This window comes from Procambarus clarkii, chromosome 14 (genome assembly GCF_040958095.1).
Source record: "Procambarus clarkii isolate CNS0578487 chromosome 14, FALCON_Pclarkii_2.0, whole genome shotgun sequence".
In the NCBI taxonomy this organism is placed as follows: Eukaryota; Metazoa; Arthropoda; class Malacostraca; order Decapoda; family Cambaridae; genus Procambarus; species Procambarus clarkii.
The window spans coordinates 40,014,704-40,125,074 of record NC_091163.1 but is presented as its reverse complement, the minus strand read 5'-3'; the positions used below and the strand labels follow the sequence as shown (position 1 = coordinate 40,125,074).

The 110,371-nt window shown below is 46.3% G+C and overlaps 4 protein-coding genes across 5 annotated transcripts; 2 read left to right on the top strand and 2 right to left on the bottom strand.

Annotated features, from left to right (window-relative positions):
* Positions 1 to 34,352: 34,352 nt before the first annotated feature.
* LOC123751011 (lysosomal proton-coupled steroid conjugate and bile acid symporter SLC46A3) lies at positions 34,353 to 71,560 on the top strand. The gene is made up of 7 exons (XM_069324525.1): positions 34,353 to 34,667; positions 42,571 to 42,723; positions 43,372 to 43,954; positions 44,151 to 44,246; positions 44,445 to 44,675; positions 61,253 to 61,409; positions 69,577 to 71,560. The coding sequence occupies exons 1-7, from the start codon at positions 34,518 to 34,520 to the stop codon at positions 70,163 to 70,165; spliced, it is 1,959 nt and encodes a 652-aa protein (XP_069180626.1). The 5' UTR covers positions 34,353 to 34,517; the 3' UTR covers positions 70,166 to 71,560.
* Positions 62,416 to 69,509, bottom strand: LOC138364609 (uncharacterized). Of its 2 annotated transcripts, XR_011228477.1 has the most exons (3): positions 68,855 to 69,509; positions 63,529 to 68,463; positions 62,416 to 63,137 (listed from the first exon to the last, which is right to left on the bottom strand). XR_011228477.1 is itself a non-coding variant. In XM_069324524.1 (2 exons), the coding sequence occupies exon 2, from the start codon at positions 67,239 to 67,241 to the stop codon at positions 64,272 to 64,274; it is 2,970 nt and encodes a 989-aa protein (XP_069180625.1). In that variant the 5' UTR covers positions 67,242 to 68,463; positions 68,855 to 69,509; the 3' UTR covers positions 63,144 to 64,271. The 2 variants fall into 2 exon arrangements, 1 of the variants encoding a protein (XP_069180625.1); XM_069324524.1 differs by lacking the exon at positions 62,416 to 63,137 and having other exon boundaries at positions 63,144 to 68,463.
* Positions 71,561 to 81,535: 9,975 nt separating the features above from the next.
* On the bottom strand, positions 81,536 to 91,198 carry LOC123751012 (proton-coupled folate transporter). The gene is made up of 7 exons (XM_069324523.1): positions 90,394 to 91,198; positions 89,579 to 89,731; positions 87,601 to 88,183; positions 84,836 to 84,931; positions 84,460 to 84,690; positions 83,801 to 83,957; positions 81,536 to 83,175 (listed from the first exon to the last, which is right to left on the bottom strand). The coding sequence occupies exons 1-7, from the start codon at positions 90,541 to 90,543 to the stop codon at positions 82,704 to 82,706; spliced, it is 1,842 nt and encodes a 613-aa protein (XP_069180624.1). The 5' UTR covers positions 90,544 to 91,198; the 3' UTR covers positions 81,536 to 82,703.
* A 1,741-nt stretch (positions 91,199 to 92,939) lies between these two features.
* On the top strand, positions 92,940 to 99,899 carry LOC123770875 (solute carrier family 46 member 2). The gene is made up of 7 exons (XM_069324522.1): positions 92,940 to 93,259; positions 95,420 to 95,572; positions 96,279 to 96,861; positions 97,039 to 97,134; positions 97,280 to 97,510; positions 98,018 to 98,174; positions 98,724 to 99,899. The coding sequence occupies exons 1-7, from the start codon at positions 93,110 to 93,112 to the stop codon at positions 99,715 to 99,717; spliced, it is 2,364 nt and encodes a 787-aa protein (XP_069180623.1). The 5' UTR covers positions 92,940 to 93,109; the 3' UTR covers positions 99,718 to 99,899.
* Positions 99,900 to 110,371: the final 10,472 nt, after the last annotated feature.

Here is a 110,371-nt window from a genome sequence, read left to right as displayed (position 1 = left end):
CGGGGAAACAGTCTTCATCACTGACCTCACTGCTACCACTCCATACCCTCTCGCCAGAGTCCACCTGGATTGTCCCTACGTGAACGGGGAAGTCCAAGTCGCCGTCAGGGAAAAGCCTTTTCCCATGCCTGGAGTGCAACTTCTCCTAGGCAATGACTTGGCAGAAGACCTGCAACCGACCAACCTGATCGTCATGGACAAACCCCAGGTGTGTAACTCTGTGCCAAGTAACCCTATTCTTGAGTATGTTCCAGCAGAGGTTCAAGAGAGTGATGAAGTTTCTCCTCCGGTTCTCGTGACCACCCGTGCACAAGCCGCACGTCCACAGCCAGCTGACTCTACTGCTACCGCTGTCCCTCAAGACCCTCAGAAACTACCCCCGCATCTGACCAAGTTGGAGTTCCGTAAGTTGCAGAGGGAAGATCTTACTTTAACACCATTGTTTTTCCAGGCTGAGACTCAACCCGACAGTATTCCTGGGTTCTTCCTAGAGAACGACTTGCTCTACCGCAGATATAGACCCAGTAAACTGAAGGAGGAGGACGATTGGGCCAACATCGAACAACTTGTGATTCCCACCAGCCTGCGGCCCACTATTCTACACCTGGCCCACGGAGCATTCTCCCACTACGGCTTCAACAAGACTTACCATGGGATTCGTCAAGACTACTACTGGCCAGGTATGGTAAACAACGTCAAACAGTACGTAAAACAGTGTCATACATGTCAGATGGCAGGCAAACCGAACGTCTCCATTCCCAGAGCACCACTGATTCCCATACAGGTGCCTGCGGAACCTTTCCACAGACTCATAATAGACTGTGTTGGTCCTTTACCTCGGACCAGTTCAGGTAACGCCTACATCCTAACCATCCTGTGTCCTACCACCAGATTTCCCATAGCAGTTCCAGTGAAGAACATCACGGCTGCTACGGTTATCAAACATCTATTGAAGATCCTCACTCAATACGGATTTCCCAGGGAGATTCAAAGTGACTGTGGCACCAACTTCACCAGTGATCTCTTCAAAAGGACACTGGAGGAGTTCAACATCAAACAGGTATTGTCCAGCCCCTATCATCCTGCTTCACAGGGTTCTCTTGAACGTAGTCATCAGACCATCAAAGCACTCTTGAAAAAGTTTTGTAGTGAAACCTCAAAGGATTGGGATAAGCAGATTGACCTAATAATGTGTATTTTCAGAAGTCTCCCCAATGAGTCCCTAGGAGTATCTCCTTATGAGATGCTCTACGGCCGTAAGTGCCGTACTCCCCTTAAGGCTTTCAAAGACTCTCTCAGAGATGCCACCTTCAGTGAGCATCAGAATGTGCCCCAGTTTCTTCAAAACCTTCAACACATTCTAGAGAGAGTCCACCGCTTTGCCCATGATAATCTATTGAAAGCCCAGGTGAGAATGAAGACTCATTACGACCAGACCAGCAAAGTAAGAAAATTCAAGCCGGGAGACTTCGTCCTTGCTTATTTCCCTATCCCAGGTTCACCTTTACAAAACAGATTTTCAGGACCCTACTGCGTCAAAGAGTGCAGGAATAATAATAATTATGTGATAGAGACTCCAGATAGGCGGCGGAAGACCCAGCTGTGCCACGTCAACCTCCTGAAGCAATATAATGGTACTCCTCCCACTGTCTTGACTAACTATTCCACATTCACAGAACCCTACATCCACAGTGAGACCATCCCGGCTTCTTCTCCCGAAAGCACTGACAAGGAGTCGGCGCTTTCTAATTCCAAAATCCTTAATGATCTTCCCAAATGCTTTCAGGATAATACTCGTGCTCCTATGCCCTCTTCTAATTCCACTCTCACCTCGTCAGATAAGCTCTACATCCTCCATGTCGACGCCAATGGTACCGACGATGGTGGTGTCGTGATGCAGCAACGAGGCGAGAAGAATACACCTGTCAGCGACTACTGCTACAAGGAACGACGGAACAATTGGCAAGGAGCTACTCTTCCTCATCCTGAAGCTTCAGCACTTCACTCCACACCTGAAAAGTGCTCGGTCCACCATCAATACGGACCACACCACCCTACACCTCCTGCAGCACGCCCCCTTCTCATCTCAACGTCTTCTACTATGGGCTTGCTAACTGCAGAAATTCAACCTGGAGACACGCTATACCAAGAGTCTGACAACATCTTAGCCCCTGATCTCTCCAGAGTTTATGAAGTAGAAGCGACTCCATCCATTACTCCACCACATAACGACGTACTTCTTCCAGAACCGCAGGCTTCGGGGGAGAGTTGTGACGATAATCTCCTTCAAGAGATTGAGCCTGCTCTTCCCTTCATAACTACGTCGTCACAATTATATAATACGACTATGGAAGAAATGTCCAACAACGACAACAACACCAGCAAGGCTTGCCAGGGTGAGCAAAACGTATGCAGCCAGCCACCTGTTCGAACTCCAACCACCAAACTACCCGTTGATCGCTACGGCTCCGCTGATTGGTCGCCGGTCTGGCTGCACCTGCACTCGCCCCCCATACTACCTGATGTCTGGGGTCGCCCCAACATCAGTCCTCAGAATGTTCAGTGCTTTCGTGGCCATCACACCTCCCAGCTAGACTCTAGCGTGTACTGAGAGAGGTGGTGGCTTTAAGCCAATATTCCAGCACCTCCCACTTAACTTTGTGTTGCACTTCTTGTTATTTTTGCCTTAACGTAACTTTTCATTGTGTCATTTAAGTATTCTTATTATTTTGATTCATTGATTTTATTATAAGAATTTGTTTGTGCATTTTATTCATGTTTTGATTTATTTAACGTAATTAAAATTTCATTGTTAAAGTTTACTTGTGTTTTGTGTGTCTTCTCCTTACCTTACTACAGACGAAGTTCCAGTTTTTTCTATTTTTTTTTTATAACTATGTGACGAGGCCATACCCCTAGCCTTAAACAGCCGAACACCAACGCGTTACCGTCACAATATATATATATATATATATATATATATATATATATATATATATATATATATATAACTGAAAACTCACACCCCAGAAGTGACTCGAACCCATACTGCCAAGAACACAATGCAACTGGTGTGTACAGTACACCTAATCTACTCGACCATCACAACCGGTCAAAAGCTGATGGTAGCCAAGGCTATTTTGCCCATCAGCCTGCCGGCACTCTGATGGTAATCTAGGGCATAGTATTTTATCAAATCACTTCATTCTTTGGGGCACACGTGAGGAACACAAATGCGAACAAGCCTGAATGGTCTCCAGGACTATATGCAACTGAAAACTCACACCCCAGAAGTGACTCGAACCCATACTGCCAGGAGCACAATGCGACTGGTGTGTACAGTACACCTAATCCACTTGACCATCACGGCCGGTCAAAAGCTGACGGTAGCCGAGGATATTTTGCCCATCAGCCCGCCGGCACTCTGATGGTAATCTTGGGCATAGTATTTTATCAAATCACCTCATTCTTTTTTGAGGTGAGTTTCAGTTGCGTATATATATATATATATATATATATATATATATATATATATATATATATATATATATATATATATATATATATATATATATATATATATATATATATATATATATATATTATACCTAAAAGGGGTACCACCTCTGGTGCAAGTGTAGGGACCCATAGCCTCGGCGAAGAAAATAATGAGTACTCAGGGAAAGACCTTGTGGATCCCCACTTAACACTTTGATATTTTCTTCTTCTACCACCCCTATTCTTTTAGTGTGTGTGTGTATATATATCTAACTTTATTTTAAAATTTCATTACACAATGAGGGTTACAATATTGGTTACATGCAAGGTACAAGACTACTTGTCACATGTTGTATAGCTCCTCCAGCTCCTCAGATGGCGGGCAGGAATCATGGATGCAGTGAGCATTACCTCTCTGGATCGCCACACTAAGTCGCTGAAAGAGAAAGCAATTCGGATTGCCTGCGGTGTGAGACAAGTGCCAGTTGCTGACATTGGGGTTGCTAATAGGAAGTCCCCTGCATGGGGAGCTGCTACAGCTCTAAGTCGGGCAGTATCATGCAGTGTTGTCGCAGCTTCTAGTAATGTCGCAGCTTCTTGGTTGCCAATGGGGCGATCCCAGCTGGATTGCTTATGGGCTTCAGAAAGCAGTGGTTGGAGTGCTGGTCCTGCGAGAGAGACCCATTTGGTGGTGCAGTCTGTAAAGCTGGGATCATGTATCCCTGCCCGTTGAACTAGGTGCTCAGGTAGGATTTCCTTCACCAAGTTGTCAGACGCTAATGAAGAGGACAGGAACGCTGGTACAGCAATTTGTGTTGTTGTGCGCACGCCGAGGCCCCCGAGTCTGACAGGAAGGAAGGCCCTGTTTCCACTGAGTCGCTGAGAGAAAGGCTGAGGGCTTTTTCTAGCATTGATTTCAGCAAGCTGTCGTACTCTTCTAATTTAATATTATTGAAAGATGGCGGACATCTAAGAAAGTAGGTCAGCCTGGGGAGGGACAAGCATCTGGTGATGAGGTAAAGTGCATCATGAGCATCGATGTCTTCAATCCTCTCGTTCATCCTCTTCAGGTCAGTGATCTTCTTACCGAGGACCCCGTCGATGGCATTCCTTCCAAGAGGAGCTCCTAGAAGTGTGGTGTCATCAGGGTTGGTTATGTGAATATCAGGCAAAACAACCTTTATTTGCTCTATTATGTGTTGGTTGGTGGAGGTTATTTCGCACTTGGAAGAGTTCAGGGCGAGGCTTAGACTTGCTCCTGAATTATGCTTATGTCATCCAAGAGTGAGGCTGGGGAGCCGGCTAGAGTACCATCGTCCAAAAACCAAATGTTGAGCTCACTGGACAAGTTATCGGTGACCTCCTTGATGACTAGGCAGAAAAGAAAAGGAGCAAGGGGGTCACCCTGTTGGACACCTTCTTATGATTCAATTTCATGTTCCCCGAATAACAAAGAGAGATTCTTGCTGCAACATGAGTTTAAAAAAGGGTAGATGGAAGAAAAAGGCGATGAACCGCACTGAGTACTGCATCCTTTCTAACCAGATTGAAATCATTTTCGAAGTCCAGATTTATCATGGCTTTTTCATCCGTAATGTTGGCTATGTAGGCTCTAGCTGCATGAGCCGCTGCCTCACACCCTTGGGGAATGTCAAACCCAAGCTGTTTTGGCTTCAGCATGTCTGCTGCTGCCTGACTAACTGTTCTAGCAGCAGCCTTAGCGACGAGGCGCCGGAGTGAATTGCCCACAGCTATCGGTCTGATTCCTCCAACTTTTTTCCTGAGGCACAGAGTATTTCAGGAAAGATAGGCCGTATGGTCTCTGGTATGTTGCCAGCTAGACATGTGTTGGAGAATCTAGTTAGATCCACCAGGAGGCCCTGGTGGATCTTATATATATATATATATGTGTGTGTGTGTGTGTGTGTGTGTGTGTGTGTGTGTGTGTGTGTGTGTGTGTACTCACCTAATTGTGCTTGCGGGGGTTGAGCTCTGGCTCTTTGGTCCCGCCTCTCAACCGTCAATCAACTGGTGTACAGATTCCTGAGCCTATTGGGCTCTATCATATCTACATTTGAAACTGTGAATGGAGTCAGCCTCCACCACATCACTTCCTAATGCATTCCATTTGCTAACTACTCTGACACTGAAAAAGTTCTTTCTAACGTCTCTGTGGCTCATTTGGGTACTCAGCTTCCACCTGTGTCCCCTTGTTCGCGTCCCACCAGTGTTGAAAAGTTCATCCTTGTTTACCCGGTCGATTCCCCTGAGGATTTTGTAGGTTGTGATCATGTCCCCCCTTACTCTTCTGTCTTCCAGTGTCGTGAGGTGCATTTCCCGCAGCCTTTCCTCATAACTCATGCCTCTCATGTGTGTGTGTGTGTGTGTGTGTGTGTGTGTGTGTGTGTGTGTGTGTGTGTGTGTGTGTGTGTGTGTGTGTGTGTGTGTGTGTGTGTGTGTGTGTGTGTGAGTGTGCGAGACAGAGAGAGTGAAAGAAAGGCTGCAGGAACACGCAAGCCACATATCACTAAGAACTCTAAATAACCCAACCAGGAATCGAACCCATGACGTTCAGGATCACCCACAAACGTACACTGTACTACCGGGACCTTGTATACGAACATAAATGCATAGGGAAATATATGTATAAATAAACAAATAACTCTGTAAAAGAGAATGTGTCTCTGAGGTTGAAGACCAGATGCTTGGGGCTAGGCTCACTAAATTATAAAATGTTTTGCTGTTGGGTATGTGCCTGACATGGGCAGGTCAGAGTTGGCATCAATGAAACGAGCGCCAGTTGACACAGTGTCAAAGCGACAATGTTCCCACATCGAGTCGTGAGACCTATAATTAATCCGATTCGGAATTTTTCTAACAATATTGCATAAACGTTATCACTGATGTCCACAAAATGATCTTTCTTTTTATTATACTTTGTTTTTAATAGCTTATAATGTATTCATGACGTCATTAACACCAATACCCCTTCCACCATACTTTCTCCCGATCCTCCCATGATGGTAGGGCTCCCATACGTCCAGCTCTCCCTATCTCAAATCCCAGACTGGATTGGTTGTATTAATTAAAGATTCAACAATATTTCTTCCACTAACAGTTTTACAATGAACAATTTTGCATGAACTAGTCCATTCAATTGAAGGATTGCAGTCTCTCTGGTGAAGAAGCGATACATTGGACTCCTGACCTGTCCTTATACAATATTTGTGCCAAGATATTTGCCTGATTGCCTAGCATAGAACTTTACATGGAGTTTTATTCCCAGAACCATTACAACGATCTGGGAAACCAGAGAGTTTTATGATATCAAGATTCCTATGTGCAACATTTATGTTAAATTGTTTTAGCAATTTTGAAATTTTATTGAAGTTATGAAATGCCAGAATTATTTAATTATATATATTGAATTCTATTTTTTCAAGCTAAAGACAAATTTTACGAGCAATTTGACCAGCTTTTCCAATTAAAGATGTATTGTGTTTTAAGTCGAAGTCAGTAAACTCAGGGCAGCATAGCCTTAGAGTCCTAGAGTCCCCAGCAAAATTGTTTTAGCAATTTTGAAATTTTATTGAAGTTATGAAATGCCAGAATTATTTAATTATATATATTGAATTCTATTTTTTCAAGCTAAAGACAAATTTTACGAGCAATTTGACCAGCTTTTCCAATTAAAGATGTATTGTGTTTTAAGTCGAAGTCAGTAAACTCAGGGCAGCACAGCCTTAGAGTCCTCAAAACATTTTGGAATATACAGCTTGTTTACCCTTTGATGATGAGTAAAAGTGTAGAAAAGACCCAGCATTTGTTGCTTTTGTGTATATAGAGAAGAAATTTTACAGTGATGGAACTCAGGGTCAAGAGAGCCCTGAACTATGAGCTCAGGTCTGCCCCAAGATGCCTGTGCCAGTTAGGGAAGTGGTAGAGATTAGGGTCAAGATTGTCCTTGTGGGCGACTTGAACTTTTAGGGGCTAGATAAAAACCTGGATGAGAGAGCAGTACTGGTGACGGTATCCCGGGCCGCGTGATGTTGCAAGGCCGTGGGTTCGACGCCCGATTGGTGGCAATGACTCAATTTCTAGAACTCAATTGGCTGAAATGACTGATTTCCTAGATCTGAATTTACGGTAGATTCACAATTCATAGGGGCTCAATTGACGGTAGAGACCCAATTCCTAATACTTAAAGCCAGTTGAGAACCAATTTGTTGGGCTGATTTCGCGAAAGTGACCCAATTCCTGAACAACAGAGGAAATAAAACACATATGGCTGATAGGGCCTTTACACAATTCATAAAGTGTTACAGGATTTATCCTTCTATCGTGCGAGCATTCCTGTGTATACGGTTCGTCGAGATTTTGCTCTATAGCCCCACCTCTCAGCTTATATGCCTTCTGGATTTTCACACTTAACATTGTAATACTTTTGGAGCAGTGAATTGAAGTAGCCTCCACTTGTGACTGGATGCTATATTTTATAAATCTTGATCAATCTTTGATAAATCTTTGAAAAATCTGATAAATCTTGAAAATTTTTGAGAAATCTGGATAAATTTGTGATAACTTGAAAAACGTTTAATATATTGTGATAAATCCTGAGAAATTTTTGATAAATTTTAAAATCTTTGATAAATCTTGATAAATTTTGAAATTTTTTCAATAAATCTTGATAAAACTTTGATAAATCTTTTACAAATCTTGAGAAATTGTTTAATCAGACACAATATTTTAATTTATTCTTTCACAATTAAAATAAAAAATTTCTTTGTCATGTTCAACTAAAGAACAACTGCTTGCATCATGTTCTTCAAACCAGTTACGTATTTAATACCTGACCTTTGGGAAATATGATATAGTGTAGAGCCATCCGTTTCTAGGAGGACCAAAAGGTGTCCAGTCTTACTTCAGAATAAGTAAGTAAGTCTTACTTCCTTATTCCTCTCAGTCTTACTCAGCGATGATTCATCCATGCCCTGAGGCACATGAGCAGCGAACAAACATGAGGCTCCGGTCACACTGTAATCCATGTTAGAAGGATATAAGGGAGTTAATAAATGAAGCTGGAGGATGAGTGACGTCTGTAATTCCTGAGGTGACCTGTCCATAATTCCTGATATGACATGCTCGTATTTCCTGAGATAACATGCCTATAATTCCTGAGTGACATGCCTATAATTCCGGAGTGACATGTCTAAAATTCATGAGGTGACATGCCTATAATTTTTGAGGTGACATATATCTAACTCCTTATGTAAAAATTATTGGACAAAAATAATATTATTAGATAGAAATAATACCTTCTTACAGAAAGAAAAATATTGGACAGAAATAATACTACAGAATTTATTGGATAGAATACTCTTGTACAGAAAGAATACTATTGGACAAAGGGATATGTTTAGTATTGGAGAGAAAGAATACTATTGGACATAAAAAAATACCATTGGACAGAAAGAATTCTGTTAGACAGATTTAATATTATTAGTCAGACAGAAAGTATACTACTGTACAAAGAAAATACAATTGGGCAGCTTGTCAATTATAACCACAGAGTATGTAAAAAAAATGCCCCAGAACTCACTCTTTCTATGAAATTAGACGATCTATTAAAACACAACTTCGACATAAAAACAGATATATTTATAAATCGCAAGTCAGACTACAAACACTTTCCTTCGGTGCTGTCACGTTCTGCCCTTGGGCGTCCTCTTCCTGTGACGTAGAGTACGAAACGATTTATTTTACGATTTCCTCAAACGTTTACGAATCGCTTTGCTTGTAGGACCGATGCAAAGTGCCAAGGTACTTGGAATCGGCCCCACAGACAAAACAATTCTGTGAAATGTCATTTTAAATACTTTTTTAATTTTATTATATGAATTACTGTGATCCGGTATGTTAAAATAAAAGTATGATTTTGTGTATCGTTATTAAAATTATAGTTCAGGAAAACTATTTTCTTTTTAAATTTTAGCATATTAAATATGATAAACATAAATAAATATGAGGTTTAAAAAAATTCGTCCCATTTCATTGAAATATACAGCAAATTCTGGGACACCGTAAGAATTGCCTCGTTTCCTGTTTGGGTAATAACGGTGACCGCCATGAGTCCATAAGGTCCTGTCTCCTTCACGACACTGTCGCAACGTTACTCCTGTGTGCTTCGTTGTTGGTGCGTTGTTACAGTGAAGTAATGCTGTTGTTGGGGCGTTGTTACAGTGTAGTAATGCTGTTGTTGGTGCGTTGTTACAGTGTAGTAATGCTGTTGTTGGTGCGTTGTTACAGTGAAATAATGCTGTTGTTGGTGCGTTGTTACAGTGTAGTAATGCTGTTGTTGATGCGTTGTTACAGTGTAGTAATGCTGTTGTTGGTGCGTTGTTACAGTGTAGTAATGCTGTTGTTGGTGCGTTGTTACAGTGTAGTAATGCTGTTGTTGGTGCGTTGTTACAGTGTAGTAATGCTGTTGTTGGTGCGTTGTTACAGTGTAGTAATGCGTTGTTATGCTGTAATAATACGTTGTTACACTGTAATAATGCGTTGTTGCTTTGTAATAATGCGTTGTTAGACTGTAATAATATGTTGTTTGAACGTTGTTACAATGTAATAGTGTACTCATTCAAATACATTTCTGTGTGAGTCTATTATAACATAAAGTATTTATCAATAAAGATTTAAAACCAAACAGAAGATAAGTTTCAAGAGAGTGTGAATGATATATATATATATATATATATATATATATATATATATATATATATATATATATATATATATATATATATATATATATATATATATATATATATATATATATATATATATATATATATATATATATATATATATATATATATATATATATATATATATATATATACACACACACGAGTTGGATTAAAAACTCAATAAAAACAATATGACTGCGGACGTTTGAGCAATAGTCGTCTCGAAGGACACAAATATATATTGCATATAAATTGGTCAACATGTAATTCGAGTTTAATATTTAGGAGACTATTTTATAATTAGAATTTTGATATGAAATTATTAATATATGCAAAACTCAATCTGTCCTCCCAAAGAGTTAATACTGAAAGGGGTATGGATAATAAATACGTACAAAATATAAACTGTTACACCCAAAACCTTCTACATTGTTTACCATTAATTTGGATGTTAGATCAGAGAAAGCAGACAGCCTAGGCTAACTTTTCTTAGTTCTAATGCAGTTTGTAGGTACTAGGCGAAAGGGTGCGTATGCAAGGCTAAGACCTGTTAGTTTATCCTTTGCTTTATCATTTTAGATCTCTGGTTGGATATTAACACTAAGCATTGATTACGTAGGTGCTTATTTAGGCTTTGGATTGATAAATTTAGGCCTATATTTGATTATTTAGACCTATGTTTAATTATTCAGAACTTGGATTGATTATTTAGACCTAGGCCAGGGTAGAAGCCTACAAACTCTCTATAAACACCAAATATTCAACCAGAAATTGACTACTTTGTGCCTGAGAGTGCATAGAGTCGATTCAGCTTCCCGGAACTTATTGGGGGAAAATGTACAGAAATTTCTCCTGTAATGACGCCAACTTTATGCAACATTGGAGAAAATTCTTATCAACTTGGTGACGTCACTGTTGCAAAGTGAACCTGGGAAAGTGACCTCTGGAACTGAACGATGGAGAGGCGGTCTTACTATGGCTGGGAACAATGCTAAGCAAAAAGCTGTTGACATTGAGAAGAGGTGAGTGAGTAAGGCGGGAATATTTACTCACGGGGATGTGTCGTGTATCTAAGTAGATACTGCTTAGCTGTGGCTGTCTCTCTCTCTCTTTCTCTTTATTTTTAGCAAAGATTAGGGCTTCTAGAAAGTGTACTAGAGGTTCTAATGAAACTGTAAACTTAGAGCTGTTATAGTACATCAGCTCATTTGAAGCCTCACCCAACATACTTATTTTTGGCGACCCGTACCATTATTAACTTAAGAATAACTATTATTTATTGCTAAGTAACTATCAAGAAGGAATTGTCTTGATTTTACACGTATCAACATGTTGCGCACCGTCAGCCACACCCTGGCACCGTCAGCCACACCCTGGCACCGTCAGCCACACCCTGGCACCGTCAGCCACACCCTGACACTGTCAGCCAAACCCTGGCACTGTCAGCCACACCCTAGCACCGTCAGCCACACCCTGGCACCGTCAGCCACACCCTGGCACCGTCAGTCACACCCTGGCACTGTCAGCCACACCCTAGCACCGTCAGCCATACCCTGGCACTGTCAGCCACACCCTGGCACCGTCAGCCACACCCTGACACCGTCAGCCACACCCTGACACCGTCAGCCACACCCTGGCACCGTCAGCCACACCCTGGCACCGTCAGCCACACCCTGGCACCGTCAGCCACACCCTGGCACCGTCAGCCACACCCTGGCACCGTCAGCCACACCCTGGCACTGTCAGCCACACCCTGGCACCGTCAGCCACACCCTGACACCGTCAGCCACACCCTGGCACCGTCAGCCACACCCTGGCACCGTCAGCCACACCCTGGCACCGTCAGCCACACCCTGGCACCGTCAGCCACACCCTGGAACCGTCAGCCACACCCTGGCACCGTCAGCCACACCCTGGCACCGTCAGCCACACCCTGGCACCGTCAGCCACACCCTGGCACCGTCAGCCACACCCTGGCACCGTCAGCCACACCCTGGCACCGTCAGCCACACTCTGACACCGTCAGCCACACCCTGGCACCGTCAGCCACACCCTGGCACCGTCAGCCACACCCTGACACCGTCAGCCACACCCTGGCACCGTCAGCCACACCCTGGCACCGTCAGTCACACCCTGACACCGTCAGCCACACCCTGGCACCGTCAGCCACACCCTGGCACCGTCAGCCACACCCTGGCACCGTCAGCCACACCCTGGCACCTTCCGGCACACCCTGGCACCGTCAGCCACACCCTGGCACCGTCAGCCACACCCTGGCACCGTCAGCCACACCCTGGCACCGTCAGCCACACCCTGGCACCGTCAGCCACACCCTGGCACCGTCAGCCACACCCCTGGAAGACCAGAAGGCAGGTGTTGGTGGTCCAGTGTAGGAGAAATGGAGGCAGGTGTTGGTGGTCCAGTGTAGGAGTAGTGGAGGCAGGTGTTGGTGGTCCAGTGTAGGAGAAGTGGAGGCATGTGTTGGTGGTCCAGTGTAGGAGTAGTGGAGGCAGGTGTTGATGGTCCAGTGTAGGAGAAGTGGAGGCAGGTGTTGGTGGTCTAGTGTAGAAGTGGAGGCAGGTGTTGGTGGTCCAGTGTAGGAGAAGTGGAGGCAGGTGTTGGTGGTCCAGTGTAGAAGTGGAGGCAGGTGTTGGTGGTCCAGTGTAGGAGAAGTGGAGGCTGGTGTTGGTGGTCCAGTGTAGGAGTAGTGGAGGCAGGTGTTGGTGGTCTAGTGTAGGAGAAGTGGAGGCAGGTGTTGGTGGTCCAGTGTAGAAGTGGAGGCAGGTGTTGGTGGTCCAGTGTAGGAGAAGTGGAGGCTGGTGTTGGTGGTCCAGTGTAGGAGTAGTGGAGGCTGGTGTTGATGGTCCAGTGTAGGAGAAGTGGAGGCAGGTGTTGGTGGTCCAGTGTAGAAGTGGAGGCAGGTGTTGGTGGTCCAGTGTAGGAGTAGTGGAGGCAGGTGTTGGTGGTCTAGTGTAGGAGAAGTGGAGGCAGGTGTTGGTGGTCCAGTGTAAGAGTAGTGGAGGCAGGTGTTGATGGTCCAGTGTAGGAGAAGTGGAGGCAGGTGTTGGTGGTCCAGTGTAGGAGTAGTGGAGGCAGGTGTTGATGGTCCAGTGTAGGAGTAGTGTAGGCAGGTGTTGGTGGTCCAGTGTAGGAGTAGTGTAGGCAGGTGTTGGTGGTCCAGTGTAGGAGTAGTGTAGGCAGGTGTTGGTGGTCCAGTGTAGGAGTAGTGTAGGCAGGTGTTGGTGGTCCAGTGTAGGAGTAGTGGAGGCAGGTGTTGGGCTGTTCACATCCCCCCTGGAGCATGGAACTCCAGTTACTCGCTCCTCAGTCAAGTCAGCTGACTGTCAGATATATACAGTCAGTTGCATATACGACTACTCAGCATTTCCACAGTAGTGCGGCTTGTCCATCATGATGCTGACTGGGGAAGCACCTTGCCAATCAGGTCTGTACTTACCGGAGTCCTCAGTGATCGTGCTGGGAACTTTACAAAGTATAGAACACATGATTTCTAGATGAAGAGCGATAACACCGGTACTAAGTAAGGGTTGTACGGAGTTACTGAAGCCAACTGCTGCTCCTCCACCGAAGCCCCGAGCATCGCATCGCACAACCGGTAATCACAGACAAAGTTCTCAGGAGTCCTGTCAAGCAGCCATGTTCCCAGGCCGCCAACCGCACCAGGATGATGTGTGTTTACAACCTGTGTGGCTCATCATCAACACTGGTAACGAAGCCGCTCATGTTGGCACACAGTATGCTGATGGGTTGACTCATCACGTTTGCTCCTTACCTTACTATGCTGCTATGTATGGTAGCTGCTCCTTACCTTACTATGCTGCTATGTATGCTGGATGTCCGTTGTTAACCATGCTGCTGAGTATGGTGAGTGTCTGTTGTTTACTATGCTGCTGCGTATGGTGGGTGTCTATGCTGCTGCGTATGGTGGGTGTCTATGCTGCTGTGTATAGTGGGTGTCTATGCTGCTGTGTATAGTGGGTGTCTATGCTGCTGTGTATAGTGGGTGTCTATGCTGCTGCGTATGGTGGGTGTCTATGCTGCTGTGTATAGTGGGTGTCTATGCTGCTGTGTATGGTGGGTGTCTATGCTGCTGTGTATGGTGGGTGTCTATACTGCTGGGTATGGTGGGTGTCTATGCTGGTGTGTATGGTGGGTGTCTATGCTGGTGTGTATGGTGGGTGTCTATGCTGGTGTGTATAGTGGGTGTCTATACTGCTGGGTATGGTGGGTGTCTATGTTGGTGTGTATAGTGGGTGTCTATACTGCTGGGTATGGTGGGTGTCTATGCTGGTGTGTATAGTGGGTGTCTATACTGCTGGGTATGGTGGGTGTCTATGCTGGTGTGTATAGTGGGTGTCTATGCTGCACCACATATTGGGTGTCTATGCTGCTGTGTATAGTGGGTGTCTATGCTGCTGCGTATGGAGAGTGTCTATGCTGCTGCATATAGTGGGAATCTATGCTGCACCACATGGTGGGTGTCTATGCTGCTGAATATGGTGGGTGTCTATGCTGCTGCGTATGGTGGGTGTCTATGCTGCTGCGTATGGTGGGTGTCTATGCTGCACTGTATGGTGGGTGTCTATGCTGCTGCGTATGGTGGGTGTCTATGCTGCTGAGTATGGTGGGTGTCTATGCTGCTGAGTATTGTGGGTGTCTATGCTGCTGCATATAGTGGATGTCTATGCTGCACCATATGGTGGGAATCTATGCTGCACCATATGGTGGGTGTCTATGCTGTTGCATATGGTGGGTGTCTATGCTGCTGCGTATGGAGAGTGTCTATGCTGCTGTGCATGGTGGGTGTCTATGCTGCACCGTATGGTGGGTGTCTATGCTGCACTGTATGGTGGGTGTCTATACTGCTGGGTATTGTGGGTGTCTATGCTGCTGCGTATGGAGAGTGTCTATGCTGCTGCATATGGAGGGTGTCTATGCTGCTGCGTATGGTGGGCATCTATGCTGCTGCGTATGGTGGGTGTCTATGCTGCTGCATATGGTGGGTGTCTATGCTGCTGCGTATGGTGGGTGTCTATGCTGCACCGTATGGTGGGTGTCTATGCTGCTGCGTATAGTGGGTGTCTATGCTGCACCATATGGTGGGAATCTATGCTGCACCGTATGGAGGGTGTCTATGCTGCTGTGTATGGTGGGTGTCTATGCTGCTGTGTACGGTGGGTGTCTATGCTGCACTGTATGGTGGGTGTCTATGCTGCACTGTATGGTGGGTGTCTATGCTGCTGCATATGGTGGGTGTCTATGCTGCTGCGTATGGTGGGTGTCTATGCTGCTGTGTATGGAGGGTGTCTATGCTGCTGCGTATGGAGGGCGTCTATGCTGCTGCGTATGGAGGGTGTTTATGCTGCTGCATATGGAGGGTGTCTATGCTGCTGCGTATGGTGGGTGTCTATGCTGCACTGTATGGTGGGTGTCTATGCTGCACCGTATGGTTGGTGTCAATGCTGCTGGGTATGGTGGGTGTCTATGCTGCACTGTATGGTGGGTGTCTATGCTGCACCGTATGGTTGGTGTCAATGCTGCTGGGTATGGTGGGTGTCTATGTTGTTGGGTATGGTGTGTGTCTATGCTGCACTGTATGGTGGGGTGTCTATGCTGTACCGTATGGTGGGTGTCTATGCTGCTGCATATGGTGGGTGTCTATGCTGCTGTGTATGGTGGGTGTCTATGCTGCTGCGTATGGTGGGTGTCTATGCTGCTGCATATGGTGGGTTTCTATGCTGCTGCGTATGGTGGGTGTCTATGCTGCTGCATATGGTGGGTGTCTATGCTGCACCGTATGGTGGGTGTCTATGCTGCACCGTATGGTGGGTGTCTATGGTGCATTGTATGGTGGGTGTCTATGCTGCACCGTATGGTGGGTGTCTATGCTGCACTGTATGGAGGGGTATCTATGCTGCTGCATATGGTGGGTGTCTATGCTGCTGCATAAGGGGGGGGTATCTATGCTGCACCATATGGTGGGTATCTATGCTGCACCGTATGGAGGGTGTCTATGCTGCTGTGTATGGTGGGTGTCTATGCTGCTGTGTATGGTGGGTGTCTATGCTGCACTGTATGGTGGGTGTCTATGCTGCTGCGTATGGTGAGTGTCTATGCTGCTGCGTATGGTGGGTGTCTATGCTGCACCGTATGGTGGGTGTCTATGCTGCACCGTATGGTGGGTGTCAATGCTGCACCGTATGGTTGGTGTCTATGCTGCTGGGTATGGTGGGTGTCTATGCTGCACCGTATGGAGGGTGTCTATGCTGCTGTGTATGGTGGGTGTCTATGCTGCTGTGTATGGTGGGTGTCTATGCTGCACTGTATGGTGGGTGTCTATGCTGCTGCGTATGGTGAGTGTCTATGCTGCTGCGTATGGTGGGTGTCTATATGCTGCACCGTATGGTGGGTGTCTATGCTGCTGGGTATAGTGGGTGTCAATACTGCACCGTATTGTGGGTGTCTATGCTGCTGAGATGGTGGGTGTCAATGCTGCACTGTATGGTGAGTGTCTATGCTGCTGCGTATGGTGGGTGTCTATATGCTGCACCGTATGGTGGGTGTCTATGCTGCTGGGTATAGTGGGTGTCAATACTGCACCGTATGGTGGGTGTCTATGCTGCTGGGATGGTGGGTGTCAATGCTGCACCGTATGGTGAGTGTCTATGCTGCTGCGTATGGTGGGTGTCTATGCTGCACCGTATGGTGGGTGTCTATGCTGCACCGTATGGTGGGTGTCTATGCTGCACCGTATGGTTGGTGTCTATGCTGCTGGGTATGGTGGGAGTCAATGCTGCACCGTATGGTTGGTGTCTATGCTGCTGGGTATGGTGGGTGTCAATGCTGCACCGTATAGTTGGTGTCTATGCTGCTGCGTATGGTGGGTGTCTATATGCTGCACCGTATGGTGGGTGTCTATGCTGCACCGCATGGTGGGTGTCTATGCTGCACCGTATGGTTGGTGTCTATGCTGCTGGGTATGGTGGGAGTCAATGCTGCACCGTATGGTGAGTGTCTATGCTGCTGCGTATGGTGGGTGTCTATGCTGCACCGTATGGTGGGTGTCTATGCTGCACCGTATGGTGGGTGTCTATGCTGCACCGTATGGTTGGTGTCTATGCTGCTGGGTATGGTGGGAGTCAATGCTGCACCGTATGGTTGGTGTCTATGCTGCTGGGTATGGTGGGTGTCAATGCTGCACCGTATGGTTGGTGTCTATGCTGCTGCGTATGGTGGGTGTCTATATGCTGCACCGTATGGTGGGTGTCTATGCTGCTGGGTATAGTGGGTGTCAATACTGCACTGTATGGTGGGTGTCTATGCTGCTGGGATGGTGGGTGTCAATGCTGCTGGGTATAGTGGGTGTCAATGCTGCACCGTATGGTGGGTGTCTATGCTGCTGGGTATGGTGGGTGTCAATGCTGCACAGTTTGATGGCTGGCATACTGGAGGAACGATAACTTTGTGATTACTGGTTTTCCTCCAGGTGGCAGGACGTCTCAAGGAGAAACAGGATAAGCGTAGTCAAGTCTGGATATGGGCTGATAGGCCTACAATGTGTCACGGTATTCACCAGTATTTATGGTGTGTTGTGTGATCAGGTTTCTTAACATTTGTTCCTCTCTGTCCAAATGCAACCTGTCCTTTTACAAAGAATGTCGCATTTCGCTCGTAGGCGTTACATACGGCCAAAAATTGTCGTACTAGAAAATGGAAGCGGTTGGCGAAAGTGACGGACTGTTCCGTTTTCTGTTCTGGGTCTTCTGGTAGGTTAGGAGAGACTACTTTAAATTGACCGTTTTCTTGACGTTGGAAAATCTTAAGAGGACGGGCTGGCTCAAATGCCCTTAGCTGCAGCAAGTATCCAGCAGATACTTCCTTTTTGGAAGTATCTACTGGATACTTCCAAGTGGGCCCCTTGAAATGTGGTCGGCAGTTTTCAGGAGTGTGGCCCCAGCGACTATCAGTGTCGCGGGGCCCTGGTACTGTGGAGAGAAGCTGCCAAATTCTTATCACCTCGTGAGCCTTGACTCTAATTTGACAGTTGAGCAGCTCGTGAGACGTCTGGTGAGGCAGCTGCTCACCACGACGCAACAGTCACCAATCTGAGTTGATGATGCAAGACCTGATTATGTTTCTGATTGACGTGGCTGTGTTGATGTCGGCCCAAAGCTGTGTTGACGCCGGCCCCGACCACCTCTTCCAGTAGAGCTGTCGTGATTTTATGTCTATATAAAAAAAGTTCTTAAATTCTTGTACAGCTTAGCGTTTCGGGCAGGTCTTTAATCCTAATTTTCCCCAGAATATGATCCACCAAATCGTTTAACGATCAGGTACCCATTCACTGTTGGGAAAACAGATGCGTACAGTTAAGGATTGACGCCATGCCAATCTTCTCCGGCCAGGATACGAACCCAGGCCAAATCGCTCGTGAAGGCCGAGGCTTGTGTCCTACCACTGCGCCACGGAGACTAGTATGAAGCATGTGATGCCAGAGGTTGTTGTTGTGTTGGGGCGACGACGATCGTGCCAGAGGTTCTTACACTGGCACCATCAGTACCGGGAGCCGGTCGGCCGAGCGGACAGCACGCTGAACTTGTGATCCTGTGGTCCTGGGTTCGATCCCAGGCGCCGGCGAGAAACAATGGGCAGAGTTTCTTTCACCCTATGCCCCTGTTACCTAGCAGTAAATAGGTACCTGGGTGTTAGTCAGCTGTCACGGGCTGCTTCCTGGGGGTGGAGGCCTGGTCGAGGACAGGGCAGCGGGGACACTAAAGCCCCGAAATCATCTCAAGATAACCTCAAGATCTCAAGATAACCGGGTAACTCCTCTGACTGTGAGGTCCCAAGCAGTGGTTACCACTTATATGTCTCCGAACGATTTACAGAACAATTTGCGGTGCAGGAATGGAAATCATTATTTCCGTATAGAAGTTTTGGACAGTCAGAGTCCCACCAAGATTTTATTGCTGTGCTGGTCACTGCGTAAGAAGTTCTGCTGCTCTCAGTCTCCTCAGCGTCTGCTGTGCAACGAGAGGAGTCGAGTCTGCTTTTCCCCTGATTGCTTTAGCTTAATTTCTGCAGTTCAAAAGGTCTAGGAAGGTTTACTGTGTGTTTGGGGATCTTGTGACCAGCTGGAGGGACTGGTTAAGCAGGCTGTCCTCCAACAGAGAACGTCGCTTTTCCCTCCTAGACTTTACATAAGGCCAAAAATTGTCGTACAAGAAAATGGAAGCGGCTGGTGAAAGTGACGTACTATCCCGTTTTCTGTTTTGGGTCCTCTGGTAGGTTAGGTGAGACCACTTTAAATTAACCGTTTTCTTGACGTTGGAAAACCAAAGGAGGACGGGTTGGCGTCATGAAGCTGTGGGAGCTTCATGGCTCCTACTGAGAAAAGACAGCTTCAGGGGTGATTTCTGAAGCTGTCTCCGACATTAATGGCACAACATTGTCAAGCATGACGGTTTTGCTTCATGCAAGTCCGCGTTCAATCCCCGACCGTCCAAGTGGTTGGGCATCATTCCTTCCCCCCCGTCCCATCCCAAATCCTTGGGATGCCCCTTCCAAGTGCTATATAGTCGAAATGGCTTGGCACTTTCCCCCTGATAGTTCCCTTTCTTCCCCTTAACAGCCCCGAGATGTTAAGGGGCCTTCCCCCGAGATCATTTCCCTTGCATGACGGGAGAAGCATTAGAGGCATTTGTCCCGCTAGCATTAAGCAAAACCTCTGCTCCTGATATTAATACCAGCCAAAAAATCAACGGTTAACACCCTATTGATCATCAAACCCACATTTCAGACTTTTTCAGACATTTCTCGCCATAGGAACCATTCCTACTTTAAGTGGGGCATGGGTAAGACCCCAAGTAACCCTTGACAGTCGACACACACTCACTCGTCACCCTGCAAAGTATGGTGGGGCTAGCACCAATGGTCTGCCTCCAACCTTGAACACACAAACATAGTTTCTTGCAGATATTTGTGTGAAGTGAGGCAGAATCTCGCACGTGTGGGATATCTTCCGTCTCGCTGTGACTATTGCCCATGACTGTGTAGCCCATGACTGTGTAGCCCATGACTGTGTAGCCCATGACTGTGTTGCCTATGACTGTGTAGCCTATGACTGTGTAGCCCATGACTGTGTAGCCCATGACTGTGTAGCCTATGACTGTGTAGCCCATGACTGTGTAGCCTATGACTGTGTAGCCCATGACTGTGTAGCCCATGACTGTGTAGCCCATGACTGTGTAGCCTATGACTGTGTAGCCTATGACTGTGTAGCCCATGACTGTGTAGCCCATGACTGTGTAGCCTATGACTGTGTAGCCCATGACTGTGTAGCCTATGACTGTGTAGCCCATGACTGTGTAGCCCATGACTGTGTAGCCCATGACTGTGTAGCCTATGACTGTGTAGCCTATGACTGTGTAGCCCATGACTGTGTAGCCCATGACTGTTGTAGCCTATGACTGTGTAGCTCATGACTGTGTAGCCTATGACTGTGTAGCCCATGACTGTGTAGCCTATGACTGTGTAGCCCATGACTGTGTAGCCTATGACTGTGTAGCCCTTGACTGTTGTAGCCCTTGACTGTTGTAGCCCATGACTGTGTAGCCCATGACTGTTGTAGCCTATGACTGTGTAGCCCATGACTGTGTAGCCCATGACTGTGTAGCCCATGACTGTGTAGCCCATGACTGTGAAGCCTATGACTGTGTAGCCCATGACTGTGAAGCCTATGACTGTGTAGCCCATGACTGTTGTAGCCTATGACTGTGTAGCCCATGACTGTGTAGCCCATGACTGTGTAACCCATGACTGTGTAGCCCATGACTGTGTAGCCTATGACTGTGTAGCCCATGACTGTGTAGCCCATGACTGTGTAACCCATGACTGTGTAGCCCATGACTGTTGTAGCCTATGACTGTGTAGCCCATGACTGTGTAGCCCATGACTGTTGTAGCCTATGACTGTGTAGCCCATGACTGTGTAGCCCATGACTGTTGTAGCCCATGACTGTGTAGCCTATGACTGTGTAGCCCATGACTGTGTAGCCCATGACTGTTGTAGCCTATGACTGTGTAGCCCATGACTGTTGTAGCCTATGACTTTGTAGCCCATTACTGTGTAGCCCATGACTGTTGTAGCCCATGACTGTTGTAGCCTATGACTGTGTAGCCCATGACTGTGTAGCCCATGACTGTTGTAGCCTATGACTGTGTAGCCCATGACTGTTGTAACCTATGACTGTGTAGCCCATGACTGTTGTAGCCCATGACTGTGTATCCCATGACTGTGTAGCCTATGACTGTGTAGCCCATGACTGTGTAGCCTATGACTGTGTAGCCCATGACTGTGTAGCCCATGACTGTGTAGCCTATGACTGTGTAGCCCATGACTGTGTAGCCTATGACTGTGTAGCCTATAACTGTGTAGCCCATGACTGTGCAGCCTATGACTGTGTAGCCCATGACTGTTGTAGCCTATGACTGTTGTAGCCTATGACTGTGTAGCCCATGACTGTTGTAGCCCATGACTGTGTAGCCCATGACTGTTGTAGCCCATGACTGTGTAGCCCATGACTGTTGTAGCCTATGACTGTGTAGCCCATGACTGTTGTAGCCTATGACTGTGTAGCCCATGACTGTGTAGCCCATGACTGTGTAGCCTATGACTGTGTAGCCCATGACTGTGTAGCCTATGACTGTGTAGCCCATGACTGTGTAGCCTATGACTGTGTAGCCCATGACTGTGTAGCCCATGACTGTGTAGCCCATGACTGTGTAGCCTATGACTGTGTAGCCTATGACTGTGTAGCCCATGACTGTGTAGCCCATGACTGTGTAGCCTATGACTGTGTAGCCCATGACTGTGTAGCCTATGACTGTGTAGCCCATGACTGTGTAGCCCATGACTGTGTAGCCTATGACTGTGTAGCCTATGACTGTGTAGCCCATGACTGTGTAGCCCATGACTGTTGTAGCCTATGACTGTGTAGCTCATGACTGTGTAGCCTATGACTGTGTAGCCCATGACTGTGTAGCCTATGACTGTGTAGCCCATGACTGTGTAGCCCATGACTGTGTAGCCCATGACTGTTGTAGCCCATGACTGTGTAGCCTATGACTGTGTAGCCCTTGACTGTTGTAGCCCTTGACTGTTGTAGCCCATGACTGTGTAGCCCATGACTGTTGTAGCCTATGACTGTGTAGCCCATGACTGTGTAGCCCATGACTGTGTAGCCCATGACTGTGTAGCCCATGACTGTGAAGCCTATGACTGTGTAGCCCATGACTGTGAAGCCTATGACTGTGTAGCCCATGACTGTTGTAGCCTATGACTGTGTAGCCCATGACTGTGTAGCCCATGACTGTGTAACCCATGACTGTGTAGCCCATGACTGTGTAGCCTATGACTGTGTAGCCCATGACTGTGTAGCCCATGACTGTGTAACCCATGACTGTGTAGCCCATGACTGTTGTAGCCTATGACTGTGTAGCCCATGACTGTGTAGCCCATGACTGTTGTAGCCTATGACTGTGTAGCCCATGACTGTGTAGCCCATGACTGTTGTAGCCCATGACTGTGTAGCCTATGACTGTGTAGCCCATGACTGTGTAGCCCATGACTGTTGTAGCCTATGACTGTGTAGCCCATGACTGTTGTAGCCTATGACTTTGTAGCCCATTACTGTGTAGCCCATGACTGTTGTAGCCCATGACTGTTGTAGCCTATGACTGTGTAGCCCATGACTGTGTAGCCCATGACTGTTGTAGCCTATGACTGTGTAGCCCATGACTGTTGTAACCTATGACTGTGTAGCCCATGACTGTTGTAGCCCATGACTGTGTATCCCATGACTGTGTAGCCTATGACTGTGTAGCCCATGACTGTGTAGCCTATGACTGTGTAGCCCATGACTGTGTAGCCCATGACTGTGTAGCCTATGACTGTGTAGCCCATGACTGTGTAGCCTATGACTGTGTAGCCTATAACTGTGTAGCCCATGACTGTGCAGCCTATGACTGTGTAGCCCATGACTGTTGTAGCCTATGACTGTTGTAGCCTATGACTGTGTAGCCCATGACTGTTGTAGCCCATGACTGTGTAGCCCATGACTGTTGTAGCCCATGACTGTGTAGCCCATGACTGTTGTAGCCTATGACTGTGTAGCCCATGACTGTTGTAGCCTATGACTGTGTAGCCCATGACTGTGTAGCCCATGACTGTGTAGCCTATGACTGTGTAGCCCATGACTGTGTAGCCTATGACTGTGTAGCCCATGACTGTGTAGCCTATGACTGTGTAGCCCATGACTGTTGTAGCCTATGACTGTGTAGCCCATGACTGTGTAGCCTATGACTGTGTAGCCCATGACTGTGTAGCCTATGACTGTGTAGCCCATGACTGTTTTAGCCTATGACTGTGTAGCCCATGACTGTTGTAGCCCATGACTGTGTAGCCCATGACTGTTGTAGCCTATAACTGTGTAGCCCATGAATGTTGTAGCCCATGACTGTGTAGCCCATGACTGTGTAACCTATGCCTGTGTAGCCCATGACTGTGTAGCCCATGACTGTGTAGCCCATGACTGTGTAGCCTATGACTGTGTAGCCCATGACGGTGTAGCCTATGACTGTGTAGCCCATGACTGTGTAGCCTATGACTGTGTAGCCCATGACTGTGTAGCCCATGACTGTGTAGGTCATGACTGTGTAGCCCATGACTGTGTAGCCCATTACTGTATAGCCCATGCCTGTGTAGCCCATGACTGTGTAGCCCATGTCTGTGTAGCCCATGACTGTGTAGCCTATGACTGTGTAGCCCATGACTGTGTAGCCCATGACTGTGTAGCCCATTACTGTATAGCCCATGACTGTGTAGCTCATGACTGTGTAGCCCATGACTGTGTAGCCCATGACTGTGTAGCCCATGACTGTGTAGCCCATGACTGTGTAGCCCATGACTTTGTAGCCCATGACCGTGTAACCCATCACTGTGTAGCCCATGACTGTAACCCATGACAGTGTAGCCCATGACTGTGTAGCCCATGACTGTGTAGCCCATGATGGTGTAGCAAATGACTGTGTAGCCCATGACTGTGTAGCCCATGACTGTGTAGCCCATGACTGTGTAGCCCATGACTGTGTAGCCTATGACTGTGTAGCCCATGACTGTTGTAGCCTATGACTATGTAGCCCATGACTGTGTAGCCTATGACTGTGTAGCCCATGACTGTTGTAGCCTATGACTGTGTAGCCCATGACTGTGTAGCCCATGACTGTTGTAGCCCATGACAGTGTAGCCCATGACTGTTGTAGCCCATGACTGTGTAGCCCATGACTGTTGTAGCCTATGACTGTGTAGCCCATGACTGTTGTAGCCTATGACTGTGTAGCCCATGACTGTGTAGCCCATGACTGTGTAGCCTATGACTGTGTAGCCCATGACTGTTGTAGCCTATGACTGTGTAGCCCATGACTGTGTAGCCCATGACTGTGTAGCCTATGACTGTGTAGCCCATGACGGTGTAGCCTATGACTGTGTAGCCTATGACTGTGTAGCCTATGACTGTGTAGCCCATGACTGTGTAGACCATGACTGTGTAGCCCATGACTGTGTAGCCCATGACTGTGTAGCCCATGACTGTGTAGCCCATGACTGTGTAGCCCATGACTGTGTAGCTCATTACTGTGTAGCCCATGACTGTGTAGCCCATGACTGTGTAGCCCATGACTGTGTAGCCTATGACTGTGTAGCCCATGACTGTGTAGCCCATGACTGTGTAGCCCATGACTGTGTAGCCCATGAATGTGTAGCCCATGACTGTGTAGCCCATGACTGTGTAGCCTATGACTGTGTAGCCCATGACGATGTAGCCTATGACTGTGTAGCCCATGACTGTGTAGCCTATGACTGTGTAGCCCATGACTGTGTAGCCCATGACTGTGTAGCCCATGACTGTGTAGCCCATTACTGTATAGCGCCTGACTGTGTAGCCCATGACTGTGTAGCCCATGACTGTGTAGCCCATGACTGTGTAGCCTATGACTGTGTAGCCCATGACTGTGTAGCCCATGACTGTGTAGCTCATTACTGTATAGCCCATGACTGTGTAGCCCATGACTGTGTAGCCCATGACTGTGTAGCCCATGACTGTGTATCCCATGACTGTGTAGCCCATGACTGTGTAGCCCATGACTGTGTAGCCCATGACTTTGTAGCCCATGACTGTGTAACCCATGACTGTGTAGCCCATGCCTGTAACCCATGACAGTGTAGCCCATGACTGTGTAGCCCATGACTGTGTAGCCCATGATGGTGTAGCAAATGACTGTGTAGCCCATGACTGTGTAGCCCATGACTGTGTAGCCCATGACTGTGTAGCCCATGACTGTGTAGCCCATTACTGTATAGCCCATGACTGTGTAGCCCATGACGGTGTAGCCCATGACTGTGTAGCCTATGACTGTGTAGCCCATGACTGTGTAGCCCATGACTGTGTAGCCCATGACTGTGTAGTCCATGACTGTGTATCCCATGACTGTGTAGCCCATGACTGTGTAACCCATGACTTTGTAGCCCATGACTGTGTAACCCATGACTGTGTAGCCCATGACTGTAACCCATGACAGTGTAGCCCATGACTGTAACACATGATTGTGTAGCCTATGACTGTGTAACAAATGACTGTGTAGCTCATGACTGCAACCCTTGACTGTGTATCCCATGACTGTAACTCATGAATGTGTAGCCCATGACTTTGAACCCATGACTGTGTAGCCCATGACTGCAACCCTTGACAGTGTAGCCCATGACTGAGTAGCCCATGACTGTGTAGCCCATGATTGTAACCCATGACTGTGTAGCCCATGACTGTGTAGTCCATGACCGTAACCCCATGACAGTGTAGCCCATGACTGAGTAGCCCATGACTGTAACCCATGACTGTGTAGCCCATGACTGCAACCCTTGACTGTGTAGCCTATGACTGTGTAGCCCATGACTGTGTAGCCCATGACTGTATAGCCCATGACTGTAACCCATGACTGTGTAGTCCATGACTGAAACCCATGACTGTGTAGCCCATGTCTGTAACCCATGACTGTGTAGCCCATGACTGTGTAGCCCATGACTGTGTAGCCAATGACTGTATCCCATGACTGTGCAACCCATGACTGTGTAACCCATGACTGTAACCCATGACTGTGTAGCCCATGACTGCAACCCTTGACTGTGTAGCCCATGACTGTGTAGTCCATGACTGCAACTCTTGACTGTGTAGCTCATGACTGTGTAGCCCATGACTGAAACCCATGACTGTGTAGATCATGACTGTGTAGCCAATGACTGTAACCCATGACTGCAACCCTTGACTGTGTAGCCCATGACTGTGTAGCCCATGACAGTAACCCATGACTGTGTAGCCCATGACTTTAACCCATGACTGTGTAGCCCATGACTGTAACCCATGACTGTGTAGCCCATGACTCTGTAGTCCATGGCTGCAACTCTTGACTGTGTAGCCAATGACTGAAACCCATGACTGTGTAGATCATGACTGTGTAGCCAATGACTGTAACCCATGACTGCAACCCTTGACTGTGTAGCCCATGACTGTGTAGCCCATGACTGTGTAGCCCATGACTGTGTAGCCCATGACTGTGTAGCCTATGACTGTGTAGCCCATGACGATGTAGCCTATGACTGTGTAGCCCATGACTGTGTAGCCTATGACTGTGTAGCCCATGACTGTGTAGCCCATGACTGTGTAGCCCATGACTGTGTAGCCCATTACTGTATAGCGCCTGACTGTGTAGCCCATGACTGTGTAGCCCATGACTGTGTAGCCCATTACTGTATAGCCCATGACTGTGTAGCCCATGACGGTGTAGCCCATGACTGTGTAGCCTATGACTGTGTAGCCCATGACTGTGTAGCCCATGACTGTGTAGCCCATGACTGTGTAGTCCATGACTGTGTATCCCATGACTGTGTAACCCATGACTTTGTAGCCCATGACTGTGTAACCCATGACTGTGTAGCCCATGACTGTAACCCATGACAGTGTAGCCCATGACTGTAACACATGATTGTGTAGCCTATGACTGTGTAACAAATGACTGTGTAGCTCATGACTGCAACCCTTGACTGTGTATCCGATGACTGTAACTCATGAATGTGTAGCCCATGACTTTGTAACCCATGACTGTGTAGCCCATGACTGCAACCCTTGACAGTGTAGCCCATGACTGAGTAGCCCATGACTGTGTAGCCCATGATTGTAACCCATGACTGTGTAGCCCATGACTGTGTAGTCCATGACCGTAACCCCATGACAGTGTAGCCCATGACTGAGTAGCCCATGACTGTAACCCATGACTGTGTAGCCCATGACTGCAACCCATGACTGTGTAGCCCATGACTGTGTAGCCCATGACTGTGTAGCCAATGACTGTATCCCATGACTGTGCAACCCATGACTGTGTAACCCATGACTGTAACCCATGACTGTGTAGCCCATGACTGCAACCCTTGACTGTGTAGCCCATGACTGTGTAGTCCATGACTGCAACTCTTGACTGTGTAGCTCATGACTGTGTAGCCCATGACTGAAACCCATGACTGTGTAGATCATGACTGTGTAGCCAATGACTGTAACCCATGACTGCAACCCTTGACTGTGTAGCCCATGACTGTGTAGCCCATGACAGTAACCCATGACTGTGTAGCCCAGGACTTTAACCCATGACTGTGTAGCCCATGACTGTAACCCATGACTGTGTAGCCCATGACTCTGTAGTCCATGGCTGCAACTCTTGACTGTGTAGCCAATGACTGAAACCCATGACTGTGTAGATCATGACTGTGTAGCCAATGACTGTAACCCATGACTGCAACCCTTGACTGTGTAGCCCATGACTGTGTAGCCAATGACTGTAACCCATGACTGTGTAGCCCATGACAGTAACCCATGACTGTGTAGCCCATGACTTTTACCCATGACTGTGTAGCCCATGACTGTGTAGTCCATGACTGCAACTCTTGACTGTGTAGCCCATGACTGAAACCCATGACTGTGTAGATCATGACTGTGTAGCCAATGACTGTAACCCATGACTGCAACCCTTGACTGTGTAGCCCATGACTGTGTAGCCAATGACTGTAACCCATGACTGTGTAGCCCATGACAGTAACCCATGACTGTGTAGCCCATGACTTTTACCCATGACTGTGTAGCCCATGACTGTGTAGTCCATGACTGCAACTCTTGACTGTGTAGCCCATGACTGAAACCCATGACTGTGTAGATCATGACTGTGTAGCCAATGACTGTAACCCATGACTGCAACCCTTGACTGTGTAGCCCATGACTTTGTAGCCAATGACTGTAACCCCTGACTGTGTAGCCCATGACTGTAACCCATGACTGTGTAGCCCATGACTGTAACCCATGACTGTGTAGCCCATGACTGTAAGCCATGACTGTGTAGCCCATGTCTGTGTAGCCCATGACTGTAGCCCATGACTGTAGCCCATGACTGCGTAGCCCATGACTGTGTAGCCCATGACTGTAGCCCATGACTACATAGCTTGCCTTCTTCTAGGATAGACGCCAGCATTAGATATATGAGTTTTAGGTTAACGAATTTCGGAAAAACGAGTTTAGGGTAAAGAACTTTTGAAACAAAGAGTTTCAGTTAAAAAAATTTCGGGTAAACAAGTTTTGAAGAAAAAACATGTCTTGGATTGAAGAGATTTAAATAAAAGAGTTATGGAAAACTTATTTCAAATGAAAGACTTTATAGATAAACGAGTTTAAGGTAAAGAAGTTTCGGGTGAGCGAGTTTCAGATAAAACCTTGACCCTGCGTTTCTAAGTGAAACATAAATTACCACTCCTTGTGGCGCAGTGGTAAGACACTTGCCTAACGCCGTGCGAGCGATTTCAACTAGATTCGAGCCCAGGCCTCGGAATGGTCGACTGAACATCTATCCTTAACTGTTTGTCAATGTTCACCCTTCAGAAACTGGTTGTAAACCGATTGGTGTGAAGTGTTCCAAGGTAAACTAGTAGGGTATAAGTCTCAGATTGGCTGTAGGAAGGAAAAGCTTTAAGCCTGGTCGACTTAAGCTTAAGGAGGCCTGGTCGACGACCGGGCCGCGGGGACACTAAGCCCCGGAAGCACCTCCAGGTAGCCTCCAGGTAGCCTGATACTAGGAGTCAGAAATCGGCTGGTTTTGTGTGCTACCATAGTAAAGCACCGAGTCTATATTACTGGGTATAATGCTCTCAACACTCAATCAATAAGCTCACGACAGACATTATTAACAAAGATACAAATCTAACAAATACACATTAACAAGGACAGTGATGGCGACCAGCACTACATGTCGCCTGGACGACCAGGAATCTTTAGGAGGTGTTGTCAAGTTGTCTCTCGCGAACACATTGCGAGGCCGGACAGTTACGCCCCTTATATGTACAGTAGCAGGAGCTTGGCGAAAAGACTTCAGGTCCCTTCGTGCCGATAAAATACTCTCTCAGCGTGCCTATTGCTCCTCTACTTTTCAACAGAGCACTTCCGGCCATGCTTCCTGGTCTCATGAGGTGGTCTCATCCTACGAAGATTTAAAACCAGTCCCGAGAGTAAAAAATTATGTGTCTCTGTTGACCAGACCACACACTAGAAGGTGTAGGGACGACGACGTTTTGGTCCGTCCTGGACCATTCTCAAGTCGAGATATCTCAAGAGAGATACAAAATGTATGTCTCTTGCCTGTGCGCTGAAGAATACAGATTTAATTTCTTTTAGCTGTCCCAATAAGCCTCATGTTCTATTTAGTGGATTCAGTCAGAAAAAGACCTTTGAACGCTGTCCAGTGTTTTGAAACTGGAAAACGTTTCAGTTTCACCAACCATGCACTAGTCTCTTAAAACTTATCATTGGTATGGTATCCCTTTTTTGGAAAGTTCATGTTATCCAACTTGTCATTTTTCTTGTCGTCGTGACAGCTGCTTCATATGTTCTTTAAAAGTAAGGTCTTCTGACATGATTACTCTTAGAGTCTTTACATGGCTCTTTATTTCATCAGTGTAATTTGACTGCGTTTTATATGTGGTTTCCGTTTTCTCCATAGCTCAGGAGCTGGAACTTATTTTCATTAAACATCATATTATTTTCAGTGGCCCATTGAAAGACCCGATTAATATCTGTTTAGAGATTTCCTGTGTCCTCTATATTGTCTACACTCACAAAAATTCTAGTCATCTGAAAAGGATGACTTAGTACTATAATTCGTATTGTTTTCAATGTCCGATATGAGGAAGGAAAAACGTACCGGAGCAAGTACGATACAATTCACAGTGGATTATCTGGATTTTACAGTGAATGATCCGGAAGTTATTTCCTGACTATTATTGAGTTCGACAAGACGAAAATATCCTTCCTTGTTGGTCAGTAAGGTGTTGTGGTGGCCTTAATAACCCTCCAGAGGTTAATAGGACTAAAGTATACTTGCTGGTTGGTCAGTAAGGTGTTGTGGTGGCCTTAATAACCCTCCAGAGGTTGATAGGACTAAAGTATACTTGCTGGTTGGTCAGTAAGGTGCTGTGGTGGTTTTAATAACCCTCCAGAGGTTGATAGGACTAAAGTATACTTGCTGGTTGGTCAGTAAGGTGTTGTGGTGGTCTTAATAACCCTCCAGAGGTTGAAAGGACTAAAGTATACTTGCTGGTTGGTCAGTAAGGTGTTGTGGTGGCCTTAATAACCCTACAGAGGTTGATAGGACTAAAGTATACTTGCTGGTTGGTCAGTAAGGTGTTGTGGTGGTCTTAATAACCCTCCAGAGGTTGATAGGACTAAAGTATACTTGCTGGTTGGTCAGTAAGGTGTTGTGGTGGTCTTAATAACCCTCCAGAGGTTGAAAGGACTAAAGTATACTTGCTGGTTGGTCAGTAAGGTGTTGTGGTGGCCTTAATAACCCTCCAGAGGTTGATAGGACTAAAGTATACTTGCTGGTTGGTCAGTAAGGTGTTGTGGTGGCCTTAATAACCCTCCAGAGGTTGATAGGACTAAAGTATACTTGCTGGTTGGTCAGTAAGGTGTTGTGGTGGTCTTAATAACCCTCCAGAGGTTGATAGGACTAAAGTATACTTGCTAGTTGGTCAGTAAGGTGTTGTGGTGGTCTTAATAACCCTCCAGAGGTTGATAGGACTAAAGTATACTCGCTGGTTGGTCAGTAAGGCGTTGTGGTGGTCTTAATAACCCTCCAGGGGTTGATAGGACTAAAGTATACTTGCTGGTTGGTCAGTAAGGTGTTGTGGTGGTCTTAATAACCCTCCAGAGGTTGATAGGACTAAAGTATACTTGCTGGTTGGTCAGTAAGGTGTTGTGGTGGTCTTAATAACCCTCCAGAGGTTGATAGGACTAAAGTATACTTGCTGGTTGGTCAGTAAGGTGTTGTGGTGGTCTTAATAACCCTCCAGAGGTTGATAGGACTAAAGTATACTTGCTGGTTGGTCAGTAAGGTGTTGTGGTGGTCTTAATAACCCTCCAGGGGTTGATAGGACTAAAGTATACTTGCTGGTTGGTCAGTAAGGTGTTGTGGTAGTCTTAATAACCCTCCAGAGGTTGATAGGACTAAAGTATACTCGCTGGTTGGTCAGTAAGGTGTTGTGGTGGTCTTAATAACCCTCCAGGGGTTGATAGGACTAAAGTATACTTGCTGGTTGGTCAGTAAGGTGTTGTGGTGGTCTTAATAACCCTCCAGAGGTTGATAGGACTAAAGTATACTTGCTGGGTGGTCAGTAAGGTGTTGTGGTGGTCTTAATAACCCTCCAGAGGTTGATAGGACTAAAGTATACTCGCTGGTTGGTCAGTAAGGTGTTGTGGTGGTCTTAATAACCCTCCAGGGGTTGATAGGACTAAAGTATACTTGCTGGTTGGCCAGTAAGGTGTTGTGGTGGTCTTAATAACCCTCCAGAGGTTGATAGGACTAAAGTATACTTGCTGGTTGGTCAGTAAGGTGTTGTGGTGGTCTTAATAACCCTCCAGAGGTTGATTGTCCTTGAGCTAAACACCAAACCAAGCGAATCGGTACTCGCCCCAATCCCCCCTTCATAATCTCTCTCTCTCTCTCTCTCTCTCTCTCTCACGTTTACCTGAGAGAGTTACGTAATATCGTGAGTGATCAACTGAATGGAGTCAAGAGGTGATCGTTGACTCCTAACCAAAAGATCCGGTCCTGTGTTGACGTCGCTTGGGGAAAGATTTTCCACTAGCGGGCTTACCCCCCATTTCCCTTCCCCGACACGGAGGAGTCTGGTATAAAGCCGTGGCAACTGTTTCCAAACGGCCATTGAGGATCCAACAGTCCTCTGGTCACCATGCGCGAGGAGCGGTCGGGAAGACAACTTTTTTGATCAGTGATCACACTGTTGTGGAGGAAGAGTCGTACCTGTGGAGGGAGACAGCTGACCCAGCAGTAACTAGCGAGTGTTGGTGGAGGGAGACAGCTGCCCCAGCAGTAACTAGCGAGTGTTGGTGGAGGGAGACAGCTGACCCAGCAGTAACTAGCGAGTGTTGGTGGAGGGAGACAGCTGACCCAGCAGTAACTAGCGAGTGTTGGTGGAGGGAGACTGCTGACCCAACAGTAACTAGCGAGTGTTGGTGGAGGGAGACAGCTGACCAAGCAGTAACTAGCGAGTGTTGGTGGAGGGAGACAGCTGACCCAGCAGTAACTAGCGAGTGTTGGTGGAGGGAGACAGCTGACCCAGCAGTAACTAGCGAGTGTTGGTGGAGGGAGACAGCTGACCCAGCAGTAACTAGCGAGTGTTGGTGGAGGGAGACAACTGACCCAGCAGTAACTAGCGAGTGTTGGTGGAGGGAGACAGCTGACCCAGCAGTAACTAGCGAGTGTTGGTGGAGGGAGACTGCTGACCCAACAGTAACTAGCGAGTGTTGGTGGAGGGAGACAGCTGACCAAGCAGTAACTAGCGAGTGTTGGTGGAGGGAGACAGCTGACCCAGCAGTAACTAGCGAGTGTTGGTGGAGGGAGACAGCTGACCCAGCAGTAACTAGCGAGTGTTGGTGGAGGGAGACAGCTGACCCAGCAGTAACTAGCGAGTGTTGGTGGAGGGAGACAGCTGACCCAGCAGTAACTAGCGAGTGTTGGTGGAGGGAGACAGCTGACCCAGCAGTAACTAGCGAGTGTTGGTGGAGGGAGACAGCTGACCCAGCAGTAACTAGCGAGTGTTGGTGGAGGGACACTGCTGACCCAACAGTAACTAGTGAGTGTTGGTGGAGGGAGACAGCTGACCAAGCAGTAACTAGCGAGTGTTGGAGGAGGGAGACAGCTGCCCCAGCAGTAACTAGCGAGTGTTGGTGGAGGGAGACAGCTGACCCAGCAGTAACTAGTGAGTGTTGGTGGAGGGAGACAGCTGCCCCAGCAGTAACTAGTGAGTGTTGGTGGAGGGAGACAGCTGACCCAGCAGTAACTAGCGAGTGTTGGAGGAGGGAGACAGCTGACCCAACAGTAACTAGCGAGTGTTGGTGGAGGGAGACAGCTGCCCCAGCAGTAACTAGTGAGTGTTGGTGGAGGGAGACAGCTGACCCAGCAGTAACTAGCGAGTGTTGGAGGAGGGAGACAGCTGACCCAACAGTAACTAGCGAGTGTTGGTGGAGGGAGACAGCTGACCCAGCAGTAGCTAGCGAGTGTTGGTGGAGGGAGACAGCTGACCCAACAGTAACTAGCGAGTGTTGGTGGAGGGAGACAGCTGACCAAGCAGTAACTAGCGAGTGTTGGTGGAGGGAGACAGCTGCCCCAGCAGTAACTAGCGAGTGTTGGTGGAGGGAGACAGCTGCCCCAGCAGTAACTAGCGAGTGTTGGTGGAGGGAGACAGCTGCCCCAGCAGTAACTAGCGAGTGTTGGTGGAGGGAGACAGCTGACCCAGCAGTAACTAGCGAGTGTTGGTGGAGGGAGACAGCTGACCCAACAGTAACTAGCGAGTGTTGGTGGAGGGAGACAGCTGCCCCAGCAGTAACTAGCGAGTGTTGGTGGAGGGAGACAGCTGACCCAGCAGTAACTAGCGAGTGTTGGTGGAGGGAGACAGCTGACCCAGCAGTAACTAGCGAGTGTTGGTGGAGGGAGACAGCTGACCCAGCAGTAACTAGTGAGTGTTGGTGGAGGGAGACAGCTGACCCAGCAGTAACTAGTGAGTGCTGTGGAGGAGCAAGACCAACACAGCAGGATGGCCGGAACTATAATGACGGCACTGAGGGCCATTACTGTGGAACCTGTCATGCTCGTCGACGGAGCGTGCAAAGAGGCCATGCTCCTCTTCATCGAGAATGTTCAGATGAACAAGATATGCTCCGTCAACTTGGGATTACCCTCACACGTAAGTAAAGTCGTTGTAAATAGACTTGGTTAGAATAGTTCACATGTCAGCGATGAAAACTCGGCTGAGGCAAAGCGTTCGTTGTGTTTGTGTGGAGTTGAGATTGAGATCTTGGGCTAGAAAATGAAACCCGTTGTCTTATTTGACGCCTCTTGTGTATATGTATGTGTGTGTGTGTGTTCACCTGTATGTGCCAGCCAGATGGGCTTTAGTTCCTGGGCCCCGTCTCTGTATCACCGGTCGCCTCTGACTACCTCCAGATGTCTCAGTAATGCTCCAGGAATGTTCAAAGTTTCAGTGGAGATCAAGTTATGGACTTCTGGTGTCCTTCCTTATCGTGAGTATTTATGACCGCGTTGGTAGGACTATGGTTACGTACTTTTGAGACCCGAGTTCGAATCTCAGATGGCCCAAGTAAATTAAATCCTCTGTTTTTTTTATATATTCTCATTTTTAAATGATGTATTGAGTTAAACTCAACAAACTCCCCGTTCAACTCATTCCAATTGCTTAGTTCTTTTTTAGTAAAAAATTTTCATCTGTAAGTGTTTATAGTGTCATGGCAGGTCCACTCGTCCGGTCTCTCTTCATGCCAAGCTTAAGTTCTCTGCACTTTATCAATATTTCAGTGAATCTTGTATGTCGTGATCATGTCATCTATTTCCACTTTATTTTTAGTATCGTGGATCTCTCTGATTTTGGTCGTAGTTAAGGTCTCTAAAGTCAGGAACTCGTGCTATTGGTAACCCTTGGACATTTTAAAGTTAGTTTGAGCTTCTTTAGGTAAAACTTCCACACAGAGGCTTCATACGCGTGTACTGGTCTAGCAAGAATAGTGTAGACTGCCCTGCGGCCTGCCTTGCCCAGGTGACTGAGGACGCCGCTTGATGTTCACTTGCGTTACGTACACTTTTGGGGCGTGTGTGTGTGGAGGGGGGGGGGGAGAACACCCGCCACATAGGTTCGAATCGTCATCACGGCTGCTACACATTTTCTCATTGATCCATCATGTTAGTGTGATTACTCTGTGTGCACACTGCTGATGTTATCCTCTTGTATGTGTCTCCTGTTATCACTCTGAGTCTCTTCGTTATCCTACGGTCATTGTAGGTTTCTCAAGTCTTAAATTCCATTAACTTGCATTTGCTTGGATTTATGTCTAGCAACCATTTCTCAGATCACAGTAACATATGAATAAGGGAAATTGGTGAAGGTTTAATGACTCATACGAGGCAACATCTATTTATATTCTCCCCAACTCATTCATGTACATGTTTAACCTACGCTTGAAACACACCAACATTCACTTGGACTTCTCTACACCACTCCTCTGTTCCTATAGGTCTCATCAATTTCGCATCATTGGCAAACAGGGATATGTAGGATGCTACATATTCCTCTTCTGTGGCTATGTAGTCAGTGTCGGTGCTCTCACAACACTTGCCGGCTACCATTACAGAATTACTGTGATAAATACTTTAACAAGTTTTGTATTGGCCTCAGGGATGGAATGGATGCATTTAAATTGTATCAAACTAGTAAATGCTCACAGGCGGGTTGTAGTGCTCCTCATATATATATCTATATCTATCTATCTATCTATCTATCTATCTATCTATCTATCTATCTATCTATCTATCTATCTATATATATATATATATATATATATATATATATATATATATATATATATATATATATATATATATTTATATATATATATATATATATATATATATATATATATATATATATATATATATATTTATATATATATATATATATATATATATATATATATATATATATATATATATATATATATATATTATTAAATATGACCGAAAAAGTAAGATTAATAATTCTAACACGAATTTTCTCAATCTTTCGTACATTACGCTTCACTGTTGGAGGTAAATCAAAAATCACTTCTCCAAAATTCATTTTTATTTCTAGTCTGACGGGACACGGGCGCGTTTCGTAAAACTTATTACATTTTCAAAGACTTCACAAATACACAACTGATTAGAACTTGCGTTTCCCTGATTTTATATCTACATTTGAGTGAGGTGGGAAGGGTGATGTGGCATTACATTTGAGTGAGGTGGGAAGGGTGATGTGGCATTAACACAAGACAGAACACTAGGGGATATTAATAGGGTATTAAAAGTATCAACACAAGACAGAACAGAAACAATGGGTATTGAATAGAAGTGTTTGTAGAAAGCCTATTGGTCCATTTTTCTTGATGCTTCTATATTGGAGCGGAGTCTTGAGGTGGGTAGAATATAGTTGTGCAATAATTGGCTGTTGATTGCTGGTGTTGACTTCTTGATGTGTAGTGCCTCGCAAACGTCAAGCCGCCTGCTATCGCTGTATCTATCGATGATTTCTGTGTTGTTTACTAGGATTTCTCTGGCGATGGTTTGGTTATGGGAAGAGATTATATGTTCCTTAATGGAGCCCTGTTGTTTATGCATCGTTAAACGCCTAGAAAGAGATGTTGTTGTCTTGCCTATATACTGGGTTTTTTGGAGCTTACAGTCCCCAAGTGGGCATTTGAAGGCATAGACGACGTTAGTCTCTTTTAAAGCGTTCTGCTTTGTGTCTGGAGAGTTTCTCATGAGTAGGCTGGCCGTTTTTCTGGTTTTATAGTAAATCGTCAGTTGTATCCTCTGATTTTTGTCTGTAGGGATAACGTTTCTATTAACAATATCTTTCAGGACCCTTTCCTCTGTTTTATGAGCTGTGGAAAAGAAGTTCCTGTAAAATAGTCTAATAGGGGGTATAGGTGTTGTGTTAGTTGTCTCTTCGGAGGTTGCATGGCTTTTCACTTTCCTTCTTATGATGTCTTCGATGAAACCATTGGAGAAGCCGTTATTGACTAGGACCTGCCTTACCCTACTTGGGGACAAATGCCCACTTGGGGACTGTAAGCTCCAAAAAACCCAGTATATAGGCAAGACAACAACATCTCTTTCTAGGCGTTTAACGATGCATAAGCAACAGGGCTCCATTAAGGAACATATAATCTCTTCCCATAACCAAACCATCGCCAGAGAAATCCTAGTAAACAACACAGAAATCATCGATAGATACAGCGATAGCAGGCGGCTTGACGTTTGCGAGGCACTACACATCAAGAAGTCAACACCAGCAATCAACAGCCAATTATTGCACAACTATATTCTACCCACCTCAAGACTCCGCTCCAATATAGAAGCATCAAGAAAAATGGACCAATAGGCTTTCTACAAACACTTCTATTCAATACCCATTGTTTCTGTTCTGTCTTGTGTTGATACTTTTAATACCCTATTAATATCCCCTAGTGTTCTGTCTTGTGTTAATGCCACATCACCCTTCCCACCTCACTCAAATGTAATGCCACATCACCCTTCCCACCTCACTCAAATGTAGATATAAAATCAGGGAAACGCAAGTTCTAATCAGTTGTGTATTTGTGAAGTCTTTGAAAATGTAATAAGTTTTACGAAACGCGCCCGTGTCGCGTCAGACTAGAAATAAAAATGAATTTTGGAGAAGTGATTTTTGATTTACCTCCAACAGTGAAGCGTAATGTACGAAAGATTGAGAAAATTCGTGTTAGAATTATTAATCTTACTTTTTCGGTCATATTTAATAATATATGTCTACAGGAAAGACTGCTACCAAAATATACTAATATATATATATATATATATATATATATATATATATATATATATATATATATATATATATATATATATATATATATATATATATATATATATATATATATATATTAGTATATTTTGGTAGCAGTCTTTCCTGTAGACATATATTATTAAATATGACCGAAAAAGTTAGATTAATAGTTCTAACACGAATTTTCTCGATCTTTCGCACGTTTCTTTTCACTGTTGGTGGTAATTCAAAAATCAATTCTCCAAAATTAATTTTTATTTCTAGTCTGACGCGACACTTGAGCGCGTTTCGTAAAACTTATTACATTTTCAAAGACTTTAGTTTACACATACACAACTGAATAGAACTTACACATCTTCGATTTGTTTATATCTACATTTGAGTGAGGTGGATGGGGTGAGGTGGTATTTAATAGGGTATTAAATTCATCAACACAAGACAGAACATGAAACAATGGGTATTTAATGGAAGTGATTGTAGAAAGCCTATTAGTCCATATTTCTTGATGCTTCTATATTGGAGCGGAGTCTTGAGGTGGGTAGAATATAGTTGTGCATTAATTGGCTGTTGATTGCTGGTGTTGACTTCTTAATGTGTAGTGCCTCGCAAACGTCAAGCCGTCTGCTATCGCTGTATCTATCGAGTATATGTATGTATGTATCTATTCGATAGATACAGCGATAGCAGACGGCTTGACGTTTGCGAGGCACTACACATTAAGAAGTCAACACCAGCAATCAACAGCCAATTAATGCACAACTATATTCTAACCACCTCAAGACTCCGCTCCAATATAGAAGCATCAAGAAATATGGACCAATAGGCTTTCTACAATCACTTCTATTCAATACCCATTGTTTCGTGTTCTGTCTTGTGTTGATGAATTTAAAACCCTATTAAATACCACCTCACCCCATCCACCTCACTCAAATGTAGATATAAACAAATCGAAGATGTGTAAGTTCTATTCACTTGTGTATGTGTAAACTAAAGTCTTTGAAAATGTAATAAGTTTTACGAAACGCGCTCAAGTGTCGCGTCAGACTAGAAATAAAAATGAATTTTGGAGAATTGATTTTTGAATTACCACCAACAGTTAAAAGAAATGTACGAAAGATTGAGAAAATTCGTGTTAGAATTATTTATCTTACTTTTTCGGTCATATTTAATAATATATGTCTACAGGAAAGACTGCTACCAAAATATATATATATATATATATATATATATATATATATATATATATATATATATATAGATATATATATATATATATATATATATATATATATATATATATATATATATATATATATATATATATATATATATATATCGCGGTACAGGAAAGGACGATTTCTTACTCTTTCGGCAGGCTTAGAGCTCTCTCTTGCCACAGAATAAAGTAAGCTTCACCTTATTAGCCTCCCCTGCAACAGAACCCACCAATCGACTTACAACCAGGTCCTCCCCCTGGAGGGATCAGGGCGACGAGAACGGTATATGTGTGAATGATTACGGTATAAACATGTATGGTGGAGACTAGCGGAGAGGCAGCCAGTGGCCTTCTTCCTCCTCCCTGCATCACTTCTCCATGCCTCACAAATCCTTGACTCTCGGTGTGTTGAAATGTCGCTGTTTCAAAATGTTCTGAAAGAAAGATGATGAGATGGTTCTTCAGTAGTGGCCTTGACTCGCTGGAGCGTCCTCGGAGCGTGTGAGAGATGAGGTGCGGCCATTGGAAGTGCAGATGTTCGATGATTTTAGGTTGTAAGGTGGGATCACTTGGTGGATATTTATATTAAAAGGCTGTGAGGTTCAGTCAGGTGATGCTCACAGGTGTGTGTGTGTGAGATACGACCATGTGCTGCCCCAGGTGTGTGAGGTAATTACCTGAGGTCTTATCACATACCTGATGCCTCAGGTGTGTGTGAGGTGTGACCATGTGCTGCCTCAGGTGTGTGTGAGGTGTGACCATGTGCTGCCTCAGGTGTGTGTGAGGTGTGACCATGTGCTGCCTCAGGTATGTGAGATATTTACCTGAGGGGCCACTGTCATTCAAGTGGCCTCGACGAGTACAGGAAGCTGGCGGCTTGTCAAAGGTCCCTCCATTTGTATAGCTGGATTGTAAAATTTAACAGAGTTTTGTCCTTTTCGGCTTCGGCGGGTAGGCGGTTCCATGGGCTTATAACCCTGTGGGTGAAAAAGCATCTTCTGTTCCCAGTCCTACATTGTGGCTTGTTGAGCTTGTCACTGTTGTTCCTTGTTTGTGTTACATTGTGGCTTGTCACTGTTGTTCCTTGTTTGTGTTACATTGTGGCTTGTTGAGCTTGTCACTGTTGTTCCTTGTTTGTGTTACATTGTGGCTTGTTGAGCTTGTCACTGTTGTTCCTTGTTTGTGTTACATTGTGGCTTGTTGAGCTTGTCACTGTTGTTCCTTGTTTGTGTTACATTGTGGCTTGTTGAGCTTGTCACTGTTGTTCCTTGTTTGTGTTACATTGTGGCTTGTTGAGCTTGTCACTGTTGTTCCTTGTTTGTGTTACATTGTGGCTTGTTGAGCTTGTCACTGTTGTTCCTTGTTTGTGTTACATTGTGGCTTGTTGAGCTTGTTACTGTTGTTCCTTGTTTGTGTTACATTGTGGCTTGTTGAGCTTGACACTGTTGTTCCTTGTTTGTGTTATATCTGACCTTTTGAAGACATTGCAAGAATCAACATTCTCCAAATTGTTTATTAACTTAAAAGTTTTGATGAGATCCGCCCTGTCATGTCTGGTTTGCAGTGTTGTTAGCCCTGTGGCCTTCAACCGTTCCTGATACGAGAGTTGTCTTAGTAATGGAATAATTTTTCTTGCCTGGTGTAGCATTTTCTTCAAAGTAGCTGTCCTTCTGAAGCTTAGATCGCCATGCTTGGATACAGTAATCCAAGTCGGGGCGCACCTGAGACATAGATCGCCATGCTTGGATACAGTAATCCAAGTCGGGGCGCATCTGAGACATAGATCGCCATGCTTGGAATACAGTAATCCATGTCGGGGCGCACCTGAGACATAGATCGCCATGCTTGGATACAGTAATCCAAGTCGGGGCGCACCTGAGACATAGATCGCCATGCTTGGATACAGTAATCCAAGTCGGGGCGCACCTGAGGCATTGATCGCCATGCTTGGATACAGTAATCCAAGTCGGGGCGCACCTGAGACATAGATCGCCATGCTTGGATACAGTAATCCAAGTCGGGGCGCACCTGAGACATATTCAGTTGTATCTTTACCTTCTTTTCCTTAAAGTCAAAGATACGCTTGATTATTCTAAGAGTTTGGCTAGTTTTTTCCTGCTGCTCTTACCCGTTGTGCAAGTTTCGGTGAATGATTCATTTTGACTCAAGGTCCTTTTCTTCATTACTGTGTTGCAAGGTAGTGGTGTTCATTTGGTAGTTGTGACGGGGGATGTTGTGCTCCCTCATGAAAGGTCTGGCATTTTTCAACATTAAAAAGCCTTTGCCAGTCATCTGACTATATGTGGAGTTCATGTAGATCCCCTTTGTAAGGCCTTAGTATCATTTTTTCTCCCACTGTACCATAAACCTTTGTGTCATCAGCAAATTTGATGATGTGGTTTGTAATATTCTCATCTATGTCGCTGATGTGTATGAGAAAAAGGGTTGGCCCCAAAATGAACCCTTGTGGGACCCCCACTCATCACATTTACCCAGTCAGATTCATTCCCATTTAGCACTACCCTTTGTTTTCTATGTTTTAACCATTGTTTTATCTATTCCAGTATTCTCCCCATTTATTCCATGTGCCTGTAATGTCCTTGCCAGTCTCTCATGTGGTTCCTTGTCAAAAGGTTCAGCAAAGTTCATGTTTACTACGTCTTCCTGAAGCCCTTTGTCTGAGTAGCTGGTTACCGTTTTCAAAAAATGTGAGCAGGTTAGTTAGGCAGGATCTATTTTCTAGCAAACCCATGTTACGTTGATTTTATAAGATTGTTCTCTGTGAGATGTTGTAAGATTCCCTCCCTGAGGATTCTCTCCGTCAGCGTGCAGATGGGAGATGTCAAGCTTATTGGCCGGTAGTTTTCTGCCGAACTCTTTCTGCCTTTTTTGAAAATAAGGAGAACATTTGCATATGACCATGTGATGCCCCAGGTGTGTGAGATATGACCATGTGATGCCCCAGGTGTGTGAGATAATACCATGTGATGCCCTCAGGTATGCGCCAACTTGTCGGCTCATCCGGAGGAGAGTGTGCGCGTCCAGCGAGAGTTCTCAGTCTTCACCTTCTACAACAGCATCATCTTGTCTGTGTTGCCTCTCGTCTTTGTCCTCTTCATGGGAGCCTGGAGTGACAAGTATGGACGGAAGGTCAGTTTTGGACGTCTAGTTGACGTCTCTCTCTCTCCTCCACACCTGTGGATGCCTTGTTGATGTCTCTCTCTCTCCTCCACACCTGTGGACGTCTAGTTGACGTCTCTCTCTCTCCTCCACACCTGTGGACGTCTAGTTGACGTCTCTCTCTCTCTCCTCCACCCCTGTGGACGTCTTGTTGACGTCTCTCTCTCTCCTCCACACCTGTGGACGTCTTCTTGATGTCTCTCTCCTCCACACCTGTGGACGTCTTCTTGATGTCTCTCTCCTCCACACCTGTGGACGTCTTCTTGATGTCTCTCTCCTCCACACCTGTGGATGTCTCTCTCTCTCCTCCACACCTGTGGACGTTTTGTTGATGTCTCTCTCTCTCCTCCACACCTGTGGACGTCTTCTTGATGTCTCTCTCCTCCATAGTAGTGGAGACCAAATTACTTCTTGTCAATCTTACCCATCTATCAAATGTACTTTATTGCATATTTTTCTGTACATCAAACTTTCTGCATCTAGTGTGAATTTAATATTTTTTCTTTCTAAACATATCAGATGCAAACAAAAGTCAATAATAGATAAACTGTTTTCGAAAGAATTGGAAACGAAACATCATTCGTAAAAACAATAATTTTTACGATTTATTTTGTCCAGATTCCCTTATTGATGACGGTGGTGGGTCATGCCTTTTTCTCTGGGGGCTACCTGCTGGCCAACTGGCAGACCAGCTGGCCGGTGGAGGTGATCTACTTTGTAACGTTCCTCGAGGCCTTGGGAGGCGCTAATGTTGGTCTCCTGTCCTCTACCGTCAGCTACATCAGCGACGTCAGCAAGGAAGCTCAGCGCACGTCTCGCATCAGCACTGCCAACTCCATGTGGTTCTTGGGTGCACCAATCGGCACTCTGGTAGGCGCTTTGATCATCAAATACAGCGGCTATAATATGGCTCTGGGCCTCGTCTTGTTGGCTTATGTTTTCTTAACTCTTTACGTGGTGGTCTTCATCAAAGAGAGTCACGGACCCTTCGCCAAGAAGGAACTTCAGGCTCGAGGCTCCATCAAGGACGAGTCCAGCTTACAGGCGAAGGACGTGACAGTCACAACTATGGTGGCGGACTTCTTCAACTGGAGGCGCGTTGTAGAGTCCTTCAAGACAGCGTTCATGAAACGTGAAGGCAACGACAGGATTGTCCTCATGGCTGTGATAGCTGCCAACATGATCCGACGCATGGCCAGAGGCAAGTGCATTTTATCATTCACTTTACCTCTTCCAAGAATCAAATTGACATTTTTATCAGAATGTGTGGAAACATAAATTCCAAGTTGCGTTGATTTGTATATTTGGTATAGAAGGAGGTGTGTGGCGTGACAAAGTGTGCGGTGTGGTAACGTATGAGGCGTGACAAAGTGGTGATGACTTACATTGTGTTTCAGGGTTCTTCATGTACATGTTTGTGCGTCGGGCCCTTCACTGGGACGCTACTTACTACGGCTACTGGATCACTTACCGCAACCTGCTGGCTGCTCTTGGTAAGTCTTCCACTACTGACCTATCTCTTATATGCTCCCATCATATATACAATTGTCTCAAGCTAGTGGTAAGTCTTCCACTACTGACCTGTCTCTTATATGCTCACATCATATATATAATTGTGTCAAGTTAGTGTCAGGTGAATGATAAGGTTACCTGTTCCTTACCTATTAACCTAACGCTGAGGCCACCTCCAGGTTCGCTGTTCCTGGTCCCAGTCCTGACGCGGCTGCTGTCGTTCACTGATATATCCCTGGTGGTGGTGGGGACGCTGTCAATGATCGGAGAGTACGTGTGTTATGGGCTGGTCGGCGGGCCCCCTCAAGCCTTCCTCATGTGGCTGGGGCCCCTGGCAAGTCTTATCTCAAACGCGATGGTCATCTCCTTCAGATCCATGTCCACTAAACTTGTCAGCGGAAAGGAGAAGGGTGAGTGAACTGTTATTCTATTCTCTGATTTTCGTCATGTGAGGAATTCCCTGGAAATATAATGACTTTTATTATTTAAGCATTTTTGGTTGTTACTTTGTCTTCTGTTGGTTATCACTCAGCTCTATCTCATGCTAAAGAATTTATACCCTACAAATGCAGTTTTTAAAACAGTTCCAGTTAGAAAACCTTTTTTATATCAGTATCTTTAAAAAATTTGAATTTGTAAGCAATAATCCACAGGTGAACCAGCACAGGGGACGCCGGTTCCTCTGTGGGTTACTTAATGTGACCTTTGTTATTGTCGCCTCCCTATTTTCCCTCCCCATTTTCTTCCGTTCCCCATGCCGGGCCCCATATAGCAGACTCCTCTGCCTGGATACCCTCATTTGCTACAGAAGATGGCCCCATGCTGGGGGGAAAAACGCTCTCTCTCTCTCTCTCTCTCTCTCTCTCTCTCTCTCTCTCTCTCTCTCTCTCTCTCTCTCTCTCTCTCTCTCTCTCTCTCTCTCTCTCTCTCTCTCTCTCTCTCTCTCTCTCTCTCTCTCTCTCTCTCTCTCTCTCCTCTCTCTCTCTCTCTCTCTCTCTCTCTCTCTCTCTCTCTCTCTCTCTCTCTCTCCCTCTCTCTCTCTCTCTCTCTCTCTCTCCCCCTCTCTCTCTCTCTCTCTCTCTCTCTCTCTCTCTCTCTCTCTCTCTCTCTCTCTCTCTCTCCCTCTCTCTCTCCCTCTCTCTCTCTCTCTCTCTCTCTCTCCCTCTCTCTCTCTCTCTCTCTCTCTCTCTCTCTCTCTCTCTCTCTCTCTCTCTCTCTCTCTCTCCCTCTCTCTCTCCCTCTCTCTCTCTCTCTCTCTCTCTCTCTCCCTCTCTCTCTCTCTCTCTCTCTCTCTCTCTCTCTCTCTCTCTCTCTCTCCCTCTCTCTCTCTCTCTCTCTCTCTCTCTCTCTCTCTCTCTCTCTCTCTCTCTCTCTCTCTCTCTCTCTCTCCCTCTCTCCCTCTCTCTCAATCTCTCTCCCTCTCTCTCCCTCTCTCTCTCTCTCTCTCTCTCTCTCTCTCTCCCTCTCTCTCTCTCTCTCTCTCTCTCTCTCTCCCTCTCTCTCTCTCTCTCTCTCTCTCTCTCTCTCTCTCTCTCTCTCTCTCTCTCTGTCTGTCTGTCTCTCTCTCTCTCTCTCTCTCTCTCTCTCTCTCTCTCTCTCTCTCTCTCTCTCTCTCTCTCTCTAGCCCACATTCTCACGTGTGCCCCAATGAATGAGGTGATTTGATAAGATACTATGCCCAAGATTACCATCAGAGCGCCGTCGGGATGGTGGGGTAAATAGCTTCGGCTACCATCATCTTTTGAACGGTCGTGATGGTCGGGTGGTGAAGGTGACCTGTACACCAGATGTTTAGTGCTCCTGGCAGTATGGGTTCGAGTCACTTCTGGGGTGTAAGTTTCGGTTATATATATATATATATATATATATATATATATATATATATATATATATATATATATATATATATATATATATATATATATATATATATATATATATATATATATATATATAGGTAGCAGTCTTTCCTGTAGACATATATTATTAAATATGACCGAAAAAGTAAGATTAATAATTCTAACACGAATTTTCTCAATCTTTCGTACATTTCTTTTCAATGAAAAGAATTTTCTTTTCAATTTCTTTTCTTTGAAAAGAAATGTACGAAAGATTGAGAAAATTCGTGTTAGAATTATTAATCTTACTTTTTCGGTCATATTTAATAATATATATATATATATATATATATATATATATATATATATATATATATATATATATATATATATATATATATAACTGAAAACTCACACCCCAGAAGTGACTCGAACCCATACTCCCAGGAGCAACGCAACTGGTATGTACAAGACGCCTTAATCCACTTGACCATCACGACCGGACATAATGAGGTGATAGCATTGCCCAAGATTACTATCCGAGTGCCGGCGGTGGGGTGGTTCAAATAGCCTCGGCTATCACCTCATTATGTCCGGTCGTGATGGTCAAGTGGATTAAGGCGTCTTGTACATACCAGTTGCGTTGCTCCTAGGAGTATGGGTTCGAGTCACTTCTGGGGTGTGAGTTTTCAGTTGCATATTGTCCTGGGGACCATTCAGGCTTGTTCGCATTTGTGTTCCTCACGTGTGCCCCAAAGAATGAGGTGATTTGGTAAAATGCTATGCCCAAGATTACTATCCGAGTGCCGGCGGTGGGGTGGTTCAAATAGCCTCGGCTATCACCTCATTATGTCCGGTCGTGATGGTCAAGTGGATTAAGGCGTCTTGTACATACCAGTTGCGTTGCTCCTGGGAGTATGGGTTCGAGTCACTTCTGGGGTGTGAGTTTTCAGTTGCATATTGTCCTGGGGACCATTCAGGCTTGTTCGCATTTGTGTTCCTCACGTGTGCCCCAAAGAATGAGGTGATTTGGTAAAATGCTATGCCCAAGATTACTATCCGAGTGCCGGCGGTGGGGTGGTTCAAATAGCCTCGGCTATCACCTCATTATGTCCGGTCGTGATGGTCAAGTGGATTAAGGCGTCTTGTACATACCAGTTGCGTTGCTCCTGGGAGTATGGGTTCGAGTCACTTCTGGGGTGTGAGTTTTCAGTTGCATATTGTCCTGGGGACCATTCAGGCTTGTTCGCATATATATATATATTTATATATATATATATATATATATATATATATATATATATATATATATATATATATATATATATATATATATATATATATAGTCAACGGAATAATGTTACAGCACTCAGGGAAAACACTTCCAACAGCTTCATTCCGATGAAGACCCAACTAGAAGCCATCAAAGACATCGGTTGGAACCTTGGAGTTCATCCCCAAAGCTGCTCGCTCTCAAGCAACATGCAAACTATGCAGCGTCTTGAAGAAGGGTAATGACTCTCCCGGAACCATCCAAGCATGGCGCAACCTTCTCCTGTTTGGTAACACTCCTAGCTGTTCCTGCAAGGAGAGACAAATCATTAGCTTCTTCAGTCATGATGGCTATAAATTGTTTTCCTAGAGAGGACACCCGTGCCAAAAACCACGCACCGCAGGAAAGGTATTAACAACAAAACCGAGACATCGAAAATCAGAGCAACAGTCAGCAAGAAAATAGAAGAAGGCCACACAGTTGGGTCAATCAGAGTCATCACCAGCAAGGACACAGTTGCCATCAGAGATGCGGATACAACATAATCCTTGAGAGGTAAACACACACCCTGAGCTGCACGTGATGACAGTGTTCTCCTAGTCGGTGTCACCAGAGCAGAACCCCTGTGTGTGTGCTCGAATCTGTGGTGCATAAAGCAGCTTAATCCTTCCCACCAGGATCAGCAGGCGGGTTCACAGGACTAAGACCCAACCACATCAAACAAATGCTCAAGCCTGCACTGGGAGACATTGCACAGGGCATCCTCGTGAAATTAACAAGACTCTCCAACACTATGTCTCGCCCGGCAACATACCAGAGACCATACTACCTCTCTTTTTTGGCGCTACCCTCTGTGCTCTGAAGAAAAAGGAGTCAGGTATTAGACCGATAGCTGTGGGCAATTCACTCCGGCGCCTCGTCGCTAAGGCTGCTGCTAGAACAGTTAGCCAGGCAGCAGCAGACATGCTGAAGCCAAAACAGCTTGGGTTTGGCATTCCCAAAGGCGTGTGAGGCAGCGGCTCATGCAGCTAGAGCCTACATAGCCAACATTACAGATGAAAAAATCCTGGTAAAACATGGATTTCAAAAATGTTTTTAGTCTGGTTAGAAGGGATGCAGTGCTGAGTACAGTTCATCGATTTTTCCTTCCCTCTACCCGTTTGTAAACGCATGTTACAGCAAGAATCTAACTCTGTTATTCGGGGTGGTTATCTATCTTGAGATGACTTCGGGGCTTTAGGGTCCCCACGGCCCGGTCCTCGACCAGGCCTCCACCCCCAGGAAGCAGCCCGTGACAGCTGACTAACTCCCAGGTACCTATTTACTGCTAGGTAATCAGGGTGAAAGAAACTCTGCCCATTGTTTCTCGCCGGCGGCCGGGATCGAACCCGGAACTACAGGATCACGTGTCCAGTGTCCTGTCCGCTCAGCCACCGGGGAGCATAAAACTGAATCACAAAGAGGTGATTCAGTTTCATGGAGCAAGGGGATTACCCAACAGGGTGACTTCCTTGCTCCTTTTCTTTTCTGCCTAGTCATCAAGGAAGTGATGACTTTAGTCTCCGTGGTGTAGTGGTAAGACACTCGCCTGGCGTTCCGCGAGCGCTATGTCATGGGTTCGTATCCTGGCCGGGGAAGATTTACTGGGAGCAAATCCTTAACTGTAGCCCCTGTTTAACGCAACAGTAAAATGTGTACTTGGTTGTAACAACGATTCTTCGCGGCGGGGATCGTATTCCAGGGACCTGCCCGAAACGCTACGCGTACTAGTGGCTGTACAAGAATGTAACAACTCTTGTATATATCTCAAAAAAAAAAAATGTCAATGATAACCTGTCCAGTGAGCTCAACATATGGTTTTTGGATGATGGTACTTTAGCTGGCTCACCAGACTCCCTCCTGGGCGACATAAGAATAATTCAGGAGCAAGTCTAGGCCTAACCCTGAACTCTTCCAAGTGCAAAATAAACTCCACCAACCAGCACATAATCAAGCGAATAAAGGTTGTTTTGCAAGATATCCAAATAACCAATCCTGAGGACAGCACACTCCTAGGAGCTTCTCTTGGAGGGAATGCCATCTACGGGGTCCTTGGAAAGAAGATCACTGACTTGAAGAGGATGAACGAGAGGGTTGAAGACATCGATGCTCATGATGCACTTTACCTCATCACCAGATGTTTGTCCCTCCCCAGGCTGACCTACTTTCTTTCTCTCAGCGACTCACAGTGGAAAACAAGCCTCCCTTCCTGTCAGACTCGGGGGCCTCGGCGTTCGCACAGCAACACAAATTGCTGTACCAGAGTTCCTGTCCTTTTCAGTGGCTTCTGACAACCTGGTGAAGGAAATCCTACCTGAGTACCTCAGTCAACAGGCAGGGATACATGACCCCAGCTTTATGGACTGCACCACCAAATGGGTCTCTCTCGCAGGACCAGCACCTCAACCACTATCTTCTGAAGCTCACAAGCAATCCAGCTGGGATCACCCCATTGTAGACCAAGCAACTGTGACATGCCTAGAAGCTGCAACAACACCACATGACACTGCCTAACTTAGAGCTGTAGTTGGATATTAAGTTAAAATATTGAGCGAGATATTGATTAGGAGAGAAATCACGGTTTATTGCATATTTCAACGTTTCCCCCGATTGATGTCGTCTTCGCTTTTGGGGTACGTTGGGAGTCTTTGGCTTTCCGTCTTGCCCCGGGTAGGGAAGTGTTATTCGCTAAGTGGGGTGCACTGCAGCTGGCCTAGTTAGTATGATATATTTTAGTGGCAAGTAATTTACTTACTGAGGTGAGAGCGTACGTTCTTGGATGTAACCGGACCTGCAATATTAATGGGGTTAGTGGCACAAAGAAGACATGGGATCCAATCTCTATTTACTACACCACCAACCTTCTTTTATGCAGGCGATGAGTCACAATAACGTGGCTGAAGTATGTTGACCAGACCACACACTAGAAATTGAAGGGACGACGACGTTTCGGTCCGTCCTGGACCATTCTCAAGTCGATTGATTTGAGAATGGTCCAGGACGGACCGAAACGTCGTCGTCCCTTCAATTTCTAGTGTGTGGTCTGGTAAACAACCTTCTTTTATTTTGTTAGGATGCAGGTACAAGGCTCTGTTTAATAGTAGTAAAAAAATAGCTCTCTTGTAGGGCCAGAGCTTGAAGCGTTGTTCACTACTGTTGTTTGGAATGGTGGTGTTGACTCTGTTGGCTCCTAGCTTGTCGCGCTGTTTACACTCCACTCTCAGTTTACATTAAGAATCATACTTATTTCTTAGTGTCTTAATGTTAATACACATTTATGTGTACTTTTACACCACCATCCAGGTCCATAGTGTTCTGGTGTATGTGACGGAGTAATGTTTTATTTTTGTGTGTGTGTGGGAGGGTGTGAGGCGTGGGAGGGTGTGAGGCGTGGGAGGGTGTGAGGCGTGGGAGAGTGTGAGGCGTGGGAGGGTGTGAGGCGTGGGAGGGTGTGAGGCGTGGGAGGGTGTGAGGCGTGGGAGAGTGTGAGGCGTGGGAGGGTGTGAGGCGTGGGAGAGTGTGAGGCGTGGGAGGGTGTGAGGCGTGGGAGGGTGTGAGGCGTGGGAGAGTGTGAGGCGTGGGAGGGTGTGAGGCGTGGGAGGGTGTGAGGCGTGGGAGGGTGTGAGGCGTGGGAGGGTGTGAGGCGTGGGAGGGTGTGAGGCGTGGGAGGGTGTGAGGCGTGGGAGGGTGTGAGGCGTGGGAGGGTGTGAGGCGTGGGAGGGTGTGAGGCGTGGGAGGGTGTGAGGCGTGGGAGGGTGTGAGGCGTGGGAGGGTGTGAGGCGTGGGAGGGTGTGAGGTGTGGGAGAGTGTGAGGCGTGGGAGGGTGTGAGGTGTGGGAGAGTGTGAGGCGTGGGAGGGTGTGAGGCGTGGGAGGGTGTGAGGCGTGGGAGGGTGTGAGGCGTGGGAGGGTGTGAGGTGTGGGAGAGTGTGAGGCGTGGGAGGGTGTGAGGCGTGGGAGGGTGTGAGGCGTGGGAGGGTGTGAGGCGTGGGAGGGTGTGAGGCGTGGAGGGTGTGAGGCGTGGGAGGGTGTGAGGCGTGGGAGGGTGTGAGGCGTGGGAGGGTGTGAGGCGTGGGAGGGTGTGAGGTGTGGGAGGGTGTGAGGTGTGGGAGAGTGTGAGGCGTGGGAGGGTGTGAGGTGTGGGAGAGTGTGAGGCGTGGGAGGGTGTGAGGCGTGGGAGGGTGTGAGGCGTGGGAGGGTGTGAGGCGTGGGAGGGTGTGAGGCGTGGGAGGGTGTGAGGCGTGGGAGGGTGTGAGGCGTGGGAGGGTGTGAGGCGTGGGAGGGTGTGAGGCGTGGGAGGGTGTGAGGCGTGGGAGAGTGTGAGGCGTGGGAGGGTGTGAGGTGTGGGAGAGTGTGAGGCGTGGGAGGGTGTGAGGCGTGGGAGGGTGTGAGGCGTGGGAGGGTGTGAGGCGTGGGAGGGTGTGAGGTGTGGGAGAGTGTGAGGCGTGGGAGGGTGTGAGGTGTGGGAGAGTGTGAGGCGTGGGAGGGTGTGAGGCGTGGGAGGGTGTGAGGCGTGGGAGGGTGTGAGGCGTGGGAGGGTGTGAGGCGTGGGAGGGTGTGAGGCGTGGGAGGGTGTGAGGTGTGGGAGAGTGTGAGGCGTGGGAGGGTGTGAGGCGTGGGAGAGTGTGAGGCGTGGGAGGGTGTGAGGCGTGGGAGAGTGTGAGGCGTGGGAGGGTGTGAGTTGTGGGAGAGTGTGAGGCGTGGGAGGGTGTGAGGCGTGGGAGGGTGTGAGGCGTGGGAGGGTGTGAGGCGTGGGAGGGTGTGAGGCGTGGGAGGGTGTGAGGCGTGGGAGGGTGTGAGGCGTGGGAGAGTGTGAGGCGTGGGAGGGTGTGAGGCGTGGGAGAGTGTGAGGCGTGGGAGGGTGTGAGGCGTGGGAGGGTGTGAGGCGTGGGAGGGTGTGAGGCGTGGGAGGGTGTGAGGCGTGGGAGGGTGTGAGGCGTGGGAGGGTGTGAGGCGTGGGAGGGTGTGAGGCGTGGGAGAGTGTGAGGCGTGGGAGGGTGTGAGGCGTGGGAGGGTGTGAGGCGTGGGAGGGTGTGAGGCGTGGGAGGGTGTGAGGCGTGGGAGGGTGTGAGGCGTGGGAGGGTGTGAGGCGTGGGAGGGTGTGAGGCGCCGTTGTGCCCACACACTCTTCTCACTGTGGCAAGACCCTTTTATCACTCAAATAGAGTGTCTCGCTTTTTATGCACATTGTACGTGCAGTTGACACCACCATTCAGGTCCACAGTTGTTAAACGCCGGCAATTAAGCAGCTTGATCTTCCTGGAGTATCCTTAAGATGGACGGAGCAATGTGTCCGTCGTAGAGCATCTTGACACTGGACTGCGATCCAGCCCAAGATGGGCATAAGTTGCCCTGCTCTTTTTAATGATCCATTTATTGAAACATTAACCAAATGTATTTGGCTAAACAATTCTTGAGTATGTGCATTTATTTTGGAGTATTACAATGATATGGTTATTGCTGTTAGATGTAATTACATATCTTGATATGGATTCATTGATGGAGGACTTCCTGGGATGTATAAATCACAAAATGGTCATGATATACTCTTTGTTTCGAGAGAGCTTGGTTTGTTCTATAAATAGTTGCGCCTAGCCCATGTGCTTTCATAGACCATCACTATGACATGTTATGCTATAATGTTGGTGAACAATTTTCCACATCTTCGGGGGCGGGAAATAACGGCTCGGAGGCTATTATTTAGGACTGACGTGAAACAAACCTTTGCCAAGTTTACTCCCCATCGTTTTGATAGTAGATTTTGTTTGCACCACAAATTTTGTTTGCTTCTGTGCGGCTGTCCGTTGGGGACGGATGGGCTGTACTGGTGTCTCTGGACTGACATTTGTTGATGCTGGGTTTTGCCCAGGTTTTATCCGACCCGCGGACTCCAACTGTACTAGATTTTCTAGTGTTTTCAAAGATGTAGTTCCTTTAGACTGAACTTTAACTATCCTCAAAATGCCCTGATTGTCTGGGTTGGGGGTTCCTTACTCCATACTTCATTCTACCTATGTATAGGCAGAATCAATTTCCTTTACACCTTTTTTTGAGCATTACAGTCTTCAGGATAACTGGAGCAGTCATATCCGTTACTTCTAAATGAACTGCCCGAGTTATTGCACAGGAGAATAAAGAGATATACGCCTTTATTGGTCGTCTATCTTATGTACCTGTAAATTGTTTTTATCAGTTTCCTTAGTAATGAGAGGCTGGTACAGTCTATGGCCTGGACCTGTGGTTCTTCAACAGCAGTCATGGAATGTGTCACAATGACCTGTGGCTTTGTTCTGGCCAATTACCATTAACTAATCATCAAGGTCCCTAGTTCCAATTATCAACCTTTAGAAAGTACTTTAACTTCCTTACTCTTAGGCAGGCGATGAATCACAATAACGTGGCTAAAGTAATCGACTTGAGGTCCAGGACAGACCGAAACGTCGTCGTCCCTTCATCTTCTAGTGTGTGGTCTGGTCAAATTCCTTACTCTTATTTAAAGGTTCAGGAAATTTTTTATGGTATTTGGATTCTACTGTTCATGGATTGACTCCAGTCTTTCATCAATCATGTGACTGATTTCTACAGGTGATTGGCCTAGTCATGGTACTCAAACAGTTTCGGAATGATTTTGTTCCCCTGGAGTTTTTGTCTCAAAGCCTAGTACTGGCCCAGTTATTGTCTGGGCCAGCCTAGTACTGGCCCAGTTATTGTCTGGGCCAGCCTAGTACTGGCCCAGTTATTGTCTGGGCCAGCCTAGTACTGGCCCAGTTATTGTCTGGGCCAGCCTAGTACTGGCCCAGTTATTGTCTGGGCCAGCCTAGTACTGGCCCAGTTATTGTCTGGGCCAGCCTAGTACTGGCCCAGTTATTGTCTGGGCCAGCCTAGTACTGGCCCAGTTATTGTCTGGGCCAGCCTAGTACTGGCCCAGTTATTGTCTGGGCCAGCAAAGTACTGGCCCAGTTATTGTCTGGGCCAGCCTAGTACTGGCCCAGACAATAACTTTCCTCCTTCAAATTCCAACAAGTACATTTGTATTGTTTTATGTTTCCCCAAGAAAAATATATGGTAGTAATCATCACCCATAAGGATGTCATATCTGTTATGTAGTCAAAAGTTTATTTGGGAATCTGCTAAAATAATCCCTTTTTGTTAAGAGAATTTTGCTGTGGCAGTGAGACCATTAACTTATAGGTCTCTGTTGGCATTGATTCTACAACAGTTGTATACACTGACCTTATATATGTCCCTACACGAACTAGGCCTTTTACCACTTTGTATTCTTGGTGACCTGAAATTGAAATTGAAATAAGTTTATTGAGGTAAAATACACACAAAGGGATGAGGTAGCTCAAGCTATTCTCACCCCAGTTCAGTACAACGTGTTAATATATACATAGACACACATCACAAATAAACATATTTCTTGGTGTTAACCAGACCACACACTAAAAGTTGAAGGGACGACGACGTTTCCGTCCGTCCTGGACCATTCTCAAGTCGATTGAGAATTGATTGGTCTGGTCAACATACTTCAGCCACGTTATTGTGACTCATCGCCTGCATATTTCTTGGTGACCTGTGTTGGTCAAAAATCCAGAAATGTTTAGGGTGATTGTTTGCACAGTCTCAAGGTGCAGATCATCTGAAAGTTTCTTTGTGATAAAAGTTCCCTGGGAACCCTGATCAAACAACTCTCAGGTAGGGATCTGGGTTCCTTTATTCAATGTTGTTAGTTTTGCAGTAGGCGAAGCAGCTGCTGCAGCAAATTTTGCCTTCAAAGTGTTTACATCATTTTGTGCCCCTGCAGAATTGTACTGTTGCTGAGGCTGTTTCCTCTCCTTTGGGTTTTGTAGATCGATTAGCATTACTACTAGATTCACCACGAAGAACAGTATGGTACCATCCCTTTCCACAATTGGCCAGTCTCCGTTGTGTAGTGAAGTCTCCGTGGTGTAGTGTTAAGACACTCGCCTGGCGTTCCGCGAGCGCTATGTCATGGGTTCGTATCCTGGCCGGGGAGGATTTACTGGGCGCAATTCCTTAACTGTAGCCTGTGTTTAACGCAACAGTAAAATGTGTACTTGGATGAAAAAACTATTCTTCGCGGCAGGGGATCGTATTCCAGGGACTTGCCCGAAACGCTACGCGTACTAGTGGCTGTTTACTAATTTTGACAATTTCTTAGCTCAGTTGCACAAGTTGTAGATCATGCTTTCTTACACAGTGTGTTCATCTATTCAATTGTTTCAACTGATTAAGTGTGCTTGGACAGTCAGTATATGTAGGACACTGATACACCCAATGAATTTCTTCACGTAATAAACATTTTGACCAGTTCATTACACCCTTCAGCTTCGTCATCTTAGGTGCTATTGTCTCTACTGGCTTTGATGGACTCACTACTTAAGTGCCTATTCTACTCTGCTTCCATTTAGTGGTTGCATTTTGTTGCTAATTGGGCTTTGTACCCTTATTTTGGACATTTTTGGTTTTGTCCGGAGAGACTTGAGTGTTCTTTCTTTGAGCTCTAAATTCGCTGTGTCCACAGATGGGAGACAACTGTCTTTAACCTGTCAAATATGTCATTGAAGATGTAATATGTCTTGTTCTGTAGTGTGAGCACATTATAACCAATATATCTTCAGTTAATTTATGTTCAGTGTCGAGTTTTAAACTCCATTCAGAATGACTTACATTAACTTTAGTGCCAAAGTGCATTAATTAAAGATTCTACCTACAACCTGAAACTTTGTAGGGAATCAGGTTTGTTACTGGGGTGGAGGTAGATCACTTAACTCATAGTAAACGGTTTGCAGTTGCCAGTTCTGTGTTAGAATAACTGGACTGTGACATCATAATTGACATCGGTTAAGGTTAAATTTGCTTTCACAGCTCTCGCTTCCCCTTTAAATTGGGCTTTTAGGTATGAGAACGTATTTACTTTACTTATCGATGCCTGTGAATTTATGTCTCAAAAAGCTACCAGAAATCATCCCAGTTTTCCTCATTTAGCCCAGTAAAAGTGGCTAGACTTAGCTTTGGAAGCTGGAGCTGTTGTGGCATCAAATTTGATGCCACACTTGTAGTTATATTAGTACTTTTATATTGTATAAGTATGGCTATTATCGGATCCAATGTGTCCTGTCCATCATCTTCATACTGGGCCTCGGTGTTCATAATGTCTTCCATATCTGCATCTGATGTTTTGGAATCTGCTTGTAATAATAATAATAATAATAATAATAATAATAATTTTTATTTAGGCAAAGGTACATACATAAAGAGATTTTACAAAGTTTGTTGGCTTTATAGATAAGAGCTAGTACATACAATGCCTAAAGCCACTATTACGCAAAGCGTTTCGGGCAGGAAAAGACCCAAGTAAGGTTCTGTTTGTCTTTTGACTTATTCAAATTTGGCTGCAGCCACTTGGCAATATGTGTCAAGTTGTACATAGTCAAGTGGTATTTGATTAGATAAATCCTCACATCTCTTGATCGGTCTGGTCAGATGGCGTTTCAGACCTGCTAATTTTCTCTTATGTACTGCTAGAGTATATAATTATAATTATTATCTTATTTTATCTTATATATCTATCTTATCTTATCTTATATAATTATTATCTTATTATTATTATATATTATTATTATAATTATAATTATATAATTATAATTATAATTATATAATTATAATAATCATAATTATTGATTAACTGGTCTGGCCGTGCTCACTTAGTTAACATTATTGCCTTAAGACTAAGTGTGTTTGTGTATTATTGGCTTAAGACTAAGTGTGTTTGTGTATTATTGCCTTAAGACTAAGTGTGTTTGTTTGTGTATTATTGCCTTAAGACTAAGTGTGTTTGTGTATTATTGGCTTAAGACTAAGTGTGTTTGTCTGTGTTTGTATTTATTTTGATGACTAATTCAGTTTAGTTAACAGGATGTCATTACTGAAGTTCACTCCTCAATATTACACCAGAACTTTTCTCTTAACACTCTTAACAGAACTTTTCTCTTAACACTCTTAACAGAACTTTTATCTTAACACTCTTAACAGAACTTTTCTCTTAACACTCTTAACAGAACTTTTCTCTTAACACTCTTAACAGAACTTTTCTCTTAACACTCTTAACAGAACTCTTAACAGAACTTTTCTCTTAACACTCTTAACAGAACTCTTAACAGAACTTTTCTCAGTCATCAAAAGTGTAACATTTTGTATTAAAATGTGAAAAGGTATCCATATGCACCAACAGTGCAGAATTTGTTCTTAATTCTAATAATACCTTCTGGTATGTTACTTTTCCCAAGCCACTTAGAAGTCAGCAGCTTAATACTACGCTAATACTACTATAATTACTTTAGGTTCAAGTTAATAAAATAGGGTTAAGAATAAATTATACAGTAATGCACACTTTACAGTTAGGAACAAATATATAAAAATTTGCACTTTACTAATGCTTATAAACAAACAAGTATTATAATGTAATATAGAAGCTGTTTTTCTGTTAATTATAAGCAGTTGCTTTTAATTTCTTATAAAGCCAACTATTGTTGTGTAGGTAACTACCAAAAGGATTTATACATTGCGATAAATAGTAGGTTTACGCTTGTAGTTTAACAGTAGGTTTACGCTTGTAGTTTAACAGTAGGTTTACGCTTGTAGGTTAACAGTAGGTTTACGCTTGTAGTTTAAACAGTAGGTTTACGCTTGTAGTTTAACAGTAGGTTTACGCTTGTAGGTTTAACAGTAGGTTTACGCTTGTAGGTTAAACAGTAGGTTTACGCTTGTAGGTTTAACAGTAGGTTTACGCTTGTAGGTTTAACAGTAGGTTTACGCTTGTAGGTTTAACAGTAGGTTTACGCTTGTAGGTTTAACAGTAGGTTTACGCTTGTTGGTTTAACAGTAGGTTTACGCTTGTAGGTTAAACAGTAGGTTTACGCTTGTAGGTTTAACAGTAGGTTTACGCTTGTAGTTTAACAGTAGGTTTACCTGCCCGAAACGCTTTGCGTAATAGTGGCTTTAGGCATTGTATGTACTAGCTCTATCTATAAAGCCAACAAACTTTGTAAAATCTCTTTATGTATGTACCTTTATCTAAATTAAAATTATTATTATTATTATTATTATAGGTACTTTTGTTTTTTTGTTTTTACTGAACAAGTTAGCTAAGTCACTTTAGGTGAGGCTAGGCTAGGTTTTATACTAGAGTAAGTTAGGATAGGGTTGTGAAGGGTAAGGTACACCAGAACTGGTTCAAAGCCGACCAATTTTTAATGTGGGGTATTATACTCCAGTATCTGGTTCGAAGGACCAAATGTGGGATTTTTTTTTTTAAACTTCTAACTCCCTAAAATGAGGAACTAACTAGCCACTGGGATACAGTTTTTTCTTCTTGGGGTAGTGGACTGTATCTATTCTGTGTGTTCCCTAAATGGCTCAGTTTTCAGAGTGATCCAACAGAAATGAGTCTGCTTTTCACCTGTTGAATGAAACAAATCTCCACTTACCACGTGATAAAAAATAATAATATATATATATATATATATATATATATATATATATATATATATATATATATATATATATATATATATATATATATATTTATAAATTTTTTTTATAAAGTTTGTGAGGGTACCACCTCTGGTGCCAATGTGGGGACCCATAGCCTCGGAGAAGAAAATAAAAAGTATTCAGAGGAGACCTTGTGGTTTCTCACTGAACACTAATATTATCTTCTCCTACCACCTCCATTCTTTTGTTTGTACACATATATATTTACTTTATTTGAACTTTGTTACAAAAAAGGAGTTACATATGGGTTACAAAGATGGTTGACATACGTTGTCGAGTTCCTCCAGCTCCTCAGATGGCGGGCAGGAACCCTCGATGCAGTGCGCATTTCCCCTCTGTATCGCCACACTGAGGCGATATATATATATATATATATATATATATATATATATATATATATATATATATATATATATATATATATATATATATATATTATTATTATTATTTTTATCACGTGGTAAGTGGAGATTTGTTTCATTCAACAGGTGAAAAGCAGACTCATTTCTGTTGAATCACTCTGAAAACTGAGCCATTTAGGGAACACACAGAATAGATACAGTCCACTACCCCAAGAGATTGGATCACTGGAAATGATCCAATCTCTAGTTACTACACCACCAATCACCTCATATTTTGTTAGGATGCAGGTACTCTGTCTTACGATACTAAGACTTTAGCCCTCTTGGAGGGCCAAAGTCTTACGATACTAAGACTTTAGCCCTCTTGGAGGGCCAGAACTTGAACTGTTGTGTTAATTACTGTTGTTGGAATGGTGGTGTTGACTTTACAGGTTTTTAATTTCAGGCGTTGTTTACGTTCCACTAACAATTTATATTAAGAATCACACTTATTTCTTAAAATGGAGTGTCTTAATATTAATACACATTTATGTGATAATTTACACCACTATCCAGGTCCATTGATGTTAAACGGCTGCAAATAAAGCAGCGTGAACTTTGCGGAGTATCCTGGTGTATGAGCTGGAGAAATTTGTGTGTGTATGTGTGGGAGGGTGAGCAGCTGTGGTGATGTCTACACACTCTTCTCACTGTGGCAAGACCCTTTTATCACTTAAATAGAGTGTCCCGCTTTTTATGCACATTGTACGTGCAGTTCAGGGGCCAGATTCACGAAGCATTTACGCAAGCACTTACGAACGTGTACATCTTTCCTCAATCTTTGACGGCTTTGTTTACATTTGTTTAACAGTTTACAAGCATGAATACTTCCCAATCAACTGTTGTTATTGTTATAAGCAGCCTGCTGGTGCTTCGAAGTTCTTTAACTGTTGATTAATTGTAAACAAAGCCGCCAAAGATTGAGAAAAGATGTACAGGCTCGTAAGTGCTTGCGTAACTGCTTCGTGAATCTGACTCCTGGTCCACTGTTGGTAAATGGCAGCAATTAAGCAGCTTGAACTTCCTGGAGTATCCTTGTGGTGGCTGGAGCAATGTGTCTGTTGCACACCATCTCAACACTATATAACTCTATATAACACTATATAACACTATATAACACTATATAACACTATATAACACTATATAACACTATATAACACTATATAACACTATATAACACTATATAACACTATATAACACTATATAACACTATATAACACTATATAACACTATATAACACTATATAACACTATATAACACTATATAACACTATATAACACTATATAACACTATATAACACTATATAACACTATATAACACTATATAACACTATATAACACTATATAACACTATATAACACTATATAACACTATATAACACTATATAACACTATATAACTGGAGACTGCGATCTACCCCAAGGTGGGCATAGGTTGCCCTGCTCTTTTTAATGATCCATTTATACAAACATTAACCAAATGTATTTAGCTAAACAATTATTTATTGAGTATATGCATTTATTTGTGAGTATTACCATGATATACTTATAGCTGTTAGATGTAATGACATATCTTGATATGGATTCATTTATGGAGGCCTTCCAGGGATACATAGATCACAAAATGGTTACGATATGCTGACATGACACTCTCTCTGTCTCGAGAGAGCTTCGTTTGTTCTATAAATAGCTATGCCTGGCTTCTATAGACTTCCTTATCTATCCAAGATATAGTACTTCCATAGACTATTACTGTGATATGTTACGCTGTATTGTTGGTGGGAAATGTTCCACAATAGGTCCATTGGTATCAGGTATTTCATGGGAATTGCGTGTTGATCCGTTACTGTTTCTTGATCAGGTCGCATTAACGCGGTGATGTGTGCCCTGAACAGTCTGATGCCCATGATGGGCTACGCCGTCTACTCTCCTCTCTACTACAACACTGTCGACACCTTCCCCGCTGCCCAGTTCTTCTTTGCTGCCAGTCTCAACGTCATCATCATGGTCACTTTCATGTAAGTCATTATTGTTGTCAGTGTCGAGTATGTAAACCTTTATTGTCACTGTCGAGTATGTAAACCTTTATTGTCACTGTCGAGTATGTAAACCTTTTTGTCACTTTCATGTAAGTCATTATTGTTGTCACTGTCGAGTATGTAAACCTTTTTGTCACTTTCATGTAAGTCAATATTGTTGTCACTGTCGAGTATGTAAACCTTTTTGTCACTTTCATGTAAGTCAATATTGTTGTCACGGTTGTGTAGGTCAATGTACATAATCACTATTGTGTAAGTCAGTATCCAGTGTCGCTGTTGTGTAAGTCAATACATATTGTCACTATTGTGTAAGTCAATATCCAGTGTTGCTGCTATGCAAGACAATATACATAGTCACTATTTTGTAAGCCAATATGCGTTGATGCTGTTGTATCAATATGTATATTGTCATTTGTGTAAGTCAATATGTATATATAGTCACTTTTTTGTAAGTCAACATTTATATAGTATATTTTTATATATTTAGTCACTTTTTTTGTAAGTCTATATATATATATATATATATGTATATATATATATATATATATATATATATATATATATATATATATATATATATATATATATATATATATATATATATATATATATATATATAGTATTATATACTGTGGGTTGGTTGGTGTTGTCGTCGTCGATCCTTCTCTATGGACAACCCAACCCACAACTCGGCAGAGTGCTTATACTAGGAGATCACCCTTGGCGCTTCTGGCTCTTGGAGAGGGGCTCAACGTCACACGCTTAGGGGATGCGGCTCCAACACTTAGCCTCGTTGTCACGTGCACACACCCACTCGAGCCGCTGTGACTCCCCACTCTCTCCTTAGGTGATATGATCTCCTCGATCCCCCTTTGACTTATTAATATTACCTTCTACCCTGTCCACAGCAGTGGTTCTTGGTTCTTTCTCTCTCCTTCTTTACTACCTCCTGGGAAGCCTCACTAGGACAAGGGCAAACACCAGCAAATTGTGACACATTTACTTGACAAGGCACATATACGATACATACACACATATAATAATAATGAATCCTATACTCTATAATATCACAATCAGGTTGCACTCCAACACCATCAGAACTCTATTATCAGCTTATCAAGGGGTATCCTATCTCCTGGTTCGCCACCTGATACCATTAACCTCCTCAAGTTGGTCAAGCCTACATACACTGTTGCACTATCAGCAAGATAATGTATATATAGAAAATCAGCATTTGAATGCAATAACATATACCAGTATAAATGTTCATCGATACTTCAGTATAAAAAATTCCTTGACATAAGAATGCCAACAGTCACTCACCTCTCACTGCGTCTTGCACGCTAATGACAACCAAACACTATCAACTCCCTACTAGTAATCCACCAGAACTTCCCCTTCCACCTCTGGAAGTTCACAACCCTAATATCCTTAGGTTCTTCCGGGCTTCACTACCAGGATCCTCTGCAGCTCCTCCCGGCTGCTATCATGAAGTTTCCTTGTGTAACTACGGTGCTTCACCCTTCTGTTAGGTTCTTCCACAGCTCTCTTGGCTGCTACACCACCTCTACAGAAGCACGTGACACTCCTCTTCACTGCTGCTTCTCCTCACAGCTCGAGGTCCTCTGCTCCACTACCTTGGAGTCTCATCAGCTACATCATCTGCTGGCTTCGAAGTTCTCAGCAACTTCTTCCCCAAAGACAAACCTGCAACCCATCGACGTTCCAATAAAATGTTCCCCTTTAACACATAAACAAAAATAACCACACAATATGCTTGCCTCAAACCTCTATCTGTTCTCTACATACAGTGAGAGTGGACTCCCCCGTTTTGGGCGGGTCCATACTCCACCTCGCCTGGCGGCGGCGTCCTCACTCGCTGGGAGGGTCTTCCTCCATCCGGAGCCAGGCTCCCTCAGTCGTCCGCCAGAGCTCAGAGAGGACGGACGTCGCTCCGTGCTCCTCCCTCTTCACTCTCCTATTTCAGGCCTTCTGCCTTATTAAAACATGTCTAACCTATAAATAAACATTGCTACTGTCGCTGGGCACACGACCAACTACAATGCAATCACTATGAACTGGCGTATATCGTGCTTACCACAGAACGTCTGGTCGAGGGCGCTTCTTCCTCTGACGAGGTTTGGTCAGGGCGCTCCACGGCCCACAATAATGCCTCCGGGCGGCTTAATATTCACTAATTATCGTCCACGACTTGAGACCACACGTCCCCAGCTCTATTCCACAGCTGGTACGTCTGCACACTTCTCTTCTCTTAGAGATATATCACTAGGGGTTCCCTTCTGACGGGAGCTCAACGGAGCGCGGCTTCCCCCTGCGATGTCTGGCACTCAAGTGAGGTCAAGGTCCTCCAGAAGCGAGCCTCACGCCTCCAGCAAAATGTCCACATCTCCTAGCCCGTCATTTATCTATTTTCTTCTGCATTGCCCATAATCTCAAACTGTTACACATATCCAACCAACTATTTTACATATGCGTTATCACCTCAATACTTGCTAGACCTTCTAGTTAGGTCAGGCTTGCTGAATAACTCTCAAGAAGGGAGACTCGTTTCTCCTGCAGGCTGAGATCATAACACTCCCCTCCCCTTATTTTTGAGAGTTATTCTAGTGGCTAGGCTCGAGATAACGCATCAGCCACTACATTGTCTCGTTCTTCACCCCATATACTCTCTTAGGAGTCTACAAATAATTCGTTGCACCTTGCAACATCCGGCTCACAACTCTCCAGAAACATGGTCTTCTCACAAACGATTTGACTTCTCTGGCACCTCTTGGCTAGGCTGTCCTCCTTGGACGCCTGCAATCCATTGGCCCACTCTACTTACTGTCTCCACCCTCCGTTTCCTAGTCTTCCTCTCTTCACGTCCAGAGTCAGACGTCTACTGTCTGTATCTCCTCTGTCGTCTTCATACTTCCATCTACTGCCATTATACTTCCGCCTCCTGTCATCATACTTCACTCCCTCGTCTTCACCAACTATCCTCCCTTTCGTCTCCTCATTTGTCCAAGACATCGTCTTGTTTGACCTCCATCGAGTCCTCGGCTTTCTTCTATTCCTCCATGCTTGCATCATCTTCCTCTTCCCACACTTTTCACCTCTATACAACTCCATTTCTTCTCCTTCAACTCTTCTTCGTTCCCTAAAAGTTTCTTCGAGCGCTGTACTACAACCAACAGCACTCGACTGTACATGTCGCTTTACCTCTCCTTGTGTGCTCGTAAGCATCTCTCCACACATACTGTCTCTTCTCCTTTCACTTTCTCGGCTATTACTCTTCTTCACTATCTTTTCTTCACGTTTCCTGTGGAACATGTCAACTCCTGACATCTCAAACAACTTAACTCCACTATCCATATGCCTCTGTGCTCGTGGACCACTTGACGCTCTATTCCCGTCCTCAGTCTGTCCACATCTTTCCTCATTCCTACTCAGCACAGTTGCATTCACCTTCCGACTCTTAATTTCAGCAGTCTGGGCTCTACTCAGGTCCGCTCTCTTCACATGATTCTTCTTCGGCTGGGCCATCTTCACTTTTGACCTCACCGAGACTTCATTTTCCTGGGCTGGACCTTCATCAAACAGCCACGCTATATCTACGTCGATATCTTCCACCGGCTGAATCGACACTGTCTCACCTTCTCCAGTGTCTTCCTCGTCGGCCACCTCTGTCTTCATCACTACCGAGACAGGGTTTTCAATGGCTTGGCGGTCTCCTGACTCATCTCCTCGGATGTCAGTCAGGTTCACACTCTCAGGTGTCCCACCCGTGCAGTGGCCTTCTGGGCACTCCTCTGGCACAGTCTCCGCTACGACTCTCGGCAACACCTTTGTCCCGCACAAGTCATTTCCCAGGATCACTTGGACTCCTGGAATAGGTATGTCGGGGCATACTCCCAACATCACCTCTGCCGACACATATTCCGACCTTAGCTGGACAGTACAAACGGGCATGTCACTTTCAGACAACAACCCATATACCTTCATCTTACTCCTGCCAGCTAACCGTCGATCATTCCCAATCAGGCTTCTCGTAATCAAGCTCTGATTAGCTCCGGTATCTCTTAAGATACCAACTTCTACTTCAGGTTGGCCTCCTATACTGATCCAACCTTTGCTCATGAACGGCCTATACCTCTCGTTCACTAAGTTCGCTCTCTGTGGTTTGTCTTGGAACACATTGATATATTTGCTTCGGGGGTCACACATGGCCAGGGTCACAACTCTCTTGCCCTGCCGACAATCTCGCATCACGTGACCCAATCCGTTACATTGGTAACATCTCATCTGTGAAAAATCTCTCCTATATGTACCAGAGTAGCTCTGACTCTGCCCACTCGTATTGGAGTTCCTCGGGCCAGACGTACTACTCGCACTCTGTGGAGCTTTACTGGATTCTTGATTCCCTGGATAACGATTAGTTTCTCGTTTAGCTCCTCCATCCTCACTTTCAGATGAAGTGCGCGACCTACTCTTCTGAGTTTTAGGGTACTTACTTTTATCTGCCCATTTATCAAAATTTTTCTCACCCCAGACTCCTCTGGGTCTCTCATAATTTCTTCCTCCCCAGACTCCATTGGGTCTGCCATTGCTGCGTCTCACCTCGCTTCTCACTCTGTTCTCCCTTAAGCTCTTGTACGCTTCAGTAATCATATCCGCCCTATCTGCGGCATCTTTCACCTCCATTATCCCTGCTTCTTGGATCTTGAACTTTGTTTCTGGATGCATCATCTCCAAGAACTTCTCCATGACCATCAGTTGCTTCAGGTCAGCATAAGATCCAACTCCAGCAGCCTCAATCCACTTCTGGAATCGTCTTTCCAGATCTCTTGCTGTCTCAGCAAACGTACATGCTCCAACTTTGATCATCCCTCTGAAGCGCTTCCTATAAGCCTCTGAGGTTAACTGAAACGAGCGCAATATGCTGCTCTTTACTGTGGCATAATCCTGGCACTCTTCCAGTGACAATTGGGTGTATGCCTCCCTGGCTGCACCGGTCAATCTTAACTGGACCAGCTGGGCCCATTCCTCCTGTGGCCACTCTTTGATGCTGGCTACTTTCTCAAAATGCTCGAAGAAGCTCTCTGCCTCTTCGGGAACAAACAAGGGAATGTCCTTCTCCCTAACCCTAACATCTGTTGGGTGTGATACCTGGGTGGTGCTCTCTGGCAACCCATGTTCAATCCTTTGCTCAGCCAAGGTTCTATTCGCTTCTATCTGCATTTGTTTTGTTCTCTCTTTTTCTTTTTCGACCTGGGCTTTTTCTTTTTCGACCTCTAGTCTTGCTTTCTCTTTTTCTTTCTCTTGTTCCAACTCCAGTTCTCTTATTCTGGTTTTCTCTTTTTCTACTTCCAGTTTGGTTCTCTCGGCTTCATTTTTCATCTGGAGTTCCAATTTCATCTTTTCCAGCTGGAACTGTCTCTCCTTGTCCTCTCGTTGTTGCTGCATCTGGAGCTCTAACTGGAATCTCTCCAAGCTCCTATTTCGGCTACTCCTGCTACTGCGGCTACTCCTGCTACTGCGGCTACTCCTGCTGCTCCTACTTGATCCCTGGGATCTCACGTCATCCTGCCCATCATCCTCCTTTCCACTTTCAGCTCCTTTCTGGGCTCCTTGTTCTGCCGCTTCACTTTTGGCTCTTGACTGCCTCAGGATCTCATCCTTCATCCCAGCTACTTTAGATGCTTTCAACCTGATGCCACATTTTTCTGCTATTTGTTTCAATTGATCCCTCGTGCAACCTTCCAAGTCCTCAGGCTTGCCTGACTCCACAAATGCTTGCACCTTATCCATCTTTGTCCTGTGAGTCTTCCCAAGAGAGAGAATATACACCTGCGGTCACACAGTTTATTTCAGCAAGGGTGTACAAATCCACTCTTGGACAGGGTGTGGGTGTGTCAGTTCACTCTCCCGGACAGGCCCCCAATTTATTATATACTGTGGGTTGGTTGGTGTTGTCGTCGTCGATCCTTCTCTATGGACAACCCAACCCACAACTCGGCAGAGTGCTTATACTAGGAGATCACCCTTGGCGCTTCTGGCTCTTGGAGAGGGGCTCAACGTCACACGCTTAGGGGATGCGGCTCCAACACTTAGCCTCGTTGTCACGTGCACACACCCACTCGAGCCGCTGTGACTCCCCACTCTCTCCTTAGGTGATATGATCTCCTCGATCCCCCTTTGACTTATTAATATTACCTTCTACCCTGTCCACAGCAGTGGTTCTTGGTTCTTTCTCTCTCCTTCTTTACTACCTCCTGGGAAGCCTCACTAGGACAAGGGCAAACACCAGCAAATTGTGACACATTTACTTGACAAGGCACATATACGATACATACACACATATAATAATAATGAATCCTATACTCTATAATATCACAATCAGGTTGCACTCCAACACCATCAGAACTCTATTATCAGCTTATCAAGGGGTATCCTATCTCCTGGTTCGCCACCTGATACCATTAACCTCCTCAAGTTGGTCAAGCCTACATACACTGTTGCACTATCAGCAAGATAATGTATATATAGAAAATCAGCATTTGAATGCAATAACATATACCAGTATAAATGTTCATCGATACTTCAGTATAAAAAATTCCTTGACATAAGAATGCCAACAGTCACTCACCTCTCACTGCGTCTTGCACGCTAATGACAACCAAACACTATCAACTCCCTACTAGTAATCCACCAGAACTTCCCCTTCCACCTCTGGAAGTTCACAACCCTAATATCCTTAGGTTCTTCCGGGCTTCACTACCAGGATCCTCTGCAGCTCCTCCCGGCTGCTATCATGAAGTTTCCTTGTGTAACTACGGTGCTTCACCCTTCTGTTAGGTTCTTCCACAGCTCTCTTGGCTGCTACACCACCTCTACAGAAGCACGTGACACTCCTCTTCACTGCTGCTTCTCCTCACAGCTCGAGGTCCTCTGCTCCACTACCTTGGAGTCTCATCAGCTACATCATCTGCTGGCTTCGAAGTTCTCAGCAACTTCTTCCCCAAAGACAAACCTGCAACCCATCGACGTTCCAATAAAATGTTCCCCTTTAACACATAAACAAAAATAACCACACAATATGCTTGCCTCAAACCTCTATCTGTTCTCTACATACAGTGAGAGTGGACTCCCCCGTTTTGGGCGGGTCCATACTCCACCTCGCCTGGCGGCGGCGTCCTCACTCGCTGGGAGGGTCTTCCTCCATCCGGAGCCAGGCTCCCTCAGTCGTCCGCCAGAGCTCAGAGAGGACGGACGTCGCTCCGTGCTCCTCCCTCTTCACTCTCCTATTTCAGGCCTTCTGCCTTATTAAAACATGTCTAACCTATAAATAAACATTGCTACTGTCGCTGGGCACACGACCAACTACAATGCAATCACTATGAACTGGCGTATATCGTGCTTACCACAGAACGTCTGGTCGAGGGCGCTTCTTCCTCTGACGAGGTTTGGTCAGGGCGCTCCACGGCCCACAATAATGCCTCCGGGCGGCTTAATATTCACTAATTATCGTCCACGACTTGAGACCACACGTCCCCAGCTCTATTCCACAGCTGGTACGTCTGCACACTTCTCTTCTCTTAGAGATATATCACTAGGGGTTCCCTTCTGACGGGAGCTCAACGGAGCGCGGCTTCCCCCTGCGATGTCTGGCACTCAAGTGAGGTCAAGGTCCTCCAGAAGCGAGCCTCACGCCTCCAGCAAAATGTCCACATCTCCTAGCCCGTCATTTATCTATTTTCTTCTGCATTGCCCATAATCTCAAACTGTTACACATATCCAACCAACTATTTTACATATGCGTTATCACCTCAATACTTGCTAGACCTTCTAGTTAGGTCAGGCTTGCTGAATAACTCTCAAGAAGGGAGACTCGTTTCTCCTGCAGGCTGAGATCATAACAATAGTTACTTTTGTGTGTAACTCAATATGTATATAGTGACTTTTGTGAAAGTCACTATGAATATATTCACAATATTTAGTAACATTGCCAGCAGTAAAGCTTTAAAGTAACATAATTGGGACACAACCTTAATATACACCTTCATGAGAGTCAATATCTCTGAACTTGTCAGAGCTTCTTTAGCGTTTCATTGTTTAACAAGCTGCATTCATTTACCCCATTTAGATTGTTGCAACTGATGAATCACGATACACCAGACGACACCAAGGACCTGGAGGCCGGACCCAAGAACGAAAGCATCTATGGACTCCAAAAGAAAGTTTCTGATGTCTCCGTGAAGTCAAATGGCCATGGAGAAACGAGACTCCGTCGTCACAGCACCCAGGAGCCCTCCACACCAAGCCAGCTCTCCAACCCAAGAACTAACTCCAAGGAAAACACTCCTAGCTTGAGAACTAACTCCAAGGAAAACACTCCTAGCTTGAGAACTAACTCCAAGGAAAACACTCCTAGCTTGAGATCCTTAACACAAACTCACAACTCTCCTTCTGAGAGACACTCACAGGCTCCAGCTGTCAGCGGGACTCGAGCAGCTACAGGAATCATTGCTGTTTGTAAACACTCCAAGTCTCCTGAGTCGTCAACAGTGTCGGCTGACACCCTCCCGGGTACAGTGGCCCGGAGGGACACGGACCGTCACGAGAACCAGGCAACCGGATGCTACTCCAGCAAGTTCAGTGATGCTGAGATCACTGCATCAGAGGGCACTGTAGAGTCTCCCTTGGATAGTAAGACTCCGAGGTACTCTAGCTAGTAAGGCTCCAAGGGACTCTTGGATAGTAAGGCTCCAAGGGACTCTTGATAGTAAGGCTCCAAGGGACTCTTGGATAGTAAGGCTCCAAGGGACTCTTGGATAGTAAGGCTCCAAGGGACTCTTGGGTAGTAAGGCTCCAAGGGACTCTTGATAGTAAGGCTCCAAGGGACTCTTGGATAGTAAGGCTCCAAGGGACTCTTGGATAGTAAGGCTCCAAGGGACTCTAGCTAGTAAGGCTCCAAGGGACTCTTCAATAGTAAGGCTCCAAGGGACTCTTGGATAGTAAGGCTCCAAGGGACTCTTGATAGTAAGGCTCCAAGGGACTCTTGGATAGTAAGGCTCCAAGGGACTCTTGGATAGTAAGGCTCCAAGGGACTCTTGGATAGTAAGGCTCCAAGGGACTCTTGATAGTAAGGCTCCAAGGGACTCTTGGATAGTAAGGCTCCAAGGGACTCTTGGATAGTAAGGCTCCAAGGGACTCTTGATAGTAAGGCTCCAAGGGACTCTTGGATAGTAAGGCTCCAAGGGACTCTTGGATAGTAAGGCTCCAAGGGACTCTTGATAGTAAGGCTCCAAGGGACTCTTGGATAGTAAGGCTCCAAGGGACTCTTGGATAGTAAGGCTCCAAGGGACTCTTGGATAGTAAGGCTCCAAGGGACTCTTGATAGTAAGGCTCCAAGGGACTCTTGGATAGTAAGGCTCCAAGGGACTCTTGGATAGTAAGGCTCCAAGGGACTCTTGATAGTAAGGCTCCAAGGGACTCTTGGATAGTAAGGCTTGAAGGGACTCTTGATAGTAAGGCTCCAAGGGACTCTTGATAGTAAGGCTCCAAGGGACTCTTGGATAATAAGGCTCCAAGGGACTCTTGGATAGTAAGGCTCCAAGGGACTCTTGAATAGTAAGGCTCCAAGGGACTCTTGATAGTAAGGCTCCAAGGAACTCTTGATAATAAGGCTCCAAGGGACTCTTGAATAGTAAGGCCCCAAGGGACTCTTGGATAATAAGGCTCCAAGGGACTCTTGGATAGTAAGGCTCCAAGGGACTCTTGGATAATAAGGCCCCAAGGGACTCTTGGATAGTAAGGCTCCAAGGGACTCTAGCTAGTAAGACTCCAAGGGACTCTTGGATAGTAAGGCTCCAAGGGACTCTAGCTAGTAAGACTCCAAGGGACTCTTGGATAGTAAGGCTCCAAGGGACTCTTGAATAGTAGGGCTCCAAGGGACTCTTGGATAGTAAGGCTCCAAGGGACTCTTGGATAATAAGGCTCCAAGGGACTCTTGGATAATAAGGCTCCAAGGAACTCTTGTGTAAATACCTCATCCACGAATACATCAAGCAGGTCTCAAGGCGTATGTGTATAGAGCTCAAAAAGTACAAATATAATAAAACTTTGAAGTGTTGTTTTCTTGCGTCCTCAGTGAGTGTGAGTGCGTACGCAGACGAGGAGTCACACTGACTCACATCCCAGGTGTGAGTGCGTACGCAGACGAGGAGTCACACTGACTCACATCCCAGGTGCGAGTGCGTACGCAGACGAGGAGTCACACTGACTCACATCCCAGGTGCGAGTGCGTACGCAGACCTGCGTGGTTTTGGAGGCGGAGGTGAGGGCGTCGGCTCTCACAACTATAGAGCGGGTAACGTGGAGTCGAATTTTCTGTATGGCTAAATCAACGTAAGTCCCAGCTGGGTCTGGGTTCAAGTGACAGGATGAACAACCCAGCGGGTTTTCTTCCTATTGGGGAGTGTTGTACATGCTGCTATGGCGGTGTGTCCACTCACAGGATGAGTGGCGCTGCCCAATACTGTCACTATGACGGTGTGTCCACTCACAGGATGGGTGACGCTGTCCAATACTGTCACTATGGCGGTGTGTCCACTCACAGCATGAGTGGCGCTGCCCAATACTGTCACTATGACGGTGTGTCCACTCACAGGATGGGTGACGCTGTCCAATACTGTCACTATGGCGGTGTGTTCACTCACAGGATGAGTGGCGCTGCCCAATACTGTCACTATGGCGGTGTGTCCACTCACAGGATGAGTGGCGCTGCCCAATACTGTCACTATGGCGGTGTGTCCACCCACAGGATGAGTGGCGCTGCCCAATACTGTCACTATGGCGGTGTGTCCACCCACAGGATGAGTGGCGCTGCCCAATACTGTCACTATGGCGGTGTGTCCACCCACAGGATGAGTGGCGCTGCCCAATACTGTCACTATGGCGGTGTGTCCACCCACAGGATGAGTGGCGCTGCCCAATACTGTCACTATGGCGGTGTGTCCACCCACAGGATGAGTGGCGCTGCCCAATACTGTCACTATGGCGGTGTGTCCACCCACAGGATGAGTGGCGCTGCCCAATACTGTCACTATGGCGGTGTGTCCACCCACAGGATGAGTGGCGCTGCCCAATACTGTCACTATGGCGGTGTGTCCACCCACAGGATGAGTGGCGCTGCCCAATACTGTCACTATGGCGGTGTGTCCACCCACAGGATGAGTGGCGCTGCCCAATACTGTCACTATGGCGGTGTGTCCACCCACAGGATGAGTGGCGCTGCCCAATACTGTCACTATGGCGGTGTGTCCACCCACAGGATGAGTGGCGCTGCCCAATACTGTCACTATGGCGGTGTGTCCACCCACAGGATGAGTGGCGCTGCCCAATACTGTCACTATGGCGGTGTGTCCACCCACAGGATGAGTGGCGCTGCCCAATACTGTCACTATGGCGGTGTGTCCACCCACAGGATGAGTGGCGCTGCCCAATACTGTCACTATGGCGGTGTGTTCACCCACAGGATGAGTGGCGCTGCCCAATACTGTCACTATGGCGGTGTGTCCACCCACAGGATGAGTGGCGCTGCCCAATACTGTCACTATGGCGGTGTGTCCACTCACAGGATGAGTGACGCTGCCCAATACTGTCACTATGGCGGTGTGTCCACCCACAGGATGAGTGGCGCTGCCCAATACTGTCACTATGGCGGTGTGTCCACTCACAGGATGAGTGGCGCTGCCCAATACTGTCACTATGGCGGTGTGTCCACTCACAGGATGAGTGGCGCTACCCAATACTGTCACTATGGCGGTGTGTTCACTCACAGGATGAGTGACGCTGCCCAATACTGTCACTATGGCGGTGTGTCCACTCACAGGATGAGTGGCGCTGCCCAATACTGTTTACTGTGGCGGTGTGTCCACTCACAGGATGAGTGGCGCTGCCCAATACTGTCACTATGGCAGTGTGTCCACCCACAGGATGAGTGACGCTGCCCAATATTGTCACTATGGCGGTGTGTTCACTCACAGGATGAGTGGCGCTGCCCAATACTGTCACTATGGCGGTGTGTCCACTCACAGGATGAGTGGCGCTGCCCAGTACTGTCACTATGGCGGTGTGTCCACTCACAGGATGAGTGGCACTGCCCAATACTGTCACTATGGCGGTGTGTCCACTCACAGGATGAGTGACGCTGCCCAATACTGTCACTATGGCGGTGTGTCCACTCACAGGATGAGTGACGCTGCCCAATACTGTCACTATGGCGGTGTGTCCACTCACAGGATGAGTGACGCTGCCCAATACTGTCACTATGGCGGTGTGTCCACTCACAGGATGAGTGGTGCTGCCCAATACTGTCACTATGGCGGTGTGTCCACTCACAGGATGAGTGACGCTGCCCAATACTGTCACTATGGCGTTGTGTCCACTCACAGGATGAGTGACGCTGCCCAATACTGTCACTATGGCGGTGTGTCCACTCACAGGATGAGTGACGCTGCCCAATACTGTCACTATGGCGGTGTGTCCACTCACAGGATGAGTGGCGCTGCCCAATACTGTCACTATGGCGGTGTGTCCACTCACAGGATTAGTGGCGCTGCCCAATACTGTCACTATGGCGGTGTGTCCACTCACAAGATGAGTGGCGCTGCCCAATACTGTCACTATGGCGGGGTGTCCACTCACAAGATGAGTGGCGCTGCCCAATACTGTCACTATGGCGGTGTGTCCACTCACAGGATTAGTGGCGCTGCCCAATACTGTCACTATGGCGGTGTGTCCACTCACAGGATGAGTGGCGCTGCCCAATACTGTTTACTGTGGCGGTGTGTCCACTCACAGGATGAGTGACGCTGCCCAATACTGTCACTATGGCGGTGTGTCCACTCACAGGATGAGTGGCGCTGCCCAATACTGTCACTATGGCGGTGTGTCCAGTCACAGGATGAGTGACGCTGCCCAATACTGTCACTATGGCGGTGTGTCCACTCACAGGATGAGTGACGCTGCCCAATACTGTTACTATGGTGGTGTGTCCACTCACAGGATGAGTGGCGCTGCCCAATACTGTCACTATGGCGGTGTGTCCACTCACAGGATGAGTGGCGCTGCCCAATACTGTCACTATGGCGGTGTGTCCACTCACAGGATGAGTGGCGCTGCCCAATACTGTCACTATGGCGGTGTGTCCACTCACAGGATGAGTGACGCTACCCAATACTGTCACTATGGCGGTGTGTCCACTCACAGGATGAGTGACGCTGCCCAATACTGTCACTATGGCGGTGTGTCCACTCACAGGATGAGTGACGCTGCCCAATACTGTCACTATGGCAGTGTGTCCACCCACAGGATGAGTGACGCTGCCCAATATTGTCACTATGGCGGTGTGTCCACTCACAGGATGAGTGGCGCTGCCCAATACTGTCACTATGGCGGTGTGTCCACTCACAGGATGAGAGGCGCTGCCCAATACTGTCACTATGGCGGTGTGTCCACTCACAGCATGAGTGGCGCTGCCCAATACTGTCACTATGGCAGTGTGTCCACCCACAGGATGAGTGACGCTGCCCAATACTGTCACTATGGCGGTGTGTCCACTCACAGGATGAGTGGCGCTGCCCAATACTGTCACTATGGCGGTGTGTCCACTCACAGGATGAGTGGCGCTGCCCAATACTGTCACTATGGAGGTGTGTCCACTCACAGGATGAGTGGCTCTGCCCAATACTGTCACTATGGCGGTGTGTCCACTCACAGGATGAGTGGCGCTGCCCAATACTGTCACTATGGCGGTGTGTCCACTCACAGGATGAGTGGCGCTGCCCAATACTGTCACTATGGCGGTGTGTCCACTCACAGGATGAGTGGCGCTGCCCAATACTGTCACTATGGCGGTGTGTCCACTCACAGGATGAGTGGCGCTGCCCAATACTATCACTATGGCGGTGTGTCCACTCACAGGATGAGTGGCGCTGCCCAATACTGTCACTATGGCGGTGTGTCCACTCACAGGATGAGTGGCGCTGCCCAATACTGTCACTATGGCGGTGTGTCCACTCACAGGATGAGTGGCGCTGCCCAATACTGTCACTATGGTGGTGTGTTCACTCACAGGATGAGTGGCGCTGCCCAATACTGTCACTATGGTGGTGTGTCCACCCACAGGATGAGTGGCGCTGCCCAATACTGTCACTATGGCGGTGTGTCCACTCACAGGATGAGTGGCGCTGCCCAATACTGTCACTATGGTGGTGTGTTCACTCACAGGATGAGTGGCGCTGCCCAATACTGATCGAGGGCGGGACTCTCAGGGCCACAGTCTACCCATCTCCGACTTGTTGCTAGGCGTGCGACTGGAACTGTTGGAGATTGGGCACCGACAATGTTCTAATCTATGTAGATGTGCACTTGCACTTGGGTTTGCAAGAACAAGCGTTCTGAAAGTGTTAATCACATAACCGGCCCGTGTAACCGGTTCAGGCAACCGGATAAACCATTATGCAAGTTGGGATTAACATTTGACTTTTGTAAATATCTGATGATTTTTTTGAAGTTACTTTAAAAGAATAAATGTAGACATTAATCACTAGATTTCTTAATTCCAGATTGTGATAAACTGGAAGGCACTTTCCAAGTGACATTGGAATACTTGTTAAGTCGAAGATAACCTCTTGGGCTGGATGGTAGAGCGGTCTCGCTTCATGCAGGTCCACGTTCAATCCTCGACAATCCAAGTGGTTGGACATCATTCCTTTTCCCTCGGCCCATCCCAAATTCTTATCCTGACCTCCATCCCAGTGCTATACAGTTGTAATGGCTTGGCGCTTCCTCCTGATAATTATTACATTACCCTCCACTACCAAGATCTGCATAAGTAAGATAATGTCTCTGAAATCCTTAATAGTAGATAAGTACAAAACTGCAAGAAGTATGTGGTAGGGATTTAGACAGACATCTTGAAACTCTGATTTTGAAGCACAAAAGATCAGACATTAAATTAGGAAAACTCTGTCGTTATCAAACAAGAATGAACAGTCTCATTCAGTAGACTGGTATAATTAAACTCTGGTATATCCCCAAAAAATCTAACTTTAAAAAGACAAATGGCAGAGCCTGACACACACACACACACATATGTGAAGCTTCAATATCAACCCTTCCTCGGACCAAGTCCATTCTATCCAACAGTCGACCCCACAGACACATTCATCAATTTTTACATTCTGCTCATTCAAAACAGAACTTTTCTCAAATATAAATTAATTTTACGATATATTAGCATATTGCGCATATTTAGGCATTGGTTAGGTTAGGTGTTTAGGTTCTGTTGGCGATTATTTGTATATGTAGTACGTGGCTGAAGCATTTACAGCGTTGTGGTTCGAACACAAGTCGTCAGTGTTGTCAATATATCCCAGATGAGGGGACCTTCCTCGCTCTTGCCAGCAGTCAAACTAAACGACGATTTGACCTTTGGCTGCCAATGGTCAAATTTACGCTTGTACTAATATCATAGATCATACGAAGGCCTTCGACCTCGTCAGCAGGGATGGCCTGTTCAAGGTCCTCCTCAAGATGGCCACCCAGGCTCCTCAGCATCACCAGATCTTTCCGGCAGACCATGAAGGGCGCCGTGGTGTTGACGACTCAGGATCAGACGCCTTCGACATCCAAAGCGGAGTAAAGCAGGGCCGAGCCCAGGATCCTACGCTATTCGGGGTTATCTTCGCAGTTATGCTGCAGCACGACTTCGGATCTGACGCAGAAGGCATCTACCTCCGGACCAGGTCGGATGGGAGCTCTTCAACCTCGCCTGGATAAGAGCCAAGACAAAGGTTCAGCTGAGGTGTCTGCGCGACATCCTTTTTTGCTGATGATGCAGCAGTCACCGCCCACTTAACTGAAGACCTCCGACAGCTCATAACCTGCTTCAGCGAGGCCTGTTAGGCCTTTGGACTCACCATCAGCATGAAGAAAACATAGGTCATGGGACAAGGAGTGGACTCCCCACCTGACATCCGCATCTCTGATTACAAACTGGAAATCGTCCACGACATTGTGTATCTGAGCTCCACAACCTCTGTCTCCCTCTCTCTCGACACGGAGCTAAACAACTTCATCGGTAAGGCATCTACACCCATGTCCAGACTGACAAAGAGAGTGTGGGGCCAACAATAAGCTGAGTATACAAAGATCCTGAGCACTCTCCTTTATGGCAGTGAGTCTTGGACACTCCGCGCCCGTCAGGAAAGACAGCTGAACGACTACCACTTGAGCTGCCTCCGACACATCTTGGACATCACCCGGCAGGACAAGGTGACAAACAACAGCGTCCTGGGGAGAGCTAGAATCACCAGCATGTTCACAATGCTGAAGCAGACTCGGTTCGGGCACGTGGTGCGAAAGGCGACGGCAGAATCCCCAAGGATCTCCTGTACGGAGAGCTGACAAAGGGAAAACGTCCAACGGGCAAACCCCAGCTACGATACAAAGACGTATTCAAAAGGGACCTAAAAGCCATGGACATCGACCTTGCCACGTGGGAAACACTGGCCGCAGACCAATCATCCTGGAGGCAGTCTGTTCAGAAAGGTCTCTCCAAGTTCAAGGAGACACTCGCCAAGCAATCGGAGACAAAAATACAGAGTATAAGTATAGCTGTCACACACCTGTGACAGGTAAAAACATGGGGTGAGATTCACGAGGCAATTACACAAGTACTTACGAACGTATACATCTTTTCTCAAAATTTGACGGCTTTGGTTACATTTATTAAACAGTTTACAAGCATAAAAACTTCCCAATCAACTGTTGTTTTTGTTTTAAACAACCTCTTGGTGCTTCGGAGCTCATTAACTGTTTAATAATTCTAAACAAAGCCGCCAAACATTGAAAAAAGATGTACAGGTTTGTAAGTGATTGCGTAACTGCTTCGTGAATCTGGCCCTTGCTTTATTAAAAAAAAACAGCGCCATCTGTTGCACGTAAGAACATCAAACGCTATACTAAATATGTGACTATTCCATTTCAATGTTTCCGATTTCATTGATAAATTGAATTTTCTTAGATTTCGACTTATTTTCATTTTGATTTAATTATTTTGTGTGACATTGTGTTGTAATTGAGCTGTGTTGTTTACCATACCGTTCATTTTGTGAGTATATTTTATTTTTGTATTTTTTCATTGCTTTCATTTCGTTTTTTTACTGTTTTTCTTATATATCAGTGATGGGAACATCAGACCATTTGATGTTACCAATTTTCTGATGGGAACATCAGATCATTTAGGAATGCATCGGACGAGGGAGTGGGGAATGGTGGGGAGGACGAGGGGACGGGAGTAGGGGACGGTGGAGAGGACGAGGGGACAGGAGTGAGGGATGGTGGGGAGGACGAGGGGACGGGGGAGTGAGGGATGGTGGGGTGGACGAGGGGACGGGGGAGTGAGGGATGGTGGGGTGGACGAGGGGACGGGGGAGTGAGGGATGGTGGGGTGGACGAGGGGACGGGGGAGTGAGGGATGGTGGGGAGGACGAGGGGACGGGGGAGTTAGGGATGGTGGGGTGGACGAGGGGACGGGGGAGTGAGGGATGGTGGGGAGGACGAGGGGACGGGGGAGTGAGGGATGGTGGGGAGGACGAGGGGACGGGGGAGGTGGGGATGGTGGGAATGAGGGGACAGGGGGATGGAGAATGGTGGAAAGAAAAGGGCAACAGAGGAGTGAGGGATGGTGAGGAGGTCGACGGGATGGGGGAAATGAGGAATGGTTGGGAGGATGAGGGTGCGGTGGAGGGGGGAGGGGAAAATGGTGGGGAGGACGAGGGGACGGGAAGGTTGCTGTGGCTCAGCAACGCTCCACAGCAACGCGTGGCCGGGTACAGCTAGTCTATATAAATAACATTGTAATTGTTCGTTTGTTCAAAATCGCTAATCTCCGAAAGTTCTTTGCCGATTGCTTTGAAATTTTCACACAATGTTCCATGCACATCCGAGTTTTTTTTGTTATATATACATACTATATAGCTGCCACGTCTGCGACGGGAAAAACAAGTTTTTTTTGTTTAAAAACTGGGTTTTTCACGCGAGGGGAAATCTTCGAAACCTCTACCGATTGGAAAAACAGGACAATAGAAAAGAAATACACTAGGTTTTAATTCAGACGTTACAGTGGTCTTAAACAATAAGCAAATTAATGAGCAGAAATTACACAAGAAGTGTCAAAAATCAATAACATCCCAAGAATTTATACATTTGAATAAGATTGAGCAAGAAACTTGTAAACAACTAATTAGCGTTGCAAATAAAAGATTGAATTGTTCTCCTCTGGGCTCCTTCCGTTAGTATGAATACCATAGAAAATGGTAAGATCATGTCTGAAGGGACAAACAGTCTTAATAGTGACGTTACTTTGAGCGAAAGATTGATTCATGGCTCAGAAACCACAGAGGCTGGACCTTAAGCCTTAAGGAACCATGACACGTTCGATCCTCTGGTGTTCTGTTAGGTAAGACTCATCTTATGTCTCATGACTCATGAGACACAGAGACTCATCTTGTCTCTGTGAGCACAAACACGATATCTAAAGTGTTATATTTTCCCAGAGTTTGCAGACGATGAGTCACGATAGCGAGGCTTAAGATATAATGACCAAACCTCACATATGAAGATGAGACGACGTACGACGATTCGGTCCGTCGTGGCCCATCATCAAGTCAAGAGACGACTTGATAATGATCCACGACGGACCGAAACGTCGTCGCGTCTCCATCTTCTGAGTTGTGGTTTGGTCACCAGTCTTAAAGAATGAAACAAAACTCCTAGGACAAATGTTAGCAAATGACCTGTTCAACGTTGAAAATTAAAAACGTTGATCACACGTTAACTAACGTTGATCAAACACTACAAACGTTAGCAAATGTTAATTAAATTTTCCATAACCGTTGTCAACCCTGACGTGCCCAGGGCATTGGCCACACAGGATCGCAGATCACAGGGTACTGGACCTCTCAAGTATTAAACAGGACCCACAAATGTTGTTATGGGTAATCACAGGACTTCCTCTATGGGTCACGGGAGACATCTCCCGTCACGCAGGGTGCAGTCGCACCTCCACAGATCTCCAGTATCAGCTAATGGTACTGGTAATGGCTCAAAAGGGCCACCACTTACGGGCTGTTCATGCCCGTGCCACCTTTTGGGTGGCTTAATCTTCATCAATCAATCAATCTCTATGGGTAATATGTCTCTGAGTGTTCTGTGTTTCACTCAGCTATTATGGCTTGTAGTTCCACAAAGGAAATTTGATGAAATGAATCGCTTTAATAATTAAAAATGTTAACAGCGAGTAAAAGTTTGGCATTGTAACAAATTTCCTATCTCTAGGAGACATATATATTCCTATATCTCGCTATCTCTGTTTATATGTCACTCTATCTATCTATCTTTATTTATATATCCATCTCTATTTATCTATCTATCTATAACTTTATATCTCTGTATGTTTTCCGATCTATCTATCTATTCCCCTCCACCTTTCCCTTATGTTTACAACTTTTCACCCTGTCTTCAGTCCCCTCATCATCATCGGCGATGGTCTTCCCCTCTTTGTGTTGAAACTTTTCCTCCCCTTACCCTCTCCTCGCCCCTTTTCCACTTCTCACAAAAATATTATTGTAAAGAGCACTGAAACAACTGTATGGATATCGTGGATATTATCATGATTACTAAAACTCTATGGAAATCACACAGTGTATTTCAGCCTTGATTCCTTGAAAATCTTTTTTTTTTTTTTTTCATGGAGTCAAGTTTGAAAGGGAGGAGGGGAGGGGTATCTATAATTGCTAATATTTCTTAAAGCGTTTAGATCGGGCCTACCCCGACCAGCCTATGTCCGTTCCGTACCCAAGACTCTTCCCCCTGCAAATTTGGATGACGCCAAACGTCTGACCTCGAACTTTGGCCACACAAACAGACAGACACATTCGCTCTCTCTCTCTTATATGTATAGATGCAAGCGTTCATTAAACCTCACAAAGGTACAATATTTACATTTGGAATATTTCAATAAAATAATGAGATATGTTTAAGATATATTTAATAATGTCGGCCTCACAGAGGCCAGCTTAGTGTAGGTGTTAGTGGGCGAGGTATTTATGATGAGTTATTGGTCCTTGAGGCCTCGTTATCCAAGGTGGTCTCTACTAGTGGTCTCTGACTCAGTGATCTGATCGTCACTCATCCTGTTGGTGTAGCAGCCAGTGGTCTCTGACTCAGTGACCTGATCGTCACTCATCCTGCTGGTGTAGCATCCAGTGGTCTCTGACTCAGTGATCTGATCGTCACTCATCCTGTTGGTGTAGCAGCCAGTGGTCTCTGACTCAGTGATCTGATCGTCACTCATCCTGTTGGTGTAGCAGCCAGTGGTCTCTGACTCAGTGACCTGATCGTCACTCATCCTGCTGGTGTAGCAGCCAGTGGTCTCTGACGCAGTGATCTGATCGTCACTCATCCTGCTGGCGTAGCAGCCAGTGGTCTCTGACTCAGTGATCTGATCGTAACTCATCCTGCTGGTGTAGCAGCCAGTGGTCTCTGACGCAGTGACCTGATCGTCACTCATCCTGCTGGCGTAGCAGCCAGTGGTCTCTGACTCAGTGACCTGATCGTCACTCATCCTGTTGGTGTAGCAGCCAGTGGTCTCTGACTCAGTGACCTGATCGTCACTCATCCTGTTGGTGTAGCAGCCAGTGGTCTCTGACTCAGTGATCTGATCGTAACTCATCCTGCTGGCGTAGCAGCCAGTGGTCTCTGACGCAGTGATCTGATCGTCACTCATCCTGCTGGCGTAGCAGCCAGTGGTCTCTGACGCAGTGATCTGATCGTCACTGATCCTGCTGGTGTAGCAGCCAGTGGTCTCTAACGCAGTGATCTGATAGTCACTCATCCTGCTGGTGTAGCAGCCAGTGGTCTCTGACGCAGTGATCTGATCGTCACTCATCCTGCTGGCGTAGCAGTGAGTGGCCTCTGACGCAGCGATCTGATAGTCACTCATCCTGCTGGCACAGCATCCGGTTCTCTGATGTTCCATCCCAGCCTCCAGGCTCCTCGGCCTCTTGGCTCTCACAGTAGCCGGACTGTTCTGGTCTGAGGCAAAAGTTGAGTTAAGATTCTGACAATGTTTGCCAAGAACACTGACTCCTGTTGCCCCTGAGGTCAAGCTTACAGTAGCAGTTTTTTTGTAAAGATTCCTCAGAAGTTTTTGGTTCTGCCTTGAGGTAAGGAACTCAATCTTGAAAGTTTTCCTTTCGGCTTTCGCTTCATACCAGTCGACTGGTCAGTTAGGGGCAAATCTATTTTTTTTTGGGTGACGCGAACTCTTGCCGGACCGCTGAGCGTTCGAGTAACAGCCTTTTGGATGCCTGAAAACTGCTTGGTGGTCGACGTATCCTGTGATTTTGGTGAATCACCTTCATTTCCAGATCTACTTAGAGTTCGGGCGAGGGATTTAATGGCGCCAGAGAGCTGGCTGGGAGCCGAAGAGTCGTGGCGTTTTTGGGTGACGCGAACTCCTCCGGGACCGCTGAGAGTCCGAGCGATGGACTTGAGGGTGACAGCTGACCGTTGCTTCAGGAAGCCATAGATGCCTTCGTCAGTAGTCTTGGCTCCCGCCTCCAGGTCAGTAGCGCTATATGATGATGACTGAGATATCACTTGCAACAGTCTGAATGTGGGAAGAAACACAAGCTTTATATAAACATCATAACTCCTCCTACATTGTATAAACACCATAACTCCTCCTACATTATAAAGACCATAACTCCTCCTACAATATATAAACACAACACCACCTAATATATAAACCCAATGCCACCTACAATATAAACACAACACCAAATATAATATATAAACTCAATAACTACAAAATTATGGAAAAGTTTTAACTTTGAAAATAATTTAATTAGATCAAAGTGTTCAAAGACTATTTAATTATGAGAAAATCAAACTGAAAGTTGACTATGGAAATCGCCTCAAATCGTTGACTACAATGCAAGTGACAATAAAGATCGACTTAGACAAAAGTAACGTCGATAGTGACTTACTCGACAGTGAAAACAATATTGACTTCCATGAAAGTGACAAAAAGGTTTACATACTCGACAGTGACAATAAAGGTTTACATACTCGACAGTGACAATAAAGGTTTACATACTCGAGAGTGACAATAAAGGTTTACATACTCGACAGTGACAAAAAGGTTTACATACTCGACAGTGACAACAATATTGACTTACATGAAAGTGACAAAAAGGTTTACATACTCGACAGTGACAACAATATTGACTTACATGAAAGTGACCATGATGATGACGTTGAGACTGGCAGCAAAGAAGAACTGGGCAGCGGGGAACGTGTCGACAGTGTTGTAGTAGAGAGGAGAGTAGACGGCGTAGCCCATCATGGGCATCAGTCCGTTGAGGGCCGCCATCACCGCGTTGATGCGACCTGATCAACATCAATCATCAATCACCAGTTGGGATGTAAAATGGATAAAAATGATGACCCAAAATAAATGCATATATAAACTGACTACATCTTTAGCACAGTAGTCTACGTCCACGACAAACAATGGAGTGGACCGGGATCTATCCCACGACACGGTCGCAACAGTTTGCTATGTTTCCTTCCACCTCATGCCTATGTTCACCTAACAGATAAATGCGTAAAGAAGAGTTAGTCAACTGTCGTGGGTTGCATCTTGGAGAACGTCAGTAGTAAGAGTTTGATAAGCCTGAACACAGGCTTTACTGTTCCTGAGAATATGAATTAAAACTCCCCGGCAAGAGTTATGTTTACGATATAAACGTTGATATAATATGTAAATAAACATTAATAATTTACTAAGAAGTATATTTATACATGGATGTTACTGGCACATATAAATAGACTGTAAGGCGGGCAAGTGTGGCGGAGTAATACACGGAAGAAGGCAGGTCAGTTGCCTCACCTTTCTCCTTGCTGCCGACCAGTTTGGTGGACATGGACTTGAAGGAGATGACCATTGCATTAGAGATAAGACCAGCCGGGGGCCCCAGCCACATGAGGAAGGCTTGAGGGGGCCCGCTGACCAGCCCATAACACACGTACTCTCCGATCATAGACAGCGTCCCCACCACCACCAGGGAAGCGTCAGTGAACGACAGCAGCCGCGTCAGGAACGGCACCAGGAACAGCGAACCTGGAGGTGGCCCGAACCTCAGGTTAGATAAGGAACAGCAGGTATGTGAATGATAAGGAACCTTATCATTCACTTATCTCTAACTTGACACAATTATATATATGATGGGAGCATATAAGAGACAGGTCAGTAGTGGAAGACTTACCAAGAGCAGCCAGCAGGTTGCGGTAAGTGATCCAGTAGCCGTAGTAAGTAGCGTCCCAGTGAAGGGCCCGACGCACAAACATGTACATGAAGAACCCTGAAACACAATGTAAGTCATCACCACTTTGTCACGCCTCATACGTTACCACACCGCACACTTTGTCACGCCACACACCTTGTCACACCACACACTTTGTCACGCCACACACTTTGTCACGCAACACACTTTGTCATGCAAAGCACCTTGTCAAGCCACACACTTTCTCACGCCTCAAACTTTGTCATGCCTCAAACTTTGTCATGCCTCACACTTTGTCATGCCTCATACTTTGTCATGTCTCACACTTTGTCATGCCTCATACTTTGTCATGCCTCACACTTTGTCATGCCTCACACTTTGTCATGCCTCACACTTTGTCATGCCTCACACTTTGTCATGCCTCATACTTTGTCATGCCTCACACTTTGTCATGCCTCATACTTTGTCATGCCTCATACTTTGTCATGTCTCACACTTTGTCATGCCTCATACTTTGTCATGCCTCACACTTTGTCACGCCTCACACTTTGTCATGCCTCAAACTTTGTCATGCCTCAAACTTTGTCATGCCTCAAACTTTGTCATGCCTCAAACTTTGTCATGCCTCAAACTTTGTCATGCCTCATACTTTGTCACGCTACACACTTTGTCATGCCTCATACTTTGTCACGCTACACACTTTGTCATGCCTCACACTTTGTCACGCCTCAAACTTTGTCCTGCCACACACTTTGTCATGCCTCAAACTTTGTCACGCCTCAAACTTTGTCCCGCCACACACTTTGTCATGCCTCAAACTTTGTCCTGCTACACACTTTGTTATGACTCAAACTTTGTCACGCCTCAAACATTGTCATGCCTCAAACTTTGTCATGCCTCAAACTTCATCATGCCACACACTATGTCACGCATCAAACTTTGTCATGCCTCACACTTTGTCCTGCTACACACTTTGTCACGCCACACACTTTGTTATGACTCAAACTTTGTCACGCCACACACTTTGTCATGCCTCAAACTTTGTCATGCCTCAAACTTTGTCATGCCTCAAACTTTGTCATGCCTCAAACTTTGTCATGCCTCATACTTTGTCACGCTACACACTTTGTCATGCCTCACACTTTGTCATGCCTCACACTTTGTCCCGCCACACAGTTTGTCATGCCAAACACTTTGTTATGCCTCAAACTTTGTCACGTCACACACTTTGTCATGCCTCAAACTTTGTCATGCCTGAAACTTTGTCACGCCTCACAGTTTGTCGTGCCTCAAGCTTTCTCACCACCTCAAACTTTGTCACGCCACACTCTTTGTCATGCCTCAAATTTGTCGCCACACACTTTTTCACGCCTCACAGTTTGTCACGACATCCTTTGTCATGCAATAACTTTGTCACAACATACAAACTGCCTCGACACACTTTGTCAAGCATCACGCTTTGTCATTCTACACACTTTGTCACGCCACACACTTTGTCACGCCACACACCTTGTCACGCCTCACACCTTGTCACGCCACACACCTTGTCACGCCACACACCTTGTCACGCCACACACCTTGTCACGCCACACACCTTGTCACGCCACACACCTTGTCACGCCACACACCTTGTCACGCCTCACACCTTGTCACGCCACACACTTTGTCACGCCACACACTTTGTCACGCCGCACACCTTGTCACGCCTCACACCTTGTCACGCCACACACCTTGTCACGCCACACACCTTGTCACGCCGCACACTTTGTCACGCCACACACCTTGTCACGCCGCACACTTTGTCACGCCACACACCTTGTCACGCCACACACCTTGTCACGCCACACACCTTGTCATGCCACACACTTTGTCACGCCACACACCTTGTCACGCCACACACTTTGTCACGCCACACACCTTGTCACGCCACACACCTTGTCCCGCCACACACCTTGTCACGCCACACACCTTGTCACGCCACACACTTTGTCACGCCACACACCTTGTCACGCCACACACCTTGTCACGCCACACACCTTGTCCCGCCACACACTTTGTCACGCCACACACCTTGTCACGCCACACACCTTGTCACGCCACACACTTTGTCACGCCACACACCTTGTCACGCCACACACTTTGTCACGCCACACACCTTGTCACGCCACACACCTTGTCACGCCACACACCTTGTCACGCCACACACTTTGTCACGCCACACACCTTGTCACGCCACACACCTTGTCACGCCACACACCTTGTCACGCCACACACCTTGTCACGCCACACACCTTGTCACGCCACACACCTTGTCACGCCGCACACTTTGTCACGCCACACACCTTGTCACGCCACACACCTTGTCACGCCACACACCTTGTCACGCCACACACCTTGTCACGCCACACACCTTGTCACGCCACACACCTTGTCACGCCACACACCTTGTCACGCCACACACCTTGTCACGCCACACACCTTGTCACGCCACACACCTTGTCACGCCGCACACCTTGTCACGCCACACACTTTGTCACGCCACACACCTTGTCACGCCACACACCTTGTCACGCCACACACCTTGTCACGCCACACACCTTGTCACGCCACACACCTTGTCACGCCACACACCACTTTCTATACCACAAACAAATCAACGCAACTTGGGATTGATGTCTCCTCACATTCTGAGAAAAGTATCAATTTGATTCCTGCAAGAGTTAAAATGAAATATAAAATGCACTTGCCTCTGGCCATGCGTCGGATCATGTTGGCAGCCATCACAGCCATGAGGACAATCCTGTCGTTGCCTTCACGCTTCTTGAACGCTGTCTTGAAGGACTCCACAACGCGCCTCCAGTTGAAGAAGTCCACCACCATAGTTGTGACTGTCACGTCCTTCGCCTGTAAGCTGGACGCGTCCTTGATGGAGCCTTGAGCTTGAAGCTCCTTCTTGGCGAAGGGTCCGTGACTCTCCTTGATGAAGACCACGACGTAAAGAGCTGTGAGGAAGTAGGCAATCAGGACGAGGCCCAGAGCCAAGTCATAGCCGCTGTATTTGATGATCAGAGCGCCAATCAGAGTGCCAATAGGACCACCCAAGAACCACACAGAGTTGGCAGTGCTGATGCGAGACGTGCGCTGAGCTTCCTTGCTGATGTCACTGATGTAGCTGATGGTAGAGGACAGGAGGCCGGCATTAGCGCCTCCCAAGGCCTCGAGGAACGTTACAAAGTAGATCACCTCCACCGGCCAGCTGGTCTGCCAGTTGGCCAGCAGGTAGCCCCCAGCGTACAGCACGTGACCCGCCAGCGTCATTAATATTGGAATCTGTCAGAAACATCAGAGTAAGAAGTCCACCTCTGAGGCTCCTAGCAACATGGGCATGTGCCTCTCAAAATTGATCAAACAAGCTATTATAAATGTTTTTATTTTGAGTATATAAATAATGTTAATAAATTTCCCTTAATTATGATACAACAGAATTATACGTCTTTGTGAAACTTAATACAAATAGATCTCATGAATATATTAGTTGTAAACGATTGTTTAAGGCTTTGATAACAGCCAATCAGTGAGGTGCTTGACCTGACAATTTTCGAGGTTTTCGACTTCACAATCAGCGAGGGGGGGAGGGGCCTCGGCTCCTGTGCCCAGTGGCGGGGTGGATGCCGCGCCTGCATCCCCTGCGGTTCCCCCTCCTTCGTTGCCCCGGTCTGGGGGAAGCCTTGTCCCAGCAGCCGGGGTCGTGTCCAGTAAGGGTCGGGTGTTCGGCCCTTATCGGGATGCCAGGATGCTTCCGATCCCGTGGTGCTCGTCCACTGTCTGGGTGTCGCGGGTGAAGGAGTTGGTTTATAGGGTGCCGGATAGGACCCTTGGACCTTCCGTCCAAACGGTAAAATAGGTACCTGGGGGTTAGTCAGCTGACACGGGCTGCTTCCTGGGGGTGGTGGCCTGGTCGAGGACCGGGCCACGGGGACACTAAAAGCCCCGAAATCATATCAAGATAGATCTCATCTCAAGATATAGGATGTCTCACCCAAAGGCGCCGCCTGGTGGCCGGGTGTCTTTTGACACGTTGATGATTTGGGAAGCTTACTGCTTGCGTTTTCTGATATACAAGTTTCCACGAAAAATTTAGTAGACGTCTTGCGCACAACAGTACGCCATGGATCAGCTGCCGCCATAAACTCGACATCCCGCCCTACCGTGTGGCAAGTCTCACTCTACCAACTACTTCTGTTTTAGTCGCCGCTCCTCTCCCTACGGCACGACGCGACTAGTGCTTTTGGCATTCTAATCCTCCTCAACGTCAACGCGTCTGTCTCCCAACATCTGTCCTGGTGCAGTCATCGAGATGGTAAACCCTTCATGCAAACTGCACCTATTCTCAAGAAGAAGATAAAAAAAAAGTAGGCATTCACAGCTGTGGAGGACATGGAGAGACATCGACCATACGTACACAGATGTGATGGAGAGAGAGGGAGAGAGGGAGAGACATCAACATGACGTCCACAGGTGTAGAGGAGAGAGAGAGAGAGACGTCAACAAGACGTCCACAGGTGTGGAGGAGACGTCAACAAGATGTTCATAGGTGTGGAGGAGAGAGAGAGAGAGACGTCAACTAGACGTCCACAGGTGTGGAGGAGAGAGAGAGAGACGTCAACAAGACGTCCACAGGTGTGGAGGAGAGAGAGGGACGTCAACTAGACGTCCAAAACTGACCTTCCGTCCATACTTGTCACTCCAGGCTCCCATGAAGAGGACAAAGACGAGAGGCAACACAGACAAGATGATGCTGTTGTAGAAGGTGAAGACTGAGAACTCTCGCTGGACGCGCACACTCTCCTCCGGATGAGCCGACAAGTTGGCGCATACCTGAGGGCATCACATGGTATTACCTCACACACCTGGGGCATCACATGGTTATATCTCACACACCTGGGGCATAACATGGTCATATATCACACACCTGGGGCATCACATGGTATTATCTTACACACCTGGGGCATAACATGGTCATATATCACACACCTGGGGCATCACATGGATATATCTCACACACCTGGGGCATCACAGTGTATTATCTCACACACCTGGGGCATCACATGGTCATATCTCACACACCTGGAGCATCACATAGTATTATCTCACACACCTGGGGCATCACATGGTCATATCTCACACACCTGGGGCATCAAATGGTATTATCTCACACACCTGGGGCATCACATGGTCATATCTCACACACCTGGGGCATCAAATGGTATTATCTCACACACCTGGGGCATCACATGGTATTATCTCACACACCTGGGGCATCACATGGTATTATCTTACACACCTGGGGCATCACATGGTATTATCTCACACACCTGGGGCATCACATGGTATTATCTTACACACCTGGGGCATCACATGGTATTATCTTACACACCTGGGGCATAACATGGTCATATCTAGTAAGTGTTTTCAATAATATTTCCAAGTCTAAAAATTTAACTGCGTTAACAAAGTCAATTTATAACGACTTTACTTACGTGTGAGGGTAATCCCAAGTTGACGGAGCATATCTTGTTCATCTGAACATTCTCGATGAAGAGGAGCATGGCCTCTTTGCACGCTCCGTCGACGAGCATGACAGGTTCCACAGTAATGGCCCTCAGTGCCGTCATTATAGTTCCGGCCATCCTGCTGTGTTGGTCTTGCTCCTCCACAGCACTCACTAGTTACTGCTGGGGCAGCTGTCTCCCTCCACCAACACTCACTAGTTACTGCTGGGTCAGCTGTCTCCCTCCACCAACACTCACTAGTTACTGCTGGGGCAGCTGTCTCCCTCCACCAACACTCACTAGTTACTGCTGGGGCAGCTGTCTCCCTCCACCAACACTCGCTAGTTACTACTGGGGCAGCTGTCTCCCTCCACCAACACTCGCTAGTTACTGCTGGGTCAGCTGTCTCCCTCCACCAACACTCGCTAGTTACTGCTGGGTCAGCTGTCTCCCTCCACCAACACTCGCTAGTTACTGCTGGGGCAGCTGTCTCCCTCCACCAACACTCGCTAGTTACTGCTGGGTCAGCTGTCTCCCTCCACCAACACTCGCTAGTTACTATTGGGGCAGCTGTCTCCCTCCACCAACACTCGCTAGTTACTGCTGGGGCAGCTGTCTCCCTCCACCAACACTCACTAGTTACTGCTGGGTCAGCTGTCTCCCTCCACCAACACTCGCTAGTTACTGCTGGGTCAGCTGTCTCCCTCCACCAACACTCACTAGCTACTGCTGGGTCAGCAGTAACAACAAGGTGATCGCTGGTCTCGCCTGTAGACCAGAGGAGTGCTGGGCTTGAAGTGCAGTTGGAGGTGCCGACCTCGTTGACTTTATAGAGGCCCCGAGAGTGATCACGTGGAGGTGCCCCTGCTCCTCCCACGTGCTGACGTGCTGACCACCACGTGCCCTAAAGGTCAACTCTAAGCTCTGATCCACAAGTTGCCAAACAACATATTTCTCATTATTTTCTTCTATTTGCTTCTAAATATTTTCTGTCTATGTTGTCCTTGATGTTTGTAAATGGATCAAATTGTGTTGTATAAATAATGACATTTAAACAATATATTTATCACCTTTGATGTTTGTGATGTTTCCTTCGGTTTAAACATTGAAAGAACTCTCTCTCCACAGGAGAGAACAGGAGTAGACACCTCTTGAATCCTGTTAATTGGCTCTAAGTTTGCCACTCTAGATCAGTGTGAGCCTTACCTGCCAGTTTTCCCTGGAACACGATCCGTCAATCAGTTTATAACAAAGTGCACAACTACTGTTAGGTGGACAGTGTCAAGGATTAGTTCCCAGTCAATCCTCCCCTGGGTTTGTCACATGGGGAGTATGTTTATCGCGTGCTCAGTGTGTGTGTGTGTGTGTGTGTGTGTACTCACCGAGTTGTGCATGCGGGGGTTGAGCTCTGGCTCTTTGGTACCACCTCTCAACTGTTAATCAACTGGTGGACAGATTCCTGAGCCGACTGGGCTCTATCTACGTGTGTGTGTGTGTGTGTGTGTGTGTGTGTGTGTGTGTGTGTGTGTGTGTGTGTGTGTGTGTGTGTGTGTGTGTATTTACTTATTATTTGTACGTGCAGGATCGAGATGTTAGCTCACACACACACACAAATACTAGGTGAACCGAGGCATGAGGCGATAGAAACTCTGACCACTTGTATCTGCCTCTACCGGGAATCGAACCCGGTAGACTATGTGACCCCGGAGCGCTGTGCACTCGCGTGCGCGGGCGTATGAGCATATATAACGAGGCAAACTACTGACCTTCCGAGAAAACAGTTCACAACAACTTTCTAACATTCAGGTCCCTACGTACTGCACGGTGAACAGAGACATAGGGTCAGAAAAGCTGACAAATTTGTTAGTCTCTGTCTAGCTGTCTGTCTCCCTGTCTAGCTCTCTTTATCTCCGTCCAGCTGTCTGTCATTCTGTCTAGTTGTATTGCTCTGTGTCTCTGTCTAGCTCTCTTTCTCTCTCTGCCTGAGTCTCTGTCACTTTATCTAGCTCTCTAGACAGAGAGCTAGCTATCCGCCAAACACACACCGAAACTACGACGTTAGTACAACGTTCGAACAAGTTTTAACACCTCCTAACCAGTTTTAACAACCAATATAGCAAGTTGTAACAACGTTCTAATACGTCATAAACACGTTAAACCAAGATGTAACAACTTTATTACAAGTTGTAACAAGCGGAAAATAGAGACAGTTTCGGTTTGTGTTTCCAGGGTATCTGCCTCCCTCTGCCTTTCTGTCTCTCTCTAGATATAATCAAATACCACAAAAACAATATTACTTAATATCAAAGGGCAAATTGAACACTAAAAAGTTGCTTCTAAGCATGACTCGTTAAGGCAAGTGAGGCAAGTACCTCGGACCTGGCACTCGGAAAATGCCTGCCAGCCTACGTCAGAGGCAGGCTGAAGGGGGCAGCGGGATCGTCCCCATTTCCCCTTCGTGGACACGGCGACGGTGTGTATATAGTCACAGGAATCGTAGCGTCGTTATCATTGATGATCCAATATTCATTTGGGCTACCTTGTCCTACGGAGGGCTGGGAGACAGCTGACCCAGCAGTAGCTAGCGAGTGTTGGTGGAGGGAGACAGCTGCCCCAGCAGTAACTAGCGAGTGTTGGTGGAGGGAGACAGCTGACCCAGCAGTAACTAGCGAGTGCTGTGGAGGAGCAAGATCAACACAGCAGGATGGCCGGAACTATAATGACGGCACTGAGGGCCATTACTGTGGAACCTGTCATGCTCGTCGACGGAGCGTGCAAAGAGGCCATGCTCCTCTTCATCGAGAATGTTCAGATGAACAAGATATGCTCCGTCAACTTGGGATTACCCTCACACGTAAGTAACGTTCTTGTCAATTGACTTTGTTAACGCAGTTTAATGTTTAGACTTGGAAATATTATCGATTCTATTAACTAGATATTGAAACTACTTTATATATATATATATATATATATATATATATATATATATATATATATATATATATATATATATATATATATATATATATATATATATATATATATATATATATATATATATTTATTTATTTATTTATTTATTTCCCCCAAAGCACTGGGCATGGGGAGAGGTGGGTACACACATAGAGTTCCCTAATAACACAAACTAAAATAAATGAAAATGGTTAGCTGGCACGTCTCACTCATAGGACCTAATATGAAAAATATTAATGGTTAGTACAATAAAAGAATCTTTTGTACTTATGTTCTTATATAAGGCACAGCAGCACACAAAGGGAAGGGTGCACACTCTATCATTAAAGAGAACAAAGGCAGAAGGTATAAGCAATAAGCTGCCTAAGCGGCAGGTATGGTGACTTGACAACACCAGACATGGATAATAAGTTCATAGGAGGAGACTCCTGGCAAGGCGTCTTCGGGCTCGGGATGCTGGCAGGAGAGCCTCTGCAATTACCAATGGGTCCTCCGACTCAACCCTCGCCCCGAACCGCTTGTTCTTCAGTAGGCGGATTGATGCAGCAAAGTCGGGAATTCCTAGTCTGCCGTCCTTCATGTAAGCATGGAAGAAGTCATTCGGGGTATCATGGGGCAGTCGAAGCCAGCCGCGAGCGCCCTGCCGCAACCGCCTGTTGAGCCGCGTCAACTCAGTCTTAAACACACGTCCGAGAACGAGCCGGTGGTTCATTTTGGGAATTAGGTGGTGTCAAAGTAGCCCCTGTTTGGGTCTGAGGGGGCCCTTGGTGATGGTGATTAGACCCTCCCCACACAGGGAACCATAGGACAAGCGTCAGCCTCTTGCCCCGGTGAATATGCCTAAGTACTTGTACTCGTCCGCCACTCTCATAGTGTCAATGTCATCGCCTCTGACATGATAGTCCCGCTGGGTGGGGACAAACCATGTCTTCCGATGCGCATCCACTAACATGTATTAACGCATGACACTTCGCAGCATTCACCTGCAGGCCAGAATTACGCAGAGTGCGACAAATAGGGTGTATCCTCAACCCACTCAGCCACGATAGGACAAAAGTCGACCAACCTGAATTCTACTCAACTCACTGGGAGGTTGTGGAAGCCCAAATTGGTGGCCAACCCAGATTTTGCGACTAGCCCTCCGACACTTTGGCCTATGGGTAATGGTATTCCCATCCTTGTTCCTCTCATTCAGATCCCAAAGAAATCACAATGGTATTATATATCAATGAGAAAATCATTTTGGGGCAATAGGGTGACTTGAACCGGCGGTCTGGTGATTCCCAGACACCTAACTCTGAGATATGGCCATGTGATGCCCCAGGTGTGTGAGATATGACCATGTGATGCCCCAGGTGTGTGAGATATGGCCATGTGATGCCCCAGGTGTGTGAGATATGGCCATGTGATGCCCCAGGTGTGTGAGATATGGCCATGTGATGCCCCAGGTGTGTGAGATATGGCCATGTTATGCCCCAGGTGTGTGAGATATGACCATGTTATGCCCCCAGGTGTGTGAGATATGACCATGTGATGCCCCAGGTGTGTGAGATATGACCATGTTATGCCCCAGGTGTGTGAGATATGACCATGTTATGCCCCCAGGTGTGTGAGATATGACCATGTGATGCCCCAGGTGTGTGAGATATGACCATGTGATGCCCCAGGTGTGTGAGATATGACCATGTTATGCCCCCAGGTGTGTGAGATATGGCCATGTGATGCCCCAGGTGTGTGAGATATGACCATGTGATGCCCCAGGTGTGTGAGATATGACCATGTGATGCCCCAGGTGTGTGAGATATGACCATGTGATGCCCCAGGTGTGTGAGATATGACCATGTTATGCCCCCAGGTGTGTGAGATATGACCATGTGATGCCCCAGGTGTGTGAGATATGACCATGGGATGCCCCAGGTGTGTGAGATATGACCATGGGATGCCCCAGGTGTGTGAGATATGACCATGTGATGCCCCAGGTGTGTGAGATATGACCATGTGATGCCCAGGTGTGTGAGGTAATACCATGTGATGCCCTCAGGTATGCGCCAACTTGTCGGCTCATCCGGAGGAGAGTGTGCGCGTCCAGCGAGAGTTCTCAGTCTTCACCTTCTACAACAGCATCATCTTGTCTGTGTTGCCTCTCGTCTTTGTCCTCTTCATGGGAGCCTGGAGTGACAAGTATGGACGGAAGGTCAGTTTTGGACGTCTAGTTGACGTCTCTCTCTCCCCTCCACACCTGTGGACGTCTTGTTGACGTCTCTCTCTCTCTCTCTCCTCCACACCTGTGGACGTCTTGTTGACGTCTCTCTCTCTCTCTCTCCTCCACACCTGTTGACGTCTAGTTGATGTCTTTCTCTCTCTCCTCTACACCTGTGAATGGTTAGTTGATGTCTGTCTCTTCTCGACACCTGTAGACGTCTAGTTAATGTATTTATCTCCTCTACAGCTGTGGACGTCAAGTTGCTATCTCTCCATCTCCTCCACAGCTGTAAATTCCTAGTTTGTCTATATTTATTAGTAATGGTTGCTTGCATTACGTATATGTGTATAAACGCTTTATTTCACACATATCTATGTATGTATAAACATTTAGAACATAATGATGATTGTCGAAGAAAATGTAATAGATGTATTGGTAGTCAAACACCTCGCTGATTGGTTGTTAAATAATCGTTTACAAATAGGTCTATTTGACCTCTATTCATGAGATCTATTTGCCTAAAGTTTCACAAAGACGTCTAACTCTGTTGTATCATAATTAAGGAAAATTTATTAACATTATTTATTTACTCAAAATAAAAACATTTATAATGGCTTGTTTGATCAATTTTGAGAGGCACATGCCCATGTTGCTAGGAGCCTCAGAGGTGGACTTCTTACTCTGATGTTTCTGACAGATTCCAATATTGATGACGCTGGCGGGTCACGTGCTGTACGCTGGGGGCTACCTGCTGGCCAACTGGCAGACCAGCTGGCCGGTGGAGGTGATCTACTTTGTAACGTTCCTCGAGGCCTTGGGAGGCGCTAATGCCGGCCTCCTGTCCTCTACCATCAGCTACATCAGTGACATCAGCAAGGAAGCTCAGCGCACGTCTCGCATCAGCACTGCCAACTCTGTGTGGTTCTTGGGTGGTCCTATTGGCACTCTGATAGGCGCTCTGATCATCAAATACAGCGGCTATGACTTGGCTCTGGGCCTAGTCCTGATTGCCTACTTCCTCACAGCTCTTTACGTCGTGGTCTTCATCAAGGAGAGTCACGGACCCTTCGCCAAGAAGGAGCTTCAAGCTCAAGGCTCCATCAAGGACGCGTCCAGCTTACAGGCGAAGGACGTGACAGTCACAACTATGGTGGTGGACTTCTTCAACTGGAGGCGCGTTGTGGAGTCCTTCAAGACAGCGTTCAAGAAGCGTGAAGGCAACGACAGGATTGTCCTCATGGCTGTGATGGCTGCCAACATGATCCGACGCATGGCCAGAGGCAAGTGCATTTTATAATTCATTTTAACTCTTGCAGGAATCAAATTGATACTTTTCTCAGAATGTGTGGAAACATCAATCCCAAGTTGCGTTGATTTGTTTGTGGTATAGAAAGTGGTGTGAGGCATGACAAAGTGTGTGGCGTGACAAAGTAGTGATGACTTACATTGTGTTTCAGGGTTCTTCATGTACATGTTTCTGCGTCGGGCCCTTCACTGGGACGCTACTTACTACGGCTACTGGATCACTTACCGCAACCTGCTGGCTGCTCTTGGTAAGTCTTCCACTACTGACCTATCTCTTATATGCTCCCATCATATATATAATTGTGTCAAGTTAGAGATAAGTGAATGATAAGGTTCCTTATCATTCACATACCTGCTGTTCCTTATCTAACCTGAGGCTGGGGCCACCTCCAGGTTCGCTGTTCCTGGTGCCGTTCCTGACGCGGCTGCTGTCGTTCACTGACGCTTCCCTGGTGGTGGTGGGGACGCTGTCTATGATCGGAGAGTACGTGTGTTATGGGCTGGTCAGCGGGCCCCCTCAAGCCTTCCTCATGTGGCTGGGGCCCCCGGCTGGTCTTATCTCTAATGCCATGGTCATCTCCTTCAAGTCCATGTCCACCAAACTGGTCGGCAGCAAGGAGAAAGGTGAGACAACTGACCTGCCTTCTTCCGTGTGTTACTCCGCCACACTTGCCCGCCTTACAGTCTATTTATATGTGCCAGTAACATCCATATATAAATATACTTCTTAGTAAATTACTTTATTAATGTTTATTTACATATTATATCAACATTTATATCGTAAACATAACTCTTGCCGGGGATTTTTAATTCATGTTCTCAGGAACAGTAAAGCCTGTGTTCAGGCTTATTAAACTCTTTCTACTGACGTTCTCCAAGATGCAACCCACGACAGTTGACTAACTCTTCTTTACGCATTTATCTGTTAGGTGAACATAGGCATGAGGTGGAAGGAAACATAGCAAACTGTTGCGACCGTGTCGTGGGATAGATCCCGGTCCACTCCATTGTTTGTCGTGGACGTAGACTACTCTGCTAAAGATGTAGTCAGTTTATATATGCATTTATTTAGGGTCATCATTTTTATCCATTTTACATCACAACTGGTGATTGATGATTGATGTTGATCAGGTCGCATCAACGCGGTGATGGCGGCCCTCAACGGTCTGATGCCCATGATGGGCTACGCCGCCTACTCTCCTCTCTACTACAACACTGTCGACACCTTCCCCGCTGCCCAGTTCTTCTTTGCTGCCAGTCTCAACGTCATCATCATGGTCACTTTCATGTAAGTCATTATTGTTGTCACTGTCGAATATGTAAACCTTTATTGTCACTGTCGAGTATGTAAACCTTTATTGTCACTGTCGAGTATGTAAACCTTTTTGTCACTTTCATGTAAGTCAATATTGTTGTCACTGTCGAGTATGTAAACCTTTATTGTCACTGTCGAATATGTAAACGTTTTTGTCACTTTCATGGAAGTCAATATTGTTGTCACTGTCGTGTAAGTCACTATCGACGTTATTTGTGTCAAAGTCAATCTTTATTGTCATTTGCATTGTAGTCAACTATTTGAGGCGATTTCCATTGTCATCTTTCAGTTTGATTTTCTCATAATTAAATAGTCTTTGAACACTTTGATCTAATTAAATTATTTTCAAAGTTAAAACTTTTTCATAATTTTGTAGTTATTGAGTTTATATATTATATTTGGTGTTGTGTTTATATATTGTAGGAGGAGTTATGGTCTTTATAATGTAGGAGGAGTTATGGTGTTTATACAATGTAGGAGTTATGATGTTTATATAAAGCTTGTGTTTCTCTCCACATTCAGACTGTTGCAAGTGATATCTCAGTCATCATCATATAGCGCTACTGACCTGGAGGCGGGAGCCAAGACTACTGACGAAGGCATCTATGGCTTCCTGAAGCAACGGTCAGCTGTCACCCTCAAGTCCATCGCTCGGACTCTCAGCGGTCCCGGAGGAGTTCGCGTCACCCAAAATCGCCACGACTCTTCGGCTCCCAGCCAGCTCTCTGGCGCCATTAAATCCCTCGCCCGAACTCTAAGTAGATCTGAAAGTGAAGGTGATTCACCAAAATCACAGGATACGTCGACCACAAAGTCGTTCTCAGGCATCCAAAAGGCTGTTACTCGAACGCTCAGCGGTCCGGCAAGAGTTCGCGTCACCCAAAAATGCTACGACTCGTCCTCAACAGACCAGTTGTCCAGCTTAAAAGAAAATTGGAAGGGAAAAGTTTCAAGCTTAAGTGTCGTACCACAAGCCCCAAAGCAATTCTCTTCTGAAATGGTTTCCGAGGCTGCCAGTGTAAGCTTGACCTCAGGGGCAACAGGAGTCAGTGTTCTAGGCAAACATTGCCAGAATCTTAACTCATCTTTTGCTTCAGACCAGAACAGTCCGGCTACTGTGAGAGATAACAGGTCTGGGAGCCTGGAGGCTCTGAAGGAGCACCAGAGAACCGGATCCTACGCCAACAAGATGAGTGACGATCAGATCACTGCGTCAGAGACCACTGGCTGCTACGCCAGCAGGATGAGTGACGATCAGATCACTGCGTCAGAGACCACTGGCTGCTACGCCAGCAGGATGAGTGACGATCAGATCACTGCGTCAGAGACCACTGGCTGCTACACCAGCAGGATGAGTGACGATCAGATCACTGCGTCAGAGACCACTGGCTGCTACGCCAGCAGGATGAGTGACGATCAGATCACTGCGTCAGAGACCACTGGCTGCTACACCAGCAGGATGAGTGACGATCAGATCACTGTGTCTGAGACCACTAGTAGAGACCACCTTGGATAACGAGGCCTCAAGGACCAATAACTCACCTAAATACCTCGCCCACTAACACCTACACTAAGCTGGCCTCTGTGAAGCCGACATTATGATGTAAATATATTTTGTAAAACAGATGTTTTTTTCTTTGAAGTTTACATAATCTAATTTTCTTACCTATGAGTGTGGCTAAGTAATGTGTCATATCACAGTACTGGGAGGCTCTGACTTTAGCTGTAATCCAAAGGCTTTGTGTAATTTCCCAAAAACTGTTTGTGTATAGGCCACCACAACACCTTACTGACCAACCAGCAAGTATACTTTAGTCCTATCAACCTCTGGAGGGTTATTAAGGCCACCACAACACCTTACTGACCACCCAGCAAGTATACTTTAGTCCTATCAACCTCTGGAGGGTTATTAAGACCACCACAACACCTTACTGACCAACCAGCAAGTATACTTTAGTCCTATCAACCTCTGGAGGGTTATTAAGACCACTACAACACCTTACTGACCAACCAGCAAGTATACTTTAGTCCTATCAACCTCTGGTGGGTCATTAAGACCACCACAACAGCTCAATTTTGTTACAATCAATTTCTTGTTTAGGGCTCCTATCCCTCAGACTAATGCTCTTACACCTTGGTTTAATTGGAAGAGGATTTCTCCAAAAGTGATCTACGTTCGAGGTGAAGAAAATATTGTACATACAGTATAGTCACCCCTTGTGTGTTGACCAGACCACACACTAGAAATTGAAGGAACGACGACGTTTCGGTCCGTCCTGGACCATTCTCAAGTCGATCGACTTGAGAATGTCCGTCCTGGACCATTCTCAATCGACTTGAGAATGGTCCAGGACGGACCGAAACGTCGTCGTCCCTTCAATTTCTAGTGTGTGGTCTGGTCAACATACTTCAGCCACGTTATTGTGACTCATCGCCTGCACCCCTTGTGTGATTTTCTTTTTAAAGTAACCTAAATATTTGGTTTTCAGGAACTATTTTTTTTTTTTTTTTTTTTTGAGATATATACAAGAGTTGTTACATTGTTGTAGAGCCACTAGTACGCGTAGCGTTTCGGGCAGGTCCCTGGAATACGATCCCCCGCCGCGAAGAATCGTTGTTACAACCAAGTACACATTTTACTGTTGCGTTAAACAGAGGCTACAGTTAAGGAATTGCGCCCAGTAAATCCTCCCCGGCCAGGATACGAACCCATGACATAGCGCTCGCGGAACGCCAGGCGAGTGTCTTACCACCACACCACGGAGACTGACAATTTTGTTATTATTTTGTTATGCTTATTATTATAAGTATAGTCTTTAATTATTTATAATTATTGTTTACTACTGCAACCATCACACCGTAAAGAACTTTATCTTGATTTATTTTGTTTTACTTCTGTTTATTTTGGTGCGCTACCTACAACACGTCACGATATATACCCTGCCTAACTGTCCCCGACCTGCGCCCTGTTTCATGTGTTGCCCTTCACACTAAGCTGTGTATGCACTGACCCAGGCAGTCACGTGGGTATTACTGGCCCATGAGGTAAATTACAGGCACATGGGATAAATTACAGGCACATGGGATAAATTACAGGCACATGAGATAAATTACAGGCACATGGGATAAATTACAGGCACATGGGATAAATTACAGGCCCATGGGATAAATTACAGGCACATGAGATAAATTACAGGCACATGGGATAAATTACAGGCACATGGGATAAATTACAGGCACATGGGATAAATTACAGGCCCATGGAATAAATTACAGGCACATGGGATAAATTACAGGCACATGGGATAAATTACAGGCCCATGGAATAAATTACAGGCACATGGGATAAATTACAGGCCCATGGAATAAATTACAGGCCCATGGAATAAATTACAGGCACATGGGATAAATTACAGGCACATGGGATAAATTACAGGCACATGGGATAAATTACAGGCACATGGGATAAATTACAGGCACATGGGATAAATTACAGGCACATGGGATAAATTACAGGCACATGGGATAAATTACAGGCACATGGGATAAATTGCAGGCCCATGGAATAAATTACAGGCCCATGGGATAAATTGCAGGTCCATGGAATAAATTACAGGCACATGGGATAAATTACAGGCCCATGGGATAAATTACAGGCACATGGGATAAATTACAGGCACATGGGATAAATTACAGGCCCATGGGATAAATTACAGGCACATGGGGTAAATTACAGGCACATGGGATAAATTACAGGCACATGGGATAAATTGCAGGCCCATGGAATAAATTACAGGCCCATGGGATAAATTGCAGGTCCATGGAATAAATTACAGGCACATGGGATAAATTACAGGCACATGGGATAAATTACAGGCACATGGGATAAATTACAGGCACATGGAATAAATTACAGGCACATGGGATAAATTACAGGCCCATGGAATAAATTACAGGCCCATGGAATAAATTGCAGGCCCATGGAATAAATTGCAGGTCCATGGAATAAATGGTAAAATATTAGAATTGATAAAGCAATGGTTGCAGGAAAGAAAACAAAAAGTCGTGCTAAATGGGACTGAATCTGACTGGGGAATCGTGCTAAGTGGGGGTTCCAGAAGGAGCAATCCTAATTAAGTAATTATCTCAAGAAGGCACCAAGCCGGGAAGGCTATGTAGCACCATCAAATGTGCGGAATAATCAGAGGGCGCTAAATATCACCAAGGATGCCAATACGAGAACAGAAACGCATAAGGCGACGATATAAAAAGTATCTGATTCGCCAAGAATTCTATCCAGGAACAAGGGACCGCGAGGGACGGTCGGAAAGCAAGACACGCTCGTCCTGGAAGTCAAGATATTCAACAAGAATATACACGACTGTAAGAGAGACAATTCAGTTTGGACAATAAGGAGCAGGGCGGCGCTCCATTAACTGTCCGTGAGTTAAGCGTGTATGGCCAATATGCAACCTCGCCAGAGCCGTTTCCCACCGCCGGTTACCGTGGTAGAAGGAAGGCAACAGAGACACACTACCCTTAAGAGTACGCAGTTTGTTACCAGTAACAGAAGACCAACAACTCTGCCAACGGGCAAGGATGGAGGAATGAACAACAGGGTAAAAGTCGGAATAAGGAATACCTTTACGGGAGATGGGACAAGTGCGGATAGCTTCCCTAGCGGCAGCATCCGCACGCTCATTTAAAGAGACACCAATATGGCTGGGAACCCAACAAAACTCTACTGTCTTAAATCTACTGGAGATATGAAACAGCCAATGTTGAATCTTGACTACTACAGGATAGACTGGATTAAAGGACTCCAGAGCCATGAGGGCACTGCGAGAGTCAACTACAGCCACAAAGGAGGATTGACAGCGAGAAAGCAGGAAACGAAGAGCATAGAGAATAGCATAAAGTGCTGCCGTGAAGATGCTAGTCTCCGGTGGCAGGCGACACATATAAGTGCGGTCAGGAAAAACAACAGAGTAGCCAACACCGTCAGCAGACTTAGACTCATCAGTGAAGATGGAAACGGAGCGGAAATGTGAAGAAAAGTGTTCAAGGAAAAGGCGTTTCAGAACTGTAGGAGGGTTAAAGCTTTAGTGATGCGCGTCAGAGATTTGCAAAATCTAGGAAGGGGGACCCTCCACGGGGGCAAGGACGAAACAACACGATGAGAAATATTGGTAATACGAACCGCAAGTGAATTTTGCAGGCGAGACAACCGGACAGAAAAGGGAGGTGGTGAAGAGGAACAGGAACTACAGGAGGGGCAAAATTCAAAGCACGACAGAGGCGAGAGTGAGGAAGTTGTGAGGACCGCGCAAGGTAGCGATCATGGCGGTCCTTGAGAGAGAGGAAGCCAGTGTCAACATACAAGCTGAGGGCGGGAGTCGAACGAAAAGCACCAGAGGTGCAACCCAGTATGGTGCAAAGCATCAAGACGGCGAAGAGTAGAATGAGAAGCATAAGAGTAAGCAGGGCAACCATAATTGAGTTTAGACAGTACGAGAGAGGAATGTAAAGAGAGGAGCGTGCGCCTATCTGCTCGACAAGAAGTATGGGACAAAACCTTAAATAGGTTAAGGGCCTTAGAGCATTCAACACGGAGGTAAGAAATATGGAGTGACCAAGACAGACGAGTGTCAAAGATTAACCCTAAAAGCTTAGAGGAATCTTTGTACACAAGGGGTTGACCATAAAGCGACAAAGAGGGACGAAGAACGACTTGTTTCCGAGTAAAAGTCATAGCACCATTCTTAGTCGCAGAGAACTTGAAGCCATGATTGATGGCCCAAGATGACACGGCATCAATCGCAAGTTGAAGTCGCCGTTGAAGGAGAGGCAAGTCATCACCTCGACAGCAGAGGGCAAGATCGTCGAAATAGTGAGCGGAGAAGATGTCAGAAGGAAGGGAGAAAAGAAGACCATTGAGGGCAACCAGAAAAAGAGTAGTGCTCAGAACACTACCTTGGGGTACACCTTCGTATTGCTGAAAGAAGGCAGAGTCCCTGGAAACACAAATCTAAACTGTCTCTATTTTCCGCTTGTTACAAGTTGTAATAAAGTTGTTACATCTTGGCTTAACGTATTTATGACGTATTAGAACGTTGTTACAACTTGCTATGTTGGTTGTTATAACTGGTTAGGAAGTGTTAAAACTTGTTCGAACGTTGTACCAACGTCGTAATTTTGGTGTGTGTTTGGCGGGGAGAGAGTAGCACCAAGTCTCACATTAAAGGAACGACGAGAGAGGAAGCTTTGGTGGAAGAGCGGGAGATTACAAGGCCAAAAGAATGAAGTTGGGACAGAATATGATATCGCAAGCCTTTTCCAGGTCAAAAAGAACAGCAACAATGGAGGTCTTCGCAGAAAAAGCAGTATGAATATAGACCTCCAAGTTCACCAGGACATCTGTCGTGCTGCGGCACTTGCGGAAACCAAATTGAGAAGGAGAGAGGTAGTGTTAGTGTTCCAAGAACCACATCAGACGAACATTGATTAATGTTCAATGAGTTTGCAGACAACTCGTGAGGGCAATAGGGTGGAAGCCCTTAGGAGATGTGCCTAGAGACCCCAGTTTCCGAATAGTGAGTACAAAGGCATCGAGCCGTCAGTCCTCAGGGACTGATGACGACTCCCAGACCTGGTTATACAGACTCGGTAAATACTGAGACGTGCATGGAGGGAGATGACGAAGTATCTCATAATGTATGTCATCTGAGCCCGCTGCCGTAGAACCGCAGATGGCCAGGGCAGACTGAAGTTGAGAGAGAGAGAGAGAAGAGATCGTTATAGGGAAAGCGGAGGTGAGTGCAGAAATTGAAGGGAAGAGATTCAAGAACGGGCTTACGAAGAGGGAAGGATTGAAGAAGATGTACGGAGCTAACGTACAACGTATGGAGCTAGAAGTAAAAAAGGAAGCCATTGAGAATCCAGTTCAGTCGCGACCTGCACTGGGTCCGCCCAAAAAGAGTACCACGGAGGTGAAGAACCAGTGAGACATCTGGAACGAATTTACCAGCTATCTTATGGATTTTATTCCAGATCTGCGGCTGAGGAGTATCGAACGTAATGGTGGAAACGTAAGATTTCCAACTCTCACGTTTAGCTGTACATATGGCCCAACGAGCCACTGCACTTGCCTTCCGAAACAAAATAAAAGAATCAGCCGTCTGCTGGCGGCGGTGTTTCTTCCAGGCTGCACGCTTAGAGTGGACAGCCCGAGCACAGTCCGCATTCCACCAGGGAACGCACTTCCGTGTGCCCCGGGAGGTAGAGCGAGGAATAGAGCGGAGGGCAGCGTAGAAGACAGTGTCATGAAAAAGGAGGAGAGCTGGAGGGTGACGCAGAGAGGAGAGGTCGGAGAGAGTAGCACGGAGGGTGAATAGTTTCCAGTCAGCCTTGGCAAACTGCCACCTAGGGAAGGAGACGGGAGGGTGGAAAGAGAAAAAGGTAACGAGGATGGGGAAATGGTCTCTATTATGGAGGTCATCAAGAACCCGCCACGTGAAATCTAAGTAAAGAGAAGACGAGCAGAGAGAAAGATCAAGACAGGAAAGGGTACGAGTGTGGGAGTCCACATGAGTGGGTTCACCAGAATTCATGAGACAGGCACATGAGACAGGGAAGAAGAGAGGACGAATGGTTCGAGAAGGCGGCCTCGGGTGTTTGTCAGAACATCACTCCAAAGGGAATGTCGACAGTTGAAATCACCCAAAAGGAGCACAGGCTCTGGTAAGGAGTCCAACAGGTACTTAAGATCAGGAAGGGAAAGCGGGACATTTGTTGGGAGATAAATGGAGCAGACTGTATACCATTTACCCACAAAAAACACGGGCAGCAGAACATTGGCGAGGCAATTGAAACAGTAGGGGGCGAAGGGAATATCAGATCGAATCAAGAGAGCAGTAGGGTTACGGGCCCCAGCAAGAGCTGGGGGGGGGGGGAGAAAGAAAGGAATAACCAGGAAGGTGACCAGGACGAGCAGCGAGCATCGGCTCCTGGAGACAAAAACAAAGTGATGAAAACTGTGTTATCAGAAGTTGGGGTTCATTGAAGTTGGCATAAAATCCACGAATATTCCATTGAAGAACAGACAATGTCAAAAAGAGAAAGAACAGCAACAGAGAACAATGAAGAAACAAAGGTAAAGAAGAACACAGTATATTAAATAAGCTCAGGATCAGGATCAGCAAAATCAGGGTTAGAGGGCATGGGTAAACTTAGTAAGGATGGTGTGAAGGGAGCGGGAGGACAGACCAGAGGCGGACGGGTAGGATACGGAACAGGAGGAGACAACCGAGAGGGGCGGTCAAGGACAGCAGGAGGAGGAGGGGCAGAAACTAGGGAGCGCACCTCAGCAAGGACAGTAACCGAGAGGGAATCAGGGACTAAAAAACCTCTATAGCTGGGACAGGGGGCCCGACCACCGAAATGGGAAGGGACGTAGCGATAGAGTCAGAGGAGGGGGAGGGGCGAGGAAGAAAGCGATGCCTTCTTACCCCACCAGGGAGGAGGAAGGAGACGAGCCAGGCTTTCGTTCATGACTCAAAGAGACAGGTGTTCCAACAACAACGTACTGGGCGACAGACTCAATGGTCTCAACCGGAGAAGATGAACAGGAGCGAACAACATGAAGATTGCTGGGAGGATTATGGACATCAGCCTGGACAGACAGGCGGCGTGGAGGGCCAAGAGAATGGCGGGGGGGGGAGATGGAAGAAAAGATCGGCGGAAGATGGGAAAGAAGACAGGAGACATGGCAGACTGGGTAGGAAGGGGTGAAACTCCAGATGGAGAACCAGGAAGGGGACCCGTCGGGACAGAACATAAAGGAACAGGGGAGGAGGCGGTGAGCGTGTCTGGGTCTAAGACTTGGAAACGGTTGTGTGACTGAGTAAGGTGGGAAGGACAAGGAGAGGTAGAACGCAACATGTGTGCATAAGATACACCAGTGAAAGGGTTAAGACCGCGGACTTGTCGTCTCGCTTCAGGAAAAGACAAACGATCCCGGTGTTTCACGTTGAGAACAACTTCCTCAAGTTTGTAGTGTGTACACGTGCGGGAGAAGGTAGGGTGAGCCTCACCGCAATTGAGGCAGCGAGCCTGGGGAGAAGAGCACTCAGTCTTAGAGTGGCCTTCGTCCCCACACATGGGGGCATAGAGTCACAGTACTTGAGCATTTAAGGACATCATGCCCGAACTTCCAGCACTTATTGCAAAATCTAGGAGAGGGAATGTACTCCTGAACGGAACATCTGGCACCAGCAAGAATTATAGAGGGCGGAAGGGTCCTACTATCAAAGGTGATTTTCACAACTCGAAGGGGCTGACGGCAGCGACCACGAGGGGGTCGAGTGAACGTGTTCACCTGGAGGACAGGATGGCCTTGGGCTTCGAGGATATGTTTAATATCCTCGTGGCAGTCTTTTAGGTCCCTAACACCAGTTGCAAGATGGTGCGGGCGAACAGTGCCAACACTGGCGTTTAACTGAGCGTTTTTAGAGACCCGAACAGGGGTCTCCCCAATGCGTCTAAGAGGGTAAGTGCATCCTGAGAAGGAGCAGCGACGAAACGTGTACCGAGACGGTGGGGTTAAAAGTAACAGAGGCATCTACCGAATGTACAAGGTGTTTATGGAGGGATAAATCGTCAGAAGGTGTAGAATCCAGATGGTTGAGATCAAAGTATTTAGCCCATGTAGCAAGTACAAACAAGAAGTGGTGCTTATTAGTATGGGGAGGGATCGTGCGAGTGCAACCGTGGCGAGGACAGCGTTGAGAATCCCCAGAGAGAGAAGGGTTAAAAGGTGCAGTAGTCACATTGAGAGACGGAGCCGTGCCAGGGGACGAGGTGGTCACCACTCGGGGCTTGGGGCTCGACCCTACCACCGAGGAGGGAGGAGAGCAGGGGGGGGGGAGAAGTCTGGTCTGGGCCTAATGTAGCGGGGGCTACAGAGCCCGGTCTTCCATCACAGTCCGATTCAGGGGCCTGATCGCCCACCCCATGAGCCTGGGTAAGAGAGGTCGTGTCAATATCCATATGTACTGTATTTTATAAAGGCCTGGGGCTTGGAACCAAGGGATAAGACCTACCTGGGCAGCAAGGGAGGCCGAGCGCAAGCCAGTGCAGGAGGGGTACGTCGTCCCCAGCGGTGCTCCCCATTTTTAACAGGGAGTCCTACCGCTTCGTCCATTCTCTCACACTGGTGCAAAGACCTCAGTCTCCCTTTCGCCCCAACCTGGACACGCAGCCATCCACTTAGGGGAGCCCATTACGGGTGACCCATCCAGAGGGTGATCCGGTGGCTCATAAGGACCCTCCGCTTGTGTTCTTTCGCACGTACAACTCCCAAAGAGAGGCAGGGAAGGGGGGGAGGCAACCCTCACCGGTCCCAGAGAGGTGTACGTGGGCCCCTCACCACGATAAGGAAACACAATGGAGGGGAAAAGTCGATCTTAAGGTCAAACCTTTTTCTCATACACATCAACGACATGGATGAGAATATTACAAACCACATCATCAAATTTGCTGATGACACAAAGGTTTATGGTACAGTGGGGAATAATAATGTTAATAAAGCCTTACAAAGAGATCTATATGAAGTCCACAAATAATCAGAAGACTTGCAAATGCTTTTTAATGCTTTAAAATGCAAGAACTTGCATGTTGCATAACTTCCTGGATACGCTATACGTGCTAGTGGCTTTACAAGAATTTAAAACTTCGTCTCTATACACTCATAAACCCAATGTACCTTCTTGTAAATAAATAAATAAATAAATAAATAAGTAAATAATAAAAAAAATTATAAACAAACTCACGCTATGACTACCAAATAAATAGCATTATATTACAGTAGATTGATGAAGAAAAGGACCTTGGAGTCAAAATTTACCAGCCATTAAAAGTTGCAGCAGTCAGAAAACCTAACCTCTTGGGACAGTCAAGCGTACTTTTGACTATTAGGAGAAGAAGGTAATGGTTCAACTGAATCAATCTCTGATGCGGCCCCACTTGGATTACAGTATCCAAGCATGGAGACCTCATGTCCAGAAGGACATAGCTGCTCTCTGGAGAAAGTGCAACACCGGGCAACAAAAGTCCTTCCAGAGTTAATTCATCTCGGGGGGCCTCGTAGCCTGGTGGATAGCGCGCAGGACTCGTAATTCTGCGGCGCGGGTTCGATTCCCGCACGAGGCAGAAACAAATGGGCAAAGTTTCTTTCACCCTGAATGCCCCTGTTACCTAGCAGTAAACAGGTACCTGGGAGTTAGTCAGCTGTCACGGGCTGCTTCCTGGGGGTGGAGGCCTGGTCGAGGACCGGGCCGCGGGGACACTAGAAAAAACCCCGAAATCATCTCACGATAACCATCTCTAGTACAAGGAACAGTTGAGGGCCACTGAGCTAACAACACTACAGACCAGGCATGACAGAGCGGATCTCATCAAAACTTTTAAAATACTGAACAAGTTAGAGGGATGTTGATCCGGATTTTTATTCAGGTCAGATATAACACAAACAAGGAACAACAGTGACAAGCTCAACAAGCCACAATGTAACACAAACAAGGAACAACAGTGACAACTCAACAAGCCACAATGTAAACACAAACAAGGAACAACAGTGACAAGCTCAACAAGCCACAATGTAACACAAACAAGGAACAACAGTGACAAGCTCAACAAGCCACAATGTAACACAACAAGGAACAACAGTGACAAGCTCAACAAGCCACAATGTAACACAAACAAGGAACCAACAGTGACAGCTCACAAGCCACAATGTTAACACAACAAGGAACAAAAGTGACAAGCTCAACAAGCCACAATGTATACACAAACAAGGAACAACAGTGACAAGCTCAACAAGCCACAATGTAACACAAACAAGGAACAACAGTGACAAGCTCACAAGCCACATGTAACACAAACAGGAACAACAGTGTCAAGCTCAACAAGCCACAATGTAACACAAACAAGGATACAACAGTGACAAGCTCAACAAGCCACACTGTAACACAAACAAGGAACAACAGTGACAAGCTCAACAAGCCACAATGTAACACAAACAAGGAACAACAGTGACAAGCCTCAACAAGCCACAATGTAACACAAACAAGGAACAACAGTGACAATGCTCAACAAGCCACAATGTAGCACAA

Excerpts from the sequence above, each read along its gene's own strand:
- LOC123751011 (XM_069324525.1), top strand. The coding sequence starts at position 34,518 with ATGGCCGGAACTATAATGACGGCACTGAGGGCCATTACTGTGGAACCT. Across the intron at positions 43,955-44,150 it reads GATCCGACGCATGGCCAGAG|GGTTCTTCATGTACATGTTT; the intron begins GCAAGTGCATTT and ends ATTGTGTTTCAG. Across the intron at positions 61,410-69,576 it reads ATCATCATGGTCACTTTCAT|ATTGTTGCAACTGATGAATC; the intron begins GTAAGTCATTAT and ends TACCCCATTTAG.
- LOC138364609 (XM_069324524.1), bottom strand. The coding sequence starts at position 67,241 with ATGGATAAGGTGCAAGCATTTGTGGAGTCAGGCAAGCCTGAGGACTTG.
- LOC123751012 (XM_069324523.1), bottom strand. The coding sequence starts at position 90,543 with ATGGCCGGAACTATAATGACGGCACTGAGGGCCATTACTGTGGAACCT. Across the intron at positions 84,691-84,835 it reads CAACCTGCTGGCTGCTCTTG|GTTCGCTGTTCCTGGTGCCG; the intron begins GTAAGTCTTCCA and ends GGCCACCTCCAG. Across the intron at positions 83,958-84,459 it reads GGTCGGCAGCAAGGAGAAAG|GTCGCATCAACGCGGTGATG; the intron begins GTGAGGCAACTG and ends GATGTTGATCAG.
- LOC123770875 (XM_069324522.1), top strand. The coding sequence starts at position 93,110 with ATGGCCGGAACTATAATGACGGCACTGAGGGCCATTACTGTGGAACCT. Across the intron at positions 93,260-95,419 it reads ACTTGGGATTACCCTCACAC|GTATGCGCCAACTTGTCGGC; the intron begins GTAAGTAACGTT and ends TGATGCCCTCAG. Across the intron at positions 96,862-97,038 it reads GATCCGACGCATGGCCAGAG|GGTTCTTCATGTACATGTTT; the intron begins GCAAGTGCATTT and ends ATTGTGTTTCAG.